Source organism: Oncorhynchus masou, chromosome 15 (assembly GCF_036934945.1).
Source record: "Oncorhynchus masou masou isolate Uvic2021 chromosome 15, UVic_Omas_1.1, whole genome shotgun sequence".
Classification (NCBI taxonomy): Eukaryota; Metazoa; Chordata; class Actinopteri; order Salmoniformes; family Salmonidae; genus Oncorhynchus; species Oncorhynchus masou.
The window spans coordinates 28,995,727-29,116,313 of record NC_088226.1 but is presented as its reverse complement, the minus strand read 5'-3'; the positions used below and the strand labels follow the sequence as shown (position 1 = coordinate 29,116,313).

Genomic DNA, 120,587 nt, shown 5'->3' with positions numbered 1-120,587 from the left:
AAGAGCGTCTGCCAAATGACTTAAATGTAAATGTAAATGTAAATGAACCACACATTCTCAGAAGCACAGCATTGGCACTAAAGAAATGTCTTTACTGTCGTTAAGCATATTAGTTGTTAACTATTAATATTAATCAGAAAAGGTAAATATGGTATTTTTCTCTCACAACACCAAGGGTTTTCTTTATTTTTACTATTTTCTACATTGTAGAATAATAGGGAAGACATCAAAACTACGAAATAACACATGGAATGTTTGACCAAAAAAAGTGTTAAATATATTTTATATTTGAGATTCAGCAAAGTACCCACCTGAAAGATTAGTGGAATCTGTGTTGGTAGCTGGACAGGTAAGATGACTGACAGTGAAGCTGAACAGGTGGTCACGTGTCAGGTGACAGAGGAATGGATGAGACTGAGGCAGGAATTCCTTTAAACATAAAGTGGTATATTTACTGAGTAGTCTGTGCTGCATCACAAAGGAAACAAATAACATGTATCCAATCAAATTCATAATCAAAGATCAAATCAGATCATTATTAACATAAGTTAGGGAGTTCAACAGTTCAGTTCATTAAGTCAATAGTAATCATCCACGAGTCATTTAGGCTCGTAACTATTTATCATAAATCATGAAAGAATACAAACAGTGAATGGTGATACAATTTATAATCCCCATGATCAAAGTCAATCAGTTAGCAAACAATGACGTTTCTCATTTCGCTCTTTCAATTGTCTTCATGTGTACATATAATTAATTTCAATACACATGAACCATATCGATTGCATAATTGGCCTATGAGGATCCGTAGGGACGTGATCATTGACAATTCACATTAAACAATATGTTTGAAGCGTGCGCTCCAAGCCGCGCTCCGCGGTGGTAACTATAAACAATAACTGAATGGCCCACTCTCCCGATCGCCACAGATAATTCAGATGAAAGGTAAGAGTCGGTGGACTTACGTGGATTCATGGACGCACAGAACGTCTGGATCAGATTGAGTTAAGGAAGAGAAAGCGAGATCAGGCGATGGCAATTTCCTCATTTTATGGAGTTGAGATCTGTCGGACATTTCCACCTGACCTAATTAAAGCGCCCCTGGCCCAGCTGAGTAAATGGCAATGAATTAAAGGATTATTCCACCAACTCCATGAGCCTTTTCTACAGCCACCCCGGAAATGTGTTAAATTCCACACTCCTCAAAAAAGGCTCATTGCTCCCCGTCCTCTGTCATCTCAGGGAGAGGAATTAGTCGGGCAACTGCCCGGATATATGTCCAGTTCTTCACCTGGATCTTCACTGATCTAACACGACCATCGGTCCCAGGCATGGTCTTAGTTATACGGCCCACCGGCCAGGATGCTCGAGGCAGCTGAGGGTCCACCATCATTACTACTTGGCCAGTTTCCAGGCTGGCCATTTCTCTCCGCCATTTCCCTCTGTGCTTTAGACTTGGTAGGTAATCCCGAATGAATCGGGCCCAAAAATGGTCAGCTAAGATTTGGCTGTGTCGCCACCGGCGTCTGCCTACGAGGTTGGTATCAGCATACATGACTTGAGGAAGTGACGCATCTCAGCGTCCCATCAAGAGCATATTCGGTGTAACCGGATCGGGGTCAGCGACGTCTGCAGAGAGATATCCCAAGGGTTTGGAGTTCAGAATCCCTTCCACCTCTATCAGGACGGTCCTCAAGACAGTTTGGTCCCCCAGGACGACTCGTAAGGCAGTCTTTACAGATTTGATCTCTTGCTCCCATGTTCCTCCAAAATGAGAAGCGCCTGGAGGGTTAAATTTGAACGAGATTTGTTGGTCCATCAGCTGATCCTGGAGGCTAGGTTCCATGGCTTGGAAGGCTTCCTCCAACCTGGCTTCTCCAGCCTTGAAGTTCGTACCTCTGTCAGCCAGGATCTCGTAGGGTTTCCCCCGTCGGGAGATAAACCACCGTTGGGCCATGAGGAAGGCCTCCGTATCCAAACTCTCCAGTAGGTCCAGGTGGACACATCTGGTTGTCAAACACTTGAATAGAATGCCCCAGCGCTTTTCCACACAACAACCTAACTTGATCATCAAGGGGCCAAAGCAATCTACTCCTGTTGACCAGAAGGGTGGTTTAAGGAGGCGCAAGCGAGCAGAGGGTAAATCTGCCATTTTGGGCACCGTAGCTCCGGCCCGCCATTTCTGACATTCTACGCAGGTGTATTGGTGCTTACGAATGGCTCCTCGTCCTCCAATTATCCAGTACTTCCACTTCATCTCCCCATAGACCCTCTCTGGCCCTGGGTGGAGAAGCCTCTCATCATAACTCTTGATGAGGAGCCTGGTAAGAGGGTGTCTGGAGTCAAGGATAATTGGGTGGATAGAATCTGGGTCCAAAATCTCTGCTTGGCGCAGCCTCCCTCCGACTCTGATCACGCCAAGGATTGGATCATATTCTGGGGCAAGAGAGAGAAGACTGCTGTCCTTAGCCACTTCCCTACCGGCTTTCAGAACTCCTCAGGGAAGCTAACCGCTGTGCTTGCTGGAGGAGTAGTGTCTCTGCCGCGAGGGAGGTGGGTATAGAAGCCACCCCATCTGAGGACTGGTTTGTGGCGGCGATCAGATCTGGCAGTGTCTGAGATTGTGTTAGGTCAGGGAGAGCCGTTGTTGGTTCCATAGAGATGCTGTAGCATTGGGCGGACTTCCTTAACTCATGAGCTTCAGTTGGTTGCGGAGGGGCCGCACGCCTGGGGGCTGTCAGCCACTCGTTCTCTGGTTGGGACAAGAATGGTGGTCCCAAGCTCCAACGATGGGGTTGAGCCAGTTCCTGAAGGGTTTTACCTCTAGTAATGTCATCAGCAGGATGGTTTATGCTATCAACACACCTCCAGTCCTGGACTTCTGTTAGGTCTTGGATTTCCGCAATGAGAGTTCCGACAAACACCTTATACCTGCAGGACTCAGACTTGAGCCAGGTCAATACAGTGGTCGATTCACTCCAGTAGATGACCCTTTGGATTGGCAAGGTGAGCTCGGCTCGCAAAGTAGAGGCCAACTGGGCTCCGGAAAGGGCAGCACTGAGTTCCAGCCTAGGCATTGACAACTGCTTCTTGGGTGCGACCCTGGACCTGGCCATGACAAAGGAGACATGGGTGTGGCCTGCCTTATCCTCCACTCTAAGATAAGAAACAGCCCCATAAGCTCGCTCCGAAGCGTCACAGAACACATGCAGTTCCAGGCATGATCCCAGTTGGTCAGCACAGGATGGTACATAACATCTTGGCATTTGGACATCAGAGAGCTCCGTTAACTCAGTTTCCCAACAGATCCATCGTTCCACTAGGTCAGCCGGGTGGATTGGTTCATCCTAGTCCCTCTTGGTCTGCCACAGGTCCTGGACTAAGACTTTGGCCCGTGTTGTGTATGGCAGGATATACCCAAGGGGATCGTATTGACTGGACAGGGTCCGATAGATGGTGCGCAGAGTGGGGGTTTCGGTACTCGGGGATGAGCGGTGCTTATACCCCAGGGTATCCGGTATGCAGCTCCACCTCAGTCCCAGAGTGGGCTCTTCTGGGTTAGCACCAGACTGCGTTAGCCATAGTCCACAGCTACTGGACCTAGCTTGTGGCGGGAGGTGCTGGATAACCTCCACTCTGTTACTAGCCCACTGTCGGACCTCAAACCCCCCTTTGGAAAGGAGATTCCGTACTTTATCAAGGAGTGCTTTCGCTTCAGCTGTGGATGGGACACTCTGTAAGCAGTTATCCACATAGAAGGCATTTTCCACTGAATCCAATACTTCTGGGTCACTGTCTGGATGCTCCCGTGCGTGTCTCTGCAGAGCGTATATGGCACAGCAAGGTGGTGCCAAATGGGAGTACCTGCCATTCATAGATTGTGGGCTCTGCATCTCGTTCCATATCTCGCCATATGAACCGGAGCAGTGTGGTGTCGGAAGGCAGTAAACAAATCTGATGAAACATGGCTTTGATGTCTCCACTGATGGCTGTAGAGTGCTGCCGGAACCGGAGAAGGACACCGAGCAAGGAAGGACCTAAGGTTGGTCCGGGGAGTAGACAGTCATTCAGGCTTTGACCAGCAGCTTGGAATGAACAGTTGAAGACAAGTCTATACTTCCCACCATGTTGCTGGATAACATGGTGAGGGAGATACCAGGATTCACGGAGTGTGTTTCCCTCTTCATGAGCTGTCACTTCAGTGACGTAGCCTACCTTCACAAGGTTATGAATCTCTCGGTTATGAACTTCTGCAAGCTCAGGATTCTTCACCAGGCGTCGCTCCTTTCCACGCAGTAGTGGGAGTACAGCCCGTGTCGTGGTTGCCAGAGGAGGATGGTTGGGAACTCGTAGCAGTAGGGTTGCATACCTGCGAACGCCATCCATTTCAGTGGTGGTCGTGCTCTTCTCTAGGAGGTCTAATGCATAGGAGTCATGTTTCGAGCGAATGACCTCCTTTAGCTTCCGGTTGGAGAATGTGTCCATCTTCCAGAGCATCTCAACATTCCGAAAGAGGTCAGTGGCTGCATCTGGATTGCTTCTGGTGAAGAGGACTTGCTGTGACTGTACAGCTTGGGTGGAGAGAAGTAGATGGGATGGACCTTGCACAGCCCAACCCAAGGATGTATGGACAGCAATGGGCCCTCCTTCTGGTCCAGCTCGTATAGGCTCAGTCGGGGTGACGAGATGTGGGTGGTCTGACCCAATCAGGATAAGTCTGTTTCCTGAAGGTGAAATGTTAAAGGTTACAGCAGAGCCTTTCATTTGGATAACATCGCACCATTCTGAGATTAAGGGTCTCGGGGGTCCCCTCCAGGTTAAGCCGACGGGTGGCCGCCGTGAGAATGATTGTTCTTTCTGACCCATCATCTAGAACAGCGAATGTATCAATGCTTCTCCCTTCACTTTTCAGAGTGACCTTGACCACCTTCAACATGACCCTTGGAGACCAGTTCTGCTGGTCGAGGTACAGCTCCTTTGCAGCTCCTACCATGAGCATACTCTGCTCCTTCTTTGCTTGGGGAATTAGATCATGCAACACAGTGAGATGGATTTCTTTACAGCGGTTGCAGGGTTTCCTCAATGTGCAGGTCTCCGCCTTATGGCTACGGGCACACTTGTAGCATCGCTCGCCTGAAGTGATCCAGGCCTTCAATTGAGTTTGAGTGAGCTTTTTTTACCCTGGGGCATGAGCCAAGGAAGTGCCCCTTACTATTGCAATATGGGCAGTACGGCTGTAATTTGATGTTCTTGCTCTTGAGAGGGGTCTTCTTCCCGGGTTCCTCCCCGGCCTCACTATTTAAGTACATGGTAGTGGGATTTGGCCTTTTCTGTCCCTCCTGGCGTTCAAACTCCTTCCTTCCCCCTGTCACCTCCAACCATGCGGCCAGGTCTCTAAGAGCATAGGTGCTTCTCGAGCCCTCTTTCAGGATGCCCTTATTCAAACAATGTTCAATTAAACTGTCTCTGAGGTACACTGGAAGTTTGCAAAGAAGCCTGTCCACATGGGAGCCACATTTCAGATCGTTCCCATCTTCTCCTTCAACGGATTGGAGCATCGAGGTCAGGGATTGGACAGCCAGGGAGAATTCTTGGAAGGCAGCATGGTCTCCCATTTTAATTGGAGACGTGTTCAGTTCATTCTGGACTAGCTGACGTGGCTCACCATATCTCGCCTTCAGGGCCTGGAGAGCTGCAGTGTATGGTGTTGCGGAGTGCATAAAGGATTGGGCCAGCCTGTATGCACTGGGAAACCGCAAATGATCCATTAGTACTTGGTATTTGTAGCGTTCTGACAGATGACTGTGAATACCCAGTAGGCTCTCCAATGCCATTTCCAAAAGGACAAATTCACTCTCCTTTGCGTTTTCAAAGTATGGCAGTTTGGGTCTGGGAATTCCATAGGCTGAGGCTACTAGAAGTTTCATAATGTTGGCTCCCTCTTCTGGTTGCGTGAAGGATAAACCCGGGATTTCTGATGAGCCCACTGTGGCCTCATTGGGCCGGTCCCCTACTGTCCCAGACCCTCCATTTGTGGCAGCCGGAATTGGGGGAGAGCCCTCCGACCTGTTGTTTGAGGACTGGCCTGGCCCTGGACGAAAGGAACGATTTGCCTTGGTTGGTAATTGGCGGAAAGGCAAAGGAGTGATGCTTTGTCCAGATGGAGGAATGCTAACTTGTGTCACTGGCATAGAGGGGAGGGCGTTGGCGGAGCGGCCTGTCTCCCGTGCTCTATGTTGGCTGTTGATCCCGGAGCGTCCGGGGACTGTGTGCCATGCTGTACCAGAGGGGCAGATTGGGAAAGAAAGGCAGACCGGTCAGGTCCATGTGGAGGGGTGGTCAGGTCGACTCCTTGTTCGTCCCTCTCCAGGAAGGATGAGAACATCCGTGCCTCCTCCAATTCCCTTCTGGCTTGACGGTGCCGTCGCTGCTGTGCCATGTCCTTGGCAATGAATTCCTTTTCCTGTAGAGCTCTACGGGCCTGCACATCCAATTGGTGACATTGTTCATCAGCCTGTCGTTCCTCCTCAATCTGACGCTCAATTTCCTCCAAAGCTAACAGTTTCATCCCCTCTTGTAGGACAGCGGTCTGTGAATCGCTGAGGGCTAGTGAATGGCAGCTGCCATGGCCACTTCCAAAGGGGTATCCACTGGTCAAACTCCCACTCCGTCTAGAGTGCTTCGACGATTTCTCATTAGTTAAGGGGTGAGCGGAGCCTGCCTCTGGAAGCTGGTCGACCTGTGCGGTGGGAGTTACCTGCTCCATAGGTTCTTCACGTAGACCACTTTCCTGCTCCAAAGCAGTTTCCGGTCCTTGGCTCAGAGGGGATGGTTGATGGCTGAAACATATAGTTGATCCATCAACTCTTTGAGCTCTGGTGGGCTTGCCCTTTGATGTCGGAAACTCTACCACATAATCCTTAAGATAACCAGGTGCTTGCCTGGTTCTTCTGGTGCTGCTGGTCGTTGAGGATGAAGCCTTTGTTGCTTTAGGCTTAGCTCCTGGATATTTCCTTTGTTCCAAGACCTTTCCCTCAGCTGCTCTCTCCTCCTCTCTTCTTTCTTCCAGTGGAGACAATTCTTCCCTCTCCGCCTCCATTTCCTTTTCACCTGTCTTTGGTTCAGTCATCATCCAGCTCGAAGGACCATTGAAAGATTAGTGGAATCTGTGTTGGTAGCTGGACAGGTAGGATGACTGACAGTGAAGGTGAACAGGTGGTCACGTGTCAGGTGACAGAGGAATGGATGAGACTGAGGCAGGAATTCCTTTAACCATAAAGTGGTATATTTACTGAGTAGTCTGTGCTGCATCACAAAGGAAACAAATAACATGTATCCAATCAAATTCATAATCAAAGATCAAATCAGATCATTATTAACATAAGTTAGGGAGTTCAACAGTTCAGTTCATTAAGTCAATAGTAATCATCCGCGAGTCATTTAGGCTCGTAACTATTTATCTTAAATCATGAAAGAATACAAACAGTGAATGGTGATACAATTTATAATCCCCATGATCAAAGTCAATCAGGTAGCAAACAATGACGTTTCTCATTTCGCTCTTTCAATTGTCTTCATGTGTACATATAATTAATTTCAATACACATGAACCATATCGATTGCATAATTGGCCTATGAGGATCCGTAGGGACGTGATCATTGACAATTCAGAGAAAGCAGCGAGATCAGGCGATGGCAATTTCCTCCTTTTATGGAGTTGAGATCTGTCGGACATTTTCACCTGACCTAATTAAAGCGCCCCTGGCCCAGCTGAGTAAATGTCAATGAATTAAAGGATTATTCCTCCAACTCCATGGGCCTTTTCTACACCACCCTTTGCCTTGATGACAGCTTTGCACACTCTTGTCATTCTCTCAACCAGCTTAATGAGGTAGTCACCTGGAATGCCTTGCTAAAAGTTCAATTATGGAATTTCTTTCCTTAATGCGTTTAAGACAATTGCTGTGTTGTGACAAGGTAGGGTTGGAATGCAGTAGATTTGGTAAAAAACCAAGTCCATATTATTGCAAGAACAGCTCAAATAAGCAGAGAAACAACAATACATTATTACTTTAAGACATGAAGGTCAGTCAATCAGGGACATTTCAAGGACTTGAAATGTGCAGTCGCAAAAACCATCAAGCACTATGATGAAACTGGTTATCATGAGGACCGCCACAGGAAAGGAAGACCCAGAGTTACCTCTGCTGCAGAGGATAAGTTCATTAGTTACCAGCCTCAGAAATTGCTGGTTTGCGCTTAGTGGGACTATCATTTGTTTTTCAACAGGACAATGAGCAAACACACCTTCTGACTGTGTAAGGGTTATTTCACCAAGAAGGAGAGTGATGGAGTGCTGTATTAGATAACCTGGCCTCCACAATCACCCAACCTCAACCCAATTGAGATGGTTTGGGATGTGTTGGACTGAAGAATGAAGGAAAAGCAGCCAACAAGTGTGTGTGGGAACTCCTTCAAGACTGTTGTAAAAGCATTCCAGGTGAAGCTGGTTGAGAGAATGCCAAGTGTGTGCAAAGCTGTCATCAAGGCAAAAGGTAGCTACTTTGAAGAATCTAAAATACATTTTTAAAAATGTAACACTTTTTTTGGTTACTACATGATTCCATGTGTTATTTCATAGTTTTAATATCTTCGCTATAATTCCTCAATGTATAGTAAAAATAATAAAAAACTCTTGAATGAGTAGGTTTGTCCAAACTTTTGACTGGTATTATTATATATATAATATATCTATCTATATATATATATATAAATATCTATCTATCTCTCTCTATATATATATATATATATATATATATATATATATTTGGGCTCTATTTTAGTACACTTTATTTGCATTCTTAAGGGCATTCTTCCTCCTCTTCTGAGGAGAAGTAGCGAGAAGGATCGGAGGACCAATGTGCAGCGTGGTAAGTGTCCATAACGTTTATTTTAAGACATAAACTGAACACTGAAATACAAAACAATAAACGTGAACGAACCAGGGGCCTGTTGCACAAAACTAGGATAAGGGATTAAGCCAGGATATCTTGGTGATCCTGGCTCAATTGATCCATAATCCGGTTGCACTAAAGATGGATAGGGGGCAGGAGGATATGTTATGGTATAAATTACCATGGAGATTTATTCTGTGGAGCTAGCCTGCTCCAGACCAGGCTAAATTCCAGGATCTATTTAATCTCATCCCTAATGTCAGTCAGCAGTCACCACAAATGGAAACCAATAGTTATTTCACTGCTCACTATACATTGTTATCACATATAACTAGACCCACTGTTATTATTTAAACGTTTGTGATCATTAATTTCAATGATTTTGGATAAAAAATGATTTTTAGATGATGTTGCTATCATTAGATAATTTACAGTTTCCCATAGACTATAAGGCTATATATAAAATGATAGAATATTAGGGCCACAGAGGGGAAAAAAACACAAGTCATAATATTGTAACCAGTTGTTTTAAAGGAGGACAGTTGTTAAAATGACAGATGTGGGGCATTTCGTGAAATTGTACTTCAGTATGGTTTCATAAACAAAGACATGCTGATGTGCCAGAATATTAAGTATCACATTGTCATAAGTATCAAAACAATATGTAGCTTTTCTGCAGAAAGAACCAGCCTCATAAATGTATGACTTTATCCTTTTTCTTCAGTGTGGCCCTAGTACTCTGTCATATAAACAAATACACATTCCATATGAATATAAAAACACAATGTGTAACATTATGTTCCTTTATTGAATAAGGACAAAACAAAGCAGGTAAACCATCAGCTCCTTTCGAAACTGAAGTCACAGTGACTCTACAAGATGGAAAGCACAGAATCCAAGCATATTATACAAAATGATACATACACATTCAAAGGTCTGTATATAACACACCCTGCATGTCTGCACACTAAAATAAATGCAGGACAAATCCATACACATCAACTGAACAGACAAATGAATGGATGCAGTAGCCTCCCTGCAGCCTTGTATTACACACAGTATACCGCACAAACATCATAAGAGGCCAAATTCGTCAAAAACGAACCCAAAAAAACCAAATTCCTCTGCCACGCAGGACATATTTAACCAAAATTGAAAGCACACATACTAACTAAAATAATTCAACACATATTGGTCCCTCAGCAGCCGACCACTGTCGTCATCAGGGAAGATTGCCGGATTGTCCCAGTCCATGGCTGGTGGCACTCTGGGGCCCTCTCCTTCCTCAGGCAGGCCACATTGTGGAGGACAGCACAAGCCACAGTAATATCACATGCCCTAACAGGGCTGACCCTTAATTTGTGAAGGCAGTGAAAGCGTGCCTTCAGGAGGCCAAAGGTCATTTCAACTCTGGCCCTGGTCCTGGCATGGTTGTAGGCCTGCTGTGCTTCCTGGGGGTCTGTGAAAGGTGTCAGGAGAAAAGGCTGGCAGCCATACCCCCTGTCTCCCAGCAACACACCAGAGAATTCACCTGTCAACACAAAATCTCATCATTACTACCTCATAAACACAGTGATATTCTTGACACAGCCATGATGGTTATAAATAGGGGTTGTGTGGCTTACCTTGTGATAGATTTCAGAGGCCCGAAAGATTCTGGAGTCATGGACTGAGCCAGGCCATTTTGCCACAACATTGCTGATCACACAGTCAGCATTGCAGACCATCTGAAATCATAAGATGAGGAATATTACACCAATCAATGCACATCACTGGCAATGCAGAGTGTTCGTCAATGGACAATATCAAAAAGTTATGTTCACCTGAACATTAATGCTGTGAAAGGATTTCCTATTCACAAAATCGGCCTCATGGGCACCTGAGGGGGCTTTTATCCTTATGTGTGTGCAGTCCACTGCACCAATGACATTGGGGAAACCTGTCACACAAAGTAATGAGTATCCTACTATGTGTTAACAGTTGTCCTGTAATTTGTAGATCCTCTTACCTGCAATCCTATAGAACTCCTCTTTGATGTCACAGAGTCTTCTGTGGCCAGGGAAGGAGATGAAGACATCTGCTAATGCTTTGATAGCCAGACACACACTCCTTATTGTGCGGCAAATTGTGGCCTTGTTCAGCTGTTCTGCATCCCCCACTGAGTACAGGAAGGCTCCACTAGCAAAAAGCGCAAGGCCACACAAACCATTTGCTCCACACTCAGTGCATGGCTCCGTGCAGTGCGGTGCTTAATCCTGGGACCCAGTAGTCTGCATAGATACCTGATGCCATCTGCAGAAAACCTGTATCTTTCATATAGATGGTCATCAGGGAAGGCCAGTGGGTCCAACCGGTCCCTGAAGACCCTTTCTCGCCTGAAGGCTCTCCTCAGCACAAGTGCTTCTTCATCCACCACATCTCGCACGAATGGGCATGCCATTGTCAGAGCAGAAAGGAACACACAATTTTGGGCCTTCATATAAAAAACCTTAGAAAGATGCCACCGTCCTGTGTGCTCCCAATAAGAGCTCATATGTCATGGCTCACTTGACTTTACGAGAATATACCTAATTTTTATTTTGAGCTGTGTCATCTTCTTGGAGCTGGGGGAGGAAAGAAAAATAATGATTAATACATTTGTGTTACAGTTAGCATACAGTGTACATTGAAGGCATATCTCACCTCCCTCTCAAGTTTTTTTATTTCAAGGTCCAGTTTCCTAATTGTCCTCTTTTTTATTTCGGACTCCAGTGCAAGATTTTCCATCTTTTTCTTCTGTACTGAATGTCTATGTCTGCCAGTTCTATTTGGCGCCGGAGGTGGTTGCCATACAACTTTCTGATAGCTTGTGAGCTCTGTGAACACAATACAATTAGCGCAGCTGGAATTTGGCAGGATGTGGTGTCCTTTTATTAATACGCACTATGTTGCCAGGCTGGTTTTCCCACTGTATAGCATCTGGGTCCTGTAAAATAAATTAGATTTTTTGATTTTGATGAGGACTCCTCACCATTGTAGAGTAAATAGTACTTTCACAGTCTTAACATGATACCTCATGCCTTCTGGAATCCAGAGAGATGGTCTCCTCCTCATCATCGTCTCCATCATGTGCTGTTGCTGCTGCACTGGGGCCTTCACCCTATCACATTTAATCGGATTCATATTGAAGCTAGTAGACAAGACATGCCAGGCCTACAGTATGCCTTTGATGGAGTACTCACTGGATCAGCATCGTCTGGTGCTTGTGCTGGTGGCTCTAACAGGAACACAGTGCTGCCAGACACTGCAAGGCAATAGGTAAACCAAAGTCAGACAGTCCAAATTGATTCAATATGAATGTGGTTGTATCCCATGTAGAGATGGAAGGACATACCTTGAATGAAGCGGGTGGCATCTTGGGAGGAACCTATGCTCGTCTCTTTCCCCCAGGGATCCCCTCTAAGACGGGCCTGCCTTTATTTAGCTCCAAGGCCATGTCCTCTGCTGGGGTAAGGTCAGCCTTTGGTGACCCACCACCCGTGCCTTGTCTGTGGGTATTCTTTTTCACTGCTAAAACAGTACAGACAATGTGTGAGCAGGCACCTTCTGGGTACAATATATGCTTGTGCTTTGTTAAATATTAGTCAGGGACCATACCATTCTGCAGAATGTTCTTGTATTTGATTTTGACCTGCTGCCATGTCCGTTTTGGCCCGTTCATGTTTAATCTACACACACACACACACACACACACACACACACACACACACACACACACACACACACACACACACATTTAATGGAGTCACACTGCAAAAAATTACTTGGTATTTTTGTCTTGTTTTCAGTGAAAATATCAAAAAATTTAGCATAGCTTTATACAGTGTGATGGAGTTACTTTACACAATTTCACTCATATCTGCAGTGCATTTCAATTAAAAATTTAACCGTTTCATAATTACAGTACAACTGCATTTTTGGAGATGTGAATTAAATATTTGAATTGTAATTGTGATGTTTCAGCGGAGCGGTGAGTGTGTAATTGTGCACTACTTACGCATTCAGGCGGTCTGCAATACTTTGCCACGCTTTTTCTCTTTGCTTTATCACTGTGGCGGTGTTGCCTTTCTTCTTAATTATATCTTTTACCTCCTCGTATGCCTCCATGAGGATTTGTGCTTCCGACGGGGAAAAGTACGCGGCTCTAGTTGCCATGGTAAATCAGTTAATCTGTGATCTGTGGCGGGGTCCATTTGAGTGAGCCGTGAGCGCGCACCTATCCAGGATTGGTTTCACCTGGCTTAATGAATCCGTGTCTGCTCATCCTGGCTTGGTCTTTGTGCAACCAATTAAGCCTGGACGCACATGTTTTGGCTTCATTGAGCTCAGCTGAGTCATTTATCCCGGATGTCTTAATTCTACTTTTGTGCAACAGGCCCCCGTACTGTGTGGCAACAAATACTCACACGGAAACAAACACCCACAACTCAAAAGTGAAACCCAGGCTACCTAAGTATGATTCTCAATCAGAGACAACTAACGACACCTGCCTCTGATTGAGAACCATACGAGGCTGACCTCAAAACCCCAACATAGAAAAACATACATAGACTGCCCACCCCAACTCACGCCCTGACCATACTAAACTAAATAAAGACAAAACAAAGGAAATAAAGGTCAGAACGTGACAGCTAGAAGATAGAGTAGACTGTTCCATCTCTTCAAGAAATCAAATTTTCATAAATGATTTAAGATGACATATAGTTGTGTTTTTCCTTTGTCCCTGAAAGCAAGGATATAATTTCCCTATTGGTCTAAGATTACGCATCTTAATTAGGCTAAATTCATTGTTAGAACCATAGGATGTTCTAACGATTAACTTAGCCTTAAGATGTTTTTGGGAAACCAGGTCCAGAACAGAAATAAAAACAATACAGCATAAAGATGGGCTAAATCTGCTTCTCCAATAGACGTACTTACCCCTACCAGAAGCCATGGATTACAGTCAACATTTGCACTGAGCTAAAGGGTAGAGCTGCCGCTTTCAAGGAGCGGGACTTTAACTCGAAAGCTTATAAGAAATCCCATTTGTACATTTGTAGGCGATGTCATAGCGATGTTGGCTAGCAAAGCTCATGCCTAGAAGAAACAAATAGTCGGGTCTAACGGTTGTCTCGCGCCGAACTGTGCATGTGCAGAGCTTAAAATCCATGGCACTCCTTGGATATAAAGTTGTTTTTGACAAAAATGTCAGTTTGTACATTTCACGAGGTTGGAGTAATAACATCCGGTGGTGTAAAGTTCTTAAGTAAAAATACTTGAAAGTATATCAAATTTTATTTGTCACATGCGCCGAATGTCTTAGTGTGCTTGGACCATGTTGGTTTGTTGGTGAAGGAACTTGAAGCTCTCAACCTGCTCCACTACAGCCCCGTCGAGAATGGGGGCGTGCTCAGTCCTCCTTTTCCTGTCATCCACAATCATCTCCTTTGTCTTGATCACATTGAGGGAGAGGTTGTTGTCCTGGCACCACATGGCCAGGTCTCTGACCTCCTTCCTATAGGCTGCCTTGTCATTGTCGGTGATCAGGCCTACCACTGTTGTGTCATCGGCAAACTTAATGATGGTGTTGGAGTTGTACCTGGCCATGCAGTCATGAGTGAACAGGGAGTACAGGAGAGGACTGGACACACAATCGTGAGGGGCCCGTGTTGAGGATCAGCGTGGCGGATGTGTTGCTACCTACCCTTACCACCTGGGGGTGGCCCGTCAGAGAGAGTTGTTTAGTCCCAGGGTCCTTAGCTTAATGATGAGCTTTGAGGGCACTATGGTGTTGAACGCTGAGCTGTAGTCAATGAGTAGCATTCCTACGTAGGTGTTCCTTTTGTTCAGGTGTAAAAGGGCAGTGTGGAGTGCAATAGAGATTGCATCATCTGTGGATCTGTTGGGGTGGAATGCAAAATGGTGGGTCTAGGGTTTCTGGGATAATGGAGTTGATGTGAGCCATCACCAGCACTTTCAAAGCACTTCATGGCTACAGACGTGAGTGCTACGGTCTAGGCAGGTTACCTTAGTGTTTTTGGCCAAAGGGACTATTCTGGTCTGCTTGAAACATATTGGTAATACAGACTCAGAGAGGGAGAGGTTGAAAATGTCAGTGAAGACACTTTCCAGTTGGTCAGCGCATGCTCGGAGTACACGTCCTGGTAATCCGTCTGTTTAAAGGTCTTATTCACATATGCTACGGAGAGCGTGTTCACACAGTTGTCTGGAACAGCTGATGCTCTCATGCATGTTTCAGTGTTACTTGCCTCGAAGCGGGCATAGAGGTAATTTAGCTCGTCTGGTAGGCTCGTGTCACTGACAAGCTCGCAGTGGTGCTTCCCTTTGTAGTCTGTAATAGTTTGCAAGCTCTGCCACATCCGATGAACGTTGGAGCCGGTGTAGTACGATTGATTCGACCTTAGTCCTGTATTGATGGTTTGTTGGAGGGCATAGCGGGATTTCTTATAAGCTTCCGAGTTAGAGTCCCGCTCCATGAAAGCGGCAGCTCTACCCTTTAGCTCAGTGCGAATGTTGACTGTAATCCATGGCTTCTGGTTGGGGTATCTACGTACAGTCAGTGTGGGGACAACGTGATCAATGCACTTATTTGTGAAGCCAGAGACTGATGTGGTTTACTCCTCAATGCCATTGGAGGAATCCCGGAACATATTCCAGTTTGTGCTAGCAAAACAGTCCTGTAGCTTAGCATCTGCTTCATCTGACCACTTTTTTATTAATCTAGTCACTGGTGCTTCCTGCTTTTAATTTTTGCTTGTAAGCAGGAATCAGAAAGGATAGAATTATGGTCAGATTTGGGGGTGAGGGAGAGCTTTGTACGCGTCTCTGTGTGTGGAGTAAAGGTGGTCTAGAGTTTTCCCCTCTGGTTGCACATTTAACATGCTGGTAGAAATTAGGTAAAACATATTTAAGTTTCCCTGCATTAAAGCCCCCGGCCACTAGAAGTGCCGCCTCTGGATGAACGTTTTCCTGTTTTCTAATGGTCGTATAAAGCTCATTGAGTTGAGGTCATAATACCAGCATCGGTTTGTGGCGGTAAATAGACAGCTATGAAGAATATAGATGAAAACTCTCTTGGTAGCTAGTGTGGTCTACAGCTGATCATGAGATGTTCTACCTCAGGCAAGCAAAACCCTGATACTTCCTTAGATATCGTGCACCAGCTGTTGTTTACAAATATACATAGACCGCCACCCCTTGTCTTACCAGAAGCTGCTGTTCTATCCTGCCGATTCAGTGTGTAACCCGCCAGCTATATGTTATTCATGTCGTTGTTCAGTCACGACTCGGTGAAACATAAGATATTACAGTTTTTAATGTTAAGTGGGTAGGATATACGTGCTTGTAGTTCATCCACTTTATTATCCACCGATTGTACATTGGCCAATAGTACCGATGGCAAAGGCAGATTAGCCACTCGTCGCCGGATCCTTACAAGGCACGAAGATCTCCTTCCACAATATCTGTCTCTTTCTCCTGCGAATGACAGCGATGAGAGCCTTATCGGGTGTCTCACCTCACCTTTTCCTCCTGGTGGTTACCCAACATTGTTGCTTATTTACCAGGTAAGAATACGTGAAAACGAAACAAGGACTGAAGCAATAGACTCAACAAGAGCTTTAAATAAATGTTGTGTCTTAGAAAAGCTGGGCCTGGCTGACATGAAAAATACATTAAGGGGAAAGGATCCACAGGCAAAGAGGCTGATTATCTTTCTGCATTTCTCTTCATTTAAAGTCATGGCCAAAAGTTTTGAGAATGACACAAATATTAATTTTCACAGTCTGCTGCCTCAGTTTGTATGATGGCAATTTGCATATGAAGAGTGATCAGATGAATTGCAATTAATTGCAAAGTCCCTATTTGCCATGCAAATGAACTGAATCCCCCAAAAACATTTCCACTGCATTTCAGCCCTGCCACAAAAGGACCAGCTGACCTCATGTCAGTGATTCTCTCGTTAACACAGGTGTGAGTGTTGACGAGGACAAGGCTGGAGATCACTCTGTCATGCTGATTGAGTTTGAATAACAGACTGGAAGCTTCAAAAGTAGGGTGGTGCTTGGGATCATTGTTCTTCCTCTGTCAAACATGGTTACCTGCAAGGAAACACGTGCCATCATTGCTTTGCACAAAAAGGGCTTCACAGGCAAGGATTTTGCTGCCAGTAAGATTGCACCTAAATCAACCATTTATCGGATCATTAAGACCTTCAAGGAGAGCGGTTCAATTGTTGTGAAGAAGGCTTCAGGGCGCCCAAGAAAGTCCAGCAAGCGCCAGGACCGTCTCCTACAGTTGATTCAGCTGCGGGATCGGGGCACAACCAGTACAGAGCTTGCTCAGGAATGGCAGCAGGCAGGTGTGAGTGCATCTCATTTGGTTTCATCTGACCATATGACATTCTCCCAATCTTCTTCTGGATCATCCAAATGCTCTCTAGCAAACTTCAGACGGGCCTGGACATGTACTGGCTTAAGCAGGGGGATACGTCTGGCACTGCAGGATTTGATTCCCTGGCGGCGTAGTGTGTTACTGATGGTAGGCTTTGTTACTTTGGTCCCAGCTCTATGCAGGTCATTCACTAGGTCCCCCCGTGTGGTTCTGGGATTTTTGCTCATCATTCTTGTGATCATTTTGACCCCACGGGGTGAGATCTTGCGTGGAGCCCCAGATCGAGGGAGATTATCAGTGGTCTTGTATGTCTTCCATTTCCTAATAAATTGCTCTCACAGTTGATTTCTTCAAACCAAGCTGCTTACCTATTGCAGATTCAGTCTTCCCAGCCTGGTGCAGGTCTACAATTTTGTTTCTGGTGTCCTTTGACAGCTATTTGGTCTTGGCCATAGTGGAGTTTGGAGTGTGACTGTTTGAGGTTGTGTACAGGTGTCTTTTATACTGATAACAAGTTCAAACAGGTGCCATTGATACAGGTAATGAGTGGAAGACAGAGGAGCCTCTTGAAGAATAAGTTACACGTCTGTGAGAGCCAGAAATCTTGCTTGTTTGTAGGTGACCAAATACTTAATTTCCACCATAATTTGCAAATAAATTAATTAGAAATCCTACAATGTGATTTTCTGGATTTTTCCCCCCATTTTGTCTGTCATAATTGAAGTGTACCTATGATGAAAATGACAGGCCTCTCTCATCTTTTTAAGTGAGAGAACTTGCACAATTGGTGGCTGACTAAATACTTTTTTGCCCCACTGCATATACACCAAAGTATGTGGACACCCCTTCGGCTATTTTGTTTAACCTTTATTTAACCCCGTTAAGAACAAATTCTTAATTTCAATAACGGCCTAGTAACAGTGGGTTACCTGCATTGTTCATGGTTAGAACGACAGATGTTTACCTTGTCTGCTCACGTATTCAATCTTGAAACCTTTAGGTTAGGAATCCAACGCTCTAACCACTAGGCTACTTGCCGCCCCATATTTCAGCCACACCCGTTGCTGACTGGTGTATAAAATTGAGCATACAGCCATGCGATCTCAATAGACAAACATTGGGGCCTTACTGAGGAGCTCAATGATTTTCAACGTGGCACCGTCATAGGATGCAACCTTTCCAACAAGTCAGTTCATCAAATTTCTGCCCAACTAGAACCTCCCCGGTCAACTGTAAGTGCTGTTATTGTGGGGTGATAACTTATAGGAGCAACAACAGCTCAGTCGCGAAGTGGTAGGCCGCACAAGCTCACAGAACCAGACCGCCGAGTGCTGAATCGCAGAAAAATCTTCTGTCCTCGGTTGCAACACTCACTACGGAGTTCCAAACTGCCTCTGGAATTAACGTCTGCACAATGACTGTTATCTCACCACACCAGGGTCGGTTGAAGCCAATGATTTTTTAACATCATTGGTTGAGGCTTGGAAAAATGCAACTATGTACTTTGACTATTTGCCAATGAAAGGACTTGTTTTTCTCGTATCTATTCAGTCACTGGTATCAGTTTCATTGTTGGTCGATTTCCAACGGAGGTGGTGTTGTAATAAGTCATGTGAGTAAGGTGCGGAAGTTGGATACAATTTCAACATGGCTGCGCCGCGATAAGGAAAGAAGAACCTAGCTGCGCCTCACAAAAACATAACGGTTTACCTTCGTCCGACCAGTTTTTCAGAGTGCATCAAGACATGTTGACGCTAGTGTTTAAGCTAATGGCATAACGTCCAAGAGCAGATCTGACATCAACACAGGACCCGAGACAGAGAACCTCGTCTCATCACTGAGTTGACCAGCTACCAGGTAACGACCGTTAAACAATAACAAAAAGTAGCTTTGCGACTCACCGGAATTATGGACATCTGTTTTCAAAGTATACGAGAGTTGGCAAGATTATACTGCTGGGCTGCTAGGTATGGGATACATTTGTTGCAGAGTGTTAGCAACGTACTGACATCGAATGACAAAATCTGTTAGGTAGCTTTAGTTTTGTTAGCCAGCTAACAAGGTGATTGGTAATTGTATACACACTGGTTGCTAGCAACAAGCTAACCAACCAAGTCCCATAATGATAGGATTGGCTAGTTAGCCACATAATTTGCTGTCCAGCAACCCGAGGTAAAGAGAGTTTTTCAGGTTGGATATTCGCCTGTAGTTTTCACCACCAACAGCAGTTAGGGACCGTCAACATAGTGACAAATCAAAATGTTCAAATTTCAATGACTCTTAAAACGTTTAAAACTGGTTCTAGCTAACCCGATGGCATAGACACACATTGCGCACACATTGTTGTCTCTTTTGTTGTAAATCATTGAAAATAGTGAGACATTCTTGAATTTCAATAGCTCTTTGGTCATGTGACAAGTTCAGAATGTACACTCAGCAGGCCTACACATTGCTTACTCTTTAGTTTGCCCATTTTCATCTTATGGATTTATACATTCAATGTTTTTTAATGTTTCTAATTTCAATAGCTCCTTGATCATGTGACCTACTGACCTCAAACAAGGTTCATAATGTCCACTGACTACACTTCTATATTGCACACCCTTTAGTTTGTCCATTTTCATCTCACATGTTTTTACATTACCATTTTTAATTGTTGTAATTTTAATATTTTATTATTGACTATGTTTGTTTATTCCATGTGTAACTCTGTTGTTTGTGTCACACTGCTTTGCTTTATCTTGGCCAGGTCGCAGTTGTAAATGAGAACAACTTCTCAATGAGCCTACCTGGTTAAATAAAATAAATACAAAATTTGCTCCTTGGTCATGTGACCTGACTCCAAACAAGGTTTGGAATGTACAGTCAGTGAGCCTACACATTGCACACCCTTTAGGTTGGTCCATTTTCAACTCACACAATTTTACATTCATTTCCCTGCTCTGCGCCCCCTGAAGGACAGTCACTCACACACCTATTCACTTCGGCCTTCTCTCTGGGGCCTTCCTGACCTCCTGGCTTCTAGGTCTACACTCCCTGCCTGCCTTCTCCCTGGGCCTGAGAGTGAATAGCTTACTCCATGGAACTACAGACCTCCAGGCCAACACCTACTCTCCCTACTCGTTCAACATCCCTCTCCCTTGGCCTTAGAGTATCACTTACTCCCTGAAATTACTAAAACATCTATAGTCCCGCTGTCAGGAATCACGTGCACCTGGTAACCCATAAAAGGCTCTGCGCTGCTGGTGACCCACCCACCCGAGTGCTGCCCCCGAGCCTGGCCGCCCTGCTTGGACTCGGAGTGTCCTCTACCCTGATGGAGGCCTCCTTGTGCACCTGGTAACCTGAAGCAAGCTCTGTGCACCTGGTGACCTGCCTGCTTTTATCAGCTAAGTCCCCAACCTCCACAGCCTGAGTGCTGCCCCCAGCCCCTGAGTAACGCCCGGTGGTATCATCAGAGGCTTTTCTGTCTTACAAACTGGGCATCATTTGCCGCTACTAACCTTCTGTGGACTTCAACTGTTTCTTCACACCCAATCGACATCAAGTGCCAGTGCAATACTTATAGGGTTGAGAACCAAATACCCCTCGCAGTACCTAGCGGCACCATCAACTGGGTGTCGGAAGAAGCAACCTTTGAATTTCATCAACTTGACATTCAGTGATCTGTGCCTAGTGGGAGCCTAGGCTTCTTCTGTCCGTTTTATGGTTTTGCAGCAAATCAATGGCCGTGGATGGTACTACCAACATCAGATGTAGGCCCCCCTCCCCAGACAAGCTTGAGATACCGCTCCCCACTTCATAGGGCATGAGCCAGATCCATGCAATGCCCTGTCACTGCGGGGCCAATGGGTTTAGTCTCTGCCTCAAGTCTAGTGAGCGTAGAGGAGACCTCCCCACCTACAATGTGTGGGGCCAGCGAGCGCCGTAGCTGGGGAGATCTGCGAAAAGGGCCTGGCGTGCGTCCAGAGTTGCCGCCGCCAACCACCAGACCCACCTACCCCCACCCGCCTGCCTGACCGTCCTGACTACCAGCCTGCCTATCCCCTTGTACTGTTTGGGCCTCTGATCTGGTTTCTGACCCCTGCCTGGCCTCACCTTGAGCCTGCCTATCGCCTGGTACTGTTCGGACTCTGACCTGGTTTATGAACTCTCGCCTGTCCCGACCTGCCTTTACTTACTCCCTTTGTTATAATACATATCGGAGCTCAACCATCTGCCTCCTGTGCCTGCATTTGGGTCTCGCCTTGTGCCCTTGTACCGTGGACTTTCTGAAATGAGTTTGAGGTCAGTAGGTCACATTACCAAGGAGCTATTGAAATTTGAATGTAAACGTTTGTATTTTGATTACGCTCCCAAATTAAACTAGGAATACAAAATGCTGCTCATATTTCCACATGTTTATTAGCTTTGGAAAGCAAATTAATCTCCAAATCGTGAAAATAAGACCTGTGCAATATAGTGCGCAAATTTTCCAACATCATGACACTTATTTGGAGTACGTGGCTCAAGTGGTTTGAAAGCGCAAATATCCGTTGAATATCCAACTTATAACTGTCTTTACCTCAGTGTCCAGCAATCACGTAACATTAGCCAGCTAACTGGTAACTACATCATGTCTACTTGCTCAAACTAGATAACTTGCTAAATTCAAGTATCGATCAGAATCACATTGGTATTTTATGTAGCGATCTGTAAACGGATGAAGCATTTTAACCCTCTACTCCAGACATAGTTTTGTGGTTAATTATGAACAGTTTAGCTTTTTGTTTGAAGAGGATGTTCGTGTATTAGCCTGCCCGTCAGCACAAATTGACCCTTGTCTGGTGACTACCTAGAGTTAGCCTTTATGTGACGTTGAAAAACACTTCAGGAAATTGGAAACCATACTCAAGCCCTAACTCGTCGTTCTCTCTATGGGATTTTTCATTTACCTGAGTTTCCTCACATACTCTTTCTAAACAGCCTCCATTCTTGCTGATACAAATGCACACACACTGTCTTAACACTCTGCACACACACATTCAGACATGTGCTGTACATGCTCACATGACAGTAAGTTAGTTTTGTTAGCATACATCACAAGACTGCATTGCTATACTTACCCTATACTGCCCCCTTCTCCCACATTGTCTCTGACTGTCTTGTTCCCCTGGCTCTAAATGACTTTGCTTTGGCTCTAAATTACATTGCTTTCCCTTCAGCTGAATAACACAACCAAACCACTCAAATTTGCTTTGGTTTTACAATGACACACTTTTGAAATGCATTTGGACCTTTGTGTCTCTGCCATTCATTTTGGTATTTTCCCTCCTTTGTTTCTGCCAGAGAACTCTTTGCACGTGAGTTCCATTTAACTCCAGGTGCCTACTGTGTTGACCCAAAAATGGCCTTCTCATCATTCAGTTTTCTTTCCTTGTTCTCTCCAGCAGCTGTGATGTCTCTAGCTGACCCCACCTCTGATACCACGCCCTTCTTCTCTGATGACAGCGAGGCGGAAGGCTCAGAAGAGCCTGGTGCGGGGCCCAGCCAGCACCGGGAAGTGGAAGAGCCAGCCAGTGGCGTGTCCAGCATGAGATCGGTGTTCACTGTTATCGTCCTGTGTTTCATCAACCTGCTCAACTACATGGACAGGTTCACCGTGGCTGGTATGGACGATCTAACGTTACACCAAAATTGACCAAACCCAATGCTCACCTAACATTTCTTTAAAGGGGAACTACATATCATAAGTGTTTAGATATTGGTCCTCACCTTTTAAAGGTCCCGAACAGTCATTCTGATTCCTAAAATAGCCTTATGCGTGACTTAAACATCACCCATTATATTTTTTCCAGATTTAGATACTTCAAAAACATTTTTTTTAAATGTTACATGTTTTTCTCTCATGTCAAACTACCAGGAAGTCTGAAAAGATTGAGTGGGCAGGGAGCTCACCTTGACTGGAGGTTCTTTTGAAAACACCAAACCCACTGGCTCCAGGTCATCTATAAGGCGGGGCTCGGTAAAGCCCCGCCTTATCGCAACTCACTGGTCACCATAGCAACACCCACCCGTAGCACTTGCTCCAGCAGGTATATTTCACTGGTCATCCCCAAAGCCAACACCTGCTTTGGCCGCCTTCCAGTTCTCTTGCTACCAATGACTGGAACGAATTGCAAAAATCACTGAAGCTGGAGACTTATATCTCCCTCACTAACTTTAAGCATTAGCTGTCAGAGCAGCTTTCCGATCACTGCACTTTTACACAGCTCATCTGTAAATAGTTGACTGCCTTTAAACAGCTTGGAAAATTCCAGAAAATTATGTCATGGCTTTAGAATCTTCTGATAGGCTAATCATTTGAGTCAATTGGAGGCGTACCTGTGGATGTATTTCTATGCCTACCGTCAAACTCGGTGCCTCTTTGTTTGACATCGGAAAATCAAAAGAAATCAGCCAAGACCTCAGAAAAAAAGATTGTAGACCTCCATGAGTCTGGTTCATCCTTAGGAGCAGTTTTCAAACGCCTGAAGGTACCACGTTCATCTGTATAAACAATAGTACGCAAGTATAAACACCATGGGACCATGCAGCCGTTGTACCGCTCAGGAAGGAGATGCATTCTGTCTCCCAGAGATGAACCTACTTTGGTGCGAAAAGTTCAAATCAATTCCAGAACAACAGCAAAGGACCTTGTGAAGATGCTTTTGTACCTGCTTCTTCAAGCATCTATATCCACAGTAAAACAAGTCCTATGTCGACACAACCTGAAAGGCCGCTCAGCAAGGAAGAAGCCACTGCTACAAAACCGCCATTAAAAAAAGCCAGGCTACGGGTTGCAACTGCACATGGGGACAAAGATCGTACTTTTTGGAGAAATGTCCTCTGGTCTGATGGAACAAAAATAGAGCTGTTTAGCCATAATGACTATCGTTATATTTGGAGGGAAAAGGGGGAAGCTTGCAAGCCGTGGAGCACCATCCCAACCGTGAAGCATGGGGGTGGCAGCATCATGTTGTGTTGGTGCTTTGCTGCAGGAGGGACTGGTGCACTTCACAAAATAGATGGAATCATGAGGCAGGAACATTATGTGGATATATTGAAGCAACATCTCAATACATCAGTCAGGAAGTTAAAACTTGACAATGACCCCAAGCATACTTCCAAAGTTGTGGCAAATGGCTTCAGGACAAAGTCAAGGTATTGGAGTGGCCATCACAAAGCCCTGACCTCAATCCTATAGAACATTTGTGAGCAGAACTGAAAAAGCATGTGCGGGCAAGGAGGCCTACAAACCTGACTCAGTTACACGAGTTCTGTCTGGAGTAATGGGCCAAAATTCATCCAACTTATTGTGGAAGGCTACCTGAAACGTTTGACCCTAGTTAAACAATTTAAAGGCAATGCTACCACATACTAATTGAGTATAAGTACACTTCGGGCCCACTGGGAATGTGATGAAAGAAATAAAAGCTGAAATATATCACTACTATTCTTCTGACATGTCACATTCTTTAAATCAAGTGGTGATCCTAACTGACCTAAGACAGGGAATTTTTACTATGATTAAATGTCAGGAATTGTGAAAATGAGTTTAAATGTGTATGTAAACTTCTGACTTCAACTGTAGCTAGCCAATTCATCTTGGACAATTTCAGTTGAAACTTTACAAGGTGAGGTCTGAATACATTTAATTAAATACATTTATATTGACTATCAAACAATGTTATTATATCATGTCCAGAAATTTGTATGGATCTTCCATCTGAAGTCAAATTTTGTTGTTAGTTTACTTGTACCAATCTAAACCACGCAACTCTGCCAACACGCCTTCTGCGATGACAGTTACATGGCTGTACCTTTTTAAGATGGGTGTAAAAGCAACAGCAATCTTTTAGAATTTGGACATCCTACTTTGTTCTGGTTTCATCCAAATATCATCAAATTTGATGAAAAACATGATTTTGACTGTGCAGGACCTTTTTTAAGAGTTTTATATATTATGATGATTTCACACAATCATCGATCTGTTTGCTACAGAAACATAGGCAACTCCTAAAAAGCATGTTGGATTAGACTATCATAACCCCAATAAGTAATTTCCTATATTCCATATAACAGGTCTGTCTGTCTCTGTCTTGTTTAGGTGTTCTGCCCGACATTGAGCAGTACTTTGGGATCAATGATGGGAAATCGGGGCTGCTACAAACAGTCTTCATCTGCAGCTACATGTTCCTGGCTCCTGTCTTTGGTTACCTGGGTGACCGGTACAACAGGAAGGTGATCATGAGTGTGGGCATCGGCTTCTGGTCCGTGGTGACGCTTGCCAGCTCCTACATGCCCAGAGAAGTGAGTTGCACTGTTCTGACCAGCAAAATAAAACTGTTTTGAATCCCCACAAAGTTACGGTTTATATCGTTCCTTACTGTTGCTTTTTGAAATTTATTTTTTATTATTAACTGTGAATAGCTGGGCCTCCCGAGTGACGCAGTGGTCTAAGACACTGCAGTGGTTAAGGCGTCACTACAGACCCGGGTTTGATCCCAAGCTCTGTCACAACCGGCCGTGACCGCGAGTCCTGTAGGGCGGAGCACAATTGGCCCAGCGTCCTCTGGGTTGGGGGAGGATTTGGCCTGGGGGGCTTTACTTGGCTCATCACGCTCTAGCGACTCCTTCTGGCGGGCCGGGCGCCTGCAGGCTGACGTTGGTAGTCAGTTGAATGGTGTTTCCTGAGATACATTGGTGCGGCTGGCTTCCGGGTTAAGTGGGTGGGTGTTAAGGAGCTCGGTTTGGCAGGTCATGTTTCGGAGGACATATTACTCAACTTTCGCCTCTCCCGAGCCTGTTGGGGAGTTGCAGCAATGAGACAAGATTGTAGTTGGATATCAATGAATTGAGGAGAAAAGAGGGGTAAATTAACCTGCAGTTTTTCATTATTTAAAAAACAATATATACTCAGCAAAAAAAGAAACGTCCTCTCGCTGTTAACTGCGTGTGTAAATATTTGTATGAACATAACAAGATTCAACAACTGAGACATAAACTGAACAAGTTCCACAGACATGTGACTAACAGAAATGGAATAATGTTTCCCTGAACAAGGGGAGGGGGGGGGGGTGTCAAAATCAGCTACGTTAAATCCTGCAGTGCATCTCCTCCTCATGGACTGCACCAGATTTGCCAGTTCTTGCTATGAGATGTTACCCCACTATTCCACCAAGTTCCCAGACATTTCTGGGGGGAATGGCCCTAGCCCTCACCCTCCGATTCAACAGGTCCCAGACGTGCTCAAGGGGATTGAGATCCGGGCTCTTCGCTGGCCATGGCAGAACACTGACATTCCTGTCTTGGAAGTCACCTAGCAGTATGGCTAGTGGCATTGTCATGTCAGGATGAGCCTGCAGAAAGGGTACCACATGAGGGAGGAGGATGTCTTCCCTGTAACGCACAGCTTTGAGATCGCCTGCAATGACAACAAGCTCATTCCAATGATGCTGTGAATATAGATATTTTATGTTTGTTTGTGTTGAATTTGTTGTCCTCAGGGCACCATTGAAAATGAAAACCTGGCCTCAATGGGCTCCCCTGATTTTAAATTAAAGTAAAATCTTAACCTGAAGGAATGTTCTTTTCTTCCCCCTCTCTCCACCATTCATCCTGTCAGTATTTCTGGCTCCTGTTGTTGACGCGTGGCCTCGTGGGGGTTGGGGAGGCCAGTTATTCCACTATTGCCCCAACCATCATCGCTGACCTGTATGTCAAGGAGAGGAGGACGCAGATGCTCTCTGTCTTCTATTTCGCCATTCCAGTGGGCAGGTGGGGTCATAGAACATACACACCTAATAATGTATACATCTGGCCATCTTTGTTATGTCTTGGATTATGTGTTAAGAGTAGGAGCCAATTGACCCTGTGGTGAATGTTTGTTCCATTGATCTTCCTTCCTCAGTGGTCTGGGCTACATCGTGGGGTCAAAGGTTGATGACATGGCAGGGGACTGGCATTGGGCCCTGCGGGTGAGTCATCAAATCCCCTGAGCTGTTGGATATTATACATACATCTCAACACACACGTTTCTCAAAATACATGCACTCTCAACCATAAAGGGAATAAAACAAAAATCCATAAAAGCATGTCACCCAGCCAGCAGGTCATCTGACTTAGAACTAAAACATGGACACATTGAATTTTTATCTGTCCGTATCAGAAACATCAATTATGCCATTAAAATTGTGTTTTTTCCCCTTAGGTGACACCTGCGTTAGGACTGGTAGCGGTGGTGTTGCTTCTGTTCGTGGTGAAAGAGCCGAAGAGGGGTGCTATCGAGGCCCGACCGGAGCACACCCTCCAAAGGACCAGCTGGCTGGGTGACATGAAGGCCCTTTGCAGAAAGTATGTCCACCATCACAAGCCCAGTGTCAAATGATATCCCTGTGTAGAGAACTACGTTTGACCAGAGCTGAGTATCATATCCTCTTTTCTATATTGTGCACTACTTTTGACTGGAGTTGAGTCTGAAATGACACCCATGTTCCCTATAATAGTCCACTATGTTTTGCCCATATCTCTATAGCTCTGTATTCATTGCACAATTATAGTGTATCGTTGGTCTTACAGAAGAGTTATCAAACCAAGATATTTGTTTGTCTGTGTGCAGCCCCAGCTTTGTGTTGTCTACATTTGGCTTCACAGCAGTGGCCTTTGTGACTGGCTCCTTGGCACTCTGGGCCCCGGCCTTCCTCTTCAGAGCTGCTGTCTTCACCGGAGAAAGGCCCCCCTGCATTAAGGGGCCCTGCGACACCTCCGACAGGTAACACACAGGCTCACACCTCAAACTCACACCAACAGGTGACACACAAACGTCCGACCGGTAACACACACAGGAACTAGGTGCTGAACAAAGACACTTTATAATCAGTCAGAATGTTAAGGGATCATCAGACTCCTCTGCAATCACAGGATAAGATTTAATCATCACAACGTTGTTGCCACTACTACACTCGACTCCTGATGACTGCAACGGTTTGGGATGGCAGTACAAGTCAGTGAATAGAGAGCAGCAGTGGAGAATAGACATCAAACTTTTGCTGTCAAAGGAATTCAGTTTTATCAGGAAATAGTCAATTGTCAATCAAAAACCACACAGATGAGTCAGCAAGGGTAAACGAATGTTTCCAATTGAATGTTATAAACCCTTCTCACTCTCTCCCTCCGCAGCCTGTACTTTGGCATCATCACAGTTGTGTCAGGGATCCTGGGTGTGGCCAGTGGTGCAGAGGTCAGTAGGAGGCTGAGGTTGAGGACCCCAAAGGCTGACCCCCTGGTGTGTGCTCTAGGACTCATGCTCTCAGCGCCCTTCCTCTACCTCGCCATCGTCTTCGCTCAGGCCAGCCCCACTGCCACCTACGTAAGCCAACACCCATCTCTCTCTCTGTGTGTCCGAATACTTGCATTCTAAATAGTAGGCATTTTGGGTATGGACAATTCCACGGTGCTGGAGTTGAACTGAGACTTACATTTTTCACTTAAAATGTATACCAAACAAAAACCATGGATTTCAAAGTTTAACAAACCATACAAATCTATGCACAAGGACTATTTTAAACAATTAACACTGACATTTTTACAAAACCTTTTTGAATTAAAAAAAAAATGTTACCCCTTTTTCTCCCCAATTTCGTGGTATCCAATTGTTTTGTAGTAGCTACTATCCCATACGGGCTCGGGAGAGACTAAGGTTGAAAGTCATGCGTCCTCCGATACACAACCCAACCAAGCCGCACTGCTTCTTAACACAGCGCGCATCCAACCCGGAAGCCAGCCGCACCAATGTGTCGGAGGAAACACCGTGCACCTGGCAACCTTGGTTAGCGCGCACTGCGCCCGGCCCGCCACAGGATTCGCTGGTGTGCGATGAGACAAGGATATCCCTACTGGCCAAGCCCCCTCTAACCCGGACGACACTAGGCCGAGGTGCATCGCCCCACGGACCTCCCGGTCGCGGCCGGTTACGACAGAGCCTGGGCGCAAACACAGGGTTTCAGGTGGCACAGCTGGTGCTGCAGTACAGCGCCCTTAACCACTGCGCCACCTGGGAGGCCCTTGCCTCTTTAAAAAATAAATAAATGAATTCACGTTTTCCCAAAAACTCTGTTAAATATATGCTCCGAATTAAGGTTCAACGATGTCTGCGGTAAGAATGGGGTGTCAGCTTTGACATACATTTATTTTGGTTATTCAACTACAGTAAGTGAAGTGGATTTACACCCAGTAACGGAATTTCAACATGGTTACCTGATCTGTACTACAGAAATTCTCTTCATGGTGATTTATCCTAAATGGTTACACAAAGGTTAAAATATGCAATGTTCTCTCTTGCATATTTGGGCATTATTCTACACACACTGGATATTATTTTAAAGAGCTCTGCCCCTGAACCAGACCAAATTTGGTTGGTCCAGACCACACCAAATCTGAACCAATCATAGACGTCTATGTTTGGAGAGTACAGCACAGTAGAGCTCAGTAGAGTGCAGATAGTTCAGTACATTAGTGTACTCAACTTGTGTGCTCTACTGTATACTATACTGAACTCTACAGTATTGAACTATACTCTACTACTTACACTACTGTCCTGTCCAAACTTGTGAAACCAACTGTGGTTTGTGACTACTATGATTTCCCATTGTAGCCAACTCAATTGCAGATATTCTGCTACCAATTTGGTATGAAAGAAAATAATTGTTAGGTCTACCTTTTTACATGTTACTTCTGTGAATGCAGCTAGCTCAGCCTATTCAGAGAGGGATGCTATGTTAGCTGAAGTGCTGTGCACTGAAGTCCCCGAGAGAAGGGAGAAGGTGAGAGGATAATAATAGAAATAAGACCATGCTCATAAAAAAAAAAATCCTTGTGGCACTGACCACCACTGATACACACGGTCTGCCCGATACAGTTGAAACTGGGATTAATCTGTGAAGAACACACTAGCAGGGTGCCAGTAGCCATTGAAGGTGAGCATTTGCCCACTGAGGTTTGTTACGGTGCCGAACTGCAGTCAGATCAAGACCTTGGTCAGCACAACGAGCATGCAGATGAGCTTCCCTGAGGCGGTTTCTGACAGTTTGAAGAAATTATTAATTTGTGCAAACCCACAGTTTCATCAGCTGTCCGGGTGGCTGGTCAGATGATCCCGCAGCTGGATGTCGAGGTCCTGGGTTGTGAGGCCGGTTGGACTTTCTGTCAAATTCTTTAAAACGATGTTGGAGGCGGCTTATAGTAGAGAAATGAATTTTATTTTATTTCTCTGACAACACCTCTGGTGGACAGTCCTGCAGACAGCATACCAATTGCATGCACCCTCAACCTGAGACATATGTGGCATTGTGTGACAACTGCACATTTTAGTTGCATTTTATTGTCCCCAGTACAAGGTGCACCTGTGTAACGATCATGCTGTTTAATCAGCATATTCATATGCCACACATGTCAGGTAGATTGATTATCTTGGCAAAGGAGAAATGCTCATTAACAGGTGTGTAAACACTTATGTACCAAAGTTGAGCGAAATAAGCATTTTTTGTGTGTGTGGAACATTTCTGGGATCTTTTATTTCAGCTTATGAAACATGGCACTACATTTTGCGTTTATATTTACGTTCAGTGTATATATGCCTTACTTTCTCAGACTCGCTTTCATTTTAACACCCAATTTGATATGCTCCTAGTGACTTCACGTTGGTCATTTTACATGGAATTGATCGTGTGTGAATGTCCGTGAAATTTTGCACAATATTGTGGAAGAGATACTCAGATATAGTAACACGCTGTACCAAAATAAAGAAATGGCAGGAGTCAACGCAATTGCACATTAGGAGCGGCAGGGTAGCCTAGTGGTTAGAGCGTTGGACTAGTAACTGGAAGGTTGCAAGTTCAAACCCCCGAGCTGACAAGGTACAAATCTGTCGTTCTGCCCCTGAACAAGGCAGTTAACCCACAGTTCCTAGGCCGTCATTGAAAATAAGAATTTGTTCTTAACTGACTTGCCTAGTTAAATAAAGGTAAAAAAATAAATAAAAATGACATGACTCATTCTCAATATGGCTGAGTCGTGTATGTTATGCTTTTGAAATTTAACTAGGCTAGCCGTTTAAGAACAAATTCTTATTTTACAATGACTGCCTACCCCAACCAAACCCTCCCCTAACCCGGATGACGCTGGGCCAATTGTGTGCCGCCCTATGGGACTCCCGATCACAGCTAGTTGTGATACAGCCCAGGATTGAACCAGGGTCTGTAGTGATGCCTCTAGAACTGAGATGCAGTACCTTAGACCACTGCGCCACTCGGGAGCATGTGTTTCTATCTGCATTCGATTTTACTGAACCGTACATAAATAGTGTGTAGTATGATTAGTACACAGTATGCAGTTTTTGTAAGTAGTAGGTAAGACCGATCAGCCTGTCTTTCACACACACGCTTTCCTCTCTGTTGGCTTTGTATCCCCAGTGTATGGTAATGGTAGTCTAACTTTTTTTTTTTGTGATCAGGTGTTTATCTTCCTGGGCGAGACCTTCCTGTCTATGAACTGGGCCATCGTAGCGGACATCCTGCTAGTGAGTTCAGATGCATAACAATCCCCTATCTAAACGCAAGGTGGTTGTGCCCTATTCAATCAATGTCCATATGCAGATGTTTCTGATCAAATTTGTCAAACTCACCTGGTGTGCTCGTCCGGGGCAACAACAAAAATGTGAACTAACTGGATAATATGGATTCGGTTTCTGTTGAGGGATTTAGATCATGCCAAGTCAGTGGCATATATGAATAGCCACATTTTTAAAGTAATGTGACTCTTTAGTGCACATGTTTGACCTTCCAACCTCAAGGTTACTTTTAAATTGTGCTGATTTATAAGATATGGAAAAACCATTTGCTAATTATTTCCTACCTCCCCTCCACTCGCCCTCTGTCTTTCCCAGTACGTGGTGGTCCCCACGCGTCGCGCCACAGCTGAGGCCTTCCAGATCGTTCTCTCTCACCTGCTAGGAGATGCTGGGAGTCCTTATCTCATAGGCCTGGTATGTCTCGTGATTGTTGTGCATGCATACATGCATGCATAACTAACTACACATTTGATACACACACCTGTCTAAAGAAAGAGTATGATCCTCATTTACTGTCGGACCCCCCCTCCCCATCAGGTGTCAGACTCTCTGAAGCAGACTGACTCGTACCTGTGGCAGTTCCGCTCCCTGCAGCTCTCCCTCCTCACGTGCACTTTTGTGGCAGTGGGGGGCGGGGCTTTCTTCCTGGCCACCGCCCTCTTTATCGAGAAGGACCGTCAACGTGCCGCAAACTACACACCCTCAGGTGAGAGGATAAACTTGGAGCCAAGTTTATGTGCCTGGGCCCCAGATTAGCAACAGGTGACGCTAACTATGAATGCATGTGAAGTGGTGAAATTCAATGAGGAGCCTTTAGAATAAAAAATAAAGATCTCATACCAGGTAGGTTGACTGGGAACACATTTTCATTTACAGCAATGGCCTGGGGAATAGTTACAGGGGATGAATAAGCCAATTGGAAGCTGGGGATGATTTGGTGGCCATGATTGTATGCGGGCCAGATTTGGGAATTTAGCCAGTATACCAGGGTTTACACCCTTACTCTTACAGTAAGTACCATCCTAAAGACTGAACCCTACACAGGGCAATGTCCCCAATCACTGCCCTGGGGCATTGGGATCATAAAAAAAATAGACCAAAGGAAAATGTGCCTCCTACTGGCCCTCCAACACTACTTCCAGCATCATCTGGTCTCTCAAGGGACTGACCAGGACCAACCCTGCTTAGCTTCAGAGGCAAGCCTGCAGTGGGATGCAGGGTGCTATGCTGCTGGCCCAACACTTACTCCTGCTAACTACAGATATGTGAAAGAAAGTGTTGAGAGCAAGCACAGATGAGCCCGGTAGAGACGAGTTTACAGACCACAGGTGATGTTAGCAGAGAGGCTTGCAACAGTTAGAAGAAACTACCAGGTCACATATTCTGCTCATCTTGATAATGCATTATTATACGATGCATTAATTTTACTGTCCTGTATTTTCTTTCCCTAACAGATGATGAACCAATTGTTGTACCGAAGAGCGGCAGGTCCACGAGGGTGCCAGTGTCCAGCGTTTTGATTTGAGATTAAAGGGACGTTGGAGGCTCCTGTGGAATATGCTGCACCCTGATTGGTCCCTGTTTCAATCGCGCAGCAGTGTTTTTACATTTAGGGTCTTTAATTGGACAATGCCCTATACAGAGACTTTTATTTATTATTTGTAACATTTGAGGTGATATGGTTTTTAATACCTTTATCTGCTGAGGAACATTGCAGAGTCAGAGCTGCCAAACCGTTCCACTCATCATTTCCTGGTGTTTTTGTAGTGACCAATCAGATATTCCACTTCTGATTGGCTTCACGTGTTGGCATGACAACATGAGACAAAGTGGCTTATGAAAAATGTATGCAGAGTAGTAAACAGGAAGTCAAAGATCCACATTAGTGGAAGCCTAACCTCTGTGTCTGGAAGAGGTGACCGGATAGAAGAAAGCACAAGAGAATTTTAGAAGAGGCAGCTACTTTACACCCGAGGGAGAGAAAGAAGCAGAAAGCCTTTTTGCGTTCCGATGTGTGCACCCCAGTTATCTCCTGTTACAGCCAATGTGTCACAGATAGGGGTGTCACTCTTACAGACACTCATCCGTTACCCCACAGGGAATATATGTCGACGGTAGAGACCTCTGCGGAAAACCGGCAGGATATTTTTCACCCCAGTGCTCTGATTTCTAACCACTACATCCCAACTACTGTTGCTGTGCTTCTTGCTTGGGTCTGAAACACAGAGATCTGATTGGCTACAGAATAACTACGACCGGTCCATTTCGAAGCCATTCCAACCAGTGCTGTCGTCCTCCCGTCAACAAACTTAAGACTGTAAATATTTTCTTGTTCTTTCAGTGTAACCACAAACTACTTACTACATACAGTATCCAACTGAAAAAAAGGGAGTTGGCAGGCACAGGCCGCATTGTACTCCAAACCCACCGATCGGTTGTGGGATGTTGCATTTTTAACAGATTAAGCCTAATCATGCTTGTTGTTTTTAGACCCGTTTGGTATATTATAATAATAATAACACTAGATTTGTCACTCAGCTACCTAGAACGTGGTGGAGGGACAGACGTCTGTTCCAGACAGGTACAGAAGATAATCTGTTTTCTTTATTAAGACCCTTCTTTTTTTTTGTTGTTGTTGCAATTACTGGTGTTTTAATGGAATGATCCTGGCGGTCAGGCGTACTTTATATGAGGTCACAAAATCCAGAGTCACTGATGTCACAACGACCAGGAGATCAAATCGGGTCTAATTGTCTAAGGAAAATGGATATCCCTTTTTAATGAAGGCGATTGTTACATTATTTCTTTTTTTTTTTTAAAGAATGTATTGGTTATTTTGGAAAGTGAAGCCTTAAAATAATTAGTTCTGTTTTTAACTTGAATTTGATTTGATGTAAACTTTCTTTGAAACATTAAACGATGAGAATGGACCGTTGACGAGATGACTCATGGAATGATTTCTCTTTGTATCCGCGCATATGTCACTTAGTGCTTTGCAGTTGCAGAGGTGATAAATGTGTCTTTGAAGCTTGGATCCTGTAAGCCCATAACCACGCTTTAATGAAGGGTTGTATACACTGCTGCACAAATACACCAAGTGCAGCTGCAGCCTCTCTCATTTAGCCTTTCTATACCTTTCCCTCTCGTCCCTCTCCTATGACCTCTCCCTCTCCTATGCCCTTCTCTCTATTCAGGAATTCCACCTCTACCTTGATTTTTTTTTCAGTTGTCTACACGGTCTCTCTCTTTGATGGGGAGTGAGAGAGGAGCTCACGGCTTCCTTCCGTTGGTGTGGTTTCCTGTTTGTGGGGGGAGGAGGGGGGGGTTGAGCGAGGTAAAGCAGGTTGCTTGTGCAAAGTTCACACTATTCAATCTTAACGCTGCTGCGAGACTGTGTGTGTGTGCGCCCACGTGTGCGTTTGTCCAGAGCAGTTTGACATTTTGTGTTCTTCTGAGAACTAGTGTCTTCTCAGAGGCTCTGGCAGTTAAACCAGGATGATAACACTAAATGCAACACCGTACCCAACGCTACCACATAGGCACCCGGCAGCCATTTTACATGTGTGGGTGCCATGCCAACCAGCTTTTCTGATGGCGGTCTGCTAGAGGAGCATCTATAGTGGTGGAAGCATTTCCCCTAAAATGATTGTCTGGAGAGAATAATAATGAGTGCACTAATGATGGGAACACACAGCTACAGGAGGCACATGTCGTGATTTGCCATTCCATGTCTATACTTTCGCTACATTTCTGAGTTGACTTTCAGATTCTACATTCTAAAAACTAAAAAAAGACTAAAAAATAAAACATTATTACTGACAGCTCAATTAGCAGTTGACAATAACTGATTATTGACTTGTATGGGCCAAATGATAGGGTCTGAACGTTGGCCAATTATTATGCTGTTCCCACTGTTCCCTCTACAGCATATACATTGGTTCAAATACAGACCTTTGGGGTACCCCGGCATAGGATTTAGAACTATAGGATGGTACATATTTTGAACCATGAACTGAACACTTGTCATTCCCTGTATTTGAATGTGCGTTTCAGGTGGTGGGGAGAGGTGATCTGAAACAACATTGTGAGAAGGATAGAAAAAAGGCACATTGGGGGAGGTTGAGATGACTGCAGGGTAGGAGAGTTGATGAGAAGAGGGAGGAAGGGAAGTAGGAGGCGACTGAACAGGCCATACAGACAGAAAGGCGCATCGAGGAAGACAACTATGTCAAGGTTCCTTACAGTTAACTGACAGTGTTAAATAGGGAGAGTGGTATGACAGGGATTTGAGCAACAGAGGTATGGTATACTGTAGATCAGATGGATCCAAAATGACGCATCTCAGTGTAGCTGACGACTGAGCTGGTCTGGGGATTGGATTGGGAACAACTCGGCCTGAACTCGACCTCCGGTTTAGAACCAGTCTCATTGACCACCTGACAGATCATCAGCGACCTACGACCTAACGCTCTGTTGGGAATCTACACAAATCGTGCCGGTAAGAGAACTCCCTCCACTCCTACTTTATGCCTAATTTCTTAACCTCTAGGTTAGTAGAGAATAAGCTAGAACTGAAGAAGTAACTTGTTGACGTATTCACCTGAGTTGGGGTCAATCCTGTTTCAATTCAGAAAGTAAACCAAATTCTAATTCCACATTTTCCCCAGTGAAAAGCATTGAAGAGTATTGTACCGTGTACTTCCTGAATTGACTCCATCCCTGGTACTCACAACAGTGTTGATTTAACCCAAGATGAATTCAGTATAGAGACATGTTCACAATATTAGAAATGACTTTGACTGTATCTGAATGCTCTTCAACATCATGGCCACTGGTACAGGGCCCAGGTTTTCTGAAGGCCTCTGGTCCAGCAGCTCTGTACTATTACCACCTAACTTGGTCTAAGCTAGCCCTTCAGATCAGCCGTCCCTCGCTTCCTCTCTCGCTACCAAATCTAGATCCGTCTGAGTTTGGCCGAAAAGTCACCCTTCTCATGGTTCTCCAGGAGGAGTGTCATGACACACAATCGCCACCATTTGTCACAATTATGGGGCCTTTCACTACCTATTAAAAGGTTTAGAGGGAGCAAGGTTCTGCAAATAAGTAAATACCAGCCCTATGGTACCACACTGTAGTATTGTTGTAGTCGTGTCTGTTCTTGAGGTTGTCTTATTTTGTGTGTTGTCTGTTTTGCAGGGAGTTTGTTTTATGTGCCACAGAACTAGATATTATGTGAAATACAGAAAGGGTGTGTGTGTGTGTGTGTGTGTGTGATTACACATACAGTGTGAGACGAGTGTGCTGGTATTTTCTTTAACTTGAAAATACAGGAAATCCGTTTACTGGAATTAGAAAGGTGAACTCAACCTCTGAAAGTGGTAGTTAGCAAGAAGGTTAGAGACAGCATGTGTGAAATGGAGAATCAAAAACCACAAGGAAGGAAGATTACATGATGAGGATTTAACACTGACAACCACATTTCTATTCAGAGGTGATACAAAAAATATACTTAAGCACAAAAAAATCTCCATTTTAATTAGCTTCTTAGTCCAAGACTAGTCTTAATCGGGGTCAGAGAAGACAGCATAATAATGCTTGTAATAGTGTCATGTCAAGTGTAACCTGACTGGATGACTTTGTGTATTGTGTTTATACCTGCAGACAGCGATGGAGGTGTCTATGCAGCTGTATGCGTTGCTGCTGAGTGGAGCGGTCCTCCTGTCACTCGTCCTGTTGACTGGCCTGTGTCTTCGCTGCAGAAGACACAACCTGCCTAGTAATACCAAGGCTTCGTTACTGTAACCAATAAAGTTGTTTTGAATTAAATTGGTCTCTATGTAGATGTTGTCGCTGTAAATGAGAATGTTCTTCTCAGTCAGCTTAACTGGTAAAATAAGGGTTAAATGCAAATGATGAGAAAAAATAAAAGGAACATAATTTTCTTACTCCTCAGCATCCATTCAGCAGCGTTACAGTGAGGATTACACTCAGCAGTAAGCGCTTTTTCTGGAAACTATTCAGTGCCTGTTAATTCAAATGAAACCAAATATTCAAAAGTTTGTGTGGCACTTGTAATATGTCCGGTGCACTGTCTAAGTGTACCAGACGAGATGACGAGAAGTGGGCTTGAATGTTTGCACAAATCTCCAATAGATATCCGTGCGAGGTATCAACTTCTACCAACGCTCTAATTTCTTCCCCACTCAGCACACCAGGATTCGGCTTGGCCCACCCACCATGTGAGTATGTTTGTGATGACTGAAGTTGTACCCAAATCTTTTCACGATACTTCTTAAACACATTTTTCTTACGATGAACCTTCCTCCTCAGACAACCCCTCTTCAGCCACAATCTGGGGTGCTCCCCCTTCCAGCCTCCTTTCACCCATGTGAGTTACTGCACACACACACAGACAGACAATGACTCATATTACCGTCTAGCGAAATGTACCTGTCTTTCTATCCCACAGTTCACCACAGATCGTTCTGAGACCGAACTCTGTCACCCCAACTGAAAATGGTGAGATGTCTCGCTCTTCCTCTACATCAAATGTCTATTTTCTCCACTTGTTTTCCTTCTTTCGCCACTATCTCTATAACGTCACAGTTCAGTTCCTTCTTAATAGTTAGCTTTTTCTTGCAGAGAGTAATGACGGCTATGAGAGTCCAGGAGAAGGTAATGTGAGCGTTGTATTCTACCATTTTCAATAACACTGATCCCCCTCAAACATGTGTACGCAGTAACTGCTGAAGAAGTTTAGACAATGTGCACATGGCTCTTTAGGTGAAACAAAATATGTTTTTATTGTCACACACCAATTAGGTGCAGTGAAATGTATTATTTTACATGGTCAACCATATGGCGCCCCTGGAACCAGGGTTAAAGTGCCTTGCTCAAGGGCACAACAACACATTTTTCACCTCGTTGGCTTGGATGTTTGAACCAGCAACGCTCTAACCGCTACGCTACTGTACCTGCCTACTTGTGACTTACTCACATTCATTCAGACATTTGGACATTAAACCATTCATGCAGTGCCTTTGGAAAGTATTCGGACCCCTTGACTTTTTCCACATTTTGTTAGTTTACAGCCTTATTCTAAAATTGATTAAATAGTTTTTTCCCTCAATCTATACACAATATCCCATAATGACAAAGCAATTTTTTTTTGTTTTTTTAGAAATTGAAATATCACATTTACATAAGTATTCAGACCCTTTACTCAGTACTTTATTGAAGCACCTTTTGCAGTGATTACTGCCTTGAGTCGTCATGGGTATGACGCTACAAGCTTGGCACACCTGTATTTTGGGAGCTTCTCACATTCTTCTCTACAGATCCTCTAAAGCTTTGTCAGGTTGGATGGGGAGCGTTGCTGTACAGCTATTTTCAGGTCTCTCCAGAGATGTTTGATCGTGTTCAAGTCCGGGCTCTGGCTGGGCCACTCAAGGACATTCAGAGACTTATTCCGAAGCCACTCCTGCGTTGTTCCCCTTCCGTTGTTCACCTTGGCTGTGTGCTTAGGGTCGTTGTCCTGTTGGAAGGTGAACTTTCGCCCCAGTCTGTCCTGAGCGCTCTGGAGCAGGTTTTCATCAAGTATCTGTGTCTACTTTTCTTCGTCCATCTTTAACTCGATCCTACTAGTCTCCCTGCCGCTGAAAAACATCCCCACAGCATGATGCTGCCACCACCATGCTTCACCGTAGGGATGGTGCCAGGCATCCTCCAGAATTGACGCTTTACATTCAGGCCAAAGTGTTCAATATTGGTTTCATCAGACCAGAGAATCTAGTTTCTCATGGTCTGCAATTCTTAGGTGCCTTTTGGCTAACTCCAAGCGGACTGTCATGTGCTAACTGAGGAGTGGCTTCCGTCTGGTCAATCTACCATAAAGGCCTAATTGGTGGAGTGCTGCAGAGATGGTTGTCCTTCTAGAAGGTTGTCCCATCGCCACAGAGGAACTCTGGAGCTCAGTCAGAATGACCATCAGGTTCTTGGTCACCTCCCTGACCAAGGCCCTTCTTCCCCGATAGCTCAGTTTGGCCGGGTAGACAGGTCTAGGAAGAGTCTTGGTGGTTCCAAACTTCTTCCATTTAGGAATGATGGAAGCCACTGTGTTCTTAGGGCCTTTCAATGTTACTAAAATGCTTTGTTACCCTTCCCCAGATCTGTCCCTTTACACAATCCTGTCTCGAAGCTCTAAGGACAATTCCTTCAACCTCATGGCTTGGTTTTTGCTCTGACATGCACTGTCAACTGTGGGACCTTATATAGACAGGTGTGTGTCTTTCCAAATCATGTCCAATTAATTGATTTTACCACAGGTGGACTCCAAGACACAGAAACATCTCAAGGATTATCAATGGAAACAGGATGCACTTGAGCTCAATTTCGAGTCTAATAGCAAAGGGACTGAATACTTATGTAAATCAGGTATTTCTGTTTTATATTTTTAATAAATGTGCAAAAATGTCCAAACATGTCTTTGCTGTGTCTCTCTGAGGTATTATGTGAAGATTGCTGAGGATTTTTTTACTATTTAATCTATTTTATAGTAAGGCTGTAACGTAACAAAATGTGGAAAAAGTGAAGGGGTCTGAATACTTTCCGAAAGCACTGTATTCTGACATGATTGCTTGACAGCTGTGTGTGCGCGTGTCTCTGCGGATGTGCTATCTCTGTTTTGTAGAGTATGTGAACGAGGTGATGGATGACTATGAACCAGGATCAGGCTACCTGTGAGTGTTCATTTAATTTTAACAAAATACAGAGTATACCAAACATTAGGAACACCTTTATAATATTGAGTTGCACTCCCCCCTTTTCCTTCAGAAGATTCTCAATTCGTTGGGGCATGGATTGTACAAGGTGTTGAAAGTGTTCCACAGGGATACTGGCCCATGTTGATTCCAACAGATTGTGTCAAGTTCGCTGGATGTCCTTTGGTTAGGGGACTGTTCTTGATACACACGGGAAACTGTTGAGTGTGAAAAACCCAGCAGCGTTGCAGTTCTTGACACAAACAGGTGTGCCTTGCACCTACTACCATACCCCGTTCAAAGTCACTTAAATCTTTTGTTTTGCCCATTCACCCTTTGAATGGCACACCTACACAATCATGTCACAATTGTCTCAAGGCTTAAAAGTCCTCCTTTAACTGGTCTCTCCTTCATCTACACTGATTTGAATTGGATTTATCAAGTGACATCAATAAGGGATCATAGCATTCACCTGGTCAGTCTGTGTCATGGAAAGAGCAGGTGCTCTTAATGTTTTGTATACTCAGTGTATACTACATGTCAGTGCCTCACTGTGAATGTTACACTTTGCATTTCTAGGACTTCCTGGGGAAAAAAAGTGCCATTTTGTTGCTGTATTGGCTAAATTTAAAATAATGTTACTTCTGTGGCTATAGAGTACTGGGGTCTCTTGGGTTTTGTATAACCTCTCGCTCCTCCTTATAGAATAGTGTTACCATCAGATCTTCCTGGGACTGAGTCTCTGCGTCATTCCAACCAATGTCTCATCTCCAAAAGCTCCCAAAGCACAGGTAGGTAACGTAAGGGTGGAGAGGTGACTGAATATGACACATTACTTTAGCCCTTTTCGGATGGGATACATTTGAATGGGGAAACTCAGGTAATATAATTATGTGCACGAGCACAAATCACCACATCTGTAATTTTATTCCCGTCCGAATCTGCCATGTCAGTAATTTTTACTTGGCAGGAAGGTTATTATCCCAGCCTTAAAAAACCGAATGTTTTTCGAGTTTAACAGGTACTGCACTCAGTTTGGGTAAGAACATGGGAACAAATTGATGATTAAAACAAAGTGCTATGCACATAGCCTACAGATGAATGAACCATTTTGTCACATTTTAAAAGATGACCTGGACTATATTGTGCCAATGAATTGATAAATTGCCAAATAAGTGTAATTAAATGTCTGCATAGGTTACATTCCATGGTTCTTATTGATATGCATTACTATTTAGACTTTCTCTGAACTGAAGGCCATTAGGTAAATATTAGGCTAACCCTAGATGTGAAATAGCTAGCTTCATGTCTAGAAGAGCCTCCAGACTTTCGTCATAACGGTTAATTTTGAATAAGGAAAAAAACAAGAATTACAGGGGCAGTTTGGTAAAGTTCTAATCTTCCACTGGGAAAACATGTGGTAATAGTTAGTGTAACTAGTAGTGTAAAATTACTTGCAAGTACTACTTAAATCGTTTTTTGGGTTATCTGTACTCTATTTATATTTGACAACTTTTACTTCACTACATTCCTAAAGAAAATTATGTACTTTTTACTCCATACATTTTCCCTGACACCCAAAAGTACTCATTACATCAAATCAAATCAAATTTTATTTGTCACATACACATGGTTAGCAGATGTTAATGCGAGTGTAGCGAAATGCTTGTGCTTCTAGTTCCGACAATGCAGTAATAACCAACAAGTAATCTAACTAACAATTCCTAAACTACTGTCTTATACACAGTGTAAGGGGATAAAGAATATGTACATAAGGATATATGAATGAGTGATGGTACAGAGCAGCATAGGCAAGATACAGTAGATGGTATCGAGTACAGTATATACATATGAGATGAGTATGTAAACAAAATGGCATAGTTAAAGTGGCTAGTGATACATGTATTACATAAGGATGCAGTCGATGATATAGAGTACAGTATATACGTATGCATATGAGATGAATAATGTAGGGTAAGTAACATTATATAAGGTAGCATTGTTTAAAGTGGCTAGTGATATATTTACATTTCCCATCAATTCCCATTATTAAAGTGGCTGGAGTTGAGTCAGTGTCAGTGTGTTGGCAGCAGCCACTCAATGTTAGTGGTAGCTGTTTAACAGTCTGATGGCCTTGAGATAGAAGCTGTTTTTCAGTCTCTCGGTCCCAGCGTTGATGCACCTGTACTGACCTCGCCTTCTGGATGATAGCGGGGTGAACAGGCAGTGGCTCGGGTGGTTGATGTCCTTGATGATCTTTATGGCCTTCCTGTAACATCGGGTGGTGTAGGTGTCCTGGAGGGCAGGTAGTTTGCCCCCGGTGATGCGTTGTGCAGACCTCACTACCCTCTGGAGAGCCTTACGGTTGAGGGCGGAGCAGTTACCCTACCAGGCGGTGATACAGCACGCCAGGATGCTCTCGATTGTGCATCTGTAGAAGTTTGTGAGTGCTTTTGGTGACAAGCCGAATTTCTTCAGCCTCCTGAGGTTGAAGAGGCGCTGCTGCGCCTTCTTCACGATGCTGTCTGTGTGAGTGGACCAATTCAGTTTGTCTGTGATGTGTATGCCGAGGAACTTAAAACTTGCTACTCTCTCCACTACTGTTCCATCGATGTGGATAGGGGGGTGTTCCCTCTGCTGTTTCCTGAAGTCCACAATCATCTCCTTAGTTTTGTTGACGTTGAGTGTGAGGTTATTGTCCTGACACCACACTCCGAGGGCCCTCACCTCCTCCCTGTAGGCAGTCTCGTCGTTGTTGGTAATCAAGCCTACCACTGTTGTGTCGTCCGCAAACTTGATGATTGTGTTGGAGGCGTGCGTGGCCACGCAGTCGTGGGTGAACAGGGAGTACAGGAGAGGGCTCAGAACGCACCCTTGTGGGGCCCCAGTGTTGAGGATCAGCGGGGAGGAGATGTTGTTACCTACCCTCACCACCTGGGGGCGGCCCGTCAGGAAGTCCAGTACCCAGTTGCACAGGGCGGGGTCGAGACCCAGGGTCTCGAGCTTGATGACGAGCTTGGAGGGTACTATGGTGTTGAATGCCGAGCTGTAGTCGATGAACAGCATTCTCACATAGGTATTCCTCTTGTCCAGATGGGTTAGGGCAGTGTGCAGTGTGGTTGAGATTGCATCGTCTGTGGACCTATTTGAGCGGTAAGCAAATTGGAGTGGGTCTAGGGTGTCAGGTAGGGTGGAGGTGATATGGTCCTTGACTAGTCTCTCAAAGCACTTCATGATGACGGAAGTGAGTGCTATGGGGCGGTAGTCGTTTAGCTCAGTTACCTTAGCTTTCTTGGGAACAGGAACAATGGTGGCCCTCTTGCAGCATGTGGGAACAGCAGACTGGTATAGGGATTGATTGAATATGTCCGTAAACACACCAGCCAGCTGGTCCGCGCATGCTCTGAGGGCGCGGCTGGGGATGCCGTCTGGGCCTGCAGCCTTGCGAGGGTTAACACGTTTAAATGTTTTACTCACCTCGGCTGCAGTGAAGGAGAGACCGCATGTTTCCGTTGCAGGCCGTGTCAGTGGCACTGTATTGTCCTCAAAGCGGGCAAAAAAGTTATTTAGTCTGCCTGGGAGCAAGACATCCTGGTCCGTGACTGGGCTGGATTTCTTCCTGTAGTCCGTGATTGACTGTAGACCCTGCCACATGCGTCTTGTGTCAGAGCCGTTGAATTGAGATTCTACTTTGTCTCTGTACTGACGCTTAGCTTGTTTGATAGCCTTACGGAGGGAATAGCTGCACTGTTTGTATTCAGTCATGTTACCAGACACCTTGCCCTGATTGAAAGCAGTGGTTCGCGCTTTCAGTTTCACGCGAATGCTGCCATCAATCCACGGTTTCTGGTTAGGGAATGTTTTAATCGTTGCTATGGGAACGACATCTTCAACGCACGTTCTAATGAACTCGCACACCGAATCAGCGTATTCGTCAATGTTGTTATCTGGCGCAATACGAAACATGTCCCAGTCCACGTGATGGAAGCAGTCTTGGAGTGTGGAGTCAGCTTGTTCGGACCAGCGTTGGACAGACCTCAGCGTGGGAGCTTCTTTTTTTAGCTTTTGTCTGTAGGCAGGTATCAGCAAAATGGAGTCGTGGTCAGCTTTTCCGAAAGGGGGGCGGGGCAAGGCCTTATATGCGTTGCGGAAGTTAGAGTAACAGTGATCTAAGGTTTTTCCTCCCCTGGTTGCGCAATCGATATGCTGATAAAATTTAGGGAGTCCTGTTTTCAGATTAGCCTTGTTAAAATCCCCAGCAACAATGAATGCAGCCTCCGGATAAATGGTTTCCAGTTTGCAAAGAGTTAAATACAGTTCGTTCAGAGCCATCGATGTGTCTGCTTGGGGGGGGGATATATACGGCTGTGATTATAATCGAAGAGAATTCTCTTGGTAGATAATGCGGTCTACATTTGATTGTGAGGAATTCTAAATCAGGTGAACAGAAGGATTTGAGTTCCTGTATGTTTCTTTCATCGCACCATGCCTCGTTAGCCATAAGGCATACACCCCCACCCCTCTTCTTACCAGAAAGGTGTTTGTTTCTGTCGGCGCGATGCGTGGAGAAACCCGTTGGCTGCACCGCTTCGGATAGCGTCTCTCCAGTGAGCCATGTTTCCGTGAAGCACAGAACGTTACAGTCTCTGATGTCCCTCTGGAATGCTACCCTTGCTCGGATTTCATCAACCTTGTTGTCAAGAGACTGGACATTGGCAAGAAGAATGCTAGGAAGTGGGGCACGATGTGACCGTCTCAGTAGTCTGACTAGAAGACCGCCTCGTTTCCCTCTTTTTCGGAGTCGTTTTGTTGGGTCGCTGCATGCGATCCATTCCGTTGTCCTGTTTGTAAGGCAGAACACAGGATCCGCGTCGCGAAAAACATACTCTTGGTCGTACTGATGGTGAGTTGATGCTGATCTTATATACAGTAGTTCTTCTCGACTGTATGTAATGAAACCTAAGATGACCTGGGGTACTAATGTAAGAAATAACACGTAAAAAAACAAAAAACTGCATAGTTTCCTAGGAACGCGAAGCGAGGCGGCCATCTCTGTTGGCGCCGGAAGTAGTGAATTTTGAATGCTTAGCGTGACAGGAAGATTCACACACTTATCAAGAGAACATCCCTGGTCATCCCTACTGCCTCTGATCTGGCGGACTCATTAAACACACATTGCTTCATTTGTAAATTGTCTTAGTGTTGGAATGTGATCCTGGCTATCCAAAAACTAAAATAAAACAAAAATGGTGCTGTCTGGTTTGCTTATTATGAGGAATGTGGAATCATTTATACTTTTTACTTTTGTACTTAAGCATGTTTAAAATCAAATACTTTTAGACTTACTCATGTAGTATTTTACTGGGTGACTTTTACTTGAGTAATTTTCTATGAAGGTATATTTACTTTTAACAATTGGGTACTTTTTCCACCACTGTACATAACTGACACTGTATAGTAATACTAGGCCTGTGCAAATAAATCAAATCTAATTTTATTAGTCACATACGCCGAATACAACACCTTACAGTGAAATACTTGCTTACTAGCCCCTAACCAACAATGCAGTTTAAAAAAATAACAGAGTAGCAGTAAAAAAACAATAGCGAGACTATACAGGGGGTACAGAGTCCATGTGCAGGGGCACCGGTTAGTCGAGGTAATATGTACATGTATTAAATGTATTAAAGTGCCTATGCATAGATTATAACAAGAGAGTAGCAGTGTTGTAAAAGAGGGGGGACAATGAAAATAGTCTGTGTAGCCATTTGATTAGAAATTCAGAAGGCTTGTGGGTAGAAGCTGTTTATAAGCCTCTTGGACCTAGACTTGGCGCTCCAGTACCGCTTGCCGTGCGGTAGCAGAGAGAACAGTCTATGACTAGGGTGGCTGGAGTCTGACAATTTTTAGGGCCTTCCTCTGACACCGCCTGGTATAGAGGTCCTAGATGGAAGGGAGCTTGGCCTCTGATGTACTGGGCCGTTCGCACTACCCTCTGTAGTGCCTTGCGGGTGGAGGCCGAGCAGCCATACCAAGCAGCAATGCTCTCGATGGTGCAGCTGTAGAGGCTCTGAAGAACCATGCCAAATCTTTTCAGTTTCCTGAGGGGGATTAGGTTTTGTTATGCCCTCTTCACAACGGTCTTGGTGTGCTTGGACCATGTTAGTTTGTTGATGATGTGGACACCAAGGAACTTGAAGCTTTCAACCTGCTCCACTGCAGCCCCTTCGATGGGGGCGTGCCCGGTCCTCTTTTTCCTGTAGTCCACAATCATGTTGAGGGAGAGGTTGTTGTCCTGGCACCACACGGTCAGGTCTCTGACCTTCTCCATATTGTCTGTCTCGTCTATGTCGGTGATCAGGCTGTTGTCATGGCAAACTTAATGATGGTGTTGGAGTCGTGCCTGGCCATGCAGTCATTAGTGAACAGGGAGTACAGGAGGGAACTGCGCACGCACCCCTGAGGGGCTCCTGTGTTGAGGATCAGTGTGGCGGATGTGTTGTTAACTACCCTTACCACCTGGGTGTGGCCCGTCAGGAAGTACAGGAGCTTGTTGCAGAGGGAGGTGTTGAGTCCCAGGGTCCTTAGCTTAATGATGAGCTTTGAGAGCACTATGGTGTAGAATGCTGAGCTATAGTCAATGAATAGCTTTCTCACATAGGTGTTCCTTTTGTCCAGGTGGGAAAGGGCAGTGTTGCATGCAATAGAGATTGCATCATCTGTGGATCTGTTGGGATGGTATGCCAATTGGAGTGGGATAATGGTGCTGATGTGAGCCATGACCAGCCGTTCAAAGCACTTCATAGCTACAGACAGTGCTGCAGTGCTGTAGTCATTTAGGAAGATTATCTTAGTGTTCTTGGGCACAGGCACTATGGTGGTCTGCTTAAAACATGTTGGTATTACAGACTCGGACAGGCAGAGGTTGAAAATGTCAGTGAAGACACTTGCCAGTTGGTCAGCGCATGCTCGCAGTACATGTCCTGGTCATTCGTCTGGCCCTGTGGTCTTGTGAATGTTGACCTATTTAAAGGTCTTACTCACGTCAGCTGTGGAGAGCGTGATCAGTGTTCTGGAACAGCTGGTGCTCTCATGCATGTTTCAATGTTATTTTCCTTGACGCTAGCATAGAAATAATTTAGCTCGTCTGGTAGGCTTGTGTCACTAGGCAGCTTACCAGCTATGCCTCCCTTTTGCAGTCTGTAATAGTTTGCAAGCCCTGCCACCTCCGAGCATCAGAGCCGGTGTAGTATGAGTCGAATATAGTCCTGAATTGAAGCTTTGCCTGTTTGATGGTTCGTCAGAGGATTTCTTATAAGCTTCCGGGTTAGAGTCCTGCTCCTTGAAAGTGGCAGCTCTACCCTTTAGCTCAGTGCGGCTGTTACCTGTAATCCATGGTTTCTAGTTGGGGTATGTACGTACGGTCACTGTGGAAACGTCATCGATACACTTATTGATGAAGCCAATGACTGATGTGGTGTACTCCTCAATGCCATCAGATGAATCCCGGGAACATATTCCACTCTGTTAGCAAAACAGTCCTGTAGCTTAGCATCTGCTTCATCTGACCACTTTTTTTTATTGATCTAGTCATTGGTGCTTCCTACTTTTAATTTTTGCTTGTAAGCAGGAATCAGGAAGATAGAATAAAGATCAGATTTGCCAAATGGCGTGCGATGGAGAGCGTTGTATGCATCTCTGTGTGTGGAATAAAGGAGGTCTAGAGTTTATATTTATTTATTTTCCCCTTCTGGTTGCACATTTAACATGCTTATTTGAACTTAGGTAAAACAGATTTAAGTTTCACTGCATTAAAGTCCCTGGCTACTAGGAGCACCTTGTCTACGTGTGCGTTTTCTTGTTTGCTTATGGTGGAATACTGCTCATTCAATGCTGTCTTAGTGCCAGCTTCAGTCTGTGGTGGCATGTAAACGGCTACAAAAAATACATATGAAAACTCTAGGTAGATAGTGTGGCCTACAGATTATCATGAGATACTCTACCTCAGGCAAGCAATATGTCGAGACTTCCTTAGATATCGTGCCCCAGCTGTTATTTACAGAAATACATAGTCTGCCGCACCTTGTCTTACCAGACGCCGCTGTCCTATCCTGCTGGTACAGTGTATAACCAGCCAGCTGTATGTTGAGTGTTGTCGTTCAGCCACGACTCCGTGAAGCTTAAGATATTACAGTTTTGAATGTCCCGTTGGTAGTTTAATCTTCCACGTAGGTCATCGATTTCATTCTCCAGACTGCACGTTTGCTAGCAGAATGGAAGGAAGTGGGGGATTATTCGATTGCCTACGAATTCTCAGAAGGCAGCTCGCCCTCTGGCCCCTTTTTCCTCTGCATCCTCTTCACGCAAATCACTGGGACCTGGGCCCGTTCACAAGAAAGCAGTATATCATTCACGTCAGGCTCGTCAGACTTGTTAAAGGAAAAAGAGGCAGGCAGGCAGGCAGGCAGGCAGGCAGGCAGGCAGGCAGGCAAAAAAACGGCAGGCAGGCAGGCAAAAAAACGTCAGGCAGGCAAAAAAACGTCAGGCAGGCAAAAAAACGTCAGGCAGGCAGGCAGGCAGGCAGGCAAAAAAACGGCAGGCAGGCAAAAAAACGTCAGGCAAAAAAACGGCAGGCAGGCAAAAAAACGTCAGGCAAAAAAACGGCAGGCAGGCAAAAAAACGTCAGGCAAAAAAACGGCAGTCAGGCAAAAAAACGGCAGGCAGGCAGGCAGGCAAAAAAACGTCAGGCAAAAAAACGTCAGGCAGGCAAAAAAACGTCAGGCAAAAAAACGGCAGGCAGGCAGGCAGGCAAAAAAACGTCAGGCAAAAAAACGTCAGGCAAAAAAACAGCAGGCAGGCAGGCAAAAAAACGTCAGGCAAAAAAACGTCAGGCAGGCAGGCAAAAAAACGTCAGGCAAAAAAACGTCAGGCAGGCAAAAAAACGTCAGGCAGGCAGGCAAAAAAACGTCAGGCAGGCAGGCAGGCAAAACGTCAGGCAGGCAGGCAGGCAAAACGTCAGGCAGGCAGGCAGATAAAACGTCAGGCAGGCAGGCAGATAAAACGTCAGGCAGGCAGGCAGATAAAACGTCAGGCAGGCAGGCAGATAAAACGTCAGGCAGGCAGGCAGGCAGATAAAACGTCAGGCAGGCAGGCAGGCAGATAAAACGTCAGGCAGGCAGGCAGGCAGATAAAACGTCAGGCAGGCAGGCAGGCAGGCAGATAAAACGTCAGGCAGGCAGGCAGATGAAACGTCAGGCAGGCAGGCAGGCAGATAAAACGTCAGGCAGGCAGGCAGGCAGATAAAACGTCAGGCAGGCAGGCAGATAAAACGTCAGGCAGGCAGATAAAACGGCAGGCAGGCAGGCAGGCAGGCAGGCAGGCAGGCAGATAAAACGTCAGGCAGGCAGGCAGGCAAAACGTCAGGCAGGCAGATAAAACGTCAGGCAGGCAGGCAGGCAGGCAGATAAAACGTCAGGCAGGCAGGCAGATAAAACGTCAGGCAGGCAGGCAGGCAGGCAGGCAGATAAAACGGCAGGCAGGCAGGCAGGCAGATAAAACGTCAGGCAGGCAGGCAGGCAGATAAAACGTCAGGCAGGCAGGCAGGCAGGCAGGCAGATAAAACGTCAGGCAGGCAGGCAGGCAGATAAAACGTCAGGCAGGCAGGCAGATAAAACGTCAGGCAGGCAGGCAGGCAGATAAAACGTCAGCCTTCTTCTCCGGCGCCATTTGAATAGGGCTTTAAAGACACACTTGATTACATGGATATTACACAATAAGACATTTTAAGTTGAAATCACAAGTGCAATGCATGACAATATGTAGATTTAGGAGACTAGTTTTTTTGTTGATTTTTAAGGGCTGTATTCAAACCTTATCACAGAAGTTCCGCTTTATAGCGTGATTGAAATGTGAAGGCTATGCCCCCGCTTTGGCAAAGACTGCGTTCAAGGTAAAAGCTTCAAATGACCTTAACATCTCTAGTGCACAGTCTGTAAAGCTTCAGCGATACAGCTTGAATAGTGCGCTAATTTGCATACGTATGTTGCCAGCAGCAGATTTATTTCCTTATTCATGTTTTTGTGAAGCACATGTGCAGAACGTTATACGGAGGTTTAGAAAACGTGTCTCGATGGGCCATTAAAATATTATTTGATCAAATGCTGTCTGGAGTATTCACATCGTGTTCATATATGTCAATGTGGAAGCAGAGGAGGACGAAGAGCAGGGTGAGTGCTGCAGTAGAAATCCGGCCTGTAGGTTTATCAGTATAGACATCACAATGGTTTTAGACTGGAGTGTATATACAGTATATACCTCAATCCTGTGTGTGTGTGTGTGTGTGTGTGTGTTCACAGAAAACAGTGGCGCGGTTGGCAATATGAAAATCAATATGAACGTCGACGTGGAAAAGAGTGATGACAGTGATGATGGCAGCAACGACTATGTCAATACTAAAGGTATGGCCCACGTTGAATAGAATATAACTTTTTAGGGGTGTTCCTGATTAATCAGGAATCTACAACTGTCAAAAAAGCTGAATAACCTATGGAACTCTTTATGCCTTGGAAGGAGGAAGGGGAGTTGCTCTTTAAAATGTATGTCTTTATTACTAACCTGGATTGTCATCCAAATTAAATTTTGTTCACATACACATAGTTAGCAGATGTTAATGCGAGTGTAGTGAAATGCTTGTGCTTTTAGTTCCGACAGTGCAGTAATATCTAACAAGTAATATCTAACAATTCCACAACATATATCTAATACACAATCTAAGTAAAGGAATGGAATAAGAATATATAAATAATGGGTGAGCAATGACAAAGCGACATAGGCTTAGATGCAATAGATAGTATAGAATACAGTATTATACATATGAGATATGTAAACATTTTTAAAGTGACTAGTGTTCCATTTATTAATGTGGCCAATGATTTCAAGTCTATGTAGGCAGCATTCTTTCTGTGCAAGTGATGGCTGTTTAACAGTCTGATGGCCTTGAGATAAAAGCTGTTTTTCAGTTGAATGCAGTTGATTTGCGATGAGGACACAAACATTATATTAAACAGGACAATCATAAGAGCCTTAAAATCCAATTATAATCCAAAAGTATTGTGAATTGCACTCATAAGCAACATGTAAATATAGATTCTTTGCTGGGGCTCCCAAGTGGCGCAGCAGTCTAAAGCACTTCATCTTAGTGCCAAAGGCGCCACTACAAAACCTGGTTCGATTCCAGGCTGTATCACAACCAGCCAAGATTGGGAGTTCCATAAGGGCAGCGCACAATTGGCCCAGCATTGTCCTGGTTAGGCTGTCTTTGTAAATAAGAATTTGTTCTTAACTGACTTGCCTAGTTAAATAAAATAAGATTTCCCTTGTTCTGCCACCAACTTGTGCGCAGCACCCTCATGTTTGTAAACACAGAAAGGGGTCTGCATTGTTATTTAGACTTTCTCCGAATTGAAGGCCATTAGGTCTTTAGGTCCGGTGGCGATTTTAGCAAACTCAACATTACATTTTTTAGAAGCATGTTAGAGCCAACAGCAGAGCTTTCTTTTGAGTGAATCGAGTGAATTCTTGGCGCTACACCTGGCTATCAGCGGAGCGTTGTCTTGCAGCAAAACAGTTCATTCAGCCTCTTTAACTGCCTTTAAAAAAAACATAGCTGATATGGCGACTTGCTTAAACAAATGTGGTTTCTACTAACAATTGAGATATACAAACATGGCATTAGGGAACGATGAGCGAATAAGAGGCAATCCGTAATTTCGATTAAGACATTAATGAGCGAGCGATGATGGATGTAGTCGATAACTATTTGTTCAGCATTTTTTTAAATGTACAGTGACAGAATTCAGAACATGGGCCGTTCTTAGTGTACTCCCTGTACAACAAGTCAGAACCGTAGGATAAATAAAGGGGCATATGAACAGACAGTGAAAGCTCTTACAATATTCAATGATTACATTTCTCTAAAACAGGTTATATGCACCACCAAGTTAGAACAGTAGGCGAAATTAGGAGGTGAAAATAGACCAAATGATTAGGGTGAGGCACATTAAACGCCGTTTGGGTCTTTGTGTGTCAAAAAAGATACACGTCATATAGCACTATATGATGCGCTAAATAAGCTTTTGACATGTCAAATAACACAATTCTATTATAGAATTTTGTGTGCTGAATTTGCACGTGCAAGCCAAGTGCCACCACTACTATCAGTAGCACTGTCAAAACTGTACAAAAAAAGTTGGCAAACAAGCACACACCGACTATGAACGATGTGTTTACAATACAATAGACCAAATTATTAGGGTCACAGTCATGGGCTACTAACGGCTTACTACACAACATATACTTAGTATTACTTTCTTAGCTACAGTATACATATCTCCCTTGCATAATACATCATTTATGCAGCAGCGTACAATACATTTTTGTACTCGCCTTGTGAAGGTTGTGCGGCGGTCCTTTGTGGGCAAATTTTGGCACACCCACCCACTCCATTGAATAGCAGGCTAAGTTACTGGTTTCTTTCCAGTTAGTCACTGATTCCTTCCAAATGACTCATTGTTGAATTTGCGATTTCCAACTTGTCGTGTAATCTTTATGGCCGATGAGCACCGATGAGTTTAATCTATAATTTCTCTACATATAAAAAGGATTTGCCAGTAGATTGTCGACTTGATACATGATTATGTCTGCTAGCTAAGACTTTGAAAGTAAGTTGTTGACATGATCAGTCCAATCAAAGCTACTGTACATACAATGTGATTTGATGTCATTTTATCTGTGGCCAATAACCTTGAGTCTTCTTAGATGGGCACTTCTAATGTAACTCTATGGCAGGATCCAAAGGGCTGAAATTTTGGGTGTCTACACTTACTAAGGACTTAAATTTGGCGATGACGTACTGTCCCCATGAGTGACAGAACACTAAGTCAATCACAGCACAATGCTCCAATTTTCTGTTGGCTTGCCACCACAGAAAGCATGAGCTAGGCTGAAACACCTGCATTTGGGAGACTAGTCAGGATCGAGGCAAAGATGAACAGAGAAAAGTACAGAGATCTTTGATGAAAACCTGCTCCACAGACACTCAGGACCTCAGACTGGGGTGAAGGTTCACCTTCCAACAGGATAATGACCCTATGCACCCAGCCAAGACAATGCAGGAGTGGCTTCAGGACAAGTCTCTGAATCTCCTTGAGTGGCCCAGCAAGAGCCCGGACTTGAACCCGAACATCTCTGGAGACCTGAAAATAGCAGTACAGCGACGCTCCCTATCCAACCTGACAGAGCTTGAGAGGATTACGCTGCCAAAGGAGCTTCAACAAAATAATGGGCAAAGGGTGTAAATGTGATTTTTGTTTTTAATAAATGTTTATTTAATAAAATGTTCTAAACCACTTTTTGCTCTGTCATTATGAGCTATTGTGTGTAGGTTGGGACTTTCATCCATTTTAGAATACGGCTGTAACGTAACAAAATGTGGAAAAGGTGAAGGGGTCTGAATACTTTCTTGAATTCACCGTACAGTCGTGGGGAAAAGTTTTGAAAATGACATTCATTTTCACAAAGTCTGCTGCCTCAGTTTGTATGATGGCAATTTGATATACTCCAGAAGAGTTATCAGATGAAATGCAATTAATTGCAAAGTCCCTATTTGCCATGCAAATGAACTGAATCCCTCAAAAACCTTTCCACTGCATTTCAGCCCTGCCACAAAAAGGACCAGCTGACATCATGTCAGTGATTCTCTTGTTAACACAGGTGTGAGTGTTGACAAGGACAAGGCTGGAGATCACTCTGTCGTGCTGATTGAGTTCAAATTACAGACTGGAAGCCTCAAAAGGAGGGTGGTGCTTGGAATCATTGTTCTTCCTCTGTCAAACATGGTTACCTGCAAGGAAGCACGTGCCGTCATCATTGCTTTGCACAAAAAGGGCAAGGCACAGGCAAGGATATTGCTGCCAGTAAGATTGCACCTAAATCAACCATTTATCGGATCATCAAGAACTTCAAGGAGAGCAGTTCAATTGTTGTGAAGAAGGCTTCAGGGCGCCCAAGAAAGTCCAGCATGCGCCAGGACCATCTCCTAAAGTTGATTCAGCTGCGGGAATGGGGCACCACCAGTACAGAGCTTGCTCAGGAATGGCAGCAGGCAGGTGTGAGTGCATCTGCACGCACAGTGAGGCGAAGACTTTTGGAGGATGGCCTGGTGTCAAGAAGGGCAGCAAAGAAGCCACTTCTCTCCAGGAAAAACATCAGGGACAGACTGATATTCAGCTAAAGGTACAAGGATTGGACTGCTGAGAACTGGGGTAAAGTAATTTTCTCTGAATCCCCTTTCTGATTGTTTGGGGCATCTGGAAAAAAGCTTGTCCGAAGAAAAGGTGAGCGCTACCATCAGTCCTGTGTCATGACAACAGTAAAGAATCCTGAGAACATTCATGTGTGGGGTTGCTTCTCAGCCAAGGGAGTGGGCTCACTCTCAAGTTTGCCTAAGAACACAGCCATGAATAAAGAATGGTACCAACACATCCTCCGAGAGCAACTTCTCCCAACCATCCAATAACAGCATGATGGAGCACCTTGCCATAAGGCAAAAGTGATAACCAAGTGGCTCGGGGAACAAAACATTGATATTTTGGGCCCATGGCCAGGAAACTCCCCAGACCTTAATCCCATTGAGAACTTGTGGTCAATCCTCAAGAGGCGGGTGGACAAACAAAAACCCACAAATTCTGAGAAACTCCAGGCATTGATTATGCAGGACTGGGCTGCCATCAGTCAGGATGTGGCCCAGAAGTTAATTGACAACATGCCAGGGCGGACTGCAAATATTGACTCTTTGCATCAACTTCATGTAATTGTCAATAAAAGCCTTTGACACTTATGAAATGCTTGTAATTATACTTCAGTATTCCATAGTAACATCTGACAAAAATATCTAAAGACGAAGCAGCAAACTTTGTGGAAATTAACATTTGTGTCATTCTCAACTTTTGGCCACGACTGTATACCTCAATCCTGTGTGTTTTGTGTTCACAGGAAGCAATGATGCAGAGGTCAATGTCGACGTGGGAAAGAGTGATGACAGTGATGAAGGCAGCAATGACTATGTCAATACTAAAGGTATGGCCCACGTTGGCACATTGAATAGAATATAACTTTTTAGGGATGTTCCTGATGTAATCAGGAATCCCTGCTTTTTTGACAGTTGTAATAACCCATGTAACTCGTTATCCCTTGGAAGGAGTGAGGGAGTAGCTCTTTATAAACGGTTTACTTTATTACTATCCCAGATCGTCATCCCTGTGTTTTGAGGGGATATTAGTTAACAGATGCTGCACCTAGTTTGGGTATAAACATGGGAAGAAGTTAATGGCTAAAACACAGGTGAATGATCCGTTTTGTCACCTATCAACTTTCCTAGTGCCAAACTTCACTATTAAAAGATGACGTAGACTATATTGTGCCAATGAATTGAAAAATTGCCAAATAAGTCTGGTAATTAAATGTCTGCATAGGTTACAGTTCATGGTTCTTATTGATATGCATGATTATTTTGACTTTCTCCGAACTGAAGGCCATTAGGTCATTGTTAGGCTATCCCTAGACATTTGAGATATCTTCACGCCTAGCAGAGCCTCCAGACTTCTGTCATAAAGGGATCGATTGAATGAGGAAAAAAAATATATTACAGGGGCAGTTCGTTAACTAATCCTCTCTGAATCGTCAACAGGAAACACTGAAATTCTGGGGTAATAATTACATAACAGACGTTCTATAGTAATTACTAGTCCCTTGCGAATAGGGCTTTTGTGACATCTTGTGGTTAAAATATTTTGAATTTTTTTATTGATATTCAAATAACACTTAAATAAATGGATATTAGAATATAAACAATAAAGAGAAATGCATGACAATACAGCGCCTTTGGAATGTATTCAGACCCCATGACTTTTCCCCCATTTTGTTACAATACAGCCTTATTCTAAAATGGATTCAATTGTGTTTTTTCCTCAATCTAAACACAATACCACATAATGACAAAGCAAAAACAGGCTAGAATGTTTTTGCAAATTTAAAACAAAAAACAAAAAAAACTGATATTGCATTTTAAGTATTGAGAGGCTTTACTCAGTACTTTGTTGAAGCACCTTTGGCAGCTATTATAGCATTGAGTCTTCTTGGGTATGACGCTACAAGCTTGGCACACATGTATTTGGGGACTTTCTCCCATTGTTCTCTGCAGATCCTCTCAAGTTCTGTCAGGTTGGATGGGGAATGTTGCTGCACAGCTATTTAAAGTCTCCAGAGATGTTAGATCGGGTTGAAGTCCGGGCTATGGTTGGGCCAATCAAGGACATTCAAAGACTTGTGCCAAAGCCACTCCTGTGACTGTGTGCTGAGGGTTGTTGTCCTTTTGGAAGGTGAATCTTCGCCCCAGTCTGAGGTCTTGAGTGCTCTGGAGCAGGTTTTCATCAAGGGTCCCTGTACTTTGTTCCATTAATTTTTCCCTAGACCAGTCTCCTTGTCCCTGCCTCTGAAAAACATCCCTATAGCATGATGCTTCACCGTAGGGATGTTGCCAGGGATCCTCCAGATGTGATGCTTGGCATTCAAGCCAAAGAGTTTAATCTTGGTTTCATCAGACCAGAGAATCTTGTTTATCATGGTCTGAGAGTCCTTTAGATGCCTTTTGCCAAACTCCAAGCAGGCTGTCGTGCCTTTTACTGAGTAGTGGCTTCCGCCTGGCCACTCTACCGTAAAGGCCTGATTGGTGGAGTGCTGTAGAGATGGTTGTCCTTCTGGAAGGTACTCCCATCTCCACAGAGCAACTCTGCAGCTCTGTCAGAATGACCATCGGGTTCTTAGTTACCTCCCTGACCAAGGCCCTTCTTCCCCGATTGCTCAGTTTGGCTGGGCAGCCAGCTCTAGGAAGAGTGGTGGTGGTTCCAAACTTCTTCCATTTTAAGAATGATGGAGGTCACGGTGTTCCTGGAGACCTTCAATGCTGCAGAATTTCTTTTGTACCCTTCCCTAGATCTGTGCCTCGACACTTTCCTGTCTTGGAGCTCTATGGACATTTTCTTCGAGCTCATAGCTTAGATTTTGCTCTGACATGCACTGTCAACTGTGGGACCTTATATAAACAGGTGTGCATTCTAAATCATGTCAAATCAATTGAATTTACCACAGTGGACTCCAGTCAAGTTGTTGAAACATCTCAAGGATGGAAACAGGATGCACCTGACCTCCAATTTTGAGTCTCATAGCAAAGGGTTTGAATACTTATGTAAATAATGTATTTTATTTTTTATATATAAAAATTGCTAACATTTCTACAAACCTGTTTTTCGCTTTGTCATTATGGGGTATTGTTTAGATTGAGGAATTTCTATTTGATTTCATCCATTTTAGAATAAGGCTGTAACTAGAGGTCGACCGATTATGATTTTTCAACGCCGATACCAATTATTGGAGGACCAAAAAAGCCGATACCGATTAATTGGCAGATTATTATTATTATTATTATTTTTTCTTCATTGTTTGTAATAATGACAATTACAACAATACTGAATGAACGTGTATTTTAACTTAATATAATACATCAAAAAAAGCAATTTAGCCTCAAATAAATAATGAAACATGTTCAATTTGGTTAAAATAATGCAAAAACAAAGTGTTGGAGAAGAAAGGAAAAGTGCAATATGTGCCATGTAAGAAAGCTAACGTTTAAGTTCTTTGCTCAGAACATGAGAACATATGAAAGCTGGTGGTTCCTTTTAACATGAGTCTTCAATATTCCCAGGTAAGAAGTTTTAGGTTGTAGTTATTATAGGAATTATAGGACTATTTCTCTCTGTACCATTTGTATTTCATTAACCTTTGACTATTGGATGTTCTTATAGGCACTATAGTATTGCCAGTGTAACAGTATAGCTTCCGTCCCTCTCCTCACTCCTCCCTGGGCTCGAACCAGGAACACATCGACAACAGCCACCCTCGAAGCATCGCTCCATCGCTCCACAAAAGCCTCAGTACAAAAGCCTTCGGCCCAAGGGGAATAACTACCCCAAGTCTCAGAGCGAGTGACGTTTGAAATGCTATTAGCGCACACCCCGCTAACTAGCTAGCCATTTCACATCGGTTACACCAGCCTAATCTCGGGAGTTGATAGGCTTGAAGTCATAAACAGCGCAATGCTTGAAGCACAGCGACGAGCTACTGGCAAAACGCACAAAAGTGCTGTTTGAATCGAAGCTTACGAGCCTGCTGCTGCCTACAAATGTCAAATCATCGACTTAATTATAATATAATAAACACACAGAAATACGAGCCTTAATATGGTCGAATCTGGAAACTATCATTTCGAAAACAAAACGTTTATTCTTTCAGTGAAATACGGAACCGTTACGTATTTAATCTAACGGATGGCATCCCTAAGTCTAAATATTGCTGTTACATTGCACAACCTTCAATGTTATGTCATAATTACGTACAATTCTGGCAAATTAGTTCGCAACAAGCCAGGCGGCCAAAACTGTTGCATATACCCTGACTCTGCGTGCAATGAACGCAAAGGAAGTGACACAATTTCACCTGGTTAATATTGCCTGCTAACCTTTCTTTTAGCTAAATATGCAGGTGTAAAAATATATACTTCTGTGTATTGATTTGGACACGTTGGAGCAACGACCGTCCTTATTCGCAATGCGCACCACATCGATTATATGCAGCGCAGGACAAGCTAGATAAACTAACATCATCAACCATGTGTAGTTATAACTAGTGATTATGATTGATTGTTTTTTATAAGATAAGTTTAATGCTAGCTAGCAATTTACCTTGGCTTCTTACTGCATTTGCGTAACAGGCAGGCGGTTAGAGCGTTGGACTAGTGAACCGTAAGGTTGCAAGATTGAATCCCTGAGCTGATGAGGTAAAAAAAATCTGTCCTCCTGCACCTGAACAAGGCCGTTAACACACCGTTCCTAGGCAGTCATTGAAAATAAGAATGTGTTCTTAACCGACTTGCCTTGTTAAATAAAGTTGTAAAAAAAAAATATATGTTTTCAATCTGCAAAATCGGCGTCCAAAAATACAGATTTCCGATTTGTTATGAAAACTTGAAATCGGCCCTAATTAATCGGCCATTCCGATTTAATCGGCCGACCTCTAGCTGTAACATAACAATGTGGAACAAGGGAAGGGTTCTGAATTCTTCTGAATGCACTGTATATACCTCAAGCCTGTGTTTGTGTGTTCACAGAAAATGGTGGCGCAGAGGGCAATATGAATGTCGTTGTGGAAAAGAGCGATGACAGTGATGACGAAGGCAACGACTATGTCAATACTAAAGGTATGGCCCACATTGAATAGAATATAACTTATCAGGGATGTGATTTTTCCTGATTAATCAGGAATCCCTGCTTTTTCAACAGTTGTGATAACCCTTGGAACTCTTTATGCCTTGGGAGAGGACTAAGGTAGTAGCTCATTATAAACTGATTACTTTATTACTAACCGGGAGCATGGTGTAACAGGCCGGCAGTCGCAGCTGCACTCAACTTGTGTATTGGGGTGCATTCCATTACTCTAATAATGATACCAAAAGGTACTCAAGTGCTAAACAACCTGGTAATGTGTATGTGTAATGACGTTAATACCACATTCCTCCCCTCTTGAAACTCCCCATCCCGGATCCGGGATCGTGACTAAAGCCTTAGGCTCATTAGCATAACGCAACGTTAACGATTTCTGAAAATCGCAAATAAAATGAAAATAATGCGCCTGCTCTCAAGCTTAGCCTTTTCTTAACAACACTGTCATCTCAGATTTTCAAAATATGCTTTTGAACCATAGCAATTGACTAATTTGTGTAAGAGTATGCTAAGCTAGCTTAGCATTTTGAGTAGCATTTAGCACGCAACATTTTCACAAAAACCAGATAACCAAATAAATAAAATCATTTACCTTTGAATAGCTTCAGATGTTTTCAATGAGGAGACTCTCAGTTACATACCAAATGCGCAGTTTTTCCTGAAAGCGTCTGTGTGTAGGAGAAATCGCTCCGTTTTGTACATCACATTTGGCTACCGAAACTAACCGAAAATTCAGTCACCTACAACGTCAAACTTTTTCCGAATTAACTCCATAATATCGACCGAAACATGGCAAACGTTGTTTGGAATCAATCCTCAAGGTGTTTTTTCACATATCTCTTCATTGATATATCGTTCGTGGAAGCCTGCATTCTTCTCTGAATTCTGTGGAAAAATACTTGCAGCTGACTTTAACGCACCAATTTCGGCGCAGGACACCGGGCGGACACCTGGTAAATGTGGTCTCTTATGGTCAATCTTCCAATGATATGCCTACAAATACGTCACAATGCTGCAGACACCTTGGGGAAACGACAGAAAGGGCAGACTTACTCCTCTCGCATTCACAGCCATATAAGGAGACAATGGAAAACAGAGCCTCAAAAATCCTGCTCATTTCCTGGATGCCGTCTCATCTTGGTTTTGCCTGAAGCTCACGTTCTAGGGCACGCACAGAAAATATCTTTGCAGTTCTGGAAACGTCAGTGTTTTCTTTCCAAACTACCAATTATATGCATAGTCGAGCATCTTTTTGTGACAAAATATCTTGTTTAAAACGGGAACGTTTTTCATCCAAAAATGAAATTGCGCCCCTAGAGTTTCAAGAGGTTAAGATTTCAATATTACATCTTCACAAATAAACCCTTTTTTAGCGATATCGAACATAAGACATTGCCTAAGCGCTTATTGCTAAGGGAATAAAGGCCAGCATCCCGGAGTCACCTGTTGTTGTTGAAACTGGTGTTTTGCAGGTAGAATTTATTGAAGCTGCAAGTTGGGCACTTGTGAGGCATCTGTTTCTCAAACTAAACACTAATGTACTTGTCCTCTTGCTCAGTTGTACACCAGGGCCTCCCACTCCTCTTTCTATTCTGGTAAGAGCCAGTTTGCGCTGTTCTGTGAAGGGAGTAGTACACAGCGTTGTACGAGATCTTCAGTTTCTTGCCAATTTCTTGCATGGAATAGCATTCATTTCTCAGAACAAGACTAGACTGACAAGTTTAGGAAGAAAGTTATTTGTTTCCCTTTTGAGCCTCTAATCGAACCCACAAATGCTGATGCTCCAGATACTCAACTAGTCTAAAGAAGGCCAGTTTTATTGATTCATCAATCAGGACAACCGTTTTCAGTTGTGCTAACATAATAGCAAAAGGGTTTTCTAATGATCAATTAGCCTTTTAAAATTATGAACTTGGATTAGCTAACACAATGTGCTATTAGAACACAGTAGTGATGGTTGTTGATAATGGGCCTCAGTACGCCTATGTAGATATTCCATAACAAAAACTGCCATTTCCAGCTACAATAGTAATTTACAACATTAGCAATGTCTACACTGCATTTCTGATTTAATTTGTTATTGTAATGGACAAAAGTGCTTTTCTTTCAAAAACAAGGACATTTATAAGTGAGCACAACTTTTGAATGGTAGTGTATGTACTCTACACTGACAGACTTGTTTAGATAAGTAAACAATAAACATGACATTTCACATATTCACATTTTTTTTCCACATGCTTGGGTAACTAACTATTTAACTTTTGAGTTTTTCACTGAGTCTTTTAGTTGTCTTTTTAAAAACAATTCAATACATTTTTTTCTTATTCGGAGTTCAAAGTCCTTAAAGCAGCTTAGAAGCTTTGTGTGCCTCTGTGCACAACGTACACTAGGGGTAGTATTCATTCTCAACGGTGGAAAAGCCACCAGACGTTTCTTAGCCGGGCTATGAATCCAGGAATCCCTTGTCCCATGACTGAAATTTCAGATAAGGGCAAGGTCCCACTCTCCCAAATGTCAGCCCTTGGTATGTTTGTCATGGTTATTTTTCTGTCTTTTGTTTGCGTTCAACTTTCCTTTTCAAGTCTGGATAGACTAGGTCCAGTGTGAAGCGTTGTGGATTGAGATGTTGTGGATTGAGATGTTATTCTGTAGCTGACCAGAACACGTGACACTTTTGTTGCTATGCTCCCTTCTGCACTTTTTTTTTGAGTGTCTGTACTGCACATTCCACCAGTACATTTGAAGACTGATGATAAGGAGCAAATGTCACAGGCACAATATTGTTGCTCACTACCATCTCCGGTATCCCTGGGTTAGTAAAGCTCTGTCGTAGGCCAAATATAGTAGTCGTGAATGAAGCAGAACTAACAGAATACACATCCATCCATTTTTAATGTGCATCAATGATTATCAGGAATATTTTCCCCATGAATGGCCCTGTGTAATCTATGTGCAATCTTCTCCAAGGTTTCTCTGGAAACTCCCAAGGGTGGAGTGGAGCTGGTGCCTTTGTGTTCCTGACATGTTACATGTCTTGACTAGATTGACCTGGTGCAGTTCAATGCATCCATCTATTATTGTCTATCAACAATGACAAGCCACTGGGGTCTGAAAACTTGGATGGAAAATGACTGCGGATAATAGCGGACGTTATTGCCAATCCTATTTGCTATATTTTCAATTTAAGCCTATTAGAGTGTGCGCCTGGAGGGAAGCAACAGTTATCCCCCTACCAAAGGATAGTAAAGCCCCATTTGCTGGCTCAAACAGCTGACCCACTCAGCCCGTTACCATCCCTTTGTAAACTTTTGGAAAAAATTGTTTGACCAGATAGCATTGTATTTCAGTAAACAAATTGACAACAGACTTTCAGCATGCTTATAGGAATGACATTCAACAAGCACAGCACTTACACAAATTACTCATTGGCTGAGAGAAATTTATGATAAAAAGATTGGGGGCTGTGTTGTTAGACTTTAAGGTGGCTTTTGACATTATTGATCATAATCTGCTGGAAAAACATGTTATGGCTTTACACACACCCTGCTATATTGTGGATAAAGAGTTAGACAGGTAACAGAACACAGAGGGTGTTCTTTAATGGAAGCCTCAACAACAAAATCCAGGTAGAATCAAGAATTACCCAGGGCAGCTGGCTAGGCCCCTTACTTTACTAACGGCATGTGTAAAGCCAGTGTGTCTATGTATGAGGAAGACTCAACCGTATACACGTCAGCTACCACGGTGACTTAAATGACTGCAACACTTAACAAAGAGCTGCAGTTAGTTTCAGAATGGGTGGCAAGGAAAACATTTGTCCTAAATATTTCAAAAAACTAAAAACGTTGTATTTGGGACAAATGATTCACTAAACCTCAAATAAATCTTGTAATGAATGTGGTAATTGAGCAAGTTGAGGAGAATAAACTGCTTGGAGTAACCCTAAATTGTAAACTGTCATGGTCAAAGCATATTCATACAACAGTAGCTAGGATGGGGAGAAGTCTGTCTATAATAAAGCGCTGCTCTGCATTCTTAACAGCACCATCAACAAGGCAGGTTCTACAGGCCTTAGTTTTGTTGCACCTGGACTACTGTTCGGTCATGTGGTCAGGTGCCACAGAGGGCCTTAGCAAAATTACAATTGGCTCAGAACAAGGCAGCACAGCTGGCCCTTGGATGTATAACAAAGAGCTAACAAAAATATGCATGTCAATCTCTCCTGGCTGAAGGTGGAGGAGAGATTGACGTCATCGCTACTATTTGCGAGAGGTGTTGACATGTAGAATACACTGGGCTGTTTGAACTACTGGCACACAGCTCGGACACCCATGCATACTCCACAAGATATGCCACCAGGTATTTTCACAGTCCAAGTCCAGAACAGACTATGGGAGGCGCACAGTACTACATGAAACTCTATTCCACAGTAAAATTAAATTTGAAAAAAACTGATACATACAGTGACTTGCGAAAGTATTCGGCCCCCTTGAACTTTGCGACCTTTTGCCGCATTTCAGGCTTCAAACATAAAGATATAAAACTGTATTTTTTTGTGAAGAATCAACAACAAGTGGGACACAATCATGAAGTGGAACGACATTTATTGGATATTTCAAACTTTTTTAACGAATCAAAAACTGAAAAATTGGGCGTGCAAAATTATTCAGCCCCCTTAAGTTAATACTTTGTAGCGCCACCTTTTGCTGTGATTACAGCTGTAAGTCGCTTGGGGTATGTCTCTATCAGTTTTGCACATCGAGAGACTGACATTTTTTCCCATTCCTCCTTGCAAAACAGCTCGAGCTCAGTGAGGTTGGATGGAGAGCATTTGTGAACAGCAGTTTTCAGTTCTTTCCACAGATTCTCGATTGGATTCAGGTCTGGACTTTGACTTGGCCATTCTAACACCTGGATATGTTTATTTTTGAACCATTTCATTGTAGATTTTGCTTTGGATCATTGTCTTGTTGGAAGACAAATCTCCGTCCCAGTCTCAGGTCTTTTGCAGACTCCATCAGGTTCTCTTCCAGAATGGTCCTGTATTTGGCTCCATCCATCTTCCCATCAATTTTAACCATCTTCCCTGTCCCGGCTGAAGAAAAGCAGGCCCAAACCATGATGCTGCCACCACCATGTTTGACAGTGGGGATGGTGTTTTCAGGGTTATGGGCTGTGTTGCTTTTACGCCAAACATAACTTTTTGCATTGTTGCCAAAAAGTTCAATTTTGGTTTCATCTGACCAGAGCACCTTCTTCCACATGTTTGGTGTGTCTCCCAGGTGGCTTGTGGCAAACTTTAAACAACACTTTTTATGGAGAGCTTAAAGAAATGGCTTTCTTCTTGCCACTCTTCCATAAAGGCCAGATTTGTGCAATATACGACTGATTGTTGTCCTATGGACAGAGTCTCCCACCTCAGCTGTAGATCTCTGCAGTTCATCCAGAGTGATCATGGGCTTCTTGGCTGCATCTCTGATCAGTCTTCTCCTTGTATGAGCTGAAAGTTTAGAGGGACGGCCAGGTCTTGGTAGATTTGCAGTGGTCTGATACTCCTTCCATTTCAATATTATCGCTTGCACAGTGCTCCTTGGGATGTTTCAAGCTTGGGAAATCTTTTTGTATCCAAATCCGGCTTTAAACTTCTTCACAACAGTATCTCGGACCTGCCTGGTGTGTTCCTTGTTCTTCATGATGCTCTCTGCGCTTTTAACGGACCTCTGAGACTATCACAGTGCAGGTGCATTTATACGGAGACTTGATTACACACAGGTGGATTGTATTTATCATCATTAGTCATTTAGGTCAACATTGGATCATTCAGAGATCCTCACTGAACTTCTGGAGAGAGTTTGCTGCACTGAAAGTAAAGGGGCTGAATAATTTTGCACGCCCAATTTTTCAGTTTTTGATTTGTTAAAAAAATTTGAAATATCCAATAAATGTTGTTCCACTTCATGATTGTGTCCCACTTGTTGTTGATTCTTCACAAAAAAATACAGTTTTATATCTTTGTTTGAAGCCTGAAATGTGGCAAAAGGTCACAAAGTTCAAGAGGGCCGAATACTTTCGCAAGGCACTGTATATACTTTTTGGAACAGCAGGGCCTGTGAAGCAACAAACAGACACACACATACATGAATAATATTCACCAATACATTTCTTGGTAGTCCAAAATATATTGCTATCAGGTTGTAAATCACTGCTGGCCAGGTACATTGTTTGCTGCCTCCACCCATTCGGGATTCATCTTCAATTACTAAATATTTGGAACGAAAACGGGCGACTGTAACTAAGGCTTGGAATGTTAATACAACCAAGCTAGCAATGATCACAAGTCAGTCGTAATGTGGTTAATAGGTTTGCGCACCTGTCAAACACATGGGCCCGCAGGCTAAATAGGACTCACAAGCAAGTATAAATGTGTCAACAATTTAGTCATTTACTTCATGAAATTACAGCTTGATGCACTCACATCAGTGAATCCAACTTCAATTGCGCTGCTTTCATGTGCCCCGTTTACAACACACAGTGGAGAGAGTGTACAGACACATGCCAGAAGCTAGGCTACTAAAATGTTGCAGTCTGGCTTGGGTATTTAAAGCTTCATGGTTAACCGAAAAACAAAACCTGCAATAAATGATATCCACACATCACTTATGTTGAAAAATACAATAATTGTTTTCATGTGACATTTGACTTATATACAGTATGTATAATACGTATGCTCCTATGTGACCAGTAGTATTCAAATGTCCCTTATGTCATATGTTACCTTAAATGCTCATTTGTGACACAAAGTATTCACATTTTCATTACATATATTCTTTGTCACAATACATGTTATGGGAGCATTATTTCAGTGATACCTGTCATGGTAATAAAACTAAACGAACAAACACAAAACACTAAACTTAATCGCTTCTCAATTCAGCCATTTTACCGTTAAACCGTTCCCACGTGTCCTTTTGTTTCATGTGGGAAGTGCTTCATGATAGCAACATAAGATAAAGAGCACATAGAACATAGTCAGGGGTTGGTGCCATTAAATTACATTTTTTTTTAAACTTTATATAAAGCTGTTCAGATTCAGTTTAAGAAATCCTTGACCAATAATGCCCTATTTGCAATGATACAAGCATTACGCTACAACCACCAAAATTTGAATGGCGCTGCCCATACCACAATGAGACGGATACAACGCTGCGATCTATATACGACAACCGGACAGAGAATGAGGATCAACTTTTTTAATGATTGTCAAATTAACATATTTATAAATGGAGTATACTACAAATACATTGAGTGCACCATGCTGTGTTTAAAAAAATACATTTTTGACGTTAAATACTTTTTCATTAGGGTCGCAGCGTATTCTGCATAGCAGCAAAGGCTGGACACATACTTCCCTCTTGTTTTAATAGGATGCATAAAGCATTTTAACATATGTAAGTGGGCATTATAAAAGGCCCATTGTTGTCAACGTGGGTTTGGCCAAGCAGGCTACTTTTCCCCCATCGTTTATCAATACCATTTTGGCGGCAAACATCTGAAAAAGTTTGAGGGTTTATCTGTTATTTCGTTAGGACTCTGGCTAGCATTAGTTGTTGATCTTGTCGATGTGCATAGGCAACTGAGGGCCTACCTTTTCATGGTTGTTTCATCAATAGGGCTGTAAAGTTCCCAAAATGTAAGAGGACTCCCGTAGTATTTACATATTTGCAGAAATCCATTCGGGTGGGTTTTGGCAAATGCTTTCTAATTATCTAAAGGCAGGCACACTGTTGCTATGGCCTGTAGTCACACAGTTGTTTAAAGTGCATGATGGCAGGTCTGTCTGGCAAATTAATTATTTGCATATAGGCCTACTATAGCGCTGATTGGCTTTGGTGCACCGGTCTGCATAGACTCTGGTCCTGGACAGGACAGCTAGCAGTTTTATTAAATTGTCCAAACAAGGCTGCTTTCCCACTCTATATTGCTTTACAATTTCCACATGCCTTACTGTCATTCAAAAATTCTATGAATTTTCCCAACAAATTTAATTCCTGGGGGTGTATACAAACATTTGGTTTTGCTAAAACATCTAACCTAGCAGGTGGGTGATATTCTGAAACTCAGCTCTACATAAAAGTTGGTATTAACTTGTATTTTTTTTCTTTTAGACATGTGAAGCCTCCCCATCACGAAGCAGATTCTGACGGGGAGGGAATTGAGTCGATCGACTGCTGGATTTATCATGAGGGAAACCTACACAGCGTAACTAACATCTACATAGGGGTTCTGCAATATGGACAAGAGCACTGTGCAACTCACTGTTGTGGCTGATGAAATACTTCAAAAGACCTTAACCTCATCCACCAGCTGTCTCTGAACTATGCGGTAATAATTTAGGGAGAACATGTTAAGTTTTATTGTATGGTGTAGGGCAAATGTCTTCGAACACATCTCTTGGTGCCCCAGCTGCAACCATAATGTAACATTTTTAAGCTCTTTCCTGACTATTGAAGCGAAAGGATGACAGTGGGGAAAAGAGGTGGGTTCAAATCTGCCCTACAACACCATGTCGACGCCGCTGCATTATTGTTTTCAATGTATGGATTTGCTGACGACTCCTGAGAATGTTTGTTCTAGTTGAATAATTTTCTAAACTGTATTTCTTATTACTGTGGATTCAAATCTGGTTTGGATTTTTTTTGTTAATATAAGAAATGCTTTGCCATAATCTATAGCCCTATGCGGACAGGATAAATTTTACTGGGTGAGCTCAGTTAATGTAATGTGCACAAATCACCACATCCATAGATTTTCCCATCCAAATCTGCCATTTCTTAAATTATCCCATCCAAGGTTTTGGCTAGCTCCCAGGTCCTCTGATAACTTATCCTGTCATCCCTGTGTTGAGGGATATTAGAGTAACAGGTGCTGCACCCAGTTTGGGAAAGAATATGAACCAATCGCTGCTTAAAAATATGCTTTGGATGTAACTTACAGATGAATGAACTTTTGTCACATCAACTGTCTTAGTGCCATACTTCTTTTAAAAGATGAAGTGGAAAATATTGTGCCAATGAATTGATAAATATGTTACTGATCATGGTTCTTGACTTTCTATACACTGAAAGCCATTAGGTCAATATTAGGCTATCCCGAGACGTGGGAAGGCCTCCAGGCTTCCATCATGAGGAAGGGAAAAAAAAGAATTAGGGGCAGTTTAGAAAAACGGACAAGCTGGATACTAATTACATATCCAACGTTCTATAGTAATACTAGTCCTGTGCGGGTAGGGCTTATGAACCATTGTGTGATGTTTTCTGAATGAATTGAAGCTGAAATGGGTGGCATATAGTTCACATCAGTAATGATCATTCACAAATGCTTGTTTGTTATATATACTGCTCAAAAAAATAAAGGGAACACTTAAACAACACAATGTAACTCCAAGTCAGACTTCTGTGAAATGAAACTGTCCACTTAGAAAGCAACACTGACAAATTTCACATGCTGTTGTGCAAATGGAATAGACAGGTGGAAATTTGAGGCAATTAGCAAGACACCCCCAATAAAGGAGTGGTTCTGCAGGTGGTGACCACTTCTCAGTTCCTATGCTTCCTGGCTGTTGTTTTGGTCACTTGAATGTTGGCGGTGCTTTCACAAGGCGGAGTCTACATCCCACAAGTGGCTCAGGTAGTGCAGCTCATCCAGGATGGCACATCAATGCGAGCTGTGGCAAGAAGGTTTGCTGTGTCTGTCAGCGTAGTGTCCAGAGCATGTAGGCGCTACCAGGAGACAGGCCAGTACATCAGGAGACGTGGAGGAGGCCAACAACCCAGCAGCAGGACCGCTACCTCCGCCTTTGTGCAAGGAGAAGCAGGAGGAGCACTGCCAGAGCCCTGCAAAAATGACCTCCAGCAGGTCACAAATGTGCATGTGTCTGCTCAAACGGTCAGAAACAGACTCCATGAGGGTGGTATGAGGGCCTGACGTCCACAGGTGGGGGTTGTGCTTACAGCCCAACACCGTGCAGGACGTTTGGCATTTGCCAGCGAACACCAAGATTGGCAGATTCGCCACTGGCGCCCTGTGCTCTTCACAGATGAAAACAGGTGCACATGTGAGTCTGTAGACGCCATGGACAACGTTCTGCTGCCTGCAACATCCTCCAGCATGACCGGTTTGGCGGTGGGTCAGTCGTGGGGTGGCATTTCTTTGGGGGGCCGCACAGCCCTCCATATGCTCGCCAGAGGTAGCCTGACAGCCATTAGGTACCGGGATGAGATCCTCAGACCCCTTGAGACCATATGCTGGTGCGGTTGGCCCTGGGTTTCTCCTAATGCAAGACAATGCTAGACCTCATGTGGCTGGAGTGTGTCAGCAGTTCCTGCAAGAGGAAGGCATTGATGCTATGGACTGGCCCGCCCGTTCCCCAGACCTGAATCCAATTGAGCACATCTGGGACATCATGTCTCGCTCCATCCACCAACGCCACGTTGCACCACAGACTGTCCAGGATTTGGCAGATGCTTTAGTCCAGGTCTGGGAGGAGATCCCTCAGGAGACCATCAGCCACCTGATCAGGAGCATGCCCAGGCATTGTAGGGAGGTCATAGTCACGTGGAGGCCACACACACTACTGAGCCTCATTTTGACTTGTTTTAAGGACATTACATCAAAGTTGGATCAGCCTGTAGTATGGTTTTCCACTTTCATTTTGAGTGTGACTCCAAATCCAGACCTCCATGGGTTGATACATTTGATTTCCATGTGATTTTGTTTTCAGCACATTCAACTATTTAAAGAAAAAAGTATTTAATAAGAATATTTCATTCATTCAGATCTAGGATGTGTTATTTTAGTGTTCCCTTTTTTTGAGCAGTATATACATTTCAATAAATTATATATACACACACACACACCTAAATTAACAAGATTCCTTTTCAATAATTTCACCCTTGCACAGAAAATAAGAGTTCTGGTGGCATTTGAGGTTGAGTAAACTTTATTTTTATGATTTTTCATTTTTTATATTTTTAGTTTATTTATTAATGGTTACCTGTAAAAGGAGAAAGGGAAGTAGGTTGGGGTTAAAAGGGAGCAAGTTTCATTGTGATAAGTCCTATGATCTCAGTCTGAGGCCATGTCAATCCTCTCAACTTAAAAATGGAACCAGCTAGTGAGGACGACTCAGTCTTTCTAGGCTTTCATAAAAACAAAACCTTTTTGCTTCTCTGTCCTTAACCAAGAAGCCTTTGACGAGCTCTCTTTGATTAAGAACTCTAGCTTAAAAAACAGGAGAGAAAAAAAAAAGTTGCTTATTTTGAGGGCGAGGGGAGAGAAGTGGGGGGGCTTCAGTTCAGACTTGTTTAGCCGATCAGCGAACAACTTGATTGTGTCCCTCAATGGGATTACGTCAGTCATAAGACTCAGGGAGGGACTGGGGGCATCAGCTCCCTGTCCTCAGCTCCCCTCTGTCTCCTGCTTCTTCTGTGGTCCTCTGGGTGTAGGTAGGGGTGTCAGTTTCCAGGGGGGTGAAAGGAGAGCTGCTGGGTGGGGTGAGCCTGCACCTGTACAGCTAGAACACAGAACAACAGTCACTGAAGAAGATCTGGAAATGTAAAGCTAATTTCTACTGGAGAGGTTTAGCTCTGACTTGAAGTTACTTACCCTGTGGATGTTGGATGTAGTAGTGTTGGTGCGCCCCCTGCTGGGGGGGAGGGCCGTGCTGCTGGGCTGAGCCTGGGCCTTGCTGTGGGGGTGGAGCATAGTGCAGCATCATCTGGGGCGGGCCGTGGCCTCCTGGGTGGTGAGGGCCAGACATACCTTGGGCAACATGGGCCTGGAGCGAGAGGGGGCAAGATGATGTCAACCATATTTAAAATTCAAGTCTAGTGGTCTACAGACTCGCGCAAAATGGGTGGCTCTTTGTAGAACGTAGTCCTACCTTCGTTACTAGCGACTTTTTGGCGCAGCTCAATCGGACTACGAAGAGTTCATTGTGGGGGCAGTGTTAGAGCTCTGCTAACTGACAGGCCTGACTAAGATTGTGACATGTCAGAAGTGCTTCAACGTCAAATATAAGAATTTGACAGGATATAATGTTCCTTGAGCTGTCAGTTTAGAGTGACCAAAAGAAGCAAAATCAGCTCTCATGTCTCGTCATCAAGCAGAGCAGCACCAGCTGAACCGTAGTTATCGATACCCAGACTTAGAGCCGCTGTGCGCAGGGAGCGAGTGACCGGAGCAGCTAATGGAGGAAGTTAGTTCGGAAAGGGCCGGGGTTTTAAATTTGGCAAAAGCCAAATCGGGCCTGGGTAGGGTAGGGCCTGAACATCGTAGGCATGGGTAAGGGCTCAGGCTTAAAGTTCATGCCAGTGCAGGGCTCTACAGTGTTGTGTAGGCAATGACGTTGTTGCTTGGTTCCTTGATAAAACATTTTATTTAACTAGGCAAGTCAGTTAACAAAATCTTATTTACAATGACTGTTCCTTGATCTGATCTACATAGGCAATGCAAAGTAGTATTTAGCATTGATAACCAACTAATCTCAGCGACTGTTTAAACAAAACATTGTTGCCTTATTAGAATCCCCACAAAAGTGTATTTTGTTGAGAAGTAATAACTGATTCCAGGCTATTTTGAAACAGTAAAAACAGCGAGTAGCCATGTGCCTTTTCTCCTGAATATCAAATTGAGATGTAGGTTACTGGCAAGTGTAACAATATTTGCCAGGGAATACTATATTTAAATATGATTTCACAAGGAGATGTGGTAAGCTAAAAGGCTAGCTAGTTTGCTATGTTTTTAGCCAGGTTAAAGCCAGCTAGTTACTACTAGTGAGGGAAGATTAACATAACTCTTTTCACCACAAATGAGAGTCTTGGAAACACGGACTGGCGAGGGCATAATGTTACCAGCCTGTGTCCACTGCTTAAAAAAATAAAAATAAATAAAAAATACCCACGCATGTAGATCAACAGCATGAAGTTCGTATCGGCCTTATGCAATTGAAACACAAATACTGACTTGTGCTACATCCTTATATTATCACACTGTTTGCTTAGATCCGTTAGTCCTTTTTTTCTGGAGAGTTGAATGTATGTGGGCTGTGGGTCAAGAGTAGTCTGGTGTTTACCTGTGTGAGCTGTCCCAGGCCGGGGTAGTGTTGGGCCATGGGCTGGTGGGTGGGCAGGCTGTAGCCCTGCATGGGGTAAGAGGCCTGGGGAGAGCTGTGGCCAGGGGGCATGTTAGGGGGTGTGGGCGCTGGCAGGGGCCCAGAGTGGTACATAGACTGGGGCTGGGGGCCTCCCTGGCCCGACTGAAGAGAGGAAGGGAAGTATGTTAGAAAATTACATACTCGTGATACACAATGAGACGAACACTATATTCACAGACTAAAAACAGGCTGTTCAGGATAAATAGGCCGTGTTTTAGCCAGCCGAATAGAAAAAGTAGCCAGCTAGGTGCCTCGAAGAAGCTCCATTGTGGTGGCCTCTGGTACATTCTAGAGGTCGACCGATTAATTAGGACCGATTTCATAACAATCAGAAATTGGTATATTTGGACACAGATTTGGCCTTTTTTATATATCTTTATTTTACTAGGCAAGTCAGTTAAGAACACATTCTTATTTTCAGTGACGGCCTAGGAGGTGGGTTAACTGCCTCGTTCAGGTGCAGAACGACAGATTTTCACCTTGTCAGCCCGGGGGATTCAACCTTACAGTTAACTAGTCCAACGCTCTAACCACCTGATTACATTGCACTCCACGAGGAGACTGCCTGTTACGCGAATACAGTAAGCCAAGGTAAGTTGCTAGCTAGCATTAAACTTATCTTATAAAAAACAATCAATCATAAATCACTAGTTAACTACACATGGTTGATGATATTACTAGTTTATCTAGCGTGTCATGCGTTGCATATAATCGATGCGTTGCGTATCGTTGCTCCAAGTATACATTTTTAAACCTGCATATTTAGCTAAAAGAAATATGAATCAGGTGAAATTGTGTCACTTCTCTTGCGTTCATTGCACGCAGAGTCAGTGTATATGCAACAGTTGGGGCCGCATAATTTACCAGAATTGTACGTAATGATGACATAACATTGAAGGTTGTGCAATGTAACAGGAATATTTAAACTTACGGTTCCGTATTTCACTTAAAGAATAAACGTCTGGTTTCCGTATTCGGCCATATTAATGACCTAAGGCTCGTATTTCTGTGTGTTATGTTGTAATTAAGTATGCTTTGATAGAGCAGTCTGACTGAGCGATGGTAGGCAGTAGCAGGCTCGTAGGCATTCATTCAAACAGCATTTTCGTGCTTTTTGCCAGCAGCTCGTTGCGGTGCTTCAAGCATTGCGCTGTTTATGACTTCAAGCCTACCAACTTCCGAGATTAGGCTGGTGTAACTGATGTGAAATGGCTAGCTAGTTAGCGGGGTGCGCGTTAATAGCGTTTCAAACTCCACTCGCTCTGAGACTTGGAGTGGTTGTTCTCCTTGCTCTGCATGGGTAACGCTGCTTTGGGGGTGGCTGTTGTCGTTGTGTTCCTGGTTCGAGCCCAGGGAGGAGCGAGGAGAGGGACGGAAGCTATACTGTTACACTGGCAATACTAAAGTGCCTGTAAGAACATCCAATAGTCAAAGGTAAATAAAATACAAATGGTATAGAGAGAAATAGTCCTATAATAACTACAACCTAAAACGTCTTCCTGGGAATATTGAAGACTCATGTTAAAAGAACCACCCGCTTTCATATGTTCTCATGATCCGAGCAAGGAACTTAAACGTTTCTTACATGGCACATATCGCACTTTTACTTTCTTCTCCAACACTTTGTTTTTGCATTATTTAAACCAAATTGAACATGTTTCATTATTTATTTGAGGCTAAATTGATTTTATTGATGTATTACATTAAGTTATAAATGTTAATTAGGTATTGTTGTAATTTTCATTATTTAAAAAAAAATTGTCAGATTAATCGCTATCAGCTTTTTTTTGGTCCTCCAATAATCGGTATCGGCGTTGAAAAATCATAATCAGTCGACCTCTAGTACATTCTAATGCCTTGATTCCATCTGAAATACACAGCGAAATTATTACCTCCCAGATTGGAAAAAGGTGTTGGAATTGTGTATTAAGACTTCACAACTTAAATTACAGAAAATGTATAAATTCAGTTTGATATCTATATGATCAGTACTATTTACCAAGTAAGAGAACATTCAACTTGAAACATTTTGCATTTTAAGATTGTCGTGTTAACGGTTTTACTGCAAGATATGAATTGCCATAATGATCGTTATTTAAATTACAAAAGTAAGTAGTCCACATTATTATAAATTAATTGAAGGTCAAATCAGTGTTGCCTAATCAAAGGGGTGCACAATTTTGCCCTAGCACAAGACCGCTGATTCAAATGATCGACTAATCGTTATCTTTGATGATTTGAAGCAATACTTTTAGCTGATTCCTTACTAAGGTCAATACATTTTAATATTATTGAATTCCGTTTTAATGCCTGGATTCTACAAGGGCCCTAATGATCATATTTGGACCAGAATGAGGCTCTCCACTACCTATTGCTGCAGCGATGATTCACCATCTTCATCTAATGTTTTCATAACGTATCTGCAGATAATCGCCAAAGATCCCAGGCAAATTAAGGAGCCAACTGAACTGATGCGATTCGGTAGTATACACTGACTGACGAGTCACTCACTTTACCGTCACTGTCGGGCAATCCCCAACATCCTACGAAATATATTGTTTTACTTGTGCAGATGCGACACCATGTACATATAACCACGTTGCATGATTGATGAATGGCAAAGTGATAAATATCGACTTTATACAGTCAGTTCAACACCTTTTATAAACTAGTCAACACTTGCTTGTCAGTTATCAATCAAAGCACAGTAGGCTAAATAGCCCATGCGACATGACGCTGGCTATGTGAAACGCTAACGAAAATAAATAAAATGCGCAAGAAAACAATTAGTTTAAGTGGATTTCGACTCATTGTTACCACTTACATTACATGGGACGAGCAAATCCACATTAATCTGGCGCTCTCACTCCTCCGTGTAAAGACATTTATGCAACCAACCCCAGGCGGGACAGACCGCAGCAGTGTTGCCAACTAATTGTCAGGGTAAGTTGCTAGAGGCAGGTTGATTAGTTGCTAAGACATTGTCATGTCATTGCGTGATAACGTAGAATACACAATAACGTTACTCAAATTGACTGGCCATCTCGGTAAAAAAATTATGATTTGACATTTGTTCAGGTAGACTTCTACTCTATTCTGTACATTTTTGATTGATGTTGTAAGTTCTGTTCAAGATCAAACATTCGTGACCAACTATATTCATTGGGTTTGGCTCGTCGAACCCGTACTGCTGCCAGACAGCCAACAATGAGTTGCAATTTGCCGAAATTGCTGCTGACCTGCTGCTGCCTGTGCACAGGTTGAGCGCCTGCTGCTGACGTCACACACAATGCACTTTTGCAGCCAGGCACGTGTGTTAAGAGTGTGTGCCATAATCATTTTTGTGTCATTTAGAGGGAAAATGCAAGCATTTTAGTAGTTGAGTGACGTTTCAAAAGTTGCTAGAAGTTCCAAATACATTTTTTAAAGTAGCTAAATTTGTTGCTCGGTGCTGTTTGAAAAAGAAGTTGCCAGGGTAGTCTGAAAAGTTGCTAAATCTAGCAACAAAATTGCCACATTGGCATCACTGGACCACAGGCTGTTTACCCATCAGCGCTCGCTTTGTAATTGACATGAACCTATCCTATCAATAGACCGCTAGAACATTCATATTGTTCATTCTAGCAGTACAGGGTTCGACGGACTAGCGAATTGAATCTTTCACATGACAAGTAGCCTAGTTAATTAATGAAGTGGAAAAAGTAGAGGGTTGAAAGTGAGTCGGACCGACAGACGGTGCTAATGGTAAAACACTGAATTAGGGGCCTCAAGCTAGTCAATGTAAAAAGGCTTCCAGTGATTTAAAAATAAATATTCCAAGTATAAATACACATAAAGTACACACATATTGAGCAAAATAGTGTTTTTTAAATGCCGAACTTCAAGGAGTAGGGCATTGAAGGAGTTGGTCTGATAGGAATTTGTGAATTCGTCGGCCTCCTACTTTGCTTGTTTGTGGAGCAATAGAGAACAAAAGAGAAAAGCACACCCTGCCACTTGGGCCATGTCATTTTGCTGGATCACCTATTGAGATGTGCCTTGTGTTAAGTAAATCAGATTTTGAGGTGAAAATGAGACTGGAGTGTTTGTTATCCATACATATCCATTGCATTTAACACAAGTGACACGTTACTTTACAATATTACTTTGTGTGGAAAGCCACATTACCTTATGATATTTTTTTAATTTATCAGCATTTGTTTGACTGTCTGAGGGAGCAAGGCGCTCTCTACCAAAAAATTAAAGCAACTAATTAATTTCAATAATAACATTCTCAAAATAACAGTCACATGTTTAATCTAAAAGTTACAATTCAACTAATGCAAGAGCATCAGCCTCTGCCATATGGACACAGACAGATAAACCTTGATCCATTGGAGGCTAAAGAAAAATAAATTCAGGTTGGCCTGTAGACTACAACATCCATCGTCAACTAAGTAAAATACATAGGCCTAAAGCCGACAAATAAAAACAAGATAGACCGCACGTACATGACCCATAAAGATTTTTAAGGGCACACTTTCCAATAGATGGGAAAACCCCTCTTACGGGCTTTGCTATCACAGATGCAATCAATAGCAAAGATCAGAGGTGCGCCCTCTACACATTTCTATGGACAGCAGCAGCCATGACATTTTTCTAAAACAGCTTTTCACTGCTTGCTCAAGAACTAAATGAGGGATCAAGTCAAGATCGGATCATGGACACACGTGCCCGATTCTGCAAGTAACACTTTTTTTTACAAAGTAACTTCAATAATATTACGTCATTTGAAAAAGTAACGCAAACAGAACTCATAAAAGTCATCTGATTATATAACAAGTTACTTTAACGCACAACTCCCAACAATGCTGGAGTGTCACTTTAATTACAGGCTCCTCACATAAAATATGAAGCAAAATCACTGACAAGACAGAATCGATCCTACACCAGTACATGAATCGCTCCCCCACATACACAGCCTGGCGGTTACAAAGTAAGCGAAAGATCGCTGGTTTGAATACCGGAGCCGATAGAGTGATAAATCTGTCCATGTGCCCCTGAGCAAAGCGGCCATACTACTATGGCTGAACCAGTATAAAAAAAAATTAAATAAACATTTTACTGCACCTGTACAGTGTTCGTGACAAAACATGCACACACACACACAGATGGGCTGGTTGGTTTACCTGTCCGTGCCCAGGGCTGGGGGCAGTGTGCTGGGGAGGGGGCTGGCTCCCAGTAGGGGTGCTGGAGGGCTGGGGAGGGTGCATGGAGCTAGAATGGTGGGAGAACTGCTGGGAGGCTAAGAGACAGATGGAAGACTAACTTGAACCTCAAGTATGCGGATTCAAACATCATTTACAAACCAAAGAAGCATGAACAATGGCAATCTTAGACAGTCGCATCAATACATTTAATTTATTCTAAGCAGGACCATGTCTAAAATGATTAAGTCTTACCGAGTGTACTTTTAAACTGAAGCTGTGCGTTATCTTACCATACATGGCCTGTTGTGGTCCCGGGGGACCCTCTGTCTGTCCGGGGTACTGAGGGCCCATAGCCTGGGGGTGGCCCGCCTGGGTCAGCATCCTGGCCCCACCCTGCAGCATGGAGTACACCGGCTAGCACAGGGGGGAGAGAGCAGATAAAGAACGAAAGGGGAGAAAGAAAAAGAGTGAGATAAGGGAATATAAGAACATTTAATGACATGAACAAAATAAACAATTTCTTTCCTGTGCAAGTCAGGCATCTAATGAAACAAAGCCTCCATCCACAACACACATTGTGGACTGGTTAGCATTAGCAACATTAGCATGGTAGTAAACTACCTGTCCGGGGTAGTGGGGCATGCCCTGGATGACCTGACTGTACTGCAGGTAGGCCTGGGGGTAGGGGGAGGCCACCAGGGGAGGGCCTGCTGCAGAAGCTGCAGCCTGGAGCATCTGGGGCTGGGAAGAGCCGTGGTGGTCCGGACGAGGGCCTACCACCTGGCCTGGGGGGGTTAACAACATACGGATCATAACTTTAGTCTATAGTTCTTTACTTGTTGATTTCAAAATGTTCCAGAGTTGCTAAATTAAAAGAGCGTAACATTGAATAGAGATTATGACAGTGTTGCGACCAACCTATTGATTAGGCAACAGAATGGTGTGAGTACCTTTAGATCTGGGATACTTCCCCTGCTGGACTGAAGACATGGTGTACTGATACATCTGAGGAGCCTGGGAAACAAACAACAGTTAGACCCCAACCTCAAATGTATACACACCAATGCTTATTTTTCACAGTCACACGCACAGCCTAAGTCTTAGTCATACCTGTACAGAGTGTCCCTGTATCTGTACGGGGGAGAGGTAGGACAGATAGGGGGTGCTGTAGATGGCCTGTTGTCCCGGGGGGGGCTGGAGCACCACAGAGGGGCTGGGAGGAGTGGGCCGCGGGGGTGGGTGCTGGGGAAGGCTTCACCTGGGGAAGAGAGAAGTCGCACAGTTCAGGTTGGTTTGCGAGGTAAGTAAGCGTGTGTTTAGCTGAACAAATCACACACAGTTACATTTGGTGTATGTGTCTGAACATATAGTTTGGACCACCACCCAGGACAATGGATCTAATCCCAGAAGCCGACCCAAAACAACGGCGCCGCAGAAGGGGCAAGATGGACCGACCTCCTGGTCAGACTCCTTAGACGTGCACATCGCCCACCGCTCCAGAGAAAACTACTCGCCAATGTCCAGTCTCTTAATAACAAGGTAGACAAAATTCAAGCAAGGGTTGCCTTCCAGAGAGACAGCAGAGAATGTTTCATGGCTCTCTCGGGATATGTTATCGGAATTGGTCCAGCCACTGGGTTTCTTCATGCATCGCGCCTATAGAGAAACACCTCTGGGAAGAGTGGGGGTGTATGCTTCATGATTAATAACGTCATACAGGAACTCAAGTCCCTCTGCTCACCCAACCTAGAATTCTTCAATCAATCAAATACTGGCTATATTACTTTCCAAGAGAATTCTCATCAGTTATAGTCACAGCTGTTTCCCCTCAAGCAGACGCCAATATGGCCCTCAAGGAACTTCACTGGACTCTATGTAAACTGGAAACCAGATATCCTGAGGCTGCATTTATTTTGTAGCTGGGGATTTTAATAAATCAAATTTAAGAACAAGGCTACCAAAAATTCTATCAGCATATTGATTGCACTATCCGCGGGGGTAATACAATAGACCACTGCTACTTTAACTTCCGCGATGCATACTCCCTCTCCCGCCAAATCTGAACACGATACCATCTTGCTCCTACTGTCTTATAGGTAGAAACTCAAACAGGATGTCCCAGTGACTAGACCCATTCAACGCTGGTCTGACCAATCGGAATCCATGCTTCAAGATTGATCACACTGACTGGGATGTTCCGGTGAGCCTCAGAACAACGTCGGTGGGTGAGTTTATAAAGAAGTGCATTGGATATGTACCCACTGACTATTTAAGCGTACCCTAACCAGAAATTATGGATGGATGATGGCATTTGTGCAAAACTGAAAGCACTAACCACCTCATTTAACCATGGAAAGAGGTCTGGGCATATGGCTGAATATAAACAATGTAGTTATTTCCTCCGCAAGGCAATCAAACAAGCAAAATGCCAGAACAGGGACAAAGGAGTCGCAATTCAACAGCTCAGACACAAGACGAATGTGGCAAGGTCTACAGGAAATCACAGAACACAAAAAGGAAACCAGCCACATCACGGACACCAACGTCACGCTTCCAGACAAATTAAAAACACCTTCTTTGCCCTCTTTGAGGATAATACAGTGCCAGCATCGTGGCTCGCTAACAAGAACTGCGCCCCCCCACCCCACATGGCTCACGTGAGTAAAAAACATTTAAAACGTGTTAACCCTCAAGGCTGGTGGCCCCAGATAGCATCCCTAGCCGCATCCTCAAAGCATGCGCAGACCAGCTGGCTGGTATGTTTACGGACATATTCAATCGCTCCCTATACCGGTCTGATGGCCACCATCGGTTATCATGAACTGCTTTGAGAGATTATTCAAGGATCATATCACCGTCACCTTACCGGCCACCCTAGAACCACTTCAGTATGCATAGTGCCCCAACAGGTCGACAGACGATGCAATCGCCATCACACTGCCCTATCCCATCTGGACAAGAGGAATACCTATGTAAGAATGCTGTTCATTGACTACAGCTCAGCATTCAACACCGTAGTACCCTCCAAGCTCATCATCAAGCTGGAGGCCCTGAGCCTCAACCCCGCCCTGTGCAGTTGGGTCCTGGACTTTGACGGCCCCAGGTGGTGAAGGTAGGAAACAAGATCTCCACTTTGCTGACCCTCAACACTGGGGCCCCACAAGGGTGCGTGCTCATTCCGCTCCTGTACTCCTTGCTCAGCCACGCACGCCTCCAACTCAAATCATCATATTTGCAGACGACAACAGCAGTGGGCTTGATTACCAACAGCGAGAGCCTACAGGGAGATGGTGAGGGCACTCGGGAGTGTGGTGTCAGGAAAACAACCTCTCACTGAAAGTCAAAGATGACATGGACTTCAGGAAAGAGCAGAGGGAGCACCCCCCCTATCCACATCAAAGGGACAGCAGTGGAGAAGGTGGAAAGTTAAGTTCCTTGGTGTACACATCACTGACAAACTGAAATGGTCCACCCACACAGACAGTGTGGTGAAGAAGGTGCAATGTTGCTTGTCGCCCAAAACCCTGACTAACTTTTCTGGTCAGCGGGGTGGTGGCACCGGGATCCTCATCTCTCCCAAGTGGTCATTCTCTCTCTCTCCCCTTACCCATCTATCTATCGCCTCCTTTGAATTCCATGCTGTCACAGTTACCAGCCCTTTCAAGCTTAACATCCTTATCATTTATCGCCCTCCAGGTTCCCTCGGAGAGTTCATCAATGAGCTTGATGCCTTGATAAGCTCCTTTCCTGAGGACGGCTCACCTCTCACAGTCCTGGGCGACTTTAACCTCCCCACGTCTACCTTTGACTCATTCCTCTCTGCCTCCTTCTTTCCACTCCTCTCCTCTTTTGACCTCACCCTCTCACCTTCCCCCTACTCACAAGGCAGGCAATACGCTCGACCTCATCTTTACTAGATGCTGTTCTTCCACTAACCTCATTGCAACTCCCCTCCAAGTCTCCGACCACTACCTCGTATCCTTTTCCCTCTCGCTCTCATCCAACACTTCCCACACTGCCCCTACTCGGATGGTATCGCGCCGTCCCAACCTTCGCTCTCTCTCCCCCGCTACTCTCTCCTCTTCCATCCTATCATCTCTTCCCTCTGCTCATACCTTCTCCAACCTTTCTCCTGAGTCTGCCTCCTCAACCCTCCTCTCTTCCCTTTCTGCATCCTTTGACTCTCTATGTCCCCTATCCTCCAGGCCGGCTCGGTCCTCCCCTCCCGCTCCGTGGCTCGATGACTCATTGCGAGCTCACAGAACAGAGCTCCGGGCAGCCGAGCGGAAATGGAGGAAAACTCGCCTCCCTGCGGAACTGGCATCCTTTCACTCCCTCCTCTCTACATTTTCCTCCTCTGTCTCTGCTGCTAAAGCCACTTTCTACCACTCTAAATTCCAAGCATCTGCCTCTAACCCTAGGAAGCTCTTTGCCACCTTCTCCTCCCTCCTGAATCCTCCTCCCCCTCCCCCCTCCTCCCTCTCTGCAGATGACTTCGTCAACCATTTTGAAAAGAAGGTCGACGACATCCGATCCTCGTTTGCTAAGTCAAACGACACCGCTGGTTCTGCTCACACTGCCCTACCCTGTGCTCTGACCTCTTTCTCCCCTCTCTCTCCAGATGAAATCTCGCTTCTTGTGACGGCCGGCCGCCCAACAACCTGCCCGCTTGACCCTATCCCCTCCTCTCTTCTCCAGACCATTTCCGGGGACCTTCTCCCTTACCTCACCTCGCTCATCAACTCATCCCTGACCGCTGGCTACGTCCCTTCCGTCTTCAAGAGAGCGAGAGTTGCACCCCTTCTGAAAAAACCTACACTCGATCCCTCCGATGTCAACAACTACAGACCAGTATCCCTTCTTTCTTTTCTCTCCAAAACTCTTGAACGTGCCGTCCTTGGCCAGCTCTCCCGCTATCTCTCTCAGAATGACCTTCTTGATCCAAATCAGTCAGGTTTCAAGACTAGTCATTCAACTGAGACTGCTCTTCTCTGTATCACGGAGGCGCTCCGCACTGCTAAAGCTAACTCTCTCTCCTCTGCTCTCATCCTTCTAGACCTATCGGCTGCCTTCGATACTGTGAACCATCAGATCCTCCTCTCCACCCTCTCCGAGTTGGGCATCTCCGGCGCGGCCCACGCTTGGATTGCGTCCTACCTGACAGGTCGCTCCTACCAGGTGGCGTGGCGAGAATCTGTCTCCTCGCCACGCGCTCTCACCACTGGTGTCCCCCAGGGCTCTGTTCTAGGCCCTCTCCTATTCTCGCTATACACCAAGTCACTTGGCTCTGTCATAACCTCACATGGTCTCTCCTATCATTGCTATGCAGACGACACACAATTAATCTTCTCCTTTCCCCCTTCTGATGACCAGGTGGCGAATCGCATCTCTGCATGTCTGGCAGACATATCAGTGTGGATGACGGATCACCACCTCAAGCTGAACCTCGGCAAGACGGAGCTGCTCTTCCTCCCGGGGAAGGACTGCCCGTTCCATGATCTCGCCATCACGGTTGACAACTCCATTGTGTCCTCCTCCCAGAGCGCTAAGAACCTTGGCGTGATCCTGGACAACACCCTGTCGTTCTCAACCAACATCATGGCGGTGGCCCGTTCCTGTAGGTTCATGCTCTACAACATCCGCAGAGTACGACCCTGCCTCACACAGGAAGCGGCGCAGGTCCTAATCCAGGCACTTGTCATCTCCCGTCTGGATTACTGCAACTCGCTGTTGGCTGGGCTCCCTGCCTGTGCCATTAAACCCCTACAACTCATCCAGAACGCCGCAGCCCGTCTGGTGTTCAACCTTCCCAAGTTCTCTCACGTCACCCCGCTCCTCCGCTCTCTCCACTGGCTTCCAGTTGAAGCTCGCATCCGCTACAAGACCATGGTGCTTGCCTACGGAGCTGTGAGGGGAACGGCACCGCAGTACCTCCAGGCTCTGATCAGGCCCTACACCCAAGCAAGGGCACTGCGTTCATCCACCTCTGGCCTGCTCGCCTCCCTACCATTGAGGAAGTACAGTTCCCGCTCAGCCCAGTCAAAACTGTTCGCTGCTCTGGCCCCCCAATGGTGGAACAAACTCCCTCACGACGCCAGGACAGCGGAGTCAATCACCACCTTCCGGAGACACCTGAAACCCCACCTCTTCAAGGAATACCTAGGATAAGATAAGTAATCCTTCTCACCACCCCCCTTAATGATTTAGATGCACTATTGTAAAGTGGCTGTTCCACTGGATGTCAGAAGGTGAATTCACCAATTTGTAAGTCGCTCTGGATAAGAGCGTCTGCTAAATGACTTAAATGTTAAATGTACAAATCTACAATCGAGAGCATCCTATCAGGCTGTATCACAGCCTGGTACGGCAACTGCTCCGCCCACAACCACAAGGCTCTCCAGATGTTGGTGCGGTCCTCACAACACATCACCGGGGGCAAACTACCTGCACTCCATGACACCTATAGCACCCGATGTCAAAGGAAGGCGAAAAAGATCAAGGACAACTACCACCCGAGTCACTGCCTGTTCACACCACTACCATCCAGAAGGCGAGGTCAGTACAGGTGCATCAAAACTGTGACCGAGAGACTGAAGAACTGCTTCAATCTCAAGGCCATCAGACTGCTAAACGGCAATTACTAACTCAGAGGCTTCTGCCTACATTGAGACCCAATCGCCTGGCCACATTGACAAAGGGATCACTAGTCACTTTAAATAATGTTTACATTACTCATATAATATGTATATACTGTATTTTATACCATCTATTACACCATTCCTGTTACTCGGCCATCGCTCATCCATATATTTATTTGTACATATTCTCATTCACCCCTTTAGATGTGTGTATTAGGTAATTGTTATCCTTCCTGTCCTCGGATGGGGCCACAGTGTCTCCTGACCCCTCCTGTCTCAGCCTACAGTATTTATGCTGCAGTAGTTTGTGTGTCGGGGGGCTGGTTCAGTTTGTTATATCGGGAGTACTTCTCCTGTCCAATTCGGTGTCCTGTGTGAATCTAAGTGTACGTTCTCTAATTCTCTCCTTCTCTCTCTCTTTCTCGGAGGACCTGAGCCCTAGGACCATAGGGTTTCTGTACAGCACTTTGAGATATCAGCTGATGTACGAAGGGCTATATAAATACATTTGATTTGATAGATATTACTGCACTGTCGGAACCAGAAGCACAAGCAATGCACTACACTCGCATTAACATCTGCTAACCATGTGTATGTGACAAATAACATTTGATTTGAACTTCTGGCCAAACAGGTTGCTGTGAGAAAACTTGTTCTCAACTACTTTCCTGTGTGTGTGTGTGTGTGTGTGTGTGTGTGTGTGTGTGTGTGTGTGTGTGTGAGAGTGAGAGACAGACCAGGGTCATGGGTGCCTTGAAGACGAACTCTTTGGCGTTGGGGTTCAGCGTAGACTTCTTCACCTGACTAAAAAAACAGAAGAAGAGCGAGATGAGAACTCAAAATCACCTTTCAAATCCCTTTTTCATACATCCATCTATCCTCAACATGGCAACTACCTTGCCCACCTGAGCATGGGGCTCACTTGACTTAATTTAGCACTGCATCAACATTGTTATATACCCTATATGCATTCATAACGGTATTCATGATATTTCACCCAGACCTAGCATAATACCTACAGATGTGCCAACATCGTATTAATACTAGGGTTGTAACGGTAGTAGGGGTGTAACGGTACACTACCTCAGTTCAGTCTGCACTGTGACCCTATATGGATACACTGCATTCTAGCCTATGCCTTGAGTAAATCTGACCTAAAAAAAAAAAACATTGTAGGCTATTCCGTTAAAACATCTAGCACCAATGGGCACGTTGTAATCAAAATTTGTATCTTAAATTGACGCATTTCAAACTTTCCTTTTGTTAAACAGCCTGGTATTGGCATATACATTACTCTTACAGAATTTCCACGTGGGAGAGGATATTGGAAATTTAATCAAAGCCGACTGGATGATAAATTATTCTGCCCTAGTTGAAAACAAGTTAACTGACTTTTTCCTGAAAGAACATAGGTACAGCAGATCCCCTTCTTGTATGGGACACTTTTAATAGTGCCTTTAGAGGCCATGAAATTCAGTACTCATCTATAAAACAAAAGCAATTTAGGTCAAAAGAGTCCATAATAACAAAGGAAATTGCCTGAGGTATAGTACCATATGACAAGCTGTAGACTACACTATCTACCAAGAGAGTTCTCATCTATATTATTCGTAGCCATCTATTTACCGCCACAGAACGAAGCTGGCACTAAGACAGCTCTCAACCAACTCTATAAGTAAAGAAAATGCTCACCCAGAAGCGGCGCTCCTAGTGGCCAAGGACTTTGATGCTGGAAAACTTAAAATCGGTTTTACCAAATGTTTTGTCATGTACAACCAGAGGTTATTTTTTTATATTTTAAACTCTATACCACCTTTACTCCACACACACAGAGATGCATACAAAGCTCTCCCCTGACCACCTGGCAAATCTGACCATAATTCCATCCTCCATCCTGCTGCTTACAAGCAAAAACAAAAGCAGGAAGTACCAGTGAGTCGCTCAATACGGAAGCGGTCAGATGACGCAGATGCTACAGCACTGTTTTGCTAGCACAGACTGGAATATGTTCCAGGGTTCATCCAATGGCACTGAGGAGTATACCACCTCAGTCATCGGCTTCATCAATAAGTGCATCAACGTCGTCCCTGCGGTGACTGTACGTACAGATCCCAACCAGAAGCCATGGATTACAGGCAATATCCGCATTGAGCTAAAGGCAAGAGCTGCCGCTTTCAAGGAGCGGGAGACTAATCCAGACGATTATAAGAAATCCCACTATGCCCTCAGACGAACTATCAAACAAGCGTCAATACAGAATTAATATTGAATCCTACTACAACGGATGACGCTCGTCGGCAGGGCTTGGAAACTATTACGGAATACAAAGACGCGAGCTGCCCATAGCCGCGAGCTTCCCGGATGAGCTAAATGCCTTATGTTCACGTCGAGGCAAGTAACACAGAAGTATGCACGAGAACACCAGCAGTTCTGGATGACTGTGCGATAACGCTCTTGGTAGCCAATGTGAACAAAACCTTTAAACAGGTCAACATTCACAAAGCCACGGGGCCAGACAGATTACCAGGACGTGTACTCAAAGCATGCTCTGACCAACTGTCAAGTGTCTTCACTGACATTTTCATCCTCTCCCTGACGCTACCCATCCCTGTCGCCGGATCATTTGTCAGCAACCGCTGAATAGCATAGTGCAGTCAAATAATATTACTAAAAAAATATTCATATTCATGAAATCATAAGTGCAATATTGCAAAAAACAGCGTAGCATTTTGTTAATCCACCTGTCGTCAGATTTGAAATTATGCTTTACAGCAAAAGCAATCCAAGCGTTTGTGTAAGTTCATCGATAGCCTAGCATAGCATTATGTACACTTAGCATCAGGAAGCTTGGTCACAAAAATCAGAAAAGCAATCAAATTAATCGTTTACCTTTGATGATCGGATGTTTTCACTCACAAGACTCCCAGTTACACAACAAATGTTCCCTTTGTTCCATAAAGATTTTATACCCAAAATACCTCCGTTTGTTTGTCGCGTTATGTTCAGAAATCCACATGAAAGAGCGGTCACAACAAAGCAGACGGAAATTCCAAAGTCTTCATAATGTCCACAGAAACATGTCAAACGTTTATAATCATTCAGTAGGTAGTATTTAAAATATTCGATAATATATCAACCAAGTGTAGGTTTTTCAATAACAGCAGGAGGCACAATGGCGGCTTTACTCTATAGCGCAAAAACTCATTCTGAGAGCCCCTACCTATCCACTTACGCAATGTGATCTTTCACGCTCATTTTTCAAAATAAAAGCCTGAAACTATGTCTAAAGACTGTTGGCACCTTAGGGAAGCCAGAGAAAAAGGAATCTGGTTGATATCCCTTTAAATGGAGGATAGGAATGCATAGGAACAGAAGGGTTTCAAAATAAGAGGATTGGATTTTCCTCAGGGTTTCACCTGCAATATCAGTTCTGTTATACACAGAATATTTTGACAGTTTTGGAAACTTTAGTGTTTTCTATCCTCATCTGACAATTATATGCATATTCTAGCATCTGGTCCTGAGAAATAAGCCGTTTACTTTGGGAACGTTATTTTTCCAAACAAAAATAGTGCTCCTTGCTTCAAGAGGTTAAAGCAGGCCACCATAGTCCTGTGCCCAAGGAAGCGAAGGTAACCTGCCTAAATGATTAGCGCTCCGTGGCACTCACATCAGTAGCCATGAAGTGCTTTGAAAGGCTGATCATGGCTCACATCAACAGCATCCTCCCGGACACCCTAGACCCACTCCAATTCACATAACGTCCCAACAGATACACAGATGATGGAATCTCTATTACACTCCATACTGCCCTTTCCCACCTGTGAGAATGCTGCTCATTGACTACAGCTCAGCGTTCAACACCATAGTGCCCACGAAGCTCATCACTAAGCTAAGGGCTCTGGAACTAAACACCCTAACGGAACATCCCCAGGTGGGTAAGGGTAGGCAACAACATGTCTGCCACACTGATCCTCAACACTGGGGCCCCTCAGGGATGTGTACTTAGTCCCTTCCAGTATTCCCTGTTCACCCACGACCGCGTGGCCAAACACCACTCCAACACCATCATTAAGTTTGCTGACGACACAACAGCGTCAATACAGGACTAATCACCGACAACAATGAGTCTATAGGGAGGTGATCAGAACTGGCAGGGTGGTGCCAGGACAACAACTTCTCCCTCAATGTGAGCAAGACAAAGGAGCTGATCGCAGACTACAGGAAAAGGCGGCCAGAACAGGCCCCCATTAACATTGATGGGGCTGTAGTGGAACGGGTCGAGAGTTTCAAGTTCCTTGGTGTCCACATCACCAACGAACTATCGTTGTCCAAACATACCAAGACCGTCGCGAAGAGGGCACAACAAAACCTTTTCCCCCTCAGGAGACTGAAAAGATTTTGCAAGCTTCCTGCCATCCAGGACCTATATAATAGGCGGTGTCAGAGGAAAAAATTGTCAGAGGCTACAGTCACCCATCTCCAAAATATTGCAATTTTTTAAAACAAGCCTTAGAAAGTGGGATGCAATTTCAGTTTAATCCACCTGAAAAGGAACAAATAATACAAATAATGGTTAAAATCAAATATACTAATAGATTAATCTTAAAAAAAAAAAAAAAGTAGAATCTTCATAAATTATATCATAAATAGGACTGGTGGAGTTGTCACACATGCAGCTAACGCAGACATATGGAAATGTATGTTCTACCCAAAATTAAAAATAACTAAATTGCAGCATTACCACAAAAATGGAAGAGGTGGAAGGCGGGAAAATTACCGAACTTGCTGTCGGCCTTGCATGAAAGACCATGCAAGGCCAAATGGCTTCTTTGGGAACGGTGGGCAGTAGCTTGGATGAATAAGGTGCCCAGAGTAAATGGCCTGTTACTCAGGCCCAGAAGCTCAAATATGCATATAATTAGTAGATTTGGATAGAAAACTCAGAAGTTGCCAAAACTGTTCAAATAATGGCTGAGTATAACAGAACTCATATGGCAGGCAAAAACCTGAGAAAAATCCAACCAGGAAGTGGGAAATGAGGTTCAAGTGATTGCCAATCCAATATCCAATGTACATGGGGTCAGAATGCACTTCCTAAGGCTTCCAGTAGATGTCAACAGTCTTTAGAAAGTTGTTTCGGGCTTCTATTGTGAAAGGGGAGCGAATAAGAGCTGTTTCAACAAGTGGTCATGCTGAAAGCCTTTAGTTGTCTCGCGCTTTCCTTTCCTTTCCTTTCCAATAACAACGGAATTGTCCGGTTGGAATATTATTAAAGATCTATGATAAAAACATCCTAAAGATTGATTATATACACATCATGACATGTTTCTACGAACTTTAAATGGAACTTTTTTGACTGTCTGGATTTTGTGCCCGCGCTTTGTGCATTTGGATTAGTGAACTAAATGCGAACAAAAAGGAGGTATTTGGACAAAGATGGACTTTATCGAACAAAACAAACATTTATTGTGTAACTGGGATTCCTGGGAGTGCATTCCAATGAAGATCAAAGTGAATATTTATAACACCATTTCTGACTTTTGTTGACTCCACAACTTGGCGGGTATCTGTATGGCTTGTTTTGGTGGCTGAGTGCTGTACTCAGATTACCGCATGGTGTGCTTTCGCCGTAAAGCTTTTTTGAAATCTGACACAGCGGTTGCATTAAGGAGAAGTTTCTTTAATCCTATGTATAACACTTGTATCTTTCAAATTTTGAGTGTTTCTGTAAATTGACGTGGCTCTGCAAATTCACAAATATGAATTTTATTGAACAAAACATACATGTATTGTGTAACATTAAGTCCTATGAGTGCCATCTGATGAAGAGCAAAGGTCAGTGATTCATTTTCTCCATTTCTGCTTTTTGTGACTTCTCTCTTTGGCTGGAAAATGGTTGTGTGTTTTGTGACTAGGCGCTGACCTAACATAATCGCATGGTATGCTGTTGCCGTAAAGCCATTTTGAAATCGGACACTGTGGTTGGATTAACAAGTTTTTTTAAACTGGTGAATAATACTTGTATGTTTGAGGAATTTAATTATGAGATTTCAGTTGAATTTGGCGCCCTGCAATTTCACTGGCTGTTGTCAAATTGATCCCGTTAACCGGACTTGAGCCCTATGAAGCTAAAGAAAATTGTGATGAATAGAAAGTATATCCATCCATACCAGATCCATTTAAGGACCAAAAAATTGACAACTGTGCCTAATAAATTGCGAAAAAATTAACAAAAAAAAGAAACATCCTCTCACTACCAACTGCGTTTATTTTCAGCAAACTTAACATGTGTAAATATTTGTATGAACAGAAGATTCAGACAAAAACTGAACAAGTACCACAGACGTGACAAAAAAAACCGGAATAATGTGTCCATGAACAAAGGGGGGAGGGATCAAAATTAAAGTCAGTCAGTATCTGGTGTCGTCACCAGGTACTGCAGTGCATCTCCTCCTCATGGACTGCACCAGATTTGCCAGTTTTTGCTGTGAGATGTTACCCCACTCTTCCACCAAGGCACCTGCAAGTTCCTGGACATTTCTGGGGTGAATGGCGATAGCCCTCACCCTCCGATCCAACAGGTCCAAAACATGCTCAATGGGACTGAGATCTTTGCTGGCCATGGCAGAACACTGAAATCAAGCACAGACCGAGCAGTATGGCTGGTGGCATTGTCATGCTGAAGGGCCATGTCAGGATGAGCCTGCAGGAAGGGCGTCACATGAGGGAGGATGGCTTCCCTGTAACGCACAGCGTTGAGATTGCCTGCAATGACAACAAGCTCATTCCGATGCTGCTGTGACACACCGTCCCAGACCATGATGGACCCTCCACCTCCAAATCAATCCCCCTCCAGAGTGCAGGCCTCGGTGTAACGCTCATTCCTTCGACGATAAACGCGGATCCGACCATCACCCATGCTGAGACAGAACCGCAACTCGTCAGTGAAGAGCAGTTTTTGCCAGTGGTTTTCTGCCCATAGGCGACGTTGTTGACGGTGATGTCTGGTGAGGACCTGCCTTACAACAGGTCTACAAGCCCTCAGTCCAGCCTTTCTCAGCCTATTGCGGACAGTCTGAGCACTGATGGAGGGATTGTGTGTTCCTAGTGTAACTCTGGCAGTTGTTGTTGCCATCCTGTACCTGTCCCACAGGTGTGACTTTCGGATGTACCGATGTCCTGTGCAGGTGTTGTTACACTTGGTCTGCCACTGCAAGGATGATCAGCTGTCCATCCTGTCTCCCTGTAGCGCTGTCTTAGGCGTCTCACAGTACACAGACCCTGGGCATCTTTCCTTTGGTGTTTTTCCCCAGAGTCAGTAGAAAGGCCTCTTTAGTGTCCTAAGTTTTCATAACTGTGACCTCAATTGCCTACCGTCTGTAAGTTGTTAGTGTCTTAAAGACTGTTCCACAGGTGCATGTTCATTAAACAAGCATGGGAAACAGTGTTTAAACCCTTTACAATGAAAATCAGTTAAGTTAATTGGATTTTTACAAATTATCTTTGAAAGGCAGGGTCCTGAAAAGTTTAGTTGGGTAGAGATATTGTCAGCAGCATACCACCCTGCATACAACTGCTGGCTTGCTTCTGATGCTAAGCAGGGTTGGTCCTGGTCAGTTCCTGGATGGGAGACCAGATGCTGCTGGAAGTGGTGTTGGAGGGCCAGTAGGAGGCACTCTTTCCACACATATCCCACTGCCTTGTGTAGGGTGCAGTCTTTCGGATGGGACGTTAAACGGGTGTCCTGACTCTCTGAGGTCATTAAAGATCCCATGGCACTTATCGTAAGAGTAGGGGCGTTAACCCCGGTGTCCTGGCTAAATTCCCAATCTGGCCCTCAAACCATCACAGTCACCTAATAATCCCCAGTTTACAATTGGCCCCCTCTCCCCTGTAACTATTCCCCAGGTCGTTGCTGCAAATGAGAAAGTGTTCAGTCAACTTACCTGGTAAAATAACAGATAAATACAGATATTCGATGTACCGATTCCAGGGCACATGAATTGACACGCAAAACGAAGCCAAACTCAACTTCTAAATTTTCAATTTAATTTTTACTAATTTCTTGAAACCAATAGAATGTTATACAGTTGGAGTCAATAAAACTCATTTTTCAACAACTCCACAAATTTCTTGTTAACAAACTATAGTTGTGGCAAGTTGGTTAGGATATCTAATCTGTATATAAAAAATTATTTCACTGTATCACAATTCCAGTGGGTCAGAAGTTTACATACACTAAGATGACTGTGCCTTTAAACAGCTTGGAAAATTCCAGAAAATTATGTCATGGCTTTAATAGAAGCTTCCGATAGGCTAATTGACATAATTTGAATCAATTGAAGGTGTACCTGTGGGTGTATTTCAAGGCCTACCTTCAAACTCAGTGCCTCTGCTTGACATCATGGGAAATCAAAAGAAATCAGCCAACACCTATGAAAAAAAAATTGTGGACCTCCACAAGTCTGGTTCATCCATGGGAGCAATTTCCAAATGCCTGAAGGTACCACGTTCATCTGCACAAACAATAGTGCGCAAGTATAAACACCATGGGACCACGCAGCCGTCATACCACTCAGGAAGGAGACGTGTTCTGTCTCCTAGAGATGAACGTACTTAAGTGCGAAAAGTGCAAATCAATCCCAGAACAGCAAAGCACCTTGTGAAGATGCTGGAGGAAACAGGCACAAGTGTCTTTATCCACAGTAAACCGAGCCCAATATCAACACAACCTGAAAGCCCGCTCAGCAAGGAAGAAGCCACTGCTCCAAAACTGCCATAAAAAGCCAGACTACGGTTTGCAACTGCACATGGGGACAAAGATTGTACTTTTTGGAGAAATGTCCTCTGGTCTGATGAAACAAAAATAGAACTGTTCGCCATAATGACCATCGTTATGGTTGGAGGAAAATGGGGGAGGCTTGCAAGCCAAAGAACACCATCCCAACTGTGAAGCAAAGGGGTGGCAGTAACATGTTGTGGGGGTGCTTTGCTGCAGGAGGAACTGGTGCGCTTCACAAAAAAGACATCATGAGGACGGAAAATGTTGTGGATATATTGAAGCAATATCAAGACATCAGCCAGGAAGTTAAAGCTTGGTCGCAAATGGGTCTTCCACATGGACAATGACCCCAAGCACACTTCCAAAGTTGTGCCAAAATGGCTTATGGACAACAAAGTCAAGGTATTGGAGTGGCCATCACAAAGCCCTGACCTCAGTCCAATAGAACATTTGTGGGCAGAACTGAAAAAGCCTATGTGAGCAAGGAGGCCTAGAGACCTCACTCAGTTACACCAGCTCTTGTCAGGAAGAACGGGCCAAAATTCACCCAATTTATTGTGGATAGCTTTTGGAAGGCTTCCCGGAACGTTTGACCCAAGTTAAACAATTTAAAGGCAATGCTACCAAATACTAATTGAGTGTATGTATGTATGTAAAATTCGGACCCACTGGGAATGTGATGAAAGAAATAAAGCTGAACTAAATCATTCAGACATTTCACATTCTTAAAATAAAGTGGTGATCCTAACTGACCTAAGACAGGGAATTTTAACTAGGATTAAATGTCAGAACATTAATGGAAGCAACAATCTGTCTGCAATATTAAAGTGGATACACCCCCTAAGGAAAAAAAAGTTTACAAAAAAAAAAAAAAAAAATGAAACAGTCTTAAACTAGTTATGTACGTTGGCGAGTTGTGGGGTCAATAAACCATAATTGGAGGATCCTCAATTATTTAAAATCTCAAATTTCCCAACAGTTTGGCTTCACAGTAGACTACAATGGCAATGGACAGAGAGATGTGGATAAAACGCGAACAGTATGTCGCCACCGCTAAATGAGAATACCCTAATAAACATGTTGACACATTAGCAACACCACAGAGTACCGGAACAAGAATAACAGCAACACATCGTCTCCTCTATGCATTCAAACAGCTGATTATGACCAGGCCAAAGACAGGCTATGTTAATATTTTTTACAGTCTGGGTTATAGCTGCGGATATGCGCCCATTCTCGGTGGTTGAGAAAAGGGGGTTTAAGCACCTCGTAAAAGTGCTTGAGCTACGTTACCACTTCCCTCTTGCACCCATTTCATCAAACAGGTTACTTGCTCTATATACGCAAACCAAAGCAGAAGTTTCCAGTGATTTGCCCTATGCACCATGTGTTGCGCTTACTTAACAGTGAGCCTATCACATTTACCCCGGAGTGGGAGATGTACCTTGGTACAGACGCTTATCTGGCACTGACTGAGGCAGTGTCATAGCGCGTTTGTAATCAAGAGGGAAGTGGGCATTTACCATATACGACTGGGAAAAACTCACTTGAACGGCCCTCAAGCTTGTAATTACTAGTGGGAAACTTGTCCGTCATCCTGCGCACCCACTTCTCCCACATCACCTATTAAGGAAATGGCCCCAAAAACAGTATTTTCGGCAGTTAAATGCAACAGAACATTATTTATAAAAAGCACTACAATTTCTATACAACCACGAAAGCTGTACTTTCAGTTGACACAGCTCATTGGCATTTTGCAACGAGTTCAAATCGCATGAATGCATCCAACTAGTATTTATGACTTCACAACTGGTAAATTCCCACCTCCCACATGGTTACAAACACAGCATTGGAGTAGAAACTTGAGGCCCAATCTAACAAGCTGGTCACAACAGACAATGTCAGGGACATTGTGAATGACATTCACATCTTTCCTGTGACCCCACAACCGTAATACGTACCGAACGACTTAAGAGTAGACTATTGCACTACACTGTGGAATAAAGCACTGTTCTCGGGTCACACTTACTCAGCCACACCCTCTGCTCGCTCGCCGCCCTCCTCCTCCTCCTCGCTGCCAGGGGACCTGGCTGGCTGAGGTGTCTGTCTGTCTGGTCCTGATGACTGAGAGGCAGTGTTGGGGGCTGGAGAGGGGGTAGGGGTGGTGGGGGTCAGGGTGAAGGAGGACCCCTCTCCAGATTGGGGGTCCTGGCAGGGGGTGTGGCCAGGGGCGGGTACGGACTCGGCTGTGGTGGCGGAGTCTGATGGGGAGGGCTGGGCGGAGTCTGAGGAAGTGGGGCCAGCAGAAGAGGGGCTGGGCTGGAGCTGTGGAAGAGAGCGAGTGTCAGAATCAGATAAGATACATGGGTCACACACAGGCATGCATGGACATGACACACTTACCCTGAACTCTTTGCCAAATTTCCGTAGCTCCTCCAACTGTGTTCTCTGCAGGACTGAGGGAACTGAGAGGGAGAGAGAAAATATTTTCTTCAAAAGACCTGAGAAAACGGAAAGGACACGGACCAGTCAAATGGAGAGAAGAAAGGAGAGCGCTGACCTTTGCCGCTCTTGCCGTCTTGAGGGCTGGCTGGGCCTTCTGTCCTCTCCTTAGCCGCTGAGCTTAGGATCTCATTCACTGAAAGCGAGAGAATAAGAAAGCAAGAGACATATGGAGAGATTAAGAGGTAGAGAAAGGAACAGAAATCATAAACTAAACTAAAAGAACTTCAATAAATGACAATTCTGTAAAAAGAAAATTGTGTAGTAATCATCCTCCTCACCATCCACAGTGAAAAGAGGGGTGGGGCCAGAGGACTTAGGTGTTGCCGAGGCGATCGAGGAGGAGGAAGTGTCCAGGTAGGAAGGGCCAGCCAGAGTGGGGTCGTCTGGTTTTGGAGAGCGAGAGACTGCGGGGAGAGAAAGAGAAGAAGAGAGAAGGGAAAAGGAGAGGTGAGGGTTGTGAATCGTCTAGAATATGAGTGTCGGAAATGTGCGGTTGTGTGCACTTACAGATGAGGTGTGTGTGTGTGTGTGTGTGTGTGTGTGTACCTGCAGGTGAGGACTGGGAGCTTGGGTTGCGCAGAGTTCGATTGGTCTGTACGGATCTCTGGGCTTTGGGGGAAGTTCTGGACGACACTGATCCATAGAAAGAGCCCAATTAACACTCAATATACCCCAAAACTCCCACACACTTCCTCCCTCAATATACCAAAAAGACAGAGGCCTTACCTCCGTTGACAGAAGAGCGCGAGGTATCAGCCAGAGCTTGTGGGTGAGAGATGGAGTGAGGGATCGGGTGAGAGGAAGAAGAGGGGGTAGGGCTACTGGGCTGGCCCGGGGGGCTGGCTTGGGACTGGTGGGGAGAGTAGGCGCCCCTGATGGACAGCGGGCTGCACCTATCAGAACCCTGGGATGGCCGAGAGGAGCCGGGGACTCCTGTTCGATTGGGTATTGGACCAGAGGCTCCTCCCCTCAGGCTGCTGGGGGGGACACCCATCTCCCTAGCCCTCTGGGGAAGCGGAATATATTTACCGTCCCTAGAGAGAGAGAGAGAGAGAGATACACTGAACAAAGTATAAATGCAACAATTTCTAAGATTTTACTGAATAACAGTTCATGTAAGGAAATCAGTCCATTTAAATCAATTCATTAAGGCCAAATCTACAGATTTAACATGACTGGGAATAGAGACATGCATCTGTTGGGCACATATACCATAAATAAAAAGGTAGGGGAGTGCAGTGCTACATATCCTTCGCAGAGTTGATCAGGCTGTTGATTGTGGCCTGTGGAATGTTTTCCCACTCCTCTTCAATGGCCGTGCGAAGTTGCTGGATATTGGTGGGGAAACGCTGTCATACACGTTGATCCAGAGGATCACAAACATGCTCAATGGGTGATATGTCTGGTGAGTATGCAGGCCGAGAAAGAACTGGGACATTTTCAACTTCCAGGAATTGTGTTCAGATCCTTGCCGCATGGGGCCTTGCATTATCATGTAGAAACATGAGGTGATGCCACGACAATGGGCCTCAGAATCTCATCACGGTATCTCTGTGCATTCAAATTGCCATCAATAAAATTCAATCGTGTTCATTGTCCGTAGCTTATACCTGCCAAAACCATGACCCCACTACTGGGCACCATGTTGACATCAGCAAACCTCTCACCCACACATGCACTCTGCCATCTGCCCAGTTTAGCTGAAACCGGGATTCATCGGTGAACACCACACTTCTCCAGCGTTCCAGTTGCTCTGGTGGACATCCCTGCACGTCCTCAACTTGAGACATGTGGCATTGTGTTGTATGACAAAACTACACATTTTAGAGTGGCTTTTTATTGTCCCCAGCACATTGTGCATCTGAATAATCGTCATGCTACTTAACCAGCTTCTTGATTTGCCCCACCTGTCAGGTGGATGGATTACCTTTGCAAAGGAGAAATGCTCACTAACAGGGATGTAAACAAAAGTGAAAAAAAATTGAGAAGAATAAGTTTCTGGTGACATGGGAAAGAAAGCTCATGAAAGATGGGTCCAACACTTTACATGTTGCAATTATATTTTTGTTCAGTGCATGTTAGAGTGTTATGCCGGTTTCTACAACTGATTGAGTAGCCTACATCCTTGCACAGATGCAGTTTTGACAACTGTGTTTATGCCTCCATGTATTGAGTTTAGAACTAAGCGTGTGTATGTCTGCGATTCTCCTACGGACTCACCTGCTCCCGGCATTGCTCTGGAATCCAGGGCTGCCCCTCTCCCTCCCCTCGTCTCTCTCTCGGACCACGGCGCTGTACTTGTCCTCCTCACTCTTATCGTCGTTCTCCAGGTTGGTGCGGTGACGATACTGGGGACTGCCCTCAATCTCATTCGCTAGGCGGGCCGCACGTGCCTCCCTCTGTCGGAAGCCATCCGAGCTGCCCCTTTCCAGGGGAACACTGTATGGGGAGAAAGAGAAATAAGACTTCCAAGGTCATTCAGAAACACGTGTGAAAATGGGAGATGCGAGTGAATAAGGCTGTGTTCACACAGGCAGCGCAATTCGTATGTTTTTTTTCTCACCAATTGGTCTTTTGACCGATCAGCTATGAAAAAGATCTGTGATAGGTCAAAATACCAATCAGTGGAAAAGAAATAACAGAATGACAGAGCTAAACTCAGGGTCCTGAAAAGGGTATGAGAGACTTTCAAAGACATCTCATAAAAATCCAAATACCTACACCGATATTTATTGTAAAGGGTTTAAACACAGTTTCCCATGCTTGTTCAATGAACATGCACCCGTGGAACGGCCATTAAGACTAGAGGTCGACCGATTATGATTTTTCAACGCCGATACAGATTATTGGAGGACCAAAATAAGCTGATACCAATTAATCGCACATTTTTTATTTATTTGTAATAACGACAATTACAACAATACTGAATGAACACTTATTTTAACTTAATATAATACATGAATAAAATCAAATTAGCCTCAAGTAAATAATGAAACATGTTCAATTTGGTTTAAATAATGCAAAAACAGTGTTGGAGAAGAAAGTAAAAGTGCAATATGCGCCATGTAAGAAAGCTAACGTTTAAGTTCCTTGCTCAGAACATGAGAACATATGAAAGCTGGTGGTTCATTTTAACATGAGTCTTCAATATTCCCAGGTAAGAAGTTTTAGGTTGTAGTTATTATAGGACTATTTCTTTCTATACCATTTGCATTTCATTAACCTTTGACTATTGGATGTTCTTATAGGCACTTTAGTATTGCCAATGTAACAGTATACCTTCTGTCCCTCTCCTCTCTCCTCTCTCCTCCCTGGGCTCGAACCAGGAACACAACAGCCATCCTCGAGGCAGCGTTACTCATCACTCCACAAAAGCCGCGGCCCTTGCAGAGCAAGGGGAACAACTACTCCAAGTCTCAGAGCGAGTGCCGTTTGAAACGCTATTAGCGCGCACCCTGCTAACTAGCTGGCTATTTCACATCAGTTACACCAGCCTAATCCCGGGAGTTGACAGGCTTGAAGTCATAAACAGCTGCTGGCAAACGCATGAAAGTGCTGTTTGAATGAATGCTTACGAGCCTGCTGCTGCCTGCCATCGCCCAGTCAGACTGCTCTATCAAATCATAGACTTAGTTATAACATGATAACACAAAGAAATACGAGCCTTAGGTCATTACCTTGCGTCCCACTTGGACAAAAAAACTGGGAAAATGCAGCGCGACAAATTCAAAAAAATGATATAAAAAACTAACTTTCATTAAATCACACATGTAAGATACTCAATTAAAGCTACACTTGTTGCGAATCCAGCCAACATGTGAGATTTTAAAAAGGCTTTTCGGCGAAAGCATAAGAAGCTATTATCTGATGATAGCACAATAGTACACAAAGTGGGTAGTATATTTCAACCCCGCAGGCACTACACAAAACGCAGAAATAAACTATAAAACATGCATTACCTTTGACGAGCTTCTTTTGTTGGCACTCCAATATGTCCCATAAACATCACAATTGGTCCTTTTGTTTGTTTAATTCTGTCCATATATATCCAAATGTCAATTTATAAAGAGCTTTTGATCCAGGAAAAAAAACAGTTCCCAAAATGTGCAACGTCACTACAAAATATTTCAAAAGTTGCCTATAAACTTTACCAAAATATTTCAAACTACTTTTGTAATACAACAAAGGTATTTTTAAACGTTAATAATCGATCAAATTGAAGACAGGTCTATCTATGTCACACATGCGGGACAGGTACCGGATGGCAACAACCTCCGGAGTTACACCATGAACGCACAATCCCGCAATTAGTACTCACTGTCCACAATAGGCCGAGAGAGGCTGGACTGAGGGCTTGTAGGCCTGTTGTAAAGGCAGGTCCTCACCAGACATCACCAGCAGCAACATCACCTATGGACACGAACCCACCGTCGCTGGACCAAACAGGACTGTCAAACACTGCTCTTCACTGACAAGTCGCGGTTGTCTCACCAGGGGTGATCGTCCGACTCGCGTTTATCGTCGAAGGAATGAGCGTTACACTGAGGCCTGTGCTCTGGAACAGGATCGATTTGGAGGTGGAGGGTCCGTCATGGTCTGGGGCGGTGTGTCACAGCATCATTGGAATGAGCTTGTTGCCATTGCAGGCAATCTCAACGCTGTGTGTTACAGGGAAGACATCCTCCTCCCCCATGTGGTACCCTTCCTGCAGGGTCATCCTGACATGACCCTCCAGCATGACAATGTCACCAGCCATACTGCTCATTCTGTGCGTGATTTCATGCAAAACAGGAATGTCAGTGTTCTGCCATGGCCAGCGAAGAGCCCGGATCTCCATCCCATTGAGCAAGTATGGGACCTGTTGGATCAGAGGGTGAGGGCTAGGGGCCATTCCCCCCAGAAATGTCCGGGAACTTGCAGGTGCCTTGGTGGAAGAGTGGGGTAACATCTCACAGCAAGAACTGGCAAATCTGGTGAAGTGAGGAGATGCACTGCAGTACTTAATGCAGCTGGTGGCCACACCAGATACTGACCGTTACTTTTGACCCCCCCATTTGTTCAGGGACACATTAAACCATTTCTGTTAGTCACATGTCTGTGGAACTTGTTCAGTTCATGTCTTAGTTGTTGAATCTCACTATTTTCATACAAATGTTAAGTTTCCTGAAAATAAACGCAGTTGACAGTGAGAGGACGTTTCTGTTTTTGCTGAATTTATATAGACAGATCAACCTGAGCATATTCCACAATCAGAATAAGGAGCTGAGGGGAGAATACTCACGTGTACATGGAGAGGCTGGAATCGTAGGTGGACGTGACACCATACGTCTCCTCGTTAAACTTGAACATTTCGCTGGCATCCCAGCCATTAGACTAACAGAGACAGAAGAACCATCCAGTAAGTGTTTGCGTGTCAATAACCAGGTTTTCATCCAAACATTTCATGCTGATGAATTACTTGACACATTAAAAAAAACTCAGACCTGGTAGAAACAGCAAATTTGTAGTCAAAATATTCTATTGTCAACAACACTATTTTTTGGTCTGTGAAATTGATTATACATAATTACGGAGGAAACGCTGTTAGCAATGATATGTTACATTGTTGTAACCTACTACCATCACAACGTATGAAAGCATAAGGAGTTTATAGCGTTTAAGCTTGCTATTTACCACAAAAGTTTGTGACAGAACCAACAGTAGAGTAAAAAAATGTGATTGAAAAACACTGAACTTCTGTTTTTTATTTGGTACATTGTAATTGAAACAAATATTTTTTATGTGCACTAGGTTATCACGCAGTTTTTTTTACATCAGTAACAAGTCAGTTTGATAGAAACCCACCTGCGGCAGGAACATTCAAAATTAGTTTATGCAGATTGTAGAAACTGTCGCAAATTGGATGGAAACCTAGCTACTGTGTCTATTCATCTCACTGTGTGTGAGCGCCTCACCGTGTCCGTCTCCAGGTCGAAGCCTTCTCCATTGCTGTCCCCTCCGTCCCACCTCTGCAGCACCTTCTCCCTGTGTTCCCCGTTCACCCGCGATGAGCTGATTGCTGTATCTGTGAAAGCATCTACACGAACAAAGCCTAAATTTGAAGGTATGCATCATCTACTAGGGGTACATAATAATCCACACGCACACTTGGTTCACCCTGCCATCAGTCTCATTCAGTTCGACTACTACTTAAACACACATCCTTATCTTGAATCAGTTTCAGTCACACTGACAATGCACTCTCACACTTACCTCTGATGGCGTAGTTGAGGTCCACATCTCGACAAGTCATTGTGACCAGGTCACCGGGGCTGAAAATCATGGTGTCTGTGATCTCCTCGATCCTGGGCAGGGAGGGAGGCAAGCCTCCCCCTCCATCTCCCTCTCCTCCTTCGCTCCGCTTGTGGACAGCGTCAACCACCAGCTCACACTGGAGTAAAAACACATTAGGACCACGGATAAACCACAGAGGTTAACCGAAGAGCGACTACAGGCAGTGGTCAATGTGACCTGGGGTGTATTCATTACGCTGATTCCATTGCAAAATACTGTGTTGCAAAACATTTTGCAACAGAAACCATTTACCCCAAAACGTAGAACGTTTTGCAACAAAAACAAGTTTCTATTGGACAATTTTAGGTCAGTACCTCCTGGTGTTGCATGGTATACCGAAGCGTCGGTAGTTTTTCGATAGTATAAGATAAGCTGTTCAGTAATAGATTTATTGTTACTTTCGGTATTTCTGTCAAATGTGTCCAACGGATCAAGCACATCTATCAGAACAGCCGACCTCTATTATAGTGAGCACTGTGCCTGCTCCACTTACTCATTGCTAGCCTGCACTGGGAGTCTGGGATGCATCGTGTTCATGCTCATCACTCATGCTGCACACAATTTAACAGTTTAATAATGCGACACGGCGGAATGTAGAAATGTTGAAACTAGGCTAGAACACTTTACAATGCAAGATGACGCCGGTAGCTACCAGCTATTGTAGGTCAACTTTCCTTGCTAGTTGACAGCTAACATCAATTCACCACCCTAGGACTTTGTGAACTAGAAAGCAAACCATAATGCAAAATACGCTGATTTCAAAGTTGATAGCCACAAAAAAACATTATTCGTTTCCTTATTTCGGTCTCTCACACAAAGATGATCTATTGCCTCAGCAAACTGACTGTGCTCCTACGGGCCACCCCCCCTCTTGCCTCGTGAATGATGTCATTCCTGGCAGACAGCGCACAGTTTTATAAAATAAGCTACTTCAACAAATGTTGAGGAGTACAATGAAATAAGTCAAAATGTAAGAGAGAAGAGAAAGATTATCATGCAGCCAAAACAAGCTCAATAACTCAATGCATGCACACACTCTTATTGAATATGCATTGACTTGGATATGCCAAGGCCACATCTTAATTTACCCAGTTTATCAATAGAGATTTACCATTCAAATAAATGACCATTATGTTGTTAGATTGTTCTTACCAAATGCAAATTGATTGTATGGTTGTGAAATGTATTTATTACTGAATACACATGGCGGTGTCTAAAAAAAAACACAAAAAAAACCCAATGTGAACAAATTCAAATGTACTGATATTTAACTCAAAAGATGCCCTACAATTAAGCAGAACAGTAGCTGAGTTTATCTGGTCTCGATCAAATGCCATTCTGTTACTTTCGTGACGTATTGAGTAAACCTGGTATCGAAGTGGAAAAAAATCTGGTATTGTGACAACACTAGTCCCTAGAGTAAACAGTAAAAGTGGCGGCAAGTAACCGAAAGGTCGCTGGTTCAAATCCCAGAGCCTTGATCAAATGCTCCTGGGGCACCAATGATGTGAACGGTGATTAAGGCTCTCTGATTCAGAGAGGTTGGGTTAAATGGGTAAGACACAGTTGAATGCATTCAGATGTGCAACGGACTAGGTTTTGTAACGGAATCAGACTAATGAATACACCCCAGATTAAGTTGAACATCTGACCACAACCATGTTTTTATGAGGGGTCTATAAATGTGTCGGTATGCAGAAAACCCATGTATGTTCTAATACAAGGTAGTATAAAATTACCCTTGAGCTGAGGGTCTTGAAGATGCCTTCATACACATTTCCACTCTTCACTCGGACGTCACAGGTGGAGCCCTTGAAGGGTAATAATAATAAGGTTATTGGTTATTTCATTAAGATATATTAGTAGAGTTGTCGACAACTAAAATAATGAAATAGTGCATCTGTTGCATCAAAGGCACCATGGTGGACCAGGGCCTAATTAACCAAATGAACACTCACCACTACAGCTGTGAGATAGTGTAGCATCCTGGTGTTGTTGTAGACACCTTCAAATACCTGTGAGTTGTAAACAAACATGTTTGACTTCAGTACGACATGGACCCATTTTAAAGCTATAAAAAATGTGACCTTACTCTACTCGCAACATCCTTTCAGCATTTTAGAGTTTACACATTGTACAATAGTGCACTAGCATGGAAGCAAACAAAGCGAAAGACAACCTACATTATGTTATCAAAGAGTTAACTAGGCTATGCACGGTTGCATAAAACGTCTGTAGTACAAGCTGGATAGCCTACATTTCATGATATGTGACTTACGGGAGAGGACTGAGATGGAGGCTTCATTGTATTTCTTGTCCTGGATGTGAGGAGAGAACATTAACAACATACAAGACAAATTGGTGTAGGTGGCCCAGGGGGAAAATTCTGCAACGCAAGAAATATGCCGGCAGCTGCACCACTTTCAAATGTAGCTAACTAATAAGCAAACGTGCAAAGAATTATGGGCATGGGACATTGCGTTGATCAAATGTGGACTTTTGAGCCCGGTGGTCCTCGACCTGTCATATGAATGCATGACGCTAGCTAGATGATCTAGAAGATATGTCTATGCAGCCGTTTGGCAAAAGACTGATCACGGTCACCGATGCGTGCCGGGCGCCGGTGATCTACGTTAGCTAGCTATAACATTAGGTGGGGGGAGGTGGAAACAAGCTAGCCCCGTAGCGGATATGTTCTGTTCTCTATTACTGTGTCGTTTGACATTGTTTGCGAGGCTTAACGAAAACAATTGTGTTGACACAAGCTGGCTAACTAGGGTAAACTAAAACAGATGTGGCTAACAATTTAGCTAACGTTCCCTAGGGATACCCTGCTAACGTGCAACTATTTTAGCTAAATTAACCTGTTAACTGGTTAACAATTTGGCGAAATTGTGAAAAGATAAAAAATCTACACAATAGCTAGCTATGTGTTGTCTAGCTAACGTTAGCTAGCAAGCTAAACAAGACAGCTAGTAGAATTTCTAGATATCGAGACACGTTGAATACAATAAATAATAAAGTAGTAATTAATACTTTTTAGTCATGTGCATCCCTTTTACTCCGCAGTCTTGCTGATTCTGTTTAAAGTCGCACGATTTGACAGGCCAAACAAAAGCTAAAACAAACGTTTAATAAAAAGAAAATAAAGAAAACACGGACAATCCCCTCCCCACAGAATGTGAATGGGTATTCTGGCGTCAATCAAAAGTATCGTCTATCCCATTGGTTCGGACACCAGTCAATCATACCAATGTCGATTTAGCAGACCCTCTTTGCCCATTGGCCGTAACCTACATCTATTATATGTACTTTGTTCCAATTGGCTTAAAATAGCGAGTTAAAGCCTCAGTTTGACATGGACACGCCCACTGTAATCCTCGTATTGACCGGTAAAACCTCTATGGATATGTGGCAGATCCCCGGACTTGCTTGACGACAGTAGCCGAACATGTGCTTACCTTCCAGGCACAGCTCTGTTGGCATTGCTCCCGCTGATATGAGAGGGCAAAGCGGCAGGCCCTGCCGTTCCATTGGAGGTTTTTCGTCCGCCTGAACCGGGTTGTTGCTGGTGTGACACGTGCCAATAATTACACCTCAAGTAACAGTTATAAGGATTCAATTTGCCTTTAGTCTACTAAATAGTATTTGACTTTACCAGACTGGTTACCACGTAAGTCAATGAGGACACCATAAATAAAGCTCACGTTAGCTAGCCAACTTAAAGCTAGCTGCTAACAAATATCACACAAGCTAGCTAAAATTCATACACATAGAAACCAATTAATGTAGCAGCGAACTACCCTTAGCAACTTGATACAACTACAACTCACGTTCTGTCGACGAAAGGACATTGCCTCTTCGGAACTTAATCGATAGTTAAGCTGGCTGCTGTGGTACAGCCTTGCACGTTATAGCTAGCTCGATGGCTAGCTAGACGAGCAAGCAGTAATGTCCCTTCTGTAGCTAAAACTTTTAGGACGTCGTCTTTCGTTTCCTTTCCGTGGATTTACTCTTGCGTGTGGCTTACTCCGATTGCATGTCATTTGTAACTTGAACAAATTGTAAAACTCCGGGAAAACAAATTCGCCGGTTTGGCACCACAAAGATGTTGTCGTCTGCGCGTGGCTGACTGACTGGGTTGATGGGGGCGTGTACGAGTGTGCATGTGCGCATTCACAATTTAACGTGCACGCGCTAAACACTTTAGACCCCAAAACCGTGGTCGTCAATAATTTCAGGCCAAACTCCGCCTATTTCTAAAATGTTATCTTCTTGAAATCTGATTTTAACCTGAACCACAAAGCTAACCTTATGCCTAACCATAAATTATGACCAAAACGTGAATTTTTGTTGATGAATTTTTATGACATTCATTTGACTTTGTGGCAACTAGCGACAACCCAAAGCTGCAAGAATTACTGTAACATTCCTTTACATCCTTCCCCTTTATTCAGTAAGAAACAATAAGTGAACCAAAGCAACAACACACTAGGCCATAATGTTTCAGTATAATTATATTATATCATATCATTAAATTCAATGTAGTACCTGAAACTAACCACAAAGGTTGGACAAAACCCTGCCCACCGTCAACACAAGGTCCCCAGCTAAAGAGAGAGCGAGAGACAGACAGACAGACAGAAAGGCACAAATAGAGTTCAACATTTCAAAAGGATGAACAGGGGGATGGTGTAAGATGTGTAAAAGATGAGTACAAGGCTCTGAGTAGAGGAGAGGAGAGGACAAACAAGAAGGTATAAACAAAGAGAGGGAGGAGGGAGATACAAAGAGAAAGAAAGATAGAGGCACTGAACTGAATGGCAAACAGACAGACATGGCCACACAACCCAGGCACAGGTTGAAGGAGTATGACAGAGGTGATAACACAAAAAGGCACGAGTAGAAAAATGCCTCCCTCCCCCTTATATTTTTCTTATATTCTATTTCTGCACATTAAAATTAAATTAGGATGATGTCCAGGAGAGGACTGTATGAGCGTGAGGGAAAGACTGAGTATGAGGCTTAGCAATATAAAAAAAGGCACAAACAAATTTCAACTGAAATAAATCGGATGGGGGCAGGAACAAGTGTTACGCTTTACATGGAGTAAACATACAATAAAAGGAATTTTAAAAACAAAATAAAATTAATACTATTAATTCCGACCATCATTATTTCCATTATCATTATTGTTTAATCGTATCATTATTATTATCAATAATAAAGTATTTTATCTGAATATATATTCGCTCTCTCTCTACCTCTGGCCACTTCTCTACCATTAAAGAAAACCAGAAAATGAGGAGAGAAAAAGAGAGAGGTTGAAAAAGTGACTGAGGTATATGTATCCTGCCTGCCGGTTCTAGCCTAGTCTCTTTGCCACCTTGTAAGTATATGGTTGTCCTCCATCTGTTGGCCAGTAGAATGTCTGCAGGATATTGAGGTATGGTACTACTGGGTTCAGAGGATATCTCTCACTACCTACATCCATGAATGGATTCAAAAGTCTACAAAAAGCGTACCGAGAGGTGTACCGGTAAAAAAGCTTATCTCGCTAAACATTAGTGTACCTTTACTTAGTGTACCTTTACTTAGTGTACCTTAGTGTTGTAAGGTGCTCCCATCCCCCATCCCCCTCTCTCCTCTTTCACCCATTTTCTCATTCTCTCCATCTTGCCGAATCTCCCAGAATGCTTGTGTTTTAATAGTGTTAGTACGTCCTTCTAACCCCCTCCCCTCACAGTCCCGTAATTAAATACAAATACTGGTTATGAATGGCTATGACTCCCACCTCCTCCACTCTCCCTTTCACACAAACACCCCCCTGCCTCTTCAGAAGAAGGAGTACTGGTTGTCAATGGCTCTTGCCCTTTCTCCTTCCCGCTCTTCACCATCCACCCCCTCCAGTTGGCGGAGAGGAGCTTCTCTCTCCTCCCAGTCCTCCACTCCTTCTCCTGCACCTCCTGTAGTTCCTCCTCCACCTCCCAGCTCTGTCTCGTTCCCTCGTTCCTGGGGTGGGGTTGGGGGTGGCGGCCGACCGGGGGGAAGAGGTGGTGGAGGAGGAGGCTGGGGAGGGCTACGGGGTTTGCTGGTCAAGTCTGTTGGGAGGAAAGAACAGCAGAGAGAGAAAAGCAGAGAAAGAAAGAGTGGAAAAAGGTGTAAATAGAGGGGTGGGCAGGGCGGGGACAAGATGAAGGTGAAATTTCCAGAGAGTGAGCGGTGAGAAGAGGAGGAAGAGGGGGAGAGACAGAGTGAGTGTCAAGGCCACAACGTCTGTGTGACAGGTCCATGTGAGTCATGGAATCAGTCGGGACAAACAAACTGCATGCACATACACACACACCTTGTTCCCATCTATTAAATACATATCATATAAAGCACAAAACAACGCATCATCTGAAAATGTTATATGAAGATTCAACAAGACCCTAAACTTTTTAGGAGATACAACATTCTATAGCAGAGGTGGTCTCTCAAGTCATTGCTCCAGGAGTGAGCTGTGTCCTCAAAAATACTCTGTGGTGGGTCAAGTTTCAGATAAGGTTAGACTAGGTCTCTCTCTCTCCCACTCCACTACGTGTCCCTCTCTCTCTCCCGCTCCATTACGTGTCTCTCGCGCTCCACTACCTCTCTCTCTCTCTCCCGCTCCACTACGTGTCCCTCTCTCTCTCTCTCTTTCTCTCTCCCGCTCCACTACGTGTCCCTCTCTCTCTCTCTCTCCCGCTCCACTACGTGTCCCTCTCCCGCTCCACTACGTGTCCGTCTCTCTCTCTCTCTCTCTCCCGCTCCACTACGTGTCCGTCTCTCTCTCTCTCTCTCTCCCGCTCCACTACGTGTCCGTCTCTCTCTCTCTCTCTCTCCCGCTCCACTACGTGTCCGTCTCTCTCTCTCTCTCCCGCTCCACTACGTGTCCCTCTCTCTCTCTCTCTCCCGCTCCACTACGTGTCCCTCTCTCTCTCTCTCTCCCGCTCCACTACGTGTCCCTCTCTCTCTCTCTCTCTCTCCCGCTCCACTACGTGTCCCTCTCTCTCTCTCTCTCCCGCTCCACTACGTGTCCCTCTCTCTCTCTCTCTCCCGCTCCACTACGTGTCCCTCTCTCTCTCTCCCGCTCCACTACGTGTCCCTCTCTCTCTCTCCCGCTCCACTACGTGTCCCTCTCTCTCTCTCCCGCTCCACTACGTCTCTCTCTCTCCCGCTCCACTACGTCTCTCTCTCTCCCGCTCCACTACGTGTCCCTCTCTCCCGCTCCACTGTGTGTCCCTCAACTCTCTCCCGCTCCACTACGTGTCCCTCTCTCTCTCCCGCTCCACTACGTGTCCCTCAACTCTCTTCCGCTCCACTACGTGTCCCTCTCTCTCTCCCGCTCCACTACGTGTCCCTCAACTCTCTTCCGCTCCACTACGTGTCCCTCTCTCTCTCCCCGCTCCACTACGTGTCCCTCAACTCTCTTCCGCTCCACTACGTGTCCCTCTCTCTCTCTCCCGCTCCACTACGTGTCCCTCAACTCTCTTCCGCTCCACTACGTGTCCCTCTCTCTCCCGCTCCACTACGTGTCCCTCTCTCTCTCCCGCTCCACTACGTGTCCCTCTCTCTCTCCCGCTCCACTACGTGTCCCTCTCTCTCTCCCGCTCCACTACGTGTCCCTAAACTCTCTTCCGCTCCACTACGTCTCCCTCTCTCTCTCTCCCGCTCCACTACGTCTCTCTCTCTCCCGCTCCACTACGTCTCTCTCTCTCCCGCTCCACTACGTCTCTCTCTCTCCCGCTCCACTACGCCTCTCTCTCCCGTCCCACAACGTCTCTCTCTCCCGCTCCACTACGTCTCTCTCTCGTTTCCCTCTCTCTCGCTCTGTCAAGTCTCCATTCTCTCGCACTCCACCAAGTCTCCCTCTCGCACTCTACCACGTCGCACCTCTGCCACGTCTCCCCCTCTCTCCCGCTCTGCCTCCCTCTTTCTCTCCCGCTCTGCCACGTCTCCCCCTCAATCGCTCCGCTACGTCTCCCTCTCTCTCTCACACTCCGACACGTCCCTCTCTCTCGTCCGCCAAGTCTCCTTTTCTCTCGCGCTCCTACACATCTCCCCCTCATTCGCTTCCCTCTCGAGCTCATCCAAGTCTCCCTCTCTCTCTCTCCGCCTCCCTCTTTCTCTCGCGTTCTCCGCCATGTCTCACTCTCTCTCTGTCACTTCTTCCTCTCTCACGCTCCGTCACGTCTCCCTCTCTCTCCGCCACGTCTCTCTCTCTCGTGCTCCGCCACGTCTCTCACTCTCCTCCACACCTCTCTCTCTCGCGCTCCGCCACGTCTCTCTCTCCTTCAAGCCTCTCTCTCTCTGCCACGTATCTCTCTCTAGCGCTCCTCCACGTCTCTCTCTCGCGTGCTCCGCCACGTCTCTCTCTCTAGCGCTCCGCCACGTCTCTCTCTCTAGCGCTCCGCCACGTCTCTCTCTCTAGCGCTCCGCCACGTCTCTCTCTAGCGCTCCGCCACGTCTCTCTCTAGCGCTCCGCCACGTCTCTCTAGCGCTCCGCCACGTCTCTCTCTCTAGCGCTCCGCCACGTCTCTCTCTCTATCGCTCCGCCACGTCTCTCTCTCTCTAGCGCTCCGCCACGTCTCTCTCTCTAGCGCTCCGCCACGTCTCTCTCTAGCGCTCCGCCACATCTCTCTCTAGCGCTCCGCCACGTCTCTCTCTCTAGCGCTCCGCCACGTCTCTCTCTCTAGCGCTCCGCCACGTCTCTCTCTCTAGCGCTCCGCCACGTCTCTCCGCCACGTCTCTCTCTAGCGCTCCGCCACGTCTCTCTCTCTAGCGCTCCGCCACGTCTCTCTCTAGCGCTCCGCCACGTCTCTCTCTAGCGCTCCGCCACGTCTCTCTCTAGCGCTCCGCCACGTCTCTCTCTAGCGCTCCGCCACGTCTCTCTCTAGCGCTCCGCCCCGTCTCTCTCTAGCGCTCCGCCCCGTCTCTCTCTCTAGCGCTCCGCCCCGTCTCCTCTCTAGCGCTCCGCCACGTCTCTCTCTAGCGCTCCGCCACGTCTCTCTCTAGCGCTCCGCCACGTCTCTCTCTAGCGCTCCGCCACGTCTCTCTCTAGCGCTCCGCCACGTCTCTCTCTAGCGCTCCGCCACGTCTCTCTCTAGCGCTCCGCCACGTCTCTCTCTAGCGCTCCGCCACGTCTCTCTCTAGCGCTCCGCCACGTCTCTCTAGCGCTCCGCCACGTCTCTCTCTCTCTAGCGCTCCGCCACGTCTCTCTCTAGCGCACCGCCACGTCCCCCTCTAGCGCTCCACCACGTCTCCTCTCTAGCGCTCCGCCACGTCTCTCTCTAGCACTCCGCCCCTTCTCTCTCTAGCGCTCCGCCACGTCTCTCTCTCTAGCGCTCCGCCCCGTCTCTCTCTCTCTAGCGCTCCGCCCCGTCTCTCTCTCTAGCACTCCGCCCCTTCTATCTCTCTCTAGCACTCCGCCACGTCTCCTCTCTAGCACTCCGCCACGTCTCCTCTCTAGCACTCCGCCACGTCTCTCTCTCTAGCACTCCGCCCCTTCTCTCTCTCTAGCACTCCCCCACGTCTCTCTCTAGCGCTCCGCCACGTCTCTCTCTAGCGCTCCGCCACGTCTCTCTCTAGCGCTCCGCCACGTCTCTCTCTAGCGCTCCGCCCCGTCTCTCTCTCTAGCGCTCCGCCCCGTCTCTCTCTCTCTAGCGCTCCGCCCGTCTCTCTCTCTAGCGCTCCGCCCCGTCTCCTCTCTAGCGCTCCGCCACGTCTCCTCTCTAGCGCTCCGCCACGTCTCCTCTCTAGCGCTCCGCCACGTCTCTCTCTAGCGCTCCGCCACGTCTCTCTCTAGCGCTCCGCCACGTCTCTCTCTAGCGCTCCGCCACGTCTCTCTCTAGCGCTCCGCCACGTCTCTCTCTAGCGCGCTCCGCCACGTCTCTCTCTAGCGCTCCGCCACGTCTCTCTCTCTAGCGCTCCGCCCCGTCTCTCTCTCTAGCGCACCGCCACGTCCCCTCTAGCGCTCCGCCACGTCTCCTCTCTAGCGCTCCGCCACGTCTCTCTCTAGCACTCCGCCCCTTCTCTCTCTCTCTAGCGCTCCGCCACGTCTCTCTCTCTAGCGCTCCGCCCCGTCTCTCTCTCTAGCGCTCCGCCCCTTCTATCTCTCTCTAGCACTCCGCCACGTCTCCTCTCTAGCACTCCGCCACGTCTCTCTCTAGCGCTCCGCCACGTCTCTCTCTCTAGCGCTCCGCCACGTCTCTCTCTCTAGCGCTCCGCCACGTCTCTCTCTCTAGCGCTCCGCCACGTCTCTCTCTCTAGCGCTCCGCCACGTCTCTCTCTCTAGCGCTCCGCCACGTCTCTCTCTAGCGCTCCGCCACGTCTCTCTCTCTTCTCCGCCCGCCACGTCTCTCTAGCGCTCCGCCACGTCTCTCTCTAGCGCTCCGCCACGTCTCTCTCTAGCGCTCCGCCACGTCTCTCTCTCTAGCGCTCCGCCACGTCCGCTCTCTCTCGCTCCGCCACGTCTCTCTCTAGCGCTCCGCCACGTCTCTCTCTCTAGCGCTCCGCCACGTCTCTCTCTCTAGCGCTCCGCCACGTCTCTCTCTAGCGCTCCGCCACGTCTCTCTCTAGCGCTCCGCCACGTCTCTCTCTCTAGCGCTCCGCCACGTCTCTCTCTCTAGCGCTCCGCCACGTCTCTCTCTAGCGCTCCCGTCACGTCTCTAGCGCTCGCCACGTCTCTCCGCCACGTCTCTCTCTAGCGCTCCGCCACGTCTCTCTCTAGCGCTCCGCCACGTCTCTCTCTAGCGCTCCGCCACGTCTCTCTCGCTCCGCCACGTCTCTCTCTAGCGCTCCGCCACGTCTCTCTCTAGCGCGCTCCGCCACGTCTCTCTCTAGCGCTCCGCCCCGTCTCTCTCTCTAGCGCTCCGCCCCGTCTCTCTCTCTAGCGCTCCGCCCCGTCTCCTCTCTAGCGCTCCGCCACGTCTCCTCTCTAGCGCTCCGCCACGTCTCTCTAGCGCTCCGCCACGTCTCTCTCGCGCTCCGCCACGTCTCTCTCTAGCGCTCCGCCACGTCTCTCTCTAGCGCTCCGCCACGTCTCTCTCTAGCGCTCCGCCACGTCTCTCTCTAGCGCTCCGCCACGTCTCTCTCTAGCGCTCCGCCACGTCTCTCTCTCTCTAGCGCTCCGCCCCGTCTCTCTCTCTAGCGCACCGCCACGTCCCCTCTAGCGCTCCACCACGTCTCCTCTCTAGCGCTCCGCCACGTCTCTCTCTAGCACTCCGCCCCTTCTCTCTCTCTAGCGCTCCGCCACGTCTCTCTCTAGCGCTCCGCCCCGTCGTCTCTCTCTAGCGCTCCGCCCGTCTCTCTCTCTAGCGCTCCGCCCCTTCTATCTCTCTAGCACTCCGCCACGTCTCCTCTCTAGCACTCCGCCACGTCTCCTCTCTAGCACTCCGCCACGTCTCTCTCTCTAGCACTCCGCCCCTTCTCTCTCTAGCGCTCCCCCCGTCTCTCTCTAGCGCTCCGCCACGTCTCTCTCTAGCGCTCCGCCACGTCTCTCTCTAGCGCTCCGCCACGTCTCTCTCTAGCGCTCCGCCACGTCTCTCTAGCGCTCCGCCACGTCTCTCTCTAGCGCTCCGCCACGTCTCTCTCTAGCGCTCCGCCACGTCTCTCTCTCTAGCGCTCCGCCCGTCTCTCTCTCTAGCGCTCCGCCCCGTCTCTCTCTCTCTAGCGCTCCGCCCCGTCTCCTCTCTAGCGCTCCGCCACGTCTCCTCTCTAGCGCTCCGCCACGTCTCTCTCTAGCGCTCCGCCACGTCTCTCTCTAGCGCTCCGCCACGTCTCTCTCTAGCGCTCCGCCACGTCTCTCTAGCGCTCCGCCACGTCTCTCTAGCGCTCCGCCACGTCTCTCTCTCTCGCGCTCCGCCCCGTCTCTCTCTAGCGCTCCGCCACGTCTCTCTCTAGCGCTCCGCCACGTCTCTCTCTCTCTAGCGCTCCGCCCCGTCTCTCTCTCTAGCGCACCGCCACGTCCCCTCTAGCGCTCCGCCACGTCTCCTCTCTAGCGCTCCGCCACGTCTCTCTCTAGCGCTCCGCCCCTTCTCTCTCTCTCTAGCGCTCCGCCACGTCTCTCTCTCTAGCGCTCCGCCCCGTCTCTCTCTCTCTAGCGCTCCGCCCCGTCTCTCTCTCTAGCACTCCGCCCCTTCTCTCTCTCTAGCACTCCGCCACGTCTCCTCTCTAGCACTCCGCCACGTCTCCTCTCTAGCACTCCGCCACGTCTCCTCTCTAGCACTCCGCCACGTCTCTCTCTCTAGCACTCCGCCCCTTCTCTCTCTCTAGCACTCCCCCACGTCTCCTCTCTAGCACTCCGCCACGTCTCCTCTCTAGCGCTCCGCCACGTCTCCCTCTCTCGCGCTCCGCCACGTCTCCCTCTCTCTCTCTCAGCCACGTCTCCCTCTCTCTCTCTCAGCCACGTCTCCCTCTCTCTCTCTGCCACTTCTCTCTCGCTCCGCCACGTCTCCCTCTCTCGCGCTCCGCCACGTCCCTCTCTCTCTCTGCCACGACTCCCCCTCTCCGCCACGTCTCCCTCTCTCTCTATCTGCCACAACTCCCCCTCTCCGCCACGTCTCCCTGTCTCGCGCTCCGCCAAGTCTCCCCCTCCAGCGCTCCACCACGTCTCCCCCTCTCTCTTCTCTCTGCCACGACTCCCCCTCTCCGCCACGTCTCCCCCTCTCTCTCTCTCTCTGCCACGACTCCCCTCTTCGCCACGTCTCCCTCTCTCGCGCTCCGCCACGTCTCTCTCTCTCGCGCTCCGCCACGTCTCTCGCCACGCCTCTCTCTCTCGCGCTCCGCCAAGTCTCTCTCTCTCACGCTCCGCCACGTCTCTCTCTCTCTCCGCCACGTCTCCCCCTCTCTGCCACAACTCCCCCTCTCCGCCACGTCTCCCTGTCTCGCGCTCCAGCAAGTCTCCCCCTCCAGCGCTCCACCACGTCTCCCCCTCTCTCTCTCTCTGCCACGACTCCCCCTCTCCGCCACGTCTCCCCCTCTCTCTCTCTGCCACGACTCCCCTCTTCGCCACGTCTCCCTCTCTCGCGCTCCGCCACGTCTCTCTCTCTCGCGCTCCGCCAAGTCTCTCTCTCTCACGCTCCGCCACGTCTCTCTCTCTCGCGCTCCGCCAAGTCTCTCTCTCTCACGCTCCGCCACATCTCTCTCTCTCTCTCTGCCACGACTCCCCTCTTCGCCACGTCCCCTCTCTCGCGCTCTGCCACGTCTCTCTCGCGCTCCGCCACGTCTCGCCCGCGCTCTCTCTCGCTCCGCTCACGTCTCTCCCGCTCCGCCACATCTCTCTCTCTCTCTGCCCGACGCCCTCTTCCCCCTCTCTCGCGCTCCGCCCGTCTCTCTCGCTCCCGCCACGTCTCTCTCTCTCTCCGCCACGTCTCCCTCTCCGCTACATCTCTCTCTCCCGCTCCGCTACGTCTCTCTCTCCCGCTCCGCTACGTCTCTCTCTCTCTCCCGCTCCGCTACGTCTCTCTCTCTCTCCCGCTCCGCTACGTCTCTCGCTCTCCCGCTCCGCTACGTCTCTCTCTCTCCCGCTCCGCTACGTCTCTCTCTCCCGCTCCACTACGTCTCTCTCTCCACTCATCCCTCCCCCGCTCCGCTACGTCTCCCTCTCCCCGCTCCACTCGTCTCTCTCTCTCCCGCTCCCTCTACGTCTCTCGCTCCCACTACGTCTCTTTCTCCCGCCTCCACTACGTGTCCCTCTCCCCGCTCCACTGTGTGTCCCTCAACTCTCTCCCGCTCCACGTCCCTCCTCCCTCCCGCTCCTCTCCTCTCCCGCTCCACGTCTCTCCCTCCCGCCCACTCGCCCTCTCTCCCGTCCCACAACGTCTCTCTCTCCCCTCTCATTTCTCTCTCTATCCGTCAAGTCTCCTTTCTCTCTCCTCTCTTTCTTGCGCCCTCCGCCAAGCTCCCTCTCTCCCACGTCTCCCCTCTCACGTCTCTCTCTCTCTCCCTCCACCAAGTCTCCCTCTTTCTTGCGCTCCCCGTCTCTCCCCCCTCTCTCCCGCTCTGCCTCCCCTCTCTCCCGCTCTGCCACGTCTCTTTCTCTCTCACCGCCGCTACGTCTCCCTCTCTCTCTCACACTCCGACACGTCCCTCTCTCTCGTCCGCCAAGTCTCCTTTTCTCTTGCGCTCCTACACATCTCCCCCTCATTCGCTTCTGCAAGTCTCCCACTCCGCCACGTCTCCCTCTCGAGCTCATCCAAGTCTCCCTCTCTCTCTCTCTGCCTCCCTCTTTCTCTCGCGTTCTCCGCCACGTCTCCCTCTCTCTGTCACTTCTTCCTCTCTCGCGCTCCGTCACGTCTCCCTCTCTCTCTGCCACGTATCTCTCTCTAGCGCTCCTCCACGTCTCTCTCTCACGCGCTCCGCCACGTCTCTCTCTCACGCGCTCCGCCATGTCTCTCTCTCTCCTCCACACCTCTTTCTCTCGTGCTCCGCCACGTCTCTCTCCTTCAAGCCTCTCTCTCTCTCCGCCACGTCTCTCTCTAGCGCTCCGCCACGTCTCTCTCTCTAGCGCTCCGCCACGTCTCTCTCTCTAGCGCTCCGCCACGTCTCTCTCTAGCGCTCCGCCACGTCTCTCTCGCTCCGCCACGTCTCTCTCTAGCGCTCCGCCACGTCTCTCTCTAGCGCTCCGCCACGTCTCTCTAGCGCTCCGCCACGTCTCTCTAGCGCTCCGCCACGTCTCTCTCTAGCACTCCGCCACGTCTCTCTCTAGCACTCCGCCACGTCTCTCTCTAGCACTCCGCCACGTCTCTCTCTAGCACTCCGCCCCTTCTCTCTCTCTCTAGCACTCCGCCACGTCCCTCTCTCTCAGGCTCCGCCACGTCTCCCTCTCTCGCGCTCCGCCACGTCCCTCTCTCTCACGCTCCGCCACGTCTCCCTCTCTCTCCCTCTCTACCACGTCTCCCCCTCTCTCTCTCCGCCACGACTCCCCCTCTCCGCCACGTCTCCCTGTCTCTCGCTCCGCCAAGTCTCCCCCTCCAGCGCTCCACCACGTCTCCCCCTCTCTCTCTCCCTGCCACGACTCCCCCTCTCCGCCACGTCTCCCCCTCTCCGCCACGACTCCCCTCTCCGCCACGTCTCCCTCTCTCGCTCTCCGCCACGTCTCCCTCTCGCTCTCCGCCACGTCTCCCTCTCGCTCTCCGCCACGTCTCCCTCTCGCTCTCCGCCACGTCTCCCTCTCTCGCTCTCCGCCACGTCTCCCTCTCTCGCTCTCCGCCACGTCTCCCTCTCTCGCTCTCCGCCACGTCTCCCTCTCGCTCTCCGCCACGTCTCCCCCTCTCGCTCCGCCACGTCTCCCTCTCTCGCTCTCCGCCACGTCTCCCCTCTCCGCCACGTCTCCCTCTCTCGCTCTCCGCCACGTCTCCCTCTCTCGCTCTCCGCCACGTCTCCCTCTCTCGCTCTCCGCCACGTCTCCCTCTCTCGCTCTCCGCCACGTCTCCCTCTCTCGCTCTCCGCCACGTCTCCCTCTCTCGCTCTCCGCCACGTCTCCTCTCTCGCTCTCCGCCACGTCTCCCTCTCTCGCTCTCCGCCACGTCTCCCTCTCTCGCTCTCCGCCACGTCTCACTCTCTCGCTCTCCGCCACGTCTCCCCCTTCAGCGCTCCGCCACGTCTCCCCCTCTCTCTCTCCGCCACGTCTCCCCCTCTCTCTCTCCGCCACGTCTCCCCCTCTCTCTCTCCGCCACATCTCCCTCTCTCTCTGCCACTTCTCTCTCGCTCCGCCACGTCTCCCTCTCTCGCGCTCCGCCACGTCTCCCCCTCTCTCTCTCCGCCACGTCTCTCTCTCTCTCTGCCACATCTCCCTCCCTCTCTCTCTCCGCCACGTCTCCCTCTCTCTCCGCCACGTCTCCCTCTCTCTCCGCCATGTCTCCCTCTCTCTCCGCCATGTCTCCCTCTCTATTGCGCTCCGCCTCGTCTCCCTCTCTCTCGCGCTCCGCCATGTCTCCCTCTCTCTCCGCCACCGTCATCTTCTCCATGATATCATTACTACTACTACCATCACTAAACTGTCATCATTCCCCTTACCACCCATACCACTACTATTTGGAATGATCAACAACAATAATAATAATAGAAATAACAATAATGATTTACTATGCAGATGTTATTATTCAGTGTCCCTCAGGCTATGGCAGGAAAATACATATTTGGCTGCAAGAGGAGCCATTGTGTTTCCTCTGGGTTTAGTAAGTAAAAATTTGGAATAAATGTAGTCATTGCCAAGAATAATGAATCTCTTTGTGAGCAATATTTATCACAGTAAAGGAAAAAGTGCATCTCTGTCTCTACCTCCCCTGTCATGCAGTGACCACATACATGCTCCTCTTTGGGTAGCCATGTCTTTTTATGACTGCCGGTTTCTATTGCCAATCGGTGGTCACTCAGCCTGTACTTGGTAAGGATCTGTCTCTGCTTCGTATCTCTGACAGAGTAGAGATAATCAGCCAATTCATATTCTCTGTTTAGGGTCAGATTGCAATTTAGTCGGCTTTGGGATTGTGTTTTGTTTTTGCAATGTTGTAAATATGATTCCTTTGATTGGTTCATGATTTTGCTAATTGGAATTCTTTCATTTGAAGCAGTGCTGGTGTCAGCTTGGTTGGTGAGGTCCAACACCAGCTGACTGAGGGCTCGATTTTGGGCTCAGCTCTTGGGTTTGAAGTGCTTTAAATTGCAGACTTGAATTTGGACTAGAATTTAGATGTAGCCAAAATTTTAATGATCTTTTCTTTATTTTCATAATTACTGGAAAACGGCCCAATTCTGCCCTACCTGCATTAGTTAGTGTATTTCTCTGGACTTGTAGAATTTTCAGACAGAATTCTGTATGTAGTAGGGCTTCAATTGGATGTTTGTCCCACATTTTAAAGTCCAGTTAATTGAGTGGCCCCCAAACATCACTTCCATAAAGAGCTATTGGTAGGATTAAACTGTCAAATATTTTGGTCCAAATGCTGATTTTGAATAATTTCATTTTTATTGCATACATTGATTGCTCTGTGGGCTTTTTCTTTGAGTGCTTTCACTGCCATCTCTCTCACACACTCCGTCTCTCTCTCACACACACTCCGTCTCTCTCTCACACACACTCCGTCTCTCTATCACAAACTCTCCGTCTCTCTATCACACACACTCCGTCTCTCTATCACACACACTCCGTCTCTCTCTCTCTCACACACACACACACTCCGTCTCTCTCTCTCACACACACACACACTCCGTCTCTCTCTCTCACACACACTCCGTCTCTCTCTCTCTCACACACACTCCGTCTCTCTCTCTCACACACACTCCGTCTCTCTCTCTCTCACACAAACTCCGTCTCTCTCTCACACACACACACTCCGTCTCTCTCTCTCACACACACACTCCGTCTCTCTCTCTCACACACACTCCGTCTCTCTCTCTCTCACACACACTCCGTCTCTCTCTCTCTCACACACACTCCGTCTCTCTCTCTCACACACACACACACTCCGTCTCTCTCTCACACACACACACTCCGTCTCTCTCTCTCACACACACACTCCGTCTCTCTCTCTCTCACACACACTCCGTCTCTCTCTCTCTCACACACTCCGTCTCTCTCTCTCTCACACACACTCCGTCTCTCTCTCTCTCACAAACACTCCGTCTCTCTCTCTCACACACACTCCGTCTCTCTCTCTCACACACACACTCCGTCTCTCTCTCTCTCTCACACACACACTCCGTCTTTCTCTCTCTC

General features: G+C 45.6%; 4 protein-coding genes, 1 long non-coding RNA gene and 1 pseudogene across 9 annotated transcripts in view; 2 read left to right on the top strand and 4 right to left on the bottom strand.

The window, feature by feature from the left end:
* Positions 1 to 10,074: 10,074 nt before the first annotated feature.
* On the bottom strand, positions 10,075 to 11,719 carry LOC135556118 (putative nuclease HARBI1; annotated as a pseudogene).
* A 125-nt stretch (positions 11,720 to 11,844) lies between these two features.
* Positions 11,845 to 13,926, bottom strand: LOC135556122 (uncharacterized). Its single transcript, XR_010457948.1, has 5 exons — positions 12,591 to 13,926; positions 12,328 to 12,503; positions 12,176 to 12,237; positions 12,007 to 12,093; positions 11,845 to 11,919 (listed from the first exon to the last, which is right to left on the bottom strand). It is a non-coding gene; the product is annotated as an uncharacterized LOC135556122 (long non-coding RNA).
* Positions 13,927 to 18,494: 4,568 nt separating this feature from the next.
* LOC135556110 (protein spinster homolog 1-like) lies at positions 18,495 to 34,969 on the top strand. 2 transcript variants are annotated; one of them, XM_064989037.1, is made up of 12 exons: positions 18,495 to 19,244; positions 22,820 to 23,035; positions 25,516 to 25,718; positions 27,034 to 27,185; positions 27,319 to 27,385; positions 27,619 to 27,761; positions 28,027 to 28,179; positions 28,587 to 28,776; positions 31,918 to 31,983; positions 32,350 to 32,448; positions 32,572 to 32,740; positions 33,489 to 34,969. In XM_064989037.1, exons 2-12 carry the CDS (start codon positions 22,825 to 22,827, stop codon positions 33,557 to 33,559), a joined length of 1,524 nt encoding a protein of 507 aa, XP_064845109.1. In that variant the 5' UTR covers positions 18,495 to 19,244; positions 22,820 to 22,824; the 3' UTR covers positions 33,560 to 34,969. The 2 variants fall into 2 exon arrangements, with proteins under 2 accessions (XP_064845109.1, XP_064845107.1); XM_064989035.1 differs by having other exon boundaries at positions 18,496 to 19,244; positions 22,817 to 23,035.
* A 1,212-nt stretch (positions 34,970 to 36,181) lies between these two features.
* On the top strand, positions 36,182 to 69,608 carry LOC135556119 (uncharacterized). 3 transcript variants are annotated; one of them, XM_064989047.1, is made up of 13 exons: positions 36,182 to 36,532; positions 37,696 to 37,810; positions 37,988 to 38,027; positions 38,242 to 38,273; positions 38,365 to 38,422; positions 38,504 to 38,553; positions 38,677 to 38,709; positions 40,724 to 40,772; positions 41,499 to 41,584; positions 51,149 to 51,250; positions 55,845 to 55,928; positions 60,073 to 60,162; positions 68,350 to 69,608. In XM_064989047.1, exons 2-13 carry the CDS (start codon positions 37,702 to 37,704, stop codon positions 68,355 to 68,357), a joined length of 741 nt encoding a protein of 246 aa, XP_064845119.1. In that variant the 5' UTR covers positions 36,182 to 36,532; positions 37,696 to 37,701; the 3' UTR covers positions 68,358 to 69,608. The 3 variants fall into 3 exon arrangements, with proteins under 3 accessions (XP_064845119.1, XP_064845117.1, XP_064845120.1); XM_064989045.1 differs by having other exon boundaries at positions 38,188 to 38,273; XM_064989048.1 differs by lacking the exon at positions 60,073 to 60,162 and having other exon boundaries at positions 38,188 to 38,273.
* Positions 69,609 to 71,165: 1,557 nt separating this feature from the next.
* Positions 71,166 to 106,992, bottom strand: LOC135556106 (ataxin-2-like protein). Its single transcript, XM_064989029.1, is given in 25 exon segments — positions 71,166 to 71,756; positions 71,849 to 72,020; positions 73,317 to 73,499; positions 78,566 to 78,681; positions 78,877 to 79,000; positions 79,208 to 79,371; positions 79,537 to 79,600; positions 79,697 to 79,823; positions 79,825 to 79,844; positions 85,962 to 86,028; positions 96,039 to 96,334; positions 96,413 to 96,474; positions 96,570 to 96,647; positions 96,793 to 96,918; positions 97,061 to 97,147; positions 97,241 to 97,548; positions 98,735 to 98,953; positions 101,796 to 101,887; positions 102,469 to 102,590; positions 102,767 to 102,944; positions 104,587 to 104,658; positions 104,806 to 104,862; positions 105,126 to 105,165; positions 106,309 to 106,415; positions 106,681 to 106,992. Coding segments are annotated over 25 exon segments (2,961 nt in total). The 5' UTR covers positions 106,702 to 106,992; the 3' UTR covers positions 71,166 to 71,697.
* A 1,846-nt stretch (positions 106,993 to 108,838) lies between these two features.
* The window catches only part of LOC135556107 (SH2B adapter protein 1-like), a 49,211-nt gene continuing 37,462 nt past the window's right edge, over positions 108,839 to 120,587 (bottom strand). For both annotated transcript variants that reach the window (XM_064989030.1, XM_064989031.1), the window contains exon 10: positions 108,839 to 108,948. In XM_064989030.1, coding sequence (XP_064845102.1) covers positions 108,927 to 108,948 — 22 coding nt within the window. In that variant the 3' untranslated portion in view covers positions 108,839 to 108,926. The remainder of the gene's footprint in view (positions 108,949 to 120,587) is intronic.

Coding starts and splice junctions, on each gene's coding strand:
- LOC135556119 (XM_064989045.1), top strand. CDS start 37,702: ATGGAGGTGTCTATGCAGCTGTATGCGTTGCTGCTGAGTGGAGCGGTC. Junction 38,710..40,723: donor CTATGAGAGTCCAGGAGAAG/GTAATGTGAGCG, acceptor TCTGTTTTGTAG/AGTATGTGAACGAGGTGATG. Junction 51,251..55,844: donor CGACTATGTCAATACTAAAG/GTATGGCCCACG, acceptor TTGTGTTCACAG/GAAGCAATGATGCAGAGGTC.
- LOC135556110 (XM_064989037.1), top strand. CDS start 22,825: ATGTCTCTAGCTGACCCCACCTCTGATACCACGCCCTTCTTCTCTGAT. Junction 25,719..27,033: donor GCTCCTACATGCCCAGAGAA/GTGAGTTGCACT, acceptor TCATCCTGTCAG/TATTTCTGGCTCCTGTTGTT. Junction 32,449..32,571: donor GTCCTTATCTCATAGGCCTG/GTATGTCTCGTG, acceptor CCTCCCCATCAG/GTGTCAGACTCTCTGAAGCA.